The sequence below is a fragment of the Equus asinus genome, chromosome 17, assembly GCF_041296235.1.
Source record: "Equus asinus isolate D_3611 breed Donkey chromosome 17, EquAss-T2T_v2, whole genome shotgun sequence".
NCBI classification, from domain to species: Eukaryota; Metazoa; Chordata; class Mammalia; order Perissodactyla; family Equidae; genus Equus; species Equus asinus.
The window spans coordinates 29,418,852-29,563,030 of NC_091806.1; the positions used below are offsets into that span (position 1 = coordinate 29,418,852).

General features: G+C 38.4%; 2 protein-coding genes and 1 pseudogene across 2 annotated transcripts; all 3 read left to right on the forward strand.

Moving 5' to 3' along the window:
* The first annotated feature begins 867 nt into the window (after positions 1–867).
* Positions 868–34,504, forward strand: LOC139040627 (fatty acid desaturase 2-like protein FADS2B). Its single transcript, XM_070487369.1, has 12 exons — positions 868–1,194; positions 7,800–7,910; positions 17,379–17,576; positions 18,889–18,990; positions 22,501–22,626; positions 25,249–25,309; positions 28,211–28,284; positions 28,462–28,574; positions 29,335–29,431; positions 31,517–31,596; positions 32,826–32,951; positions 34,426–34,504. The coding sequence occupies exons 1-12, from the start codon at positions 868–870 to the stop codon at positions 34,502–34,504; spliced, it is 1,494 nt and encodes a 497-aa protein (XP_070343470.1).
* Positions 34,505–44,812: 10,308 nt separating this feature from the next.
* LOC139039752 (fatty acid desaturase 2-like protein FADS2B) lies at positions 44,813–103,477 on the forward strand (annotated as a pseudogene).
* Positions 103,478–131,857: 28,380 nt separating this feature from the next.
* LOC139040856 (putative olfactory receptor 5AK3) lies at positions 131,858–132,786 on the forward strand. Its single transcript, XM_070488584.1, is given in 2 exon segments — positions 131,858–132,050; positions 132,053–132,786. Coding segments are annotated over 2 exon segments (927 nt in total).
* The last annotated feature ends 11,393 nt before the right edge of the window (positions 132,787–144,179 follow it).

Consider the following 144,179-nt stretch of genomic DNA (forward strand, 5'->3'; position numbering starts at 1 on the left):
TTTGGAGGATAGAGTGGAAAGAGTTTGGGATTTGGAATCAGAAAATCTGAATTCATGGGCAAGTTTACTTCTCACCAGCTGGGTGACTCTGGCAGTTACCTGAGGTTTTCAGCCTATGTTTTCTCACCTGGAAAATGAGACTATAATAGCACCTTCCTGAAAACATCAATTTGAGAATTAAGTCAGATAAATTATGTGACAAGGGCTGTGTAAATCATCATGTATTCTAGCAAATGTCAATTGCTATTACCTTTAGGCATATTGACAGATTTAGTCAGCTTTCAAAGGGAAGTAAAAGAGATAAACTGGTTTACTCTTGATTTTCTTTTTGGATAATGTTTTTAGAGAAATGTTTTTAAGGACGTTTAAAAACCCTCACATGTTAAATTAACAAATCTAAATGTCTTCATTCACATGCAGGTCAGAGAGCTGCTGAACCCAAACCAGCAAGACACAGAACAGGCGAGTCATGTGACCCAAGCCTAGCCCCTCCTCCCTGTGGCATGACACAGCATTCAGCCAACTGCCATTGGCCCCAGATCTTTACTAAGGGATATTTAATGATGAAGGAGGATGCTACTAAGAGATCAGCCAGGAGGGAGAGAAGTGAAGAGAGACAGGTGGTCCAATTGCCCAGGAGAAAAGGGGGCACAGCCTCCATCACGGCAGAAAAGATTCAGGACAGACAGAGAAGTTAGAGGCTGGGAAGTTGTTCACTCTCAGGTTTGTGAGGAGACAACTAAGCTAAAAAGTTTTCTGTGGAGGTATAACATGGCAATGGAATAAAAGGAGAGGAAAAGGGTCATTTTAATGTTCCAGTCAGAGGTGAGGATTAGAAATTTCAGGAGTCAACTCAGAAAGCCTTCAATGGAGGTGAAGTTTGAAGAAAAAAATGAGGGCAATGAGAGCCTTGTAGGAAATGGTCGGCCCTACCTGAGTCAGAAGCTGGGGAACTGGAAACCAGAGGCAAATGAGAAAGCCGAGCCTTCTGTAAAGCAGGAGGCAAATGGGAAGTGTTGTGACATGCCCAGAAAAATGCTCAACACCTACAGCTGGCAGGAGATCCAGAGTCACAAACAGAAGGCAGATCAGTGGCTGGTAATCAATCGCAAGGTCTATGATGTCACTGGCTGGGCCAACAGGCATCCAGGTGGGTCCCGGATCCTCAACCACTATGCCGGGGAAGATGCTACGGTAAGGAAATCAAAGCTCTGCCCTCTCTCTCTTCCAGCTGCTGTGTGGTTAGGACCTTGGTTCTCTTCCCAAGAGTATTTCGAGAACATGTTCAAGCTCCACAATCGCTCCTCTCCTCCCAAACCAATTTTTCAGGATTTCTGTCCAACAAGAATTTCAGTGCAAATTAAGCCTGAAGGTCTATCACCAGTGATGGACTCAGATATTGATGTTGGATACTATGTTTGTGTATTCTCAGTTTAGTTCTGTTCTTGGTGTTTTGTTTTGTTTTGAAGTGGAGTCACTGTTTTGTAAGAAGAAGTTTACCAATAGGTGAGTAAAATCCAGACAAATATGTCTGCACACAAGTGGAAATTTCTCAGACTCTTATAATTGGAGTGTCTAAAGCAAAGACAGAAGTTCATCTGTTAGGCATCAAAAGGTTGTTAATAACAATAATGAAAACCTAGAATTACATAGCCTTTTAGACTTTGTAGAGCTGTCTTGCGTCCTGCAGCTCACTCAGTGTAATGCAGATGAAGAAAATGAAATGAGAGACATTAAGTGACTGGCCCAAGGTCACCCAGCAGAAGATCTAAGATTCAAAATTTATCTTTCTTAAATTTCAGTCTTTGCACTTTTCTTCACAGCTTCTTCTCATCACCCTCCCCCACCAAAATGGCTAAGAAAAAAAAAAACTATAGATTTATTGGATGCCTAGAATATCCTAGACACATTCAAATGATTCACCTCACTGTGGCCTCACCATGAGGATGGTGGTTATTATCCCATATTACAGATGTGAAAATTAATGTTCAAAGAGGTAAATAGTGTGTCACACAGCAAGCAAGTAATAGTGCCAAATTTTGAAATCAGGTAGGTTTTTTGATCATAGAGGCTTTTATAGCTGAGTCCTTACCAAATTAAATTTCCATTTACTCTTTGATGGGGAGGTCTCTCAAACCCTTAATTCATTTAGGAATCTCTTTTACACTATTCTACAAGTAAGTTTGTTTTATCCCAGTTAGGAATTTTATTCTGCACATTGTACAGATAGAGAAACAGAGAATTAGAGGAGCTAAATAAATAACCCAAACTCAGAAAATAATAAGTGATCAGGCAGAAATTTAAACCTGGATTTCTTTTTAATTTGCTGCCTTTGTTGTTTTCACAGTGTAGTATACAAATTCCCCAGTTGGTTTCAAAGCATGGGATTGAAAACAGCGATTCACTAAGCACTACTCTATAAATGGTACCATGCTAATGATAGCAGAATAAACAATCACCTAGCAAATTTGCAAAGTAAGCAAGATTTTGTCTTTTTATGGTATCAACATCTTTTTTTCCGCAATTGCTCATCTCCTTTCTGAGCAGGATCTTCTTCTAACTTCCTGTCTTGATTCTTTAGTCAGATGTATTCCTCTATGAACATACCTTGCTACTTCCTCACCACTTCTGTCAGATCTGATATTTCTTAAACAAAGTTCAACCTTTTGCTGGGAAAATGAGCATGAGCTTGTAGCCAGTGATAGGAGTATTGTGTCTGTCAGGAAGATATTTTCTGTGTAGGAATCCAGAGAGCTGAGGGTAGAAGAAGCAAGGCAGAAAGCATTTGTGCAAAAGTAATAGGAGAGAGGGGCCGGCCCAGTTGTGCAGTGGTTAAGTTTTCAGGTTCTGCTTCGGTGGCCAGGGTTCACAGGTACAGAATGCGGGCATGGACTTGTACACCTCTCACCAAGACATGCTGAGTCAGCATCCCATCTAGAAAATAAAGGAAGATTGGCACAGATGTTAGCTCCAGGACAATCCTTCTGGCCAAAAAAAAATATTAAAAAACTAAAATAAAAGTAAAGAGTTTAAAAAGAGAGAGAAAAAAATACTACAGATTCCTATCTAGCCCATCCCCTCATTCCCACAACTTGGAAATAATGTGGATAATGCTTTCCTAACACAAGTCCGAGAATAAGTTCAGAGGATATGTTGGCAAAGACATGGCCCTTCAATAAACATGGAGAAAACTGATAGACTCACTCATCTTGAGGCAGCTCAGCTGATAAAACTGTAATTTCCTGATGACTTTCATCTCCCAGAACTTAGGAAAAGACCATGATTCTGCACCCAATTCTAGCCAACCAGGAGGAATTGATTAATAAAATAGAAATCACCAGAACCTTATGGAAAAACTATCCATGGCACTTTAGGATTCATATCTTTAGAATGAAAATTCTGAGCATGGTCAGCCATGTACCTTAGACTTTAAGGATATAAAGCCAAAAATGTTCATAGAAAATATGCTCCAAAGGAACATGGCTCAAGAAGAATGGGAAGGTGCCAGGAGAATTCTGACAAGCACCATACTCCAGGACTACTCAGAGTATGGCGAGCCTGAGATTTGGAATCAGTTATGTGAACCTGGGAAAATTATTGAAATGCTCTGAACCTCAGTTTCATCATCTGCTAAGTGTTAATGATGTTCCCCGTCTAACTGGTTTATGGTAAATAAGGCTAATGCTTATAAAGTGCTTAACATAATGTCAGACACTTAATAAAGATTATTAAATTGTAATTATTATTATTCATATCACTGTCATGTGTAGCCTCAGGATGTGATATTTACTTCCTGTTTACTACCCCTCTTAAAAATCTGATTATATTTTGTATCATCTGATTTGGAACAGAGGGGTCCTTGAGGGGTAGAAGGCATCATGATCTCTACTTAAGGGGGGCAGAACATAAAGCCAGAGGACCTGAGGTCCAGTGCTTACTCTAGAACTTAAGAAGCGTTTACAGGTTGCACCTTGCAAGGCAAATATGGAACAAACTATGGACTCTGTGTGCCAGCCCTGGACCCATGGCTGCATCTGCCCAGAACGAGTACCCTTTTCTTATTTACACAGAAATAGTCTTCAATCCTCCATCCTCATCAAAGGTGAATAATGATACCTAAGTACTGTGTCCCATAGCGTCATTAATTAATTCATTCATGTAGTCACCATTCTAAAATCCTTATTAGGTTTCCAGCCTTGTTAAGCATGAAGAGTAGAGGTTTGGGAATGAAACAGGACTGATTTGTATCTGGGCTCCATCACTAGGAATCTCCTGAGGAGGTTACTAAAGCTCTTGGAGCCTTGGCTCCTTTCTCTGGAAAGTGGGAACAAGAATACCTTTATCTCAGTATTGTTATAAAAATCAGTGGAGATAAAATAAAGTGATCCCTTTGGTGCTTGGCACAGATTAAACACTCAAAAAATGCACCTCTTGTGTTTTATTATTAATTACTTCTCCTGAGATTGGTGGTAATTTTCTCCAAAGACCATGCTGAGGAAAATAAGTTCATAAAACAAAATTGGCACATCAGCTCTTACTATTGCACATATGAGTTATCTGATCTTTTTCAAACTACATGATTTAAAGCTACCAGCCTAGAGCTAATAGAGCCTAGGCCAGGTCTTCCTACCTGGAATAGCTCAACTCAGAAAAGTCAGAAACAACCTATAAGACCAAGAACTGATTATATGGATCACAATATATCCACATGTTGGGCTATTTTGTAATCATTACAATGAGGATCACGAAGCATTTGATGACAGGAAATACATATAAATAAATAGCCACAATAATTTTTTTTTGCTTCTTTCCCCAGAAATGCTTGAATTTAATCAAAGATTTTTTTAAGTGGGATATAATAACGTATACAAAACAGTTGCAGTTTTCTTAGAGAAATTTGGGCCCATGCGTTTCTTTTCCTTTAAGTCATTTTATTGAGGTAATGTTGACTTATAAAATTGTGTAAATTTCAGGTATACATTATTATATGCCAGTTTCCATGTAGACTGCATCACGTTCACCAGCAATGGATAAAGAAACAGATAGATAGTTACCAGAGGGCAAGAGGTATGGGGAAGGGCAAAAGAGGTAAAGGAGCCCATACATAAACTAGCCGCAAGTTTTATATACAGGAATGGTGTGTTCCAGCCTCCCTGAAAGAGATAATTGCAGTCTTGTGATGTGTGTCCATGAGCAGCACGTTTGGAACAAAGGAAGCAGGTTTATGATCCTATGTGCTGATCAGCCCACACCTGTCTCTGGACACCACAGTCAAGGAGGGACACTAAGAAACTCAAGTTCTTTCTCATGACAGCCAAAGCTCAATATAATAGGGAAGGGAAGACAAAAACTTAGAGGAAATACAGCAAAGTCCATTTCAACTATTTGGAGGATTTATTGTGAAGGAGGGTAGATTTGTGTACAGCTCCAAAAAAGAGAATTCCAAATTGTTTGAAATGAGTAAAACCAATAGAGGCAAGACTAGGGCAGTGGGAAGAGAGGATGTGTACAAAGGTGGACTACACATATGATTTGTGTCATGAGTAAGCACACAGCCAAAGTGGGCATCTCAGCTTAGACACTCCCATAAAAGGAAGTTTATGGATGCCACTTTGTCTTAGCACAATATCAGCAAATAGTATGTCCTCAGTGAATGTCAGTGACTGTCATGGTGTGAGTATGAAAAGAGGAGAAGGAGGAGGAGAAGATGAACCGAGGGAAGAGGTGGGGGAAGAGTAAAGAGAAGGAGGCGAGGGAGGAAGTGTCTTGGGTGCTGAGCTAAGCAGTCTGCATTTTATCCTGACTGTATGTCTTCCTCTCCTTCAGCTACACATGACATTTCTCTAGCACAGCATCGCCCCCTCCATCCACAATCATAACAACAAAATCCACCAAGGTTTCTAGGCTGTTGATGAAAGGAAAGCTATAAGTGCATCTCCTCTGGGTTGTCAAAATGTCTTAAATACTCCGATTCTCGTTTGAACAGTGGTTCAAACTGAAAAGTAGGTAGAGCAGTAGAGAGAGAAGTACCAAAGGGCTAATAGGTGAAAGTGAGCCATGAGAAGACGCTGCCTTTCTGACAACGCAGCCTGGCAGTTAAGAGAAGAGTCATTCAAAATGAAGGAAGGAGTCCAGGGAACATGTTGAAGGCCTGAGGAAGGCATGTGCAACAGGAAGGGAGAAGACGGGATAAGTGCCAAGGATATCTAGGAGACATAAATTATAACAAATGATGAGGGAATGGATGAGTAAACAGGCTGGAGGAGTCTAAACAGACATGAATATCTGGCTTAGGTAACTTCACCATTCTAGTTAACCTTATTCACTCTAGGAGCACCTTCTTATGAATAGAGTTGTATATAATTCTTCTTATACCATTTGAAGATGGAGGACTCATTATGTTCACTAAGTCAGAACTCACTCTCCATTAGGCACTCAGGTTTAGGAGTAAAATCTCTGGATTGCTGTATTGAACAGATGGTAGGCAGTGAGTTCTTATCACTAGAGGTATAAATATAAGAAAGATAGCCATTATACAAGGAGAATTTACTATATGCAAATCAGATTCTAATTAAGTCACATAATCCTTACAATAACTTAATGAACTGAATTATTTTTATCATCACTCCCATGTTGGAGAAGACAAAATACAAGCAGGGACAGGGCAAGAGACTCATCCACCATTACAGAGCTAGTAAGTTGCCAAGCCAGATTTTAGATGTAGGAAGGCTGCGCCAGGTTACACTTTCTTAGTATTATGAAACACCAGCACTCCAGAGTAATGTCTGTGGCTTCCACGTACTCCAGTTACAACATTGGTCATATTTCATTTTTAATCACTACTGTCCCCAGTGCCATAATAGCAAGAACTCTAGCATCTTTCTCTTAGAGAATCAGCCTTCCCCCAAAGCCATTTAAATCCATAGGCTGGAAGAGAATTTCTCTTCCTTCCAAACATAAGCAGGAACCACTATATAGGAACCACTGCTGCTTCTCATAGGCACTTGTTGTTGCTACCTACCATGGGACCTGAGAGAGAAAAATCCTAAATGCAACAGAAATACATGGAAGAGTTGTAAACAACGGAATGAAATATAGTTGGTCAACTGTGTTCTGTGCCTGATTGTCACAAGACCCTGCAGAGACTGCCCTAGTGCTTTTTAGGAAGAGTGAGAAGACTCCCTCAATGACAAACTTAGCCAAGAATGTGCTATTTTGGACAACCTAGAGCTCAAGAGCTTTGCTCCTAGGCTCTCTTATGCATTTGTTTTAAGCTACCATCATCAAATTTAACCTTTCTTCAGAAAGAACTTAATTCAAGAGTCTCATTCCCCTGGGCCTTTGGCAAGACACAAGAGGGAGACTTTGGTGGGAGATATGATTTGCACAGACAGTCTTGGTTGCTGCATGCCTCAGATGGTGTAAGCAACTTCCACACCAACCATGATGTTGGACATTGAAGTTTCATCGTAGCCCATTAACTCAAGCCAACAATTTCTTCTGGTGCTCAATAAAATGAGCAGTGATCTCTTCTAACACTTGGGGATAACCTGGCTACGTTGGACTTGCCTAGTGAAGCAGTGAATTCAGTAGGTGGATCTCCACCATGAGGTTTTCAGAGAGGGTTTCCAAGGGTAACATTGATAAACTTGAAGTATCAATCTGGAGTGAGAAACAAATCCTCTATAACAGAGCTGGTATTGGTTTCGAAGTTGGGCAGAGGATGAGATAAGGAAGGGGACTAATCTATGGAGCAACAGGTCTCTTTTAAGCCTCTAACAATCCTCTCTGATTTACAGGATGTCTTCAGAGCCATGCACCCGCAGCTTGACGTTGTGCAGTTGTACCTTAAGCCCCTGATCATCGGAGAGCTTGCCCCTGGAGAGCCCAGCCAGGAGAGAAACAAAAATGTGAGTGAGGTCTAAGGACTCAAGAGTATGGAGAGGATGGGGACAAGGTATATTTCAGGGCCAAGTTATCATTTTCTGTGAGAAATCAGTCAACATGCCAAGGTGGACCTACCATAGCATGAAGGAGTGGATTCTGCATGTATCAAAAACAATGTCCTCTTCCTTAAACCCTCAGAACTCTTAAACCTCTGTAAAACAAAGGAATGGAATTTTTGGTTCCCAACCAAACAGTAACTGCAGGTCTCTAAGCATCTGCTTGATGTCAGGCAAATTAAGGCTGTATTTTTTCCCACGACTGCTTGTAATTATTTGTTGAATGTTTGTATCTATGTTTTCTGTGAAACGAAGGTCCATGAGAGCAGAAAATATGTCTATTTTGCTTATATCTGTCTTCAGCATCTATCGGCACAAAATCAGACATTCACTAAGAACTTTATAAATAGCCACTGAATGAAAGATGTGAGTATCTTATCTACAATCCTTTTTACATTTGAGAAATTATAGTTCTGGGGAAATAAATCACTCTCTGAAATTCCCAGAGCTGGTGTGTGAAAGAATTGAGACTCCGAGTCACTTATTTCTGGACCAATTCCTTAGATATTCCCAAGGCAGGGCACCACTCTTTCTTTGTCTAACACTTCGGCTACCTGATATACTATCTTTCAAAGGAAAGGGTCATTAGAAGACTAAAAATTCCCTAGGATTGTTTTACATTAACCTTAAAGGGATTTTTATTAATATTGAACATTTCATTTTATAACAATGTGTTTTTTTGAATTAGCTTACATTTGTATAATTCTTGTAAAATAATTTTCACAAAGTGCTGATAATATATCACTGTGAGGCAGATAGAATAAAGATTATGTTTCTGCTGTAGGAAATGAGGAAACAAGCTCACACAGGGACAGGAGGCATCGGAGGTCACAGAGCTGGTTAACTGCAGCCCTGAGAGGAACACTCAGGCTCTCTCCTTAGCTCCACATGCATCCCGTTCATCCCGCGAGGCTGTGTGTCAGGAAGCTCAGCTCTATATTTAGAAGAGTGTGCTCTGTGAGTGGACAGCCTGGACTCACAACCCAGCTCAGTCACAAGTTGTGTGGGTTTAGGTCAGCTACCAGACCTCTCTGTGGTTCTGTTTCTCTGTCTATAAAATCGCAACAACAATAGCACCAAACTCACAAAAGTTATTGGGAGATTGTTGAAAGAGTTAAAGGCATTTAAAGCACAGGGTCTGGAACATAGAAAATGCTAAGCAGATTTTAGGTACTGTCAATAACATGAACTCAGTGGTGGTACTAGTTGTCGATAAACCTCTAGATATGTCCCCATCATTTAGGGCAGGTAGTCCTAGGTTAAGAATGGAAGAGGATGCAAAGCATAATTATTTTTCAAAGAAATTTTTTCTATGGAAAAGAAATCCCCACTAGTGGCTGAAAGCTATGAGATGATCATTCATTATCTAAAACAGTGTTGGACTCTGGAGCTAAAAGTCTACCATAAATTTTCTTTAATACATCTCTATATATACAGATAGAAACTTGTATATAGAGGGAAAATTACTGTTTGAGCATGCAACTCAGGATCAGGAAGCATAAGTTTAACTCCAGGATCTGTCACTGACTTGTTGATAATTTCAGATCTGTCACTTTTCTGGGCTTTGGTGATCCCCTGCTGTGTACAATAAATGGGTTGGAAAAGATGACCAGGCTGAGAGGCACTCTAGACATGACATTATAATTATCGATGGCCATCAGAATTTCAAGGTTGATGGGGGCTTGAGAGATGAGCCCATCCAGACTTTTCCAAGGCAGAGGATCTTATTAAAGTTCCATCAGTAAATTTTGAAATAAAATTTTTGGCTTCTAGAATTATTTTCATAACTCTTTCTTTTTCTGTTTCAAATTTCTCACCTTTCTTACATCTGAAGAATCCTGCCCTCTTTCTTATACCCTGGTCACTTTCTCAACTGTCCTGATTTTAAACCCATTCTAGTCATTAAGCTAAGAGAGATTTCTTTTCAGCCTTGGCACTGACTCTCCAGTATAATGTGGCAAGCTTGTAAACAAATGCTAGCATTATACATACACACACATGCACATATGCACACTACATGACCACAGGACCAGGACCCCTCCAACCAGCAGACCAACATTACTTCCACTGGTGACCCTGTGTCTTGTTTCTGGAGATCCGTTGAGCAGTTCACGGGAAAGTTATCCTTCGAGCTAATCTAACTGAATTACATTTGTCTTGTTCATCATCTATGCAAGAGCCCTGTGCACATATCAACAGGTGATGACATTGAAAACACTTGTAAACCATACCACTAACTACAGTAACACAGATCCATATAGAGAACAGAGTTCCCCAGAGCATAGCCAGAGATCACTCAACACCTGAAATAATACTGATGATTTTAAAGACAACTGTTAGACTTATGTATGTCTTTACTGACCAACCCCCATTCAGTAAAAGAAACTGATTCTAACAGAATTCTGTAACAGTTTGAGGACGGTTTACAAATCACTACTCATCTTTCTCTTCTCGAGAGAAAAAAATTTATTATAACCCTGTGTGCGTGTGTGTGTGTGAGGAAGATTGGCTCTGAGCTAACATCTGTGAGCTCTATCTGTTTTTCAACTAATTTTATTGAGATCATACTGCTTTATAACAATGTGTAATTTGGGGTGTACACTGTTATTTATCAATTTCTGAGTAAACTTCATCGTGCTTGCCCCCAGTAGCCTGATTTTTGTCCATCACGCTACATATGTGCCCCTTTACTTTTTGCCCACTCCGAACCCCCTTTCCCTCTGATAACCACTAATTTGTTCTCTTTATCCTTGTATTTGTCTTCTACATATTGTTGAAATCATGCAATATTTGTCTTTCTCTGTGTGGCTTATTTCTCTTAATATCATAACCTGAATGTCCACCCATGTCGTTGCAAATGGGAAAATTTTTGTCTTTTTATGGCTGAGTAGCATTCCATTGTATATATATATATACGCACCACATCTTCTTTACTCATTCATCAGCCGATACGCACTTGGGCTGCTTCCATCTCTTCACTATTTTTAGTGCTGCAATGAACATAGGGCTGCATAAGTCTCTTTATGTTGTTGACTTCAAGTTCTTTGGATAAATACTCAGTAGGGGGATAGCTGGGTCATATGGTATTTGTATTTGTAATTTTTTGAGAAACCTCCTTACTGTTTTCCATACTGGCTGCACCAGTTTGCATTCCCACCAGCACTGTATGAAGGCTCCCTTTTCTCTACATCCTTTCCAACATTTGTTGCTTTTCGTCTTGGTAATGATAGCCATTCTGACCCATTTGAGGTGGTATCTTGTTGTAGTTTTGATTTGCATTACCCTAATATTTAGTGATGTTGAACATGGTTTCATGGGTCTGTTGGCCATCTGTATATCGTCTTTGGAAAAATATCTGTCCATATGCTCTGCCATTTTCTGGTTGAGTTGTTTGTTTTTTGATTGTTGCATTCTATGAGCTCTTTATATATTTGGGAGATCAATCCTTTGTTGGATAAATGATTTGCAAATATCTTCTTCCAGTTGGTGGGTTTTTTTTTTTTTCATTTTGTTCATGGTTTCCTTTGCTTTGCCGAAGACTTTTAGTCTGATGTAATCACATTTGTTCACTCTTTTGTTTGCTTCACTTGCCCGAGTAGACATGGTATTCGAACAGATGTTGCTAGGACCAATGTCAACTTGGGTACTGCCTATATTTTCATCTAGGAGTTTTATGGTTTCAGGTCTTACATTCAAATCTTTAATCAATTTGAGTTAATTTTTGTGTTTTGTGCAAGATAATGGTCTACTTTCATTCTTTTGTAGGTGGCTGTCTAGTTTTCCCAACATTTATTGAAGAGACTTTCTATTCTATATTGTACGTTCTTGGCTCCTCTGTCAAAGATTAACTGCCCATACATATGTGGTTTTATTTCTGGGCTTTAAATTCTGTTTTCTTGATCTGTTTGTTTCTGTGCCAGCACGATGCTGTTTTGATTACTATAGCTTTGTATTATATTTTGAAATCAGGGACTGTGGTGCCTCCAGCTTTGTTGTTTTTGTCTCAAGATTGCTTTGCCTATTTGAGGTCTTTTGTTGCTCCATGTAAATTTTAGGATTGTTTGTCCTATTTCTGGTAAGAATGTCATTGGGATTCTGATTGGGATTGCAATGAATCTGTAGATTTCTTTAGAGTGTGAACATTTTAACTATGTTTATTATTCTGACCAACGAGCATGTGATATCTTTCCATTTCAATGTATCTTCTTCAATTTCTTTCAATAATGTTCTCTAGTTTTGACTGTACAGGTCTTTCACCTCTTTCACTAAGTTAGTTCTTAGATATTTTAATCTTTTTGCAATTTTAAATGGGATTGCGATATTTTATTCTGTTGCAATTGTGAATGGGATTGTATTCTTGATTTCTCTGTCTGGTAGATCATTGTTAGTGTATAGAAATGCATCGAGTCTTTTAAATTGATTTTGTATCCTACAAATTCGCTGTAGTTGTTGATTATTTCTAATAGTTTTCTGGTGGATTCTGTAGGTTTTTCTATAAATAGAATGATGTAATCTGCAAAGAGCAAGAATTTCAGTTCTTCCCTTCCAATTCTGATATCTTTTATTTCTTTTTCTTGCTTAATTCTTCTGGCCAAAATCTCCAGTACTATGTGGAATAGGAGTGGAGTGAGTGGGCACCCTTGTGTTGTTCCTATTCTCAAAGAGATGGCTTTCAATTTTTAAGCATTAAGTATGACGTTTTCTGTGAGTTTCTCATATATGGCCTATATTATGTTGAGGTAATTTCCTTCTATACCCATTTAACTGAGAGTTTTTATCATAAATGGATGTTGGATTTTGTCAAAGGCATTCTTTGCATCTATTGAGATGATGATATGATTCTTATTCCTCATTTTGTTAATGTGGCGTATCACATTGATTGATTTGCATATTTTGAAACATCCCTGCATCTTTAGAATAAATCCCACTTGATCATGGTGTACAATCCTTGTAATGTATTGCCATATTCAATTTGCCAACATTTTGTTAAGGATTTTTGCATCTAAGTTCATCAGCAACATTGACTTGTAGTTTTCCTTCATTGTGTCATCCTTGTCTAGTTTTGGTATCAGGGTAATTTCAATCTCATAGAATGAGTTAGGAAGCATTCCATCTTCTTCTGTGAAATACTTTGAGAAGGCTAGCTATTAAATCTTCTTTGAATGTTTGGTAGCATTCTCCAGAGAAGCCGTCTGGTCCTGGTCTTTGTTTTTTGGAAACTTTTGGATCACTGTTTCAATCTCTTTCCTCATGATTGATCTATTCAGATTCTCTATTTCTTCTTGATTCAGTTTTAAGTGGTTGTATGAGTCTAGAAATTTATCCCTTTCTTCTGCGTTATTCAATTTGTGGGCATAAAGCTTTTCACAGTATTCTCTTATGATCCTTTGTATTTCTTTAGTACTGTTGTAATTACTTTTCTTTCATTTCACATTTTATTTATGTGAGGATTCTCTCTTTTTTTCTCGGTGAGTCTGGCAAAAGGTTTGTTTGAGTTCTCAAAGAACCAGCTCTTAGTTTCCTTAATTCAATTCTACTGTCTTTTAGTCTCTATTTCATTTATTTCTTCTCTGGTTTTCATTATTTACCTTCTTCTGCTGACTTTGGGCTTAGCTTGTTCTTCTTTTTCTACTTCTATCAGGTGCATTTTAAGATGACTTACTTGGGATTTGTCTTTCTTGTTGAGGTGGCCCTGTATTGCTATAAATTTCCCTCTTATGGCAGACATTGCTGCATCCCGTAAGAGCTGGTATGTTGTATTTTCATTTTCATTTTCATTTTTCTCCAGGTATTTTCTAGTTTGCTTCCACTTTGATTTCTTCCTTGATCCAATGGATGTTCATAGCATTTGTTTAGTGTCCACCTATTTCTGCCTTTCCCAGTTTGTTTCCTGTAGTTGATTTCTAGTTATATAGCATGATGGTTGGGATGATTTCAATCTTCTTAAATTCATTAAGGCTTGCCTTGTTTCCCAACATATGGGAGAATTATCTTCGAGAATGATCCATGTGCACTTGAGAGGAATGTGTTATCTGCGATTTTTGGATGGAAAGATTTGCATATATCTAAGTCCATTTAATCAAGTGTTTCATGTAAATCCACTATTTCCTCATGGTTTTTTGTCTGGATGTTCTGTCCATTGATGTAGTGGACTGTTGAGGTCCCCTACTACTATTGTGTTGCTGTTAATTTCCTCATGAAGTCTGTTAACAATTGCTTTATGTACTTTGGTACCCCTGTGTTGGGTGCATATATATTAACAAGTGTTTTCTTCTCTTGGTAGAATGTCACTTTTATCATTATACACTGCCCCTCTTTGTCTCTCATTGTCTTTTTTAACTTGAGGTCTGCTTTGTCTGATAGAAATATGTAGACATCTACTTTCTTTTTTTTGCCATTTGCTTGGAGTACTGTCTTCCATCCCTCCACTCTGAGCCTATGCTTGTCTTCAGAGGTGAAATGTGTTTCCTGGAGGCAGCATATTTTTGGGTGTGATTTTTTAATCATCCTGCTATTCTGTGTCTTTTGATTGGAGAATTCAATGTATTTACATTAGAGTGATTATTGATATATGAGGGCTTAATACTGCCATTTTATCCCCTGTTTTCTCATTTTTCTATGTTTCCTTTTTTTCTCTTCCTTTCTATTTCTGACTGCCATTTCATTTTTGTGGTTCTCTGAAGAGGTTTTCTCACTTTTCCCTCTTTTTGTGAATTGTAGCTCTGCTCTGATTTTTTCTTTGGTGGTTACCACCAGGATTGTATAAACGATCTCATAGATGAGATCATCCATTTTCTCATAGCCTCTTATCTCCATTAATCTAACCAACTTCTTTCCCTTTCCTCTCCCCTTCTGTGTTATTGCTGTTACAAATTGTTCTGCTTTTAATGTTCTGAGTTTTTGAGACTAAGTTGAAGTGTTTATCCTTACTTTTGATGCCTACTTTCCATTTATCTCTTAACTTATAATGGAATCTTTGCCTCCCTGTTCTGATACAGGGCTGCAGTTTTATGATCATGTCTATTTGTCTCATTACTCAGAGCTTTGTAGACCTTTGCCTTTTTGTTACTGGAGTGAGGGCATCTTTAATTATTTCTTGTTGGTGAAGTCTAGTGGTGATGAAATCCCTCAGCTTTTGGCTATCTGGCAAAACTTTTTTTCTTCATCAGATCTGAAGGGAAGTTTTACTGGATAACGTATTCTTGACTGAAAGATCTATCTTTCAGTATTTTGAATATAACATTCCATTCTCTCTTAGATTGTAGGGTTTTTTTCTGAAATATCTGCTGAAAACTGGATAGGGTATCCTTTGAAGGTTGTTTTCTTTTGCCTTGCTAGACTCAATATTTTTCCTTTGTCATTGACTTTTGCCATTTTTAGTGTTATATGCCTTGCGGAAGGTCTTGTAGCATTGATGTAATTAGGCATTCTATTAGCTTCATGTATTTGTAAATCTGGAACCTTCCCCAGGTTTGAGAAGTGATGAGCTATTATTTCTTAGATCAAGCTCTCTGCTACTTTCTCCCACTCTTCTCCTCTGGAATACCTGTAATCATTATGTTTCTTTTCCTAATTGAGTCAGATATTTCTCAAAGAATGAGTTCCTTTATTTTAAATCTTAGTTCCACCTATCTCCTCCTCCACTTATAGAATTTCTATAATTGTTGTCTAAATCACTAATTCTTTCCTCCATACATCAGCTCTACTTCTTAAGGAATCTAGATTACTTCTTTTCTCATTAATTGTCTTTTTCATATCCAGAATTTCTGCTTGATCTTTTTTTATACTTTCAATCTCTTTGTTGAAGAGGTTCATTTTATTCCTGAGCTCCTTGATCTGTCTTCTTGTGCTCTCTTGTAAATGGTTGGGTTTCTTTATGACAGCTATTTTGAATTCTCTGTCATTTAGGCTGTTAAATTCTGTGGCTTCAGGGTTGGTTTCTGGAGAATTGTCATTTTCTATCTGGTCTGAATTGTTGTTGCTTTTTCTAATGGTGTTTGATGAACTAATATTTATTTGTTTATTTATTTATTTATTCATTTTTGATGAAGTTTAGCCATGAGCTAACGCCTGTCTCCATCATCCTGTTTTAGCTGAGGAATCTTGGCCCTGAGAAAATGGCTTGCCCTTCTTCCTCTATTTTATATGTAGGACACCTGCATCTGTATGGATTGATAAGCAGTACATAGGTCCGTGCCTGGGACCTGAACCAGTGAATCCCGGGCCGCAAATGCAGAGAACATGAGCTTAACCAGTACGCCACTGGGCTGACCTCTGAGCTAATCTTTTGTGATGGCATTTGTGGTAGTATTAGGTCACAGATTCCACCTGTTACCGCTAAGGGGAAACAGGAGCAGAGTTTCTGGCCTGACCTCATCTGCTTGAAACTATGGGGGTTTTATAGATGCTTGCCTCAGGATGGGGTGTGTTCAGGCACTTGTGGGGACTATCTGTGGTGGGCAGGGCTTCATTTTTGGACAAAACTAGTACCACTCCTGGTGCCATGGGGGCATGCTGGGCTCTACCTCCCTGCCAGGAAAGCAATCACCAGTGGGCTAAGGGCTGCTGCTGCCTCTTCCTTCAGCTACTCTGGGACACATTTCCTGTTTTGGGGCTCAGTGGCACCATGGGTACTCACATAAGCCTAGAATGTGCTTCCTCCAGCATGTGTTTCTGCTGCAGTCTCTGCTTGTGGTCCACAGGGCTGCTATGCTTGGTGGGCAGGGCTTCGTCCCTGGGACCAAGCTAGGGCCACTCTTTGGCACTTTAGGGGCCCAGTGGACTCCCCCTCCCTGTTGGTAAAGCAATCAGAAGTAGGCTAAGGGCTGCAACCATCTCGCCCCCTACAGTTGCCCCAGTGCATGTTCCCACTTTCAGAGCACTCATGCTGGGTTGGGAAGTGTCTGTGTGCATGCACAGGGCCACCAGGGGAGAGTAGGGAGTGCTCACCTTTCTCCACCACTCCCCATGGAGCCAGTCTATCCATGCTCAGATGTATAGCTGTGTGTCTCTGAGGCATCCTGCTGTGCTGTGTGAGCTTCCTCCATTGGTCAGCGAATCTCCGCTTACTTATAATTCAAAAGGGGGAGAGACAAAGGGAACATCTAACTCTGCCATGTTCTTGCAGTCATACCACATGAACTTAACAACTACACCCCCTGGCCAGCCACCACCACAACCTTTTTGAAGGGTGTCTTTGTTAATTGTCTTTTGTTTATACTTCTGCCAAATTAAATTTATTAATATTAATAAGTTTCTATTCACAAAATTAAGGCATTAGTAAGTTAATAAAATAGATTCTTAATTATGTTCATTTGTGTTCCTTCTCCCTTGAAGGCACTAATTCATTACTCAATGTGAATATTCATTTCACAGTCCCAGTTGGTGGAAGATTTCCAAGAATTGCGGAGGAAATTAGAGGATATGAATATGTTCAACGCCAATCTGGGGTTCTTTTTCCTTCACCTTGCCCAGATCTTGATTTTGGAAGCCCTGGCTTGGCTAATGCTGTGGCATTTTGGCAATGGCTGGTGTATTACAATATTCGCTTCCTTTCTTCTCACAATTTCTCAGGTAAGCAAGCATCCTAAGCCCAGGCAATGGCTTCAGGGAAAAGCTTAGAATTTTTCTTCTGTCTTTAGATTGTTGTCAGCTGCTGCCTGATACTTCCTAGCAACCTACTCATCAGCATCTCACACCAGCAAATTACCAAACCTCACCAGCCCCCAGTTCTCTTGTCTGTAAAATGGCTATAGCAAATTATGTTATGGAAGTATGCTGAGGACAGCTAAACAAGATAATGTAGAAAATACCTAGTATGTGGTAAATATTTAATTCATGGCAGTTGCTACTCTTTGCTCAATTTGATCCACACATCTTCAGGAACTGCAGTTCTACTCTCAGCCATGTAACACTCACCTTATATTTCATTCATTTAGCAACCAAGATTTATCAATTCATCAAACCATGAATTGTTCAAGAGCAAAGACATCTCATTATATAAGAATTAAGAATGTATAGATTTTGCCATAAAGGACAACCAGCAGCTGGCACATAGCAGGGTATTTGATAAATCCTTGTTGAATCAAATATGAATCTCTGAGCATGGACTTCTATGAACACAACACGGTGTTGTGGACATAAACCCCAATGCATGTGGTCCCTGCCCTTGGAAAATGAGTCATCCACTGGAGGAGACTGTCATTCAAATATCTAACATACTATATGACACAATGACATGGATGCCAAGGAGGGGAAAGAGCTTGTCCTATTGGAGAGGAAAGAGGCATTTGATTCTGATTGGAACAACTGTAGAAGGTTTTAAGAAGAAGTAACACCAATGTCAATTCCAGAATTTCATATGCTATTTGTTTTTGAAAAGCTAACTTCTCTTATTCCGCGAAAAGCAACTTTTCAAATATGAAAGGAAGCAAACATTTGTTTGGTGTTTAGCATAAGCCAGTCACTGTACACATGTTTAAGCCGCATGAAAGCTCCGTGAGTAAAATGTTATTATCCTCGCTTATCAATGAAGGATTAAGGTTCAAGCTACTAATAACTCACCAAGATTCGTGCAACTCATAAGTGGTGAAGAAGGTTTAGAACCCAAATCTGCCTGACTCCACAGGTCATGCTCTTTCCACTCCACACTGAAAGATTTTGACAGTGGCAAGGAGAGCATTCTCAGCTGGAGAACCATCTGTGCAAAAGCATGGAGGTGGGGAAGAATGTGACACGTGTGGGAAATAGAAAGTAAACTTAGCTTGAGCTCAGAGAAGCTCTCCCACTCTTTTTCTCAGACGGACTCCTGAATCTACTATCGTGCTAATTTATGAATTAGTTCTTGACTTCCCAATTTCTCTAACCACAATTTGGTCTCTTCTAGGCTCAGAGTGGATTTTTACAGCATGATGCAGGACACCTATCCATATTTAAAAAGTCCAATTGGAACCGCCTGATGCACAAATTTCTGATATGTCATCTCAAGGTATGAGATGTTCAGGAAGTATGATGGGATTCCTGAACATCATTTGCTAAGGCACAGGTTTCCAAGTTTCTTTGTTCACTCATCTCAATAAAACTGTTTGTATAAGCCCACAAATAAAAGTAGATATATTAACAATGTATGTATTATATATACATATATTTACATATACTAATATGCAATATAACTTTGTAATATATATGCTAAAGTTAGAATTTTATAAGGATAACATTTATCTCTATTTAAGAAATTCTAATATTTTTCCTTATCCTAGTAAACTATTTGGTACCTCCTTAAGAATCCACCTTACAGGAGAAGGATTGTGACTTTACAAATGGAGATGTGCCTGTAAAATCATGAGAGGGAATATTCTTAGAAGGGGTCTGGACATTTATCGCTGGGAAGCTAGGGGATGCCAGAAAGCCTGATTAATTCCAGAAGGGTGGGACTATGAAGAAATAAAGGAAAAAATGCAAGAAAATAGATAAACCCTGAAGAGAAAGAGAAAAGATGGGCAAGAAATTACAGATGGCTCTGTTCAAGATTCTTGGGTTACCAAACCTAGACTGCTGAAAAAACTGCAGAAAACCAAGGTGGTGATGATGGCAGTTGGTTTTATCCCCCCTAACATAGCTCCAGGAGGGGAAGCACACACTCCTATGCAATGCACACTGGGTGCAGCACCTGGCAGAGTGCCTAGCACATAGGAGGCCTTCAATAAGTATTTGTTGAATGAAGGAATGAATGAGTGAATGAAGAAAGAAACCTAGGTAACAGAACAGGATTGCTAAGAGTGGCTTCTAGCCCTGCCTCTGATAATGCTCATTATGTGACCTTGAGTAAGTCACATACTATCTCTGGCCCTCAGGGTTCCCATCTCTCACATTAGGAGTTAATATTGAGGAGTCATTCTGGCTCCTCCATTCTGGCTCTCATTTACAGTCATCTGAAGAGCTTTTAGAAAACACTGCTGCCCAGGTACAGGTACCCTCTCTAGAGGTTCTGATTTAATTCATCTGTGGTGGGGTCTGGACGTCAGCACTGTATTGAAAGCTCTCCAGGTGATTCTAACCTGCAGCCAGGATTAAGAACTGTAGCTGTAACATCAGACCTGCCTTCTGTAGGAACTCAGCCACTAGTTAGCTGGGTCACTTTGATCAAATTGCTTAATGTCTATGAACCTCAGTTTCTTCAGTTGTAAAATGGAGACAGATGATGGCTTCAACCCGACAGGGATATTGTTAGGATTATATGTCATATACCTGTTTTGTGCTGAACACAAAGCATGACATATGGGAAATGCTCAATAACTTTCAGCTGTTAATAATACTAGGAATAATCTTTCCATAATCAAAATGGGGACCCAGAATAATTAAGAAAAATGTTAAATTGTTATGGTACTAAGAAGATAGGGAATTAGACCATAAATCATGGCATCATTAAATTGGAAAAATCTTAGAATCACCTAGTCTTCTTATATACTCTCATTCTGGTTGAGCAAACTGAGGCTTAAGTAGATTAGACAACACAGGGTTGGATCTAGATTCATATTAGAAATATGTCTGCCACTCAAAATGGTTAAAATGAATAATATATTGTCATTATATGTGACAAGCTTCATTTTACCATAAAATTTATGTAGGCACACTATTCTGCCCTTTATCCACCAGTGTTGGATAGTTGAAGTGTTTCTGGATTCGCTCAAAAATCCTTATGACAGAAATAATGCAGAGATGGTTCCTTACGTCATCGTGAGATTCAGGTAATGGACACTTCCACCCTCTCTCCCCAATTCCAAAGACGTCAGAGGAAAAGTGAGACTCATCTGCCCTGGAGTTGGTTTGTTGACAGTGTATGGCATATTTCAGATCAGCCCCACTCTAGCTGATGCTTTTTTAAAAATCCCTGAGTGTATACACAATTTTAAGAGTCAGTGAGTGGTATGCACTTTGATAGAAGTTTGGAGTGTGGTGGGGCCCCAGAAGGAGGACTGGAAATAGCGTAGCACTTGTTGAGTTTGAAATATCATAAGACATTCAAAAAGAAATGTTTGGAAAGTGACTGCCCATTAAAGCACAAACTTCAACAGAGTGACCTGGGACTGGAGAGAATAAGAGAGAGAGTCCACCGTAAGGGTATTAGAAAATCTTAAAGGTGAGATGAGAATACCACTCCTGATGGATTGGAGTGGGGGGGTGGGTGCTAAGAGAAGACACAATGAATACTATAGAAAGACAGCACTTACAGATTTTCAAACATGCTCATCCCTCTCTACCATAGATGAATCAACCAACATAGTCCAACAGAAAAATAATGCCAACCACATTTAAATGACTTGTCATTTTAAATTTTCCAGTAACCACATTTTAAAAGGTAACTTTATCATATATATATATATATATATATATTCAAACATTATCTTTTCAACCTGTACTCAGTATATAAATTATTAATAAGACAATTTAAATTCCCTTTTCATCCAGAGTCCTCAAAATCTAGTGTGTATTATATACTTCCAGCCAATCTTAATTTGGTCACATTTCAAGTGCTCAATAGCCACATGTGATTAGGGGCTACTTTATTAGACAGGCAAATCTAAAACATGTGTAGGCCAGTTATTGAGAGATGTTAAATACTGAATAAAAACTACTGCTACTGCTTATTCTTCTATAAATGATTAACAACAGGAGAAATGAGAGGAACTTAAATATTGCAACGTGCCAACAATTTATGTACAGCCTCTCATGTCTCCCCAAATGACCCATGGATAAAAATGTCATTATACTGTATTTGCTGGAGATGAAATTGAACCTCAAAGAGGATGAGTGATTTGTCCAAACCACGGAGCAGTGTTTATCTGGTTTATGAAAGAGGTTGATGTGTTTCTAAATCCTGTGCTCTATTAAGGTCTGCAGACTTTCATTCAGAGAGAGAAAACCAGAAACGACCTCATCAGAGATGATGCAACCTTGGCATCAACTGTAATAATCTTACTCACATTTATTTTTATATGAGAGCATTGAAGCCTGTTCATTCAATGATCTGAGCCAAGACCCCCTACAAAATCATTTCAGATCTATAATTTTTTGAAATGTTCATTGAAGCAGGATTCTTCAAAAGGAAAGGCCAATTTTTTTCCACAGAACTAATTCAAGCCTTGGAGCCGAGGTTTCTTTATTTGTAAAATAGGAAGAATACTCTCCACCCCATCTACCTTCAGACTTTTTTTTAAACGAGAATCAAAAAATAGACAGATGGAAAAACAATTTATTTCCACAAGTTTTTATGATTTTTTCATTATCAAGAGTTGTTTTAGCCTGAATCAGATGATTATTTGTCTGTAGGCTTTGAGAACTTCCAGTTAGTGAATCATCCTGTGACCTGGTTGTGGGGACAAATTTGAGAATCTCAAATCTCTTATTTTGACTTTGGAGATGCCTGAAGGAATCTGTGATAGTGAAGGATATTTCAGGAGAGAAATCTTGCAGCTAATCAACCCTCTCTTCTCCTCAGGCCATGTCGAGAAACTGGTGGAACAGTGGACACTGGCAGCATCATGTAAAAACGAACATCTACCACAAAGACCCAGATGTTAATTTACTACCACTATTTCTGGTTGGAGATTTGCAACCTGTTGAGGTACATTTAGAAATCATGGGCACCAGAGAAATGTCCCTGGAAGTGGTTCTTGGAAAAGTCTTCAGCCTTGCTTTGGAAACATCAAGCTGGAAGTTCCAGCTTCAAGCATAGTCTGAGGGCACCTCTCCTTTTGCGTCCAGGTTACAAATTTGAAATAACTGAATCTGGGATTGTAAGAACAGGAGGAGATGTGGAGTGTATGACTCTATGACCATAAAGGTCATCCAGTCCAACTTCCTGCAGTAGGAAATGTGATAACCATATCACTCTGCTTCAGCAATCCTGATGGCAGAGGGATCCCCGCTCAGTGCCTGTCACTACTTCTGGACAACCCAAGCTAATATTAGACCATTAAACTAGATGACTGAGGTTGACAATGACTCTTCAAAATTTAACAAGCTTATAGAGACATTCATTAGAGAAGACGTGTCAGTATATTCAAAACTCACTAAATCACAAACAACTAAATAGCTAACTATCTCAACTAATTCCAGCTCAGCTAGAAGATACTATGCTGTTATTTTTAGTTAATGTTCATTTTGATTCATTTACACATGACCCACAGCCCAAGTGCCTTGTAAGACACTTAGAGCCCCCACCACTAATTTGTGCTTCTTAAACAACAGAAAACAAAAGGGAAAAGTCAGCTCCAGAAATTGTCACATGTTGATTTTTTTCCCCCAACTTAAAGTCATCATGTAAAGAACAATTGCTAAATTTCTTAGGAGGTAATCTTTTTTCAACAAAGGAGGTATAAGAACAGCCACAGAAGTCTCTCTCCTCAGGGAGAAATGGTAAATCTTGAGAATCAGGTACTTAGGAAGACAGTGTTATCCCTTTCTAGAAGAATTTAGGAGTTTTGTAAAAACAAAAGAGGATAGTTTTGTCAGTTGCTGCCCAAGTCCTGTGGTACACAAAGCTTTTTGAAAATAGGTTTTCCCAGCTTTGGGGAACTCACCTTCTTCTGCAGCTGAATTAGGAAATGAATATACTGCCTAGACTGAAAAAGAAAATTCTGGCTGTTATCAAAAATCACTTGCTTTTGACCATGGCTCCACAAACAACTTGGACTGCTGTGATGTCTGTGGACTCCTATGCTCATCACAAAACTGTGTCGTTTTAATTTCTCTAGTCCTCCCCCCAGAGAAAGAGAAATTTGTCTCACCGAAGTTCATGAAGCAGCCTGACCCTCTCCAGAAGTGCCTTCTTTAGAGCCATATTCAATACGCCTGTTGCCTCTTCAAAAATGATGTAGGCCACCTCTCCAAGTTTTACAGCTGCTCTTGGGACTTATGCCTTGAAACATAGAGTTCTGTACATTATAGTGTCAAAGCTACCATACAAGATATTGCTTAAAATTATTTAAACTCTAAAATTCAGTTACTTCACATCAAAAAATAGTTCTGAAGAGACTTGAACTTATCCTTTCTTCTCATTTTACTGTGAATCTTTCTACCACTATTTCCAAACATTCAGTCCTTCAACAAGGATGAATTAAATCTTCAATGTGTCAGGTCATGTGCACTGGAAAGACATAGAGTCCTCCTTTGCAATGATATTCACAACCAGTCTTCACCTAGGTTCGCTAACTCCCAAGCATTTTCTACCTATTCTTTCTTCCATGCTTCACACTACTTAAATGTTTGAAAGTTTGAGAGTAACTGAAAATAGCTATTATTACTTCATCACCATGATATTTCTTTTTATTTCTCCAATAAGAGAAGGGTGGAAAAAGTCCACTATCCAGAAGAGAGGAAATCTATATGTAGAAGTGAACTTATCAAGGAAATGAGGAAAGCAAGAGTCAAACACAGCCCACGGAGTTATAACTAACTGAACACACAGCAAAAATACAGAGTGAATGCGAATTATCATTTATTCATTCATTCCTTTAATTAAACATTCATTGAGTCTGCTAGTTCCTGGAGTTATAACCATTACTTCTCCACCTGCTCTCAGGGTATTTGCTGTCTTGTGCACTAAAAGACTAAATTAACTGAGGAGACCCCAAGAAAATGAATCAAATTCCCTGTAATGAGATTATATATAATATCATCATGTCTTAGAAATAGAAAATCACCGCATGAGATCCATGATGATAATGATGGCACAAAGGAGGAAAGATGAGATAAATAGGAGGGGCCATGTCTATATCTTTCCTCGCATGACCATTCATTAAATATCTGTTGAAAGAATAAATATAGATGGAAACTGAGCTTCAAGCAGAATTCTATACACAACAGTTAAAGAAGAGCTGGGAAAACTCATCACAAATGTTCTTCTCAATCACCACTTCACTCCACATAAGTAACAAATTTTCAAAATGGAATCGATGGGAATAAAAAAAAAATGATGGCAATCTCCATGGTCAATTTTAATAAACCATCCATGCAAGATTTGCCCACATTTAATTAAAGCAAAAAGATGCCAAAAAATGTCATCTCATTCCAGTTCTGGTTCTTCTAGTGCCTCTAATTTGACTGCTGGTGAACTTTGATTGGATAGCTCTTTCCATAGAGATTTTAAACACTCACATACACACTCATTCACACACGCAGATGTCTTTGATGTAGTGGCCAGAAGTATTGCCTTTTACCTAAATTTTGTTCTCTCTCCATTCAGTGTGGCAAGAAGAAAACTAAATACATCAATTATGAGAAGCAGCACCTGTACTTCTACATGGGTGAGTCTCCTTGCAGCCACATTTCTTCATCCCATTTCCTTGAGGCAAGCTGTTGTCAAGGCAGAAGGCAGACTGGAACCCTCTGTGTCTTATTTTAACTGGAAAAAGCTGCATGTCTTCTTTCAGACTTTCTGGGGTGAAAATCTGAAAAGGAAAATGGAAGAGCAAATAAGAATTTTTAATACTCATCTCATCACTCTGGGTATAAGGCAGGGAAGGAGATGATCCAAGAAGGATGGAAGGCAGGATGCCAATCAAGGGGATTTGCATCTGGGACTCTCATCATGGATAGACTAAACACCTGTCAAGAACAAAAGAATAGAAATATTTGAATCAGGAGGAAAGACAGATAGGAAAATAATGCCAAAGCATTGAAAGGATGATGCCAGAAAAAGTAGAGGAATGATAATAAAAGACACACATAGATGTTCTGTGTGAAAGAAAGCTGGCTCTTCCCAGAGCTTACACACAGCTGTAGAAGATATCCTGGTGGACAGTTATGTATATATATATTTCTGATATACATATATGTACCTGTTATATATCTATATCTATCTACTGATCAATTGATCAATACATAGATAGGCATACATATAGATTTATATAATAGGTCTGAATGTGGTGCAGATATAAAAGAAAGCAGGGTAGCTGAATGATGCTGGTACCAATAAAAAACCTCGAGGGTATTATGTTAAGCGAAATAAGCCAGTCAGAGAAAGACGAACTCTGTATGACTCTACTCATAGGTGGAAGTTAACATATTGACAAGGAGATCTGATCGGTGGTTACCAGGGAAAAGGGGAGGTGGGGGGAGGGCACAAAGGGGGAAGAGGTGTACCCACAACATGACTAACAATAATGTACAACTGAAATCTCACAAGGTTGTAATCTATCATAACATTAATAAAAAAAGCAAAAAACATCAGCAACAAAAATACTTTGCTCTTAATCAAAATCAAATTCATAACAGCTCACAAAGAAAGGTTTCATAGAACTCCAAAATATGCTCATCTAAAACGTTTGAGAAATAAGCCCCAATCAGGGACAGTCCCACACATTTCCTGTAGATCAGTGGTTCTTGACCAGGAGCAATGTTAACCGAATGGAATATCTGAAAATGTCTGGAGAAATTTTTGGTTATTAAAATGGAGAGGGAGGAATGATAATGGCATCCAGGGGCCAGAAAGCCAGGGACACTGTTATGTAATACAGAGGACAAGCCCTAACAATAAAGAATTATCTCACCCCAAATGCCCACAGTGGTAAAGCTGGGAAAGTCTGTTGCAGATGATCTGATTTGCCCAGATGTTGGTTGCCAGTAGTCATCTGTAACATACCTTATCAGAGTGGCCTGTAGGGTCATATTTTGTGATATGGGAGCAGCTTCCACTGCTGGCCCTGCTTTAATTGGGCAGCCCCTACCTATGGTAGCCACCTGCTCCTTTTGTTGCATGACCAAAATGAGGAAAGAGGACACTGGTGCTCCATTTTGAAAAGCAGCTGACCCCCAGACTAACTAGATGTGTGTTCACATAAGAAAAAAGCAGTTGGAGTTTCTTTTCTGAACTCACCTCCCATGTCTATAGTTCTACAATATGCCCTTAGCTTATGAAGAATGAATGAATGGTGTGGATTCACTGCAGAATGCCCACCTCACAAACCACACTACTCTCAGGAACTCTTTCACTGTGCCCTTTCTCTTCAAATGCCAACTTAGCAACTTGGGTACAAATGAGTCATACTCAAACTGTCAAAGAAAAACAGAGGTGGGCATTTGTTAAAGGTGGCACTACAGACTTTATTCAAGCTATTGCAATAGGAAAGAGAGGCTTCCTTATAAGCTGAGCTCAACTCTGGTGAAACAAAAAGAGGGAGACTTTAAACGCTGGGGCGTGCTAAAGGAAATTACTGAAAGACATTGAAGGGAAGGGAAGCTGGTCAACATGATTAGGAAATCTGTGTTCGGCTCTTACCCTCCCACAGAGACATGGATGAATGGCCCTATCTTTCCTGATGATTATATTTCAAAAGGATGACTCCCAGGTCCTCGAGAAAGATATCTCTGTATTATAGAAGATACATCTCAAAGGGGCATAAAAAAGGTTTATAATTGTAAGTTTTCTAACAGAAATGCTCTAGAAAAGGGAGGTCAGAGACCCATAGTCATGTTTTGGCTTGAAGAAACAGTACCTTCTGTTGACAGTGTTGAACTTTCTCAGGCAAGGACTTTAAGGGGACTGGGGTCACCCCAGAGATGTGGCTTTGAACTGTTAGACACTGTGTTAGTGTTGTTCAAATATCTTAATGTGGAGAGTGGGTGAAATCATTTGTATTGAGGGTTTGCAGAGTTTGAGAGCTTGCAGACCAATGCTGAGGCCTAGGCAAGAAGAGGATTCAGACAACTGGACTAAAGTTTGGTCAAGGAGAGGGTCTGTCAAAACCAAAGGGTCTGCATAAGATGACTTTGTGCTCTAGGCAGCCTCATCGGTGCTAGGAGAGACGCAAGTACATAACCCTCTACCCAGGCAATGAGTAAACCTTCTTTATTTCTGCCACGCAGACATATTGTTACTGGGCTGAATCCTAAACATTGTGAAGGACTGAAGAGAAAACTTGAAAGCTCATAGCAGAAGTTCTTCCAGGATCCAGCATTCCATCAAGAATGACTCAAAGCTTCAAAGCTTCACTAGTCTCCTTGAGGGAGCTTGAACCAAATTCCTAGTTCACTCTCAGAGACTCAAAAAACCCAGTGGAGTCTAGGGTGTGGTCGTGGATATCCACCTTGCATTCTTTCTCAGGAGCAACATATCCAGGGGTGGCATATGAAAAAGATAGACTCCTGCTCAATTGAGGTCATAATCTGCTCATTTATTCTCCATCTTTTCTTTTATTCTTTTCCAGTTCTTCCCTTCACCATGCCTATATATTCCCAGTTCCTAACCGTGCGGCAGATATTCCGCCAAAGGTGTTGGGAGGTGAGTAACTTGACTCATTCTCAGAAGCAACATCACGTAGAAAATGGGAAATGAAAATGCTTGGCCCCTGCCAGACAGATCCTTGAGTAACGAGACATAAGATTTAGCCAGTATGTGAAGGGACCCTAGCCCATTGAAAGGGAATTGAAATTGTGTTCAGAGCATCTAACTTTTGAGCACTTCTTTCTGCAGGATGTGGCCTGGATCAGCACTTTTTACATCCGCTTTTTCATCACATTTGGCCCTTTCTATGGCATCTTTGGAACCCTGTGCCTCATCTATTTGGTCAAGTAAGAAAGCAAGAATATCCTCTTATTCCCATAACCTGGATGGTCCTCTTACCATCCTTGTCTAATCACTTTGTGATTTGAAGAAGATTATGACACTATGCCCCATTCCTTATAACTGAAACATTTCCAAGAAAATGTGAAAAAAAATTGGTTAAAATAGTTTAATATGAAGAGCTCCCTGGGAATAAAATTACCCAGTCTTCTCTTTTCTTCCCCACTTTCTCCATTCACAATTTCAGTATTCCATCTAATCCCAAATCCTTTAAAATTATAATCCAGTTGGCCTTCATAATCCTTCCCAAAGATAATGGAAGGAGAGGAATTTTTTTAAAATTACTTTATGACTGGAGAATTTCCCAAAACCAAAGTCAGAGAGATTAAATCCCTTTCTCGAGTTTATAGAACCAGTAAGGGCCACTGGCAGTGCCAAACCAGACATTGGAGCCAGCTCTAACTGATGACAAAATTTAGGCTGTCAATCACTTTGTATATTCAGTTAAGTTCTCTAGATATCCTTTGATCCTGCACCAATGTTTACAGCAAATTATTGAGTACTGCTCCCATACATTAGACAGTATGACAGGTTATGTGACTAAATGCTTAAAGTGTCATCTCTAGATATAGAGGGAAACAAATGACCCCCATTCTTTGGGAACTGTTGAGTCTCTTCCATTTCCTCCAGTGCTCTGCTAGCTCTTGCAGCCTGGTGATTACCAAAGCACGCCTTAGAGTCATCACTTCCCCTTTTATTCTCTGAAAGGTCTCTTGAAAGTCCCTGGATAATATATGTCACCCAGATGAGCCACCTGTCAATGCAAATGAGCAGAGAAGAGAATCGGGACTGGGTCAGCACTCAGGTAATAATGGAGATCCTGGGAGAGGATACTTCAACCAGACTGATTAAGAGTGTTGTTACCTCAAATAATAATAATTCAGAGTCTGGGCAGGTGGCATAGTGGTTGAGTTTGCATGCTCCACTTTGGTGGTGTGGATTTTGTGGGTTCAGATCCTGGGTACAAACCTACACAGGGCTCATACAGCCATGCTGTTGCAGCCTCCCACATACAATATAGAGGAGGATTGACACAGATGTTAGCTCAGGGAGAATCTTCCTCAAACAAAAAGAGCAAGATTGGCAACAGAGGTTAACTCAGGGCCAATCTTCTTCACATCCACCCAAAGAATTAATCATAATCATAATCATAATCATAATTCATATTTATCAAAATGCTTGACAAGGGCCTGGCACTGTCTACTTCTTTCTATGCAACTACATGAGGCAGATGTTATGATTATTTCCCTTTCATTGATGAGAAAATTGAGGCATGAAGAAGTTGAGTAACTTGCATAAAGTCACACAGCTAGTGAGTGGTAGAAGCATGTCCTAAACCTTTGCAGTTGGATTTCAGAGCTCTTGCATGCAACCAAAGTTCAATAAATTTCATTCTAAGGGCCAAATCCTCACTGCCTATTTTCATAAGTAAAGTTTTATTGGAACACAGCCATGCTTATTCATTTATATATTATCTATGACTGATTTCATGCAATGACAGCAGAATTGAGTAGCTGTGAAAAAGAATTAAAACATTTTCTGTCTGGCACTTTGTAGAAAATTTTACTGACCCCTGCTTTAAACCTTCACATGACAAAGCCTGTCAAGTGAATTTGAGATTCCTACAATTACAGAATGAATTTTTCACCTAGGAAGACCCTAGAATTCACCTCATTTCATTGTATAGGGAGAGAGGCCCAGAGAGAATACATGACATGCTCTACAAGCCTGCCAGTAATGATTAACAGAGTTGTGATCAAAGCAGAACAACCCTGCCTCCTAAGCCTTTCATTACCATGCCATGATTAACTCCAGAATCCAGCCAATATGCTGCTTCCTCCTCCAAGTTCATGTCCAAACTCAAGGCACCTTCCATGAGGTAAAGAATAGTGGTTCTCAAACCTTTTGGTCACAGAACAACTTTACATTCTTAAAAGTTACTGAGAACCTCAAAGAGCTTTGGTTTTCATAGGTTATATCCATTGATATTTACTGTATTTGAAAATAAAATAGAGAAATATTAAAATATTAAGTTTAAAATAACAAGAATAAAACCAATGCATGTAAACATCAGATTCATGATGCCATTCCATGTTTAGCAAGCTCTGGAAAAATCCATCATACATGGAGAGAATGAGAACGCAAAAGGCAAAAAATATCTTAGAAGAATTACAGGAATAGTTTTGAGACGGCAGATCCCCTGAAAGAATCCTAGGGAACCCCAAGTTCTTCTGAAGTATACTTTGAGAAACACTGAAATAGAACAAACAGAAAAATTGCATTCAAAATGACAACAACCCCAACTGGAATTAAACATTAGAAAGGCATTGAATCAAATGACATTCCTGAGGGTTCTTAATCTTGGCAGTCTGGAGAAGCCTATGAATTCCTTCTCAGAACAATGTTTTTAAAATACATAAAATAAAATGCATTAGACTAAAAAGGAAGCCACTTATATTGGAATGCACAGAACTATTGAATGCCTTACTCCTCATTTAGAAGTCATTAAGTCCACGTAATGGAAATGGTATTCTAACACCTACAATCTGTACCAGAACCTTACAATCCCACTTCCAACTTCCAAAGTCTTCATGAATGACACTTCAGTCTTCTGTATCCAAGGGCTGATAGTAACTTTTAGCCCCTTCACATCCTACATATGTTTTCATATCTATTGCCTTGTATATAGTTCTTAGCAAAATATCTTATTAATTTGTTAAATTGTAAGCTCCTTGAGACCTAGGACTGTGTATATCTTTTATCCCTCGTAGTTTCTTACACAAAATAGGTACTCAATAAGCACTTGTTGACTGAATAAAAGAATAAATAAACATTTTCTTTGTTTGACCTTTGGACTCATTTACATCTAATGTAATCTTTTTCTTTGCAGGTCTTGGCAAGCTGTAATGTGGAACAGTCCTTTTTCAACGACTGGTTCACAGGGCACCTGAACTTCCAAATCGAGCACCAGTGAGTGATAGGAAGAGTGATAATAGTGATCAGAGGGGCAAGGGCTGTCACTTATAACATCACCCCCATACAGTTCAGAGCAGAGCCCTAGGCTCGAGATACCAGAAGGAAAATATGAACCAGAATTCTCTAAAGGCTGCTATATTTCTATTAACATCCACTGTAAGGAAGGGAAGAAATAAAAGATGGACATATAATAATTTTGAGTAAATAGAGTGAAAGTACCAGCGCCTGAATCACAGATTCCTATGGACTTAGGAATTGGTGATTCTTTTCTTTGCATTTGGCTAGTTGGGAAAGCCCATGAAAAATCACACCACTTGGATAAAAAGTTGTGTTAAACTGAATTACAAATTAATTTAATTATCTATCTATATCTATATCTTTAGAGCCAAGGTTACAAAATAATCCATGAGAGAATCCAATCCCTCCTGCAATTTCCAAATCGTACCTGGAAATACTTTACCAATGGGTCAGTTAGGTAGACATGTGCCAAAGAAAGAGAAAATGATAATTCTTTGAGAGTCAGTCAATCTAGAATATTCAGGGGAGGGACTTTCCAGATCCTCTCTGTCTAAGCCATATCTGTGATAGTCAGAGAAGGAAAGAGATCTTATGTCTATGCATGATATGTTCTCATCCTTGCTCTCATGTTAGTCTTTTAAAATTTCAGCAACCAAAGAAAGGATTATTATTCCTATTTTACTGAGAGGGAGGTTAAAACCATAGAAGGTCATCTGGAGATTAGTGAAAACTTTGGGTAAAATCCCACCTCTCCTCACTTCTTACACCTGTCTTAGGACTTTTCTCCACATATCATGACTAGAGCTTATTGAATCCTATTTTCTTGATACAGTAGTTATATGGATAGAGAGAAACAGAGATGGAGATGGAGGGTGGTTATCTCTAATTCTCTAGGTCATTCAAATGGTAGAAAACCCCATGCTTCCATTTGCCCTGGCCAAATAGAAATAATTTCAATGGAGCTAATAGTTATTTTCTTAGCTCTTCCTAAACATTTGCCACCCACCGGGCTCACAGAGGGTTAAGAGATAAAATGACCATGTTTTGCAAAGACTTTTTGAACATCCCAGAACAGAAGTATTGTGCAAGGTCAAGGTTGTGTCTGTATTGCAGATATAATTTTATTTAGTAATAGGAGAAGGACGCCACTCCTTCGAGTCTCTCTTTAGGTCCAAGTTTTATATCTCTCATCTCTGTTTCCCTAGTCTATTCCCCACAATGCCGCGCCATAATTATCACAAGGTGGCACCTCTGGTGAGATCACTGTGTGCCAAGCATGGACTGCAATATGTGAACAAGCCCTTGTTGAAGGCGTTTGGAGATATTGTCAGGTAATAAAAGAGTCTCTCTCAACTCAAAGCTCTCATTTCCTTCACTGCCAGTCCCCAGTAAATTTCCTAACTAGAGATTCATTCATGCAACAACCATTCATTAAGGTGCACCTGTGAATGCCCACTATGGATATGCGTCTCTACAGGGCACAACATCAACACCAGTAATGATATCGTAATTCCTACTGTTACCTACTGCTTTCTAGGTACTTCCTAGTGAAAATGCCCTGCTGCTCTACTAAACTTCAAGTTTCTTAAAATCAAGGCTGCATATTATTTGTCTTTCTATCTCCTGCTGAACCTCTACCTGCTTTAGACATGAGTGGTGGAAGGGACAGTGAAATCCTCTGGTCCAGGGTTGCAAACGTAGATGCCTGCAGGGTTTGGTGGGACATAAGTGTGTGAATGAGGAGGAGGTGACTTATCCGCTATATACTGACTCCAGGGGTGACTAACCAAGGGTGGTGAGACCTGGAGAAACTGGAAACCCATCCTCATCCTGAAGCATTCACAGTTCCCTAGAGAACATTGTGCTGGTCAAATTAACAGCCAGTGATCTGGGTTTAATAACTTTCTCTTTCTTTCAGGATTGAAAACAAAACAAAACATCATTTTGAATGATGCCAACAAGGCCAGGCCCAGTCTGATCTGATCCCTAACTAATGCTCTAGTTTCAGACTCTCTAACACTGACTTCCTTCTCTTCTGCCCTCCAGATATCCAGTTTCCCTTCAGTTGCTGCATAACTCTTTGCTCTGTGTCATTTTATTTCTTTTGCCACCTTGTCTTCTGCTTAGAGGGTTCCTCCAACTCAGCCCCTCCCTTGAGTTCACCTAGTCAATTTGTGTTGACTCTCCAAGGCTCAAGTCAAATGCCTTTTCCTCATCTCAATCTTCCCTGACCCTAACACTAATACCATCACATGCTCTTGCAGCACCTGGATCTCTTCATTCATGACCTTTATCACAGTTGTGATTAAATAACATATTGGTTAATAAATTATTTAATATGTATCTCCCAATCAAGACCGGGGACTCCATGTGGAGACAAGTCACTTCTGTCCTAGTCATTGCTGTAGCCCCAGTACCAAGAAAAATATTTTTCACAGTATAAAATAGCATGGGTAGGTGGATATAGAGTGGGGTGATTTACAAGTATCTGCTTTATCTTATAATGACTCAGAGAAGCCCTTTTATTGTAAATAGTAGAGAAAAGGATAGGTGAGGTCTTGGGTACATAAGAAAATAAGTGGAGGAAAAGCTCAATCTCATCCATAAAGAAAAGTTGAAATCAACTGCTAAAAACCAATTCAGTGCATATGACTTCCTCCACTGGGAAACAGAAAAAGACGTTTTGCAGATATAGTTGAAAATGACAACATTGCCCTGAACCAGGTAAAAGAACAAATGTTCTGTGGAGTAGCTCCTTTATATTAGAGTCTCACCTTCTGGTGATTTTGTTTCCCCCTCCCACAGGGCACTGAAGAAATCTGGAGCCCTCTGGAAGGATGCTTACTACAAAACAGGGAAACATGATGCAGAATCTCAGACTTAATATGCACGCAATTGCATCTCTGAAGGGGGTTGGTGAATGTGCAAGAGTTCTTTCCTCTTTAACTGTGAGCACCATTGGCATACCTGAGTGTGCCAGGAGTGTGAGTTCCAAGAACACATGGTTACCTCCTTCCCCGAAGATTTTCTCAGCAAATAAGAAGCAGAGGAAACACAAAATGGCTTTGGTCAGGGTGACAAAAGGGAGATAGGAGGCAATGTTTTCACTTTTTCAAAAGGATCTTGAACTTATTTCTACCAGTATGCCTTAGTCAGATTATGTTGGTCACCCGGCATGAATTGAGGGACCAGGCAAAAGCTTTACTGATGAAGAAGGCATAGGCCAAAGTGGGCCAGAGCAGAGACCTCTAATGGGGTACTTTGGAGAACAGTGCAACTGCGTTTAGAAGAGAGTCATGTATTCAAGAATTTCCTACTGAAGCACAAATTTTTGCTTATTCCTGTTTCAAATGTGTCAACTTCATTTTCATTCAAAATTAACTATAATTATCATTAAAGCCTCTTAATATTTCAATATTCACCTTAGATTTTCATTATTGTACATGGCTATGCATAACAAATGTGTATAGTTACATATTTTCTGTTCAAGTTATAAAATCTCTTAAAGGAGCTTTCCACATCCAGGCGCAATAGCAACTGTTCAAGCAGGTCGAGTTTCAATATTTAAAGGTGACTGGTGTTCTGCTAAAGAATAGACTGTTCCTGAGTGTAAGATTTGTTTGCCTAATCTCTACTGACCAGAGCAGAAATATGGTACCTCATTATTTGGTGACCCTAATGAAAGAGAGAGATTTGTTTTCTAGAATGTAGCCCCCAGGCTATGTCAAGGCATTTTGCAAGCTTGGCATCAAATTAGGCATGTCTTAGGATGAGAAGGTTTCAATGCTAGAGCATGAGTGGACATTCTCAGTAGTATACTAATACTGAGAGTCTGTGCTTCTGCTCATGTAATCATGGGGGCATGTTAAAGCTGACCTCAGCTGCACAGAGGGAATGCATAATATCATAAGCTTCCATTCTCATCTCCAAGTGAGCCAACACTATTTGTTTCTCCATGTCTTGCATTCTACCAGGGAGCGTTTCATTCCCTTCCTCCAAACACTGAAATATGCTCTGTCTGTTTGTTTCATAATTAAATCCCTGGACTCAGAAACAAAGACCCTGTGGCAGAAGAGAATGTGATGACTTGAAAGAAGCCACTGGGGCTGAGGCATAGTGCACAAGGGCCAGAGTGGTACAAGGTGGGGCAATGAATGACAATACATTAAATTGCTCAGCAGTCCTGGGGATTAAGCCATGCACGTCAAAGCTAAGAAAAGAACAACTGTGTGTCTTGGAGAATTGGACAGTGAAATGGTAATAATATCAAATAAAGAATATCAAATAGGGAAATTGAGCAGAGAATGAAAAGGAAAAAAAGGCTTTATTGACTTCATGATTGTCATAGTGCAGCCATGTACCACATAATGAAGTTTCAGTCTATTATGGACAGAATATGTGACAATGGTACCATAAAATTGCGATGGAGCTGGATAATTCCTATCACCTAGTGATGTCATAACATTGTAGGACAACATGTTACTCACATGTTTGTGATGATGCTGGTATAAAGAAATCTATGGCTCTGCCAGTCAAATAAAAGTATACCCTGTACAATTATGTACAGTAAACAATACTTGATAATGATAATAAATGACTATGTTACTGGCTTATGATAGTCTACTATACTATAGTTTTATCCTTATTTTAGAGTGTGCTCTTTGTACTTATGAAAGAAATTTAGTTTAAAACAGTATGCCGTGTTATACCAGCAGCAGCCTCATAAGTCTCATGTTGCCTAGGTACAATAGGTTATACCATATAGACTAGGTGTGTAGAAGGCTATACCATCTGGGTTTCTGTAGTACACTCTGTGGTGTTCACACAATCATGAAATTGCCTAATGATGCATTTCTCAGGATGTACCCTCATCGTTAAGTGATAAGGACATTTTAAGGCCTGGATGGATCTGGCAAGAGACGGCATTCCTTCTGCTGGTGGATCTATAGATGACTTCTCCTGCCTATAGTCGAGGCTGCAAGTGGGATTTGGGTACAGTGGTTGGTTTTCTGTCTGATCTGGTCCAATTTCCAGAGATGCTTGAGTATCGTATGCTGTCCTGGTCACTAGATATATCAAGGCGTTGATTCCTCATTGTCAAAGCTGGTCAGCTTTGTAGTTCCCCAAATGGAATAGGTTGTAGGCAACTGAACAATCCTGGGAGATTTCAAAAGATTATGTAGGGGAAATGTGAAATCAGTTAAAAAATATGCTTGGTAAGAATAAAACGTGTATGATGGAGTAAATTTTAACTTGCTTTGTGCTAGTCAATAAGATAATCAGTTTCCTGAATTCACTATCTCGACTGATGTTTCTCTCTCCCCCTGTTGTTACTGGCATTCACACTTGGTGAGGTGTGCAACTGCATTTCTTTGCTTCTACAATAAGCCTCCCAGAGGAGGAGAACCAAGGCCTGTTACTTTCACAACTCCCTAGACCACTGCGCATTGAGTTAGAATTTACATGATCCTTCCTGCAGGTCATTTGATTTCTGCCCTCTGTACTATAGGGCTCTGAATTGTGGTTGTACGAATGAAGGTAGCTTAGTCAGCCAGGATTCTGCCTCATTAAGCTAAATGACTCCTGAGACTTATGCTATGGCCCTACCTAAAACTCTTCAATGGACAAGCCATGAAGATTACCAACAGATTTTGCCTGCATTATTCCTACCCTCTGCACTCTGCCCCACCTGGTACCATTCTGACCCTTGCTTCCTCTATTTCAGTGCCAAAGGCTTCTTTCAAATCATCACAATCCCTTCTGCCACAGGGACTTTGCCCCTGAACCCAGTGTCTGAACTGCTCCTTCACTCTTCCTGCCCTCACTCCTTCTCACCTGGTTAGTTGCCACACACCTTCAGATCTCAGCACCATTATCACACCCAAGGGAAGCTTCCAATGTAAGTCAAGGCCTTCTGTAATTTATGGTGTAGCAATTATTACAGGTGTAATTTTACATTTATTTGTGTGATTCCTTAATTAATTTGTCTTCCACTCTATCCTGCAATATCCATGACAGCAGGGACTGGGTGACATGTTGGAGACACTCAATAAAGGTGTTCAGAGGATAGGAAGGAAGGAAGGAAAGAAGGAAGGAAAGAAAGAAGGGATAGAGGGAATTAGGGAAGGAGGAAGGGAGAGGGGGGGGGAAGGGAGAGACGAATGCAGGAATAGATATATGTGAATATAATTCATTCTAATTAGATACAAAGGTAAATTTTAGCAACTATAGGAAAAACAATTCTATATTCTAACTCAGAATTACTAAATTTCCTACCAATATTTAAGAGCATCCACCAAGCCCTAAGTACTGAGCTGCAGCCCTCATGGGCTTTGTTCCACTTAACCTGTATACCAGACCCATGAGTAAGTCCTATAATTAACCTAATTTTATAAATGAAAACCTTGGGGATTAGGGAGGCCAAGCAACAAGTCGGATGTCCCAGGAAGGAAATGAAGGAAAAGGTTTCAGACCCAGGGATGATTGACTCCATAGTGAAGGCTCATTAATTCCCATGCCAGGAAATTCCAAATAAAGGGGAGTTAAGAGGCATTAGAAGACACAGGCAATTGCTTGTTGGCCTTTTGGCTAAGATGAAATGCAGGAGACATGGGAAGTTGGCATTTCTGGAATATGTCGAATAGCTTCCCTGAAGCTGATAGAACAAGCATTAAGGTACTTATCTTTCCATCTCAGTGAGAACAGGTGCCTGGGGAGGGGAAGATGAGAGGATCCCATGACAGGCACAGCAGCAACTTAGAAACAGTCTCTGTTGACAAAGTCTAGTCAACAATCCTGAAAGAGTATCCCCCTTATAGAAATTTCACTTGGGAGTAGTCAAAGTGAGATTTACTCTTTCAGAAAAGATAGACACTGCGTTAAACATGGAAGAACACTATAAGAAATGGATTTGAGATTTTGTGGTTGCTGAGCAGGAATTCAAATCAAGAAAAATTCACCTTCCCTGTAGCTATTTTTATGAGGTCTTCCTGGACCCTGAATCCTCTAAACCTTCACTCCTCTTCTTAAAATTAGGCTGTGAGAAATTGTGTGCATATTCAGTTCAGTGTTAAGTAATGGTGACTGGATTAGAATTCTGGAACCTAGATTCCAATTTCTGCTCCTTCAGTTAATGCTCTATAATGAAATTGGGCAAACCATTTATACACTTCCTATGGCAATCTGGAAAATTGATATGGGGAAGGATATTACCTGGCCTTTATGCATCAAAGCATGTTTGCAAACCCAAATGAATTAAGGCAAACTGAACAGTCTCATAAGCCAAGACCTCATTCAGATGCCAGTTATTGTTGTTATTATTATAGTGAGGGTTCAACTCATCCTAGACCCACCAAAAGCAAGACAGTCTTTAGCATCACATACACCCAAAGGATGATAAGACACTGGGTCATTTTAACAATGACAGGAGCACTTTTCCACAGATGACAGGCTTATGAGTCACAAGGGAAAAAATAATTTCTCCTGTTACAAGAAGTAACACCCACAGTCAGCTTGCATGTCTGACTGTCTTAAATCTTCTTGAACCAGAGTGCACATTTCATGCCTGAGGGACCGTAGAGAGCCAGGGGTTCTAATAAGCCAAACTTCTGGTTAACCAGGTGAGTGCACAATTCTTACTGTTGGAAATCATACCAAATATAAGTACCGTTTGTTGCATAACCAGTATATTAGAAAAGACTTTCTTGACTATTTCGCTGCTGAGCACCAATCCTAAAGTTGTAGAAAGTATAGTAGTTGGAACTTCAACACTATTGATGGCAGGGCTATACTCAGAATGCACTTGTTCTTTCTCGACTTCCTTTGTGAAACTGCAATCACACAACAATGTTGGAAGAATTTTACAATGAACATCTGTATAGCCATCACCTAAATTTCAACTTGAACTTTTTGGTAAACTTGTTTATTTCACAGTTCTCCATCTACTTAGCTCTCTATCCATTAATCCCTCTTATTCATTAATGTACTGCAAAGTAAATTTCCAGAGTGTTACTTTTAAAAATAAACCTCAGATTATGCAAACAACATAGCGTATTTCTCCTCTTCAGTAAAGAATTGGTGAAAATTTTGTAACAGCTTCATCTTCCAGGGAATTTTGCTATGTTAAGGGAATATAACATAGGGAACTTTCCACAAAATAAAATATTAAATCAAAACACAATAAACCTTCTCATGCATACACTTATCTTTCATTATTTTTCCTGTATCCTTGGGCACATCTTATTCTCATCCTTCTCTTTCATTGCACAACATTTTTTAAGCACCTACCATGTGTCGAACATTGGGCTAAGTGGTGTGAACAAGAAAGGCAGGAGCATGGTCTTTTGGCACTTACAATCTCCTGGAGAAGACAGTCAATAAACAAGTAAATGGAAGAAAAATCAAGATGATCATATATAAAGAAAATAGGGTGTTAGGAGAGAGATTGATAAGTAGGGGACTAGTTTAGATAAGGAGGTCAGGGAAAGACGGATACGAGAAGAAGTTGAAGGAGCCTGCCGTGAGATCCTGAAGAGCAGGATCATCAGGAGCAAGTGCAAAGGCCCTGAGCCAGGAATGAGCTCCTGTTCAAAGAATAGAGCAGAGCATCTGCAGGACTGTGGGATAGTGTGCTAGGTCTTGCCCTCACTGTTGCTTCAACTTCATTTCTTCAGGGTATGGTTCACCTTGGCTTTTCAGCAGCATTCAAAAACAATTTTCTATTATTTCTATGAGCCTAGTTTTCTCTAAGAAGTCTTCCCTGATTTAACCGACCAGGTTAATTCTCCTTTTATAAGCTGTTGTGCCCTGTGCACATCACTTATACAACTTATTTCTGCCTGCACACCCACTAGACTGAAAACTCCATGAGAGGAGTATGTAACCACATACTCCATTTTATCACCAGCCTTAGTCCACTGTGGCACATTGACTTGGTGTTCAATAAATATTTTGATGACTACTTAGATAATTACTTGATTAGAGCAATGCCAGGTAACCTGGAAAGTGAAATTGGGGTTTAAGTTGAAAACATCTAAAATGCCAGACTAGAAATAAAAGGCTTATTAGGTAGATTGCATGGGTCCACAGAGAATCTTTGAGCTGTAGAGCAGCGCAATTGGAATTGGGCTCTGGAAGGACCCTTCTTGAAGCCACACAAAGGGAAGACTGGGAAAGTGAGGGGCATGGAGTTGAGGACACCAGAGTTGACTATTGCAACAACCTGCATGAGAGAGAAAAGAAACCTGAGTTCAGCTGGCTGTACAAATATGAAACGGAAACGAATAAATGGAGACATGTTGTAGAGGCTGGGTCCATGAACACAGTAAGTAATTAAACATGGGGGAAACCTAAAGACAAACCAAAGTTTGGGTTGTTGGTGGTGACATTAATCAGCGGAGGAAAAGTAGAAGATAGAGCAAATGTGAAGGGTTGCTTTTAAATGTCTTGAGTTTACAGTATTGAAAAAAGCCTAAGTGGAGTTGTCTAGCAGGTAATTGGAGAAAATGCCCTTCTGGATCTTGGAAGGGGAATAAGGATAAGAGATACCTGCTCAGAAATACTCTCCAGAGAAGTCACCAAGGAAAAGAGTAGAGGGAGGCATTTGATTTGACCGAGAATCTTAAGCATATGTTCAATGTAGATTTAGGGGGAGAAAAATGAGCCAGCAAAAATTAATCAGATTAGCTGGGTCCTAGCAGGAAACAAGAGAATGTATGAGACAGAAAATGAGAGAGGATAAAGGTTAGAGAGTGACTAATGAAAAGTCAAATACCGAGAGAAGTCATTATAGAGAAAAGCACACTTGACTTCATTTAACTTTGTTCAGTTTGCCAAAGTTGAGTTGGGTTCATCTGAAGAAGGACCTAAACATCCAGGCGGAAGAATGTGTACTTGAACATGTTGCCATCATGTTCTAAAAGTATTATTTTGCTAATGTTTGAAAGTGTGGCACCATTTAAAAAAAAAGAGATAAGGATTTTATATTTGTATACTACCAAAAAATTTTTTGTAATGTCACAAGCATAAAATTAGAATGTTTATATGAAACATAAGTGGAAATGGAATAGGATGCTTATCCACCAAGATGACCCACCCAGGAACTATGGTTTACCCAAACCTCATTCAGCTATAGTGAAAGATGGGGGATCAATATCTTAGCATATCAGGATGTCCCAGCACACAGGTTGGAAAATTCTGGTCCACAGCACCTCAGGGGACATGGCTGGATTTTACTGCTTTCCAACAGGCAGAGATACTAGTCAGCCACTTCAGTTGTATCATTTATTAAAAGATTGAGACACTGCCACTGTTGTTGTTAATGCCATCTTGTCACTTCCAACTCCTAGTGACCCTGTGTACTGCAGAGCTGAAACCTGTCCCGTCTTTTTGCACCATCCAACAGTCTATATCAGACAATACTCTGCTGCTATTCATAAGGTTTTAATAGCCAATTTTTTCATAAGTGGTTGGTCAGGTCTTTCTTCCTAATATATCTTAGTCTACATTGAAACCTGTCTGCCATGTGTGACCCCACCAGTGGCATGACTTTCAGCATCATGCAGCATCATGGCAACCTGCAGCCTCCATAGTATGGCAACCTACAGATGGGTGGTATGGTTCCCTGACTGGGAAACAAACCTCTTCCATGGTGGTAGGACCTCCAAATCACTATACCACCAGGGCTGGCTAGAAACACTACCATAGCAGTTGGCAAATAGCCACTGCCCTCTCTCCTAAGTCCCACAACTCTCTCTCCCTGACACGCCACCCCTTCTGCCAGGACATACCCTCTATGTGCCTGGAATGAGAACGAGTGGGTGGGTGGTAAATTCCCATACCTTTTAAACCCTATTCAATGTACTGAAAAAGCAGCTTATTTACAAAAGACAATTATCCTGTCCAAAATAATATTTAAGCTCTAGGTCTCAGATTATTTGAGCTTGATGATTTTAACAGGATTTACAAAATCTCCCAATTAAGCGTAACAATCAAAGCAACAATGTCACTATCTAGTGATAAAAACAGGAAATAATCTCCCTTCTCATGACCAGCAATCCAAAACTTCCTGGTAATTGCTGCCCAGAATCTGACTCTTATTCTGGTGGCTCTGTTCAATATGGGAACCAAAAACTATGCCTAAGTGGATGAAATTGTTAAAGCCTCTAATTTGTAACTCTTTTCTCAGGCAGTTGCAAAAGGATGCACAACAGTGATTTGAGTCCTCTTCTCAATGGGACAAACCCAATCAGTGACTCACACCAAAAGAAGTTGTGTTCTGACACATGACTTATTGAGACAAGGACTAGGCAGCACTGGAGAGACTGGAAAGTGAGGCTGGCCTAAGCCACAATGGGGAGTTGACAGCCACAGGAATGCACTGACCAGAGCCCTGTTCTTCGGTTCTGTTAATTGTACACATCTACTCCTAAGTAACCATGTGATAATGAGCTTGCCAGTTCTTTGCTAAGACACTACATCCTTTACCCACAGATGATGAATGAAACACAAGGAATAATTTTGAGTTTTAAAAATACGATGTATGTTAAAGTGTCATTATCTTGCCTGGGCGTGGTCAGATTTCACAGGCTACTGCATTAACTTCCTAAATGGTCACTTTCCTCCCCATCTTCTTTCTCATGAACACCCTTGAACTTGATGTTCTCTCTACCTGGAACCCCTTGGATATTTTCATGAGGTGTATTATTTATCATTGTGGTCATCTTCTATGCAAGCCGATTCATACACAGAATCACTGTGCCCTCCCCCACCACAATCGCCTGTCATTCCTTAACCATTATCCTGTTTTATTTCCTTCATAGTATTTAATACCATCTGAAACTATCTTCTTTATTATTCATCTCATCTCACTGGAATATAAGTTTGTGGAAATTAATACAAGAAACATTAACAAAATTGGAGGTGGAAAGGCCTGCAGGGTGAGCTCTCATGCCCTATCACACATCATCAATTACAGCAAACAGGAAGAGACTGGAAGCTTGCATTTTGACAGGAAGTAAAACTGCTTTACTACTGGAGGAAGATTTTTCTCCTCACCCAGCAACAGCCCAGCCAATGGGATGTGCCACAGCTGAGTCAATGAGAAGCCATTGCCACCCTGAACCCTTACTTCTCCCGAGTGAAATTTCCTTTAGAACAACCTCTCCCTACTGCCCCTTTTTCTCTATAAAGGCAGCTCCCTTCCTTTCTTTTCTGGATTTGCCTATGGTTTGCCACAGCATGCATGTGCTGGATTGCAATTCTTTTGGCTGTTCCTGAAAATTCATTTTGAGATAAAATACCGAACAAGTTTGTGTTTAAGCTAACAAGTTTTAATACAGAAACCCAGAAGAGCACGTTGTAAATGAATGAATGAATTTATGTATATCCTTTCATTTATAAAATGGAAGAAAAATGGGAAAAATATCATCAGCTCCTTGAGAGCAGCAATTTTGTCTGATTTGTTTACTGTTATATCCAAGCACTGACCCTGGCCCAGAGTGGGTGCTCAATAAATCACTGTTCTTGAAGGTCTGCTTCATTCCCACCTCAAGCCATCAAACACATCTCAGAGTAGTTCTGTGGAGGCTACAAGGTCCAGGCCTGGCTAGAGTTTCCCAGGAAAAGCCACCAGCAGCATCCAATGGAGTCTTTCTTGGAGAAGAACTGATGCCCAGCTTCAGATAATCCAACAAGTAACCATGGGAAACCTATATTGAGGCTAACATGCACTGCAGGCTCATGAAATATGAGCACATGATTGTTCTTCCCTCAAGGAGTTGACAACTTTATCAAGAAGCCAAGACTAACATAAATTTAAAACGAAGGTACAATTAAGACTCCCCAGGGCTTTGTTAGAAATAACAGTGCGTAGGCAGCTGTACTGATGGGCGCCTGCACAGTGGTTTCCTGTGTCTACTACTAGAGTGGGTCACAGGGCTCAGGCCCATCTCGCAAGAACAATCTGAGAGGCCAGGCAGTTGCACAGACCCAGGGGGAGGACTAGAATCGCTGTATAGAAAGAAGTGCCAGTGGGCCAGCTCCAGGCCTGGGTGCCCGAATGGAGAAAGCCATCTCCCAGGCTCCTTGCCACTTGTCCTGAAGAAAGTAATGGAGCAAGCCCGTGAGGCGACCCTCCATAAGGAATAGAGAAAGGACAAGCTGCAGGAAGACTAGGCCGCCAGCAGCCGGCCCAATGGCCGCCTCATCTTCCGTCACGCCGCCCATCTGGGACGAGACCTTCCCCTATGATGGCGAGCCGTTCTGCCTGGAGGACATGAACCTGGACGAGCTCCTGCTGCAGAGTGGCATCCCCGCCGACCCCACCCACGAGGCTCAGAACCTGCTGCTGCCTGTGGCCCAGCTGGAGGGAAGAAGTCCAAGGCATCCCCACCATCCTCCTTCACCGCTGCCTTTCAGCCCTCTGCGACCATGTCCAGCACAGGTTGGTGACGGCCCTTTGGCAGGGCCACCAGCCCCATCTGAAGAAGTCCACTTGCCACTGAGGACTGATTGTGTCCACAGACCTAGGGAGCCCCTCATCTCAGGGAAGGTCCTGGTGGGCTTGCAGTGTGGAGAAACCCTCTGCTCCCCACCCTCAGCACAGTCCTCCAAGGCTAGAGGTAAAAATAGCAGTCACATCAGTGGCACTGGGAGCCTTTCTTTTGATTGCTGTGCCGCACGTGGTCAGGAGAGTGGAGTGAGCCCTTCCAGCCTGAGGCTGCACAGCACCAAAATCCTACCATGTTTCCTCAATGCTGTCTTTACCCTCTCGTGCCCTTTGCCACAGGTTTTTTGGAAGCTCAAGCAATAATAATAATACTCACTAACATTTCTTTTGCACCAGGCATTAATACATAATCCTCACAAAAAATGGATACTCTTATCTCTGCTTTGTAAATGAGGAAACTGAGGCACAGAGAAGTTAAGTGACTTTCCTGAGGTCACACAGCTGGTACATAGTGGCAGCAGCAGTTGAACCCAGATGTCTGTCTCCATAGCAAAGTACTGCTTAGGCACTGGAATGAGGAAGGCATTCCCACCACCTGCCCAGAAAAAGACATCATCTTTGGGATTCCTCCTTCATCCTCTGGTCCTTTTCTGTTTTTACCTCTGGAAGTTAACTTGTTTTTTTCATGCCCATTGGACATGAGCCCACCGGAGGAGGCAGGACCCTGATTCACAGGGCTCTGCAAAGCTTCCTGCAGGCTCGGTTAGAGCTTTATAAAGATCTTCCTTGACTTCTTATGAGTTACATCCTGATAAATCCATTGTAACTTGAAAATATCACAAGTTGAAAATTCATTTAATATATCTAACCTACCGAATATTATAGTTTAGCCTAGCTTACCTTAAATGGGCTCACAGCACTGACATTAGCCTAAAGTTGGGCAAAATCATCTAACAGAAAGCCTAATTTATGATAAACTGTTGAATATTTCATGCAATTTATTGAATACTGTACTGAATGTGAAAAAGAGAATGGTTGTCTGGGAACAGAGTGGCTGTCAGTGTATCGGTTGTTTACCCTTTTGATTGAGTGCCTGACTGTGGGAGATGCAGCTCACTGCAGCCGTCCAGCATCCTGAGAGAGGATGATACTGCATGTTGCTCGCCTGGGAAAAGATTAAAATTCAAAATATGCAGTATTTCTACTGAATTTGTATAGCTTTCACGCCATCGTAATGTCGAAAAATCACAAGTCGAACCTCTTAAGTTGGGGACTGTCTATAGGCAGGTGGCTTCTGGGAAGGACCCAGGAGCTGGTATGTAACCCAGGGAACCTGTACCCAAAGGACTCTCTTGCTATGTGTGTGTATTTTTATTTTTACTTTTTATTATGGAAATTTTTTCATATGCAAAGTGTGAGACTACTGTAATGAACCTCCGTGTAACCATCACTCAGGTTCCATAATTCTTAACTCATAACCAACCTTGTTTTCTATAGCTCCTTCCATTGCCCTCACCTGATTCTTTTCAATCAATTCCTGGATATCATGTCATTTCACCTGTAAATATATCAGTATGTATGTAAAAATGTTTCAACATGTATGTTCAAAACATGTTAAAAATGCAACAAAATATCCACTTACATCTGTAAGTGACAATAAGCCCATCAACATTCAAATTAAAAACAAAAAGTAGCAGTAGCAACATTTAAAACTAAGAAGTAGTCAGTCGGATCATCTAGAAGAAGGAAGTACTGGCAACATGCCTACTGGGCTTTGGCCTCTGTGCATTGGATTTCTGATGCTGAATTAAATGAGGAATTTAGAAAGGAAGGCAGCTAAGTTTTCATCTAGCTTTGATATTCCAATAGTTTTCATAGCCAGATGGATTATCTTGCACTGATAGGTCTGGATACCCTTCAACATGCCCTCAAATTCTGTATTAATAATTTTGATAGTAATTCCTATATCTCCCCTACAGGAATGTAGAGTTCTTGAGAGTCAAGTACTTATGTCCTGTTCGCTGCCAGATCCTCAGTGCCTAGAACTGTGCCAGAATCAAAGCAGGTACTTGATAAATGCCTGTATAATGATTGAATCATTTAGCCTCTTCCAGCTTTTCTAACAAAATCCCTTGGCTGTATAGAAATCATGAGACATCAATCTTTCTGGACAACAGAAAAATGCAGTGAAGCAGTATCACTATAAATCTTATCTTTCCCTTTTCATAGAAATACTTAAATGATTATGGTGATAGGAAATTAAGAAATGCCCCTATCAAAGGTGTTTTAGGAATTGAGGGCCACAGCATAATAGCAGCTGACATGAAGGGAGTTGACAGGATGAATCAGAGCCAAGTGTCCAGGCAAGCCTCACATCCTAAGTACAGCAGTATGGAGTGGTACTAAATAGGCAGGTGTTTCAAGGGAAATGGATCAATGCACCTTACTTATGCTGCCTCAATAACAGACTATAGACTGTCAGAAAAGAAGAGGTATGGATGTCAGCTCCTCCTGCTCCCGCAAAGCAGTTGGTCTCCTTGTGGGTCACCTGCTCATGTCTAGAGGAGGCTGGCAAAGACTAAGCTCATCTCCCTTGGGGTAGTTAGAGCAGTTAAGGGGTCAGCTGCAATGGGAGCTCTGGTTGTTCGGTTTCTGTGTGCCTCTGCAGTGTGCTGCCTGGGGATTGTTTCTCTGTGACTCAGCTATTGAGAAGTTCTGTAGAGGGACAAAAGGAATCTGTTTTTTGTCTCTTTGGGCCCCCCTGGACCCCTGTTGGCAGATTTTTACCAATTTTAGTTTTGACAAAGTACCTTACAAAGCCTTTTGAAATCCACTGTGTATTTCAGTTATCCTGAGTCTTGTTTTTGTGGGGATTTTTTGGTAATATCTTATCTGATTTACCTGCACTTTGTTTTAAACTACTCCTTCTGTCTTCTCCATCACAGTTAAGTGGCAACACCATTCACACAATTGATCTTAAAAAGAATCTAGAGCCAAACTTCATTTCTCTCTTTCTTTCACTTCCTACTTTCTAACCGAAACCAATTCCTATAAATTCTACCTTCTAGAAGTAGTGCAGTTAAGTATAATTGTCTCCATTTCCCGTACACTACCCTAGTCAAGCCACTGTTATCTCTCACTTGAAAGACTGCATTAGCCTCATATGTGGGCTCCCAACTTACATTTTGCTCTTCTAATCTCTACTCCAGTCAGCAGCAAGGGTAATCTGTCCAGGGCAATGATCTATCTAATGTCACTTCAACTGCTTACCTCACAGTGACTGCCTGTCACACTTAGAATAAAATCCAAACTCCTCAGCAGACCCCAAAGGCCCTATGTGATAAGGCCATTGCCTGGGCCTCTGACCCAATGTGTAACATGTTCTCCTGCAGGCCCTCCTGGCTGCTTTCTTGTGCTTAGAACACACAGACAAGCCAAGCTCATTTCAGTTACCACTTTAAAGATTTTGAACTATCTTTTCCCTCCGTTAGGTTTGCTGTACCCACTGTAGCATCTCTCTAATGAGCCTTTTCCTGACTGAGGTGGTGGCTGCCCTCAGGCACCTTCACTCCAAAGTATGTTACTTTCCTTCTAGCACTTATCCCTATTAGAAATTATCTTGCTTATTGGTGAATTTTCTTGTTGATTCGTTGTTCTCCACACGCACTAGAATGCACATTCCAGGAGAGTCATAGCCATATCTTCCTGTTTCTTATGTGTCCCCAGAGTCTAGGACATTGCCTGGCATGCAGTAATGCTAAAACTATCTATTGCATTAACATAGAACATTTAACATACAATCACTGAATTTATCTTTTTCCTCAAGAAGACAGAAGATTCCTGCGTTTTAGTTCTTTGCAAAGTTGGGTCTGGTCCAGCCTCATGACTGAGATCTTCAATTCTGAATTCCAACTGACTTATGTGAATTCCATCTTCGTCCTCTACTATCCATGTGGTCAGGGCTGACTCCTTTCACTCATGTCTCTGAGCCTCAGCTCCTTTATCTATAAAATGCAGATATAACAGTACTTATGCCATAGGGTTGTGTGCATTAAAGACAATGCATGTAAATCCTTTCAGCCCAATCTCTTGAAATGGAAAGCCTTCAATAAACATTACTGTTATCAGTGTCAGTTTTGTGCTCTCAGTAGTCATCACCATTATGTAGAAGGGGGAGGTTTCTCTATCAAAGGTCTTGCCTCAGTTCATTCACATTCATTCATTTATTTATTCCAAGAAGATTGGAATACATTCTAGTTCCAGACACCATGCAAGCACTACCTACACAAATACAGGTAAGTATGCTTGCCCTCAAGGAGCTCAACATCGCATGCAAACAAGAGATTCACATTAGTAGTTAGCACAAAGGGACAAAGAATAGATATACACCTATTGGCTATGGTAAGAAAGAAAGAACGATCTGAGTCACAAGGGATGGGGAGGAAGCAGGTGCACATTTCACTGAACATAGAGTCAAACTATGAGTATGAATTAGTTAGAAGAAGGGTGAGCGGTTGGAAAGTGGAGGGAAGCAAGGGACAGAGTCTCTCAAAAGGCATTGCAGGAAACAGCATGGTTTAAAGAGCAGAAGTGATGCATTTGTATATTTGGAGCAGACAGCAGTTGGCCAATTGTGAAGGGTCTCATGTGCTGACACAAAGAGTTTTGAACTTTATCCTGAAAGAATGAGGTGTCGTGGAAAGAATTTAGTCAGAGAAGATGCATCAGTAGATTTGCATTTAAGGAAGATTGGATTTGTGGAAGGTGGGAATGGTGAGTAGGAGGTTGATTAGAAAGTTCGGTTTGTAATCCTGAGCAGAACTAGCAAATGTATGAACTAAGGCAGTGGCTGTGGAGATAGAAAGTAGGAGGCATATGAAAGATAAGTAGAATTAACTGGCCTTTATGAGGCATTCAAAGAAAAACCACCATGAGAAGACCAAGGATGGCCAATGAAAGGGAACCAGAGGCCTTATTAGTTTTAGGATTGAGAACTTTAATTTCCTCTTAGGCGTGCTCTAAGACTTGATGTGAGAGTGACTGTGCACAGCCAATGATCAAGATGTGGTGGGACAGTTGACGAGAGTTAAGTAAGCAGTGCTGGTCACCACTAGCAGTGTTCAATGTGGATTATCCTTCTGGTAGAGTGAGCATTTGTTCAATCAAAGTGCAACTAGAATAATTCTTTCTTTGTTGTTCTTAGTGCCATAAAGTCTGTTAAAACTCCTAGTGACTCTGTTACAGGAGAGCAGAACCAAGCCCTGCTTTTGTGCCAGCCTCACGTCTACCTATGCTGTATCAGATAGTGTTCCACTGATATTCATAGGGTTTTCATAGCCAGTGTTTTCAAAACTCAGTGCCCTGGTCTTTCTTCCTGGTCTGGAAGCTGTCTGAAAGCTCCACTGAAACATGTCCACCGTGGCTGAATCTGCTGGTATTTGAAATATTGGTGACATAGCTTTCCTATTTCACAGCTACTTGCAGCCACCACTGTATGACTACTGACAGATTTGTGGTGTGGTTCCGTGCCTGGGAAATGAAGCCGGGTGTGGTGCTGAGAGCACCGAATCTTAACAGCTAGACCACCAGGGCTGGCTACTGGTAGACACTGATGCCTGCGACTTCATAGCTATTCAGGCAACAAATTCAAATGTATTGAACACTTCAATACACATGGGTTAAATAATCGAATGCGTGACATAGTTCTTAAACCCATGAAACCTGAAGGCTGAAGTCTCCAAGAGGTGAAGTAACTTGTCAGTGTTCAGTCAGTTAATAAGTGACAGAGGCAGAATTTGGATGCAGGCAGAATGAGTCTGAGAGTTCTTCTTTAAACCCTTATGCCACATAGCCTATCGGGTTGCCCATTCTCCTAGGAAAAAGAACAAGCAAGATAACCATTTGATACTTCATGATAAACACTGGGAGATCGCTGAACATAAGAAGAGTAGGCAATAAAATACAAATTTCTGACAACCTTTTGTAGTTTGGCCAGAGTTCCTACCAGGAAGGGCTTCTACTGCCTGGGGTAGAAGGGATTTTTTCAGTTCTTTAGAATCACTTGGAAATGGAGCTCAGGGAGGGTACATAAAGAGCTTTCTGAAAGGATGGTCTTGAACTATAGGGTAATGCCCGTGAGCTTTCGTCAAATAACCACCACAAGGTTAATAAAGTGAGGCATGGAGGTAATCAAGTTAAAGAGGTAAATCAAGCTCAAAAAAACATCTGCTCATGTCGAGGACAGAGCTTCAGTTGAGGATCCTGGCTGTGTAGGGCCCCAGAGAATGCTCGAGGTATGTGACAGTGACTGCAGCTGCAGCAGTGAAAGAGGAAAGAATGGCACCCAGATTTGGAGAAACCTTCTGACAATGATAATCGGGAAAACTCTCTCATGGCAAAGCCCTTCACAGTTCTAAAGGTATATGCATGTGCATTCTCTCACTTTCTCTTCCAGCACCACTGCGGAAGGCATCTGGTGTCAGTAGATGTATTTTACAGATAGAGAAACTGAGGTTTAGAGTGAGTGGAAGATACAAGATGCAAAACCTGGTTTTCAAAATCCAAGATCAGCCGCAGGTTGGAACAGATGTTCCCCAAGCTCATGGAAGTAAACAAGATGTAAAGGCCCTAAAGAACAGAAAATTTGGTTTAAAAAGAAAGTTTTAATGGTCTCACCTGAGAAGCTCAATACTATACACTCAACACAGCTCCCAGTGTCAAAGATTCTCATGGAAATAGGTCTTAATCCCACAGCCCTTAAAGGTAATCCCCCATTTGTAGCAAAAGCAAAAATATTGCCTTGTAACCGGTGAAGAAAGGGATATTATAACATAAATATGACTTTTGAAAAAGTAACTCTTGTTCTCTTTTTCTAAGCAGACACTGGCTATCATGTCTGGAAGGAAAATCCAAGTCTAGAAGTCAGATAAATGCACCAGCAATTTCTCTTTAGTTCTTCACAGGCTCCAGACAATCAAACATGGAAACAGAGTAGCAGGATCTGCTGATGGGGTGAGTTGGGATCCATTTGGACATTCAGTTCCTAAACCAATGCCTCGAATATTGTTAATGCTCAGTAAAAGTTTTGTGACTGAAATAATTCAACTTAATTACCAACTAACACTTTGGGAAAGGGAGAAGTCAGGTCTAGACTCAAAATTTACTTTACTTAAGAATGTCTTTGAGTAGAACAGTGATTGCCAGGGCCCAGAGGGTGGGAGAAATGAGATATTGGTCAAAGGGTACAAACTTCCAGTTATAAGAGGAATAAGATCTGGTGTCTAATGTACAGCATGGTGACTATAGTTAAAAACACTTCATTGTACTCTCGAAATTTGGTTAAGAGTAGATTTTAAATGTTCTCACCATAACAACAGCAACAACATGGTAATTATGTGAGGTGTAGGATGTGTTAACTAACATTGTGATAAACATTTCACTATATATTCATACATGTATCAAATCATCACATTGCACACCTTAAATTTACACAATATTTTACATCAGTGGGATCTCAATTAACCTGGGGGAAAAATTATACCTCTGAAAGAGATACAGGAAAAGTCTGTTGTGATTGCATACAGAAATTTCTGCTAATTAGAGCAAAACTCTTTAATTCCATATCATGTGAGTCCCTGTTGCCTCTTGCCCTTAGCATCTGGTGCAGTGTCACCAAGCTTTTGTTCAAAGTCCTTCCTCTGCTTGGAGTTGCCTGCCCTGGCCATACAGATCACCATTTTATACAATCCCAAACATATTTCTAGAAACAATTTTAAAGCCATGTGCTTCAGGAAAGGTTTCCAGATCCCCTAACAAGATGAGATCATTCCCTAAACTGCACTCAAACAGCCTTTGGTTTGTATCCCCTTGTGGACTCTGTTAACTCTGACTTTTCCCACAGAGACTCACCGTAACAACTGAACCTGAGGACTGTAGGTGTAACATATTCACCTTTTTAGACCCTAAGTCTCTGAACATTATTTTTAACAATTGAGATGCTCAAGTCGCTCTTGGGAGTGAGTTGACCTCTTTTAAACCTTAAAATGGTAATACTCATGTTTCTCTAATGTGTTAAAAAGAAGCTGTGTGTTTTATTGAACTGTGATGCTGTGTGTGGCATCGTTTTGGCTTGCTGAGACATGATATGTCTGTAACCTGTGCTTTAAAGGAAATTTAAGGGTTTAAAATATGCACAAAAATGTTGAATTACAAAAAGTCATATAGAATATACAATGCACACAAGTAACTACCAAACAGCCATTGATACGAAATATCACCAATACCATTGAACCCCAAGTATTATATCATACTCTGATTAGTCAATAAGCTATTCTCCTCAACATTATATTTTTAAGATTTGGGTTGATAAATATGGCTCTTGTGAATTTATCTCCTCTGATGGTTAATATTATGATTTTTTTCTATACAATTATTTCTATACTGTTAACCATTAGTTGTTTAGTTTCTTTTCAATGTTTTGTTTATTATATCCCATGGATTGATTTGTGTTTTTAAAATCTAATTTGAGAATCTTAATGATGAGTTTATTCCATTTATATTTATTTTTCTTACTAACTAATGTGGATTTATTTATGCCTTCTCAGGTGATTTCTATTTGTCTTAGTTTTTTTTTTCTATTATTCTTTTTATCTCCTTTATTGTATTTAGTGAGATTGATTTTAAAATTCCATTTATTCCCTCCACTTAAAAAAACTTTTTATCTTTTGTAATTATTGAAATATGTAAATCTAAGTAAAAGGCTAAGGTATAAGAATTATAGGGGCCGGCCCGGTCGCACAGCGGTTAAGTGCAAACGTTCCACTTTGACAGCCTGGGGTTCCCTGGTGCGGATCCCAGGTGCGAACATGGCACTGCTTGGCAAGCCATGCTGTGGTAGGTGTCCCACATATAAAGTAGAGGAAGATGGGCATGGATGTTAGCTCAGGGCCAGTCTTCCTCATCAAAAAGAGGAGGATGGGCAGCAGTTAGCTCAGGGCTAATCTTCCTCAAAAAAAAAAAAAAAGAATGATAGAGCTCCTTAAATGTAATGAAACTTGTAATCCTACATTAGTGTTAGCTGATATTTTTAGCTCATTACTTCCCCGTAGACAATATTATTAATAGCTTATACTGCCTTTATCCCAGTTTTTCCACGTTTGCCAGTTTTTAAGTTCAATATTTTTTCTTGCTTCTGAGACTTTTTTCACAAATCATATTGCTCTCTTCTGAACAACAGTCATTAGAATTATCTTTAGTGCACAGCTATTGAGAGTAAATTCTGTCCATTTTTTTCACATGAAAACGGCTTATTTTCTCCATGTTTTTCATTAACTTCTTATTTTTAAATGTAAAACCTTCATAAAAGTTAAAATGATAGTACAATGAACTGGTATATGCTTCACCTACATTAACCAATTCTTTTTCTTTCCAATTCGCTTTATCTCCACATAGACAAAAAGATAAGAGATGTTCAGCATACATCTCCTACAAAGAAATCCTTTGTTATAAGCAACCTTTCACACCAAATGATTTTAATACTGATAAAATAAAATTACCTAACATGTACTGACTATTCAAATTCTTCCACTTGTGCCAACAATATCCCTTGTAGGTGTTTTATTTTCAGGTTCAAGATCCAGGGGAGGATTGCTTATTAAATTTGCTTACAATGACTTCTAGTCTTTTAAAATCTAGACCAGTTCCTTGGTTTGCTTTTTCTTTGTCTTTTATAAAATTGAGAGTTTCTAGTTGTCCAAGCCAGTTGATTTGTAGAATTTGCCATCATAAGGATTTTTTCAAGTTGCTACATCAGGATTAGATTCTGGACAAACATTTTTGGCATTAAAAAAAACATAGGTGATGTTTTTGCCTTCCCTTCTATAATTGTTTGTATAGATATCCAGTTCTAGGTTGTGAATTTGTCTCAGGGCATTCTGAAGATTTTATTCTGCCCTCTTCAGGGTTTTCTTATAACTGTTGGGAAGTCTGCTTTTTCAGACCCTGTCACTCCTTCCTTCCGGCTGGTTTTATGATCTTTTCTTTTCTTGTTCTACTTTTTGTCACAATAGTATTTCTATACGTGGACAGTTTTTATTTTTCTGCTTGAGATTCTTCATACTTTCCAATTTTTTTTTTTTATTTTTTGCTGCTTCTTAAAACTTCTCAGCCATTTCATTTTCATAGGCCAATTTAATGCATTCTGTTCTAACTTCCACATTTCTCTTTTTATTTTAATTAATTAATTTTTGGTTGCAGTAACATTGGATTCTAACCTTATATAGCTTTCTGATGTACATGATAATATATTCCGAATTCTGTGTAGATTACATCATGTTCACCACCCAAAAACTAATTATAGTCCATCCCCTCATATGTGAGCCTAATCACCCCTTTTGCCCTCCCCTCCTTCCCGTATGTTAACCACCAATGCTTTCTCCTTTGCTATATGTTTGATTGTTATTAACTTCGACATTTCTTAATGTCTCTTATACTTTCTCTTTTCATTGTCACTATGTCCCATATTCTAAGGAATTTCTTCATATATGTCTTCCAGCTCACCAGTTCTCTCTTGAGAAGTTTTTAATTTCTTGTTTAACTCTTGAATGAGTCTTTCATTTCAATGGTTGTTTTGGGGAAATCTGTAAAGTGCTTTAATAAATCTTCATGGTTTATCCTTTTTTTCTTGCACTAGTTTCAGGTTTTAAATTTCTTTAGAGAATAAAATTTTATTATTCTATATTCCATACCTGATATTTCCAATATCCCAGATCCTATGTTATTCAGTTCTGTTAGTTGTTGCTTCTGCTAAGTTTTGTTCAGGATGACATTTTCATTTGTATTTTTTAAAATTCTTTGTATTATAATGTCAATTTTACTGATTTGGTCTGCAGAAATCTTAAGGAATCTGTCTTATTAAGCATAATATCTCTCCTCAGGATATTACTCTGTTTCAGCCCCATAGTTAAGGTAGTGACAACATAGCACAATTTTCTGTTAATTTTTTATCTAGTAATGTAAATTTAAACTCCAAAAACCTGTGAATTCAAGATGTTAGTTACAAATACTCAGGTGGGAATTTTTATTGTCAAAGCAGAAGCTGTTTTCTGTGAGGTGATATTTTTCTAAGCCATTATGTACTGAATTTATATATTTGGGTGCATCTACACTCTGCTTATCCAAGACATAATCTGCCATCTACCACTTAGGTCTTTAAAGCCATGATGTATGTTTCATGCAATGGCAAAAGTTTTTGTGGCAGCCCAAGCAACATGTCGTAACCACCACTCTGGTTTGCAGGTTCCTTTTCAATCTTCAGTTACTAGGCATTTTCTTTACTTGCCTATGAGCTCAATATGACTTTACAATGATCTTTATTATTTTTGCCAGTATTTTTGGGAGTTTTGTACAGTCTAGTTTTCTCATTATCTATTATATTATGCAGCCTGGAGCAGAAGGATAAGTGGGATTTTCAAAAATAATTCTTGCCACCTTCTCACCTATTTAAAACTATCCCTCAAGGAACAAAAATTTCCACTCTTGCGTTGTGCACAAGAAAGTGGAATTTCAATTCTGAAAATAATAATCAAAGGAGAATTCTCAAAAAATATTTTTCAAAAGTATTATCACTAGCAGCAAATATTTAGCATCTGAAGTACACTGAATATGACAGTCTTCATTTAAATGCAACATTTCTGATAAAATATTAATCATTATTTCTCAGGGATGCTGCATGTAAAATTGATTCTGTTATTTTGCAGCAAAACCCTCACATAGAGTTGCCATTTGACATTTGTGATGGTTAGGTTTAGAGAACTTTTTTAAGTGTTTAATTTCTTTTAACGCCCTAAAAGACGAATGTTACAGTATTCTAAGATAAGGTATAGAGAACAACAACAAAAAATGACATTGAAATCTATCAATTCTTTTATGCACAAAATGTATTATGTACAATATAAAGACTCACAACTGACAAGCCTCAGTTCTTACCTTAGCTATACTCCAAATTACTATATTTTAAAAGACCAAAGGTCACACATGAATAATCAAAGTAATGACTGCAGTGAAGTTTGGTTAAAATAACACTAGCTCTTGTAATCAATCAAAACCAAACTCTCAATGACTTATCACCATAGAACTTCTCAATCACATAAAACGCAGTAGAGGAAAGTCTTGCTGGCAAGGGAACTCTGCTCCTCACAGTCATTTAGGAACACACCCTGAAGGAGACTGCAATAAGCAACACAGGTAGAGTTGCCAGATGTAGCAAATAAAAATACAAGATGCCAAGTTAAATGTAAGCCTCCTCAGATAAACTGGGAAAACCTTTATTAGAATCAATTTTTCACACCAAAGGCATTTAATATTGATAAAAATAACATTGTGTAATAAATACTCAGCATTCAAATTTCCCCACTTTTCCCAAAAGTGTCCATTGTGGATGTTTTATTTGCAGAATCAGCATCCAATCAAGCATTTTTTATTAAGTAATTGTTAATAGAAGTTCATCCCTTCCAATATTTAGATCATGCTTATATATACCTAACAAAGTCTGTTGTGTATCTGCAATTCAAATTTCATTGGGGGTACTATATTTAAACTGGGAACTCTAACACATGGCTTTCAAAGTTTCCATTAATGTCAATATCCAGGCAACAGATGAGGAAGAAAAAGGCTAGGAAGTCATATGGTTCCAGTTTGAGGGGAGGAGGCAAGACCTAGTTCAGGCCTAGAATGAGCATTCATTACATATGCCCATATTCCATGGGCAGAACATGGTATCATGGCCACACACTGATTAAAACTGTGCACTGATACTGGGCTCTGAAGCAAAGACAAATGTATTGATGAGCAGCGAATCACTTTCTACCATACCAATGGTCAGTGATAAATTACTCCAAAAAAAGTAGTGCTCAGCAATATGGAATCGTATTTAAGAGAAAAGCCATTGGAATCAAGGAATTGAGGGCTTACAGTGTATGAAAAATCATAGGTGAAGACATCTGAGCTGTCTACATAATGAGGCACAGAGGTAGCATGACTCAAACTAGAAAACAAAGGGATTTATGACAAAATAAAAAAGCTATCATTATACAGGAATATAATTTTTTACAGGGTGATTCATCCTGCAGCTAGGATAACAAAAAAAGAAAAACAATACAAGGGGAAATGCAAGATTATCTCTAAGAAAACCATACATATATGTGTGTGTATAAAATGAGAGAATTATGTGACTTTTGAAGAACGCCACCTAGATGGCAGTTGCATGCTAAGCACAGTAGCACCAAAACACCCTCAAGGTGAGGTGGGGGAGCGGTCGTGCCGTGGGAGGGGCGGCCCGGCCCCCCCGGGACGCCGGCGCGCCCCCGCGGGAGGGGGCGCCGGGAGGGGGGAGAGCGCGGCGACAGGGAATGAGTGTTTTGGTTTTAACCCCATATATGCTGGGTTTAACGTGGGGAAACTGACATCAGGGTCGGTATCAACTCCCCCCTATTTTATGTCCATCCCTCAATCTTGAGGGATTTGGGGTATGACCAATCTAGCTACTTCTTGCTGAAATGGGGCATAGGTTGTTTCATCTCATTGAACCAGTCTTTTAATAAGGCACTGATGCTGGTGGGCTCCTGAAAGTAGGCCTGTATCATGTAAGTAAGTACCCAGGTATTTAATAAGAAGTTTTTCTAGAGAAACAAAAAGAGAAAAACAAAGTTAATGATTGGGGCAAATTATAAACCAGTTTCTGAGCCCAGGGGCAGCCAATCAAGATTCCTAGAAGTCAGGGTCAAAGCATCTTTTGCAGTTTGAAATGTCTCTGATGGTGTCATTGGCCACTCAGGTAGCTTTTTGAGTGGCTTACACAGCAGTAAACATGAATCTCTCTTAAGTTTATATTGGGTCTTCCAGCTTCAGTTTGTAAGGCTTTAGGGAAAAGGGCAGATTTAGTTTTCAATGACTCTAAATGAAAATAATGGGGGAAAAACCCCTGAAAATGTTAGTTTGGAGGTTTTTAGCCAGATATTTCAGGAGATGAAGAATTCAAGAGCCAGTCCAGTTAACAGAAGTAAAACAAAAATTTTAAAGACAACTGAAAAAATTAAAATTCAATATTTATAAACATGTATTATAGTTTCTATTGAAACATAATCTTCCTCCCTAAAATCACCCTCAATTTCACTAGACATAGCCAAATTAAGACTAAGTGGTTCGCAAAATTAGTCAAGTTTTAATAAATTTGGCATAATTATTTACCTAAGTACAGCAAGAATAGTAATTGATCATATAGGCTCTTTTTAATCTGCTTTGCTGGAACCTTATAAGGAATCTCAGGTTGAACTTTAAAGGTCTCTCAAGGAAAGCCAGGCAAAGGACCTGTTATCACATTCTGCCTGCAGTACCTACAGATTTGGGGGAATCCCTCTCCTCGTGAAGTTCCCCAAAATATTGAGGTTCCTTGTACCTGCCAGAGGGAGTGACATTCTTTGCTCAACCTTACCAGGTTACAAACCCATAAGCACAGTACCAGGCCAATATTTCCAAGTGGCTTTATTCCAGAATGTCAACCTTCATTCCTCAAAAGCTGTCTTGCTATATCCAAGCCTCTATGTTCTTTTAAAATATGATGTTCCAGTCAAAGCCTTGGTAATATAACCAGTGTTTCCAACTGTGTCCTGTTAAAAGAAGAACAGATTCTTATTGGACTTATGCAAACAACTATATTGCCATAAGAATAAGAATACTTACTTAGTGGAAGTTTTTGCATTTTGGGGGACTCAGATAGGGAGGAAAAGACAAATGTTTCAATTTTGTTTATAAATTGCTGCAAGACATAGTTCTTTAAGAGAATAGAGAAAAAGGTCTTCTTAACTCTGAAAAAAAGCAAAATATTAAAAATCAGTAATATCTCAATTAAAAAGTCATAAAAATTATAATCACCCCTATCAGTTTATTCTGTCCTGTGTAATTGGTTCTTGATCTTAATTTTCTGTCGGCAGTTTGTGAGGTCATTAGTTTCTCTGTTGGAGTTCTGTAATTTTTACCCAGTTTGGTTTTACAATCTGAACGTTTATTGGAAACCTGTATTCTAGAGTGTGAGAGTCCTTTCCATGAATTTCTCTGAAAATGAAACGTATTTGCAAAAACATCAGAGTAAAACGGCCACTGTTCATAAATAACAAAACATTCAAAGATGGTAACTGACAAAGGCATTTGACCATGTCTGTGATATATAACATTTTGAGATAATAATCAGGATTATAGCTGACAATCGGAATAGATCAGATAATTTTTAAAATATTTATGTCAATAACACTCATTTACATAATACCATTTAAGAAAGTTTATCATTACTCATTTGACAATGCTTCTCATGTAATTTAACATACAAAATAAGCCTTATTAGTTTAGCATTCTTTTCTTATAGGAAGAGAGCAAATTTCTCCAAGAAGTGCCAGGGGCCCTCTGAAAATCCCCAGAGAAACCTTCCCTCCTGTTCAAGGTCAAAAGAAAGCTTTTTATAGAAGACTTGAATATTTGTATGTGGGGGAAAGCTTGTCAAAAGTATTAAAAGCTTTAAAACATTTTTTCAGATAGGAAACAAAGTTCACTGTAAAACCATGTTCAGGTATCTATTCAAAGTGACAGCAGAAACAGTCAAGGGGAAACAGAGTTAAAATAGTCAAAAAAAGCCTTTTTATAATCTTTTTATCAAGAAAAGTTAAAAAATTTAGGAAAATTAACGTTTTAAGAAAGAGGAAACCAAGTTTTAATTTTGTATTGGTTTACTTTTGACATATAAGTTTATTTACTTAATTGGATATACTTTAATCCTGGCCAACTTGACCATATATAAATCTCTTTAGGGTTTTACTTTTACAAACTTTTGGTTACTTTTTTTACATTCAGAATTTGTCCCAGCACTTTAGGACAAATTTATCTTTCTCAACTCAAGAAACAAAAATATTTCTATTCTTTATATCTTTTTACTGAAAACATATATTTTACTCTCCTTGTATACAGACCTTTTAGAAATATATGCTTTCTCATAGAAAATTTCTCAGCATATATAAAACACATTTATCAATAAACCTAAGCACTTTTTAGTCTCTTTGATATAAGAAACCAAAGGCAGACAAATATATGCTTAGAAGTTAACCTTTAATATTTTATCTTATGTGGAAATTACCTAGCTACCCAATAAATTGTTATTATTTAACTTAACTTAGTAAAGTTATAAAATTTGTTTCCAAAAAGATTTTGGAAGCTGTTTTTAAGTATGCAGATTATAAAACATAATTATTATACTTAAAACTCATACCCAGTATTAACAATTACTCTTAAAAACTTTATGTGACATTACAGCAGTTAAGTAGTATCCTCAGTTGCTTTAAATACATAATATAACTTCACAAAGGTGGAGTACACATATGATTGGTGTCATGAGTAAGCACATAGCCAAAATGGGCATCCCAGCTTAGCCACTTCTTTAAAAGGAAGTTTATGGATGCCACTTTGTCTTAGCACAATATCAGCAAATAGTACGTCCTCAGTGAATGTCAGTGACTGTCATGGCGTGAGGATGAAAAGAAGAGAAGGAGGAGAAGATGAACCGAGGGAAGAGGTGGGGGAAGAATAAAGAGAAGGAGGAGAGGGAGGAAGTGTCTTGGGTGCTGAGCTAAGCAGTCTGCATTTTATCCTGACTGCATGTCCCTCTCCTTTGGCTACGCATGACATTTCTCTAGCACAGCATCGCTCCCCATCCACAATCATAACAACAAAATCCACCAAGGTTTCTAAGCTGTTGATGAAAGTAAAATTATAAGTGCATCTCCTCTGGGTTGTCAAAATGACTTAAATAACCTGATTCTCCTTTGAACAATGGTTCAAACTTAAAAGTAGGTAAAGCAGTAAAGAGAGAAGTACCAAAGGGCTAATAGGTGAAAATAAGGCACGAGAAGACACTGCCTTTCTGAAAGCGCAGCCTGGCAGTTAAGAGAAGAGTCATTCAAAGTGAAAGAAGGAGTCCAGGGAGCATGTTGAAGGCCTGAGGAAGGCATGTGTAACAGGAAGGGAGAAGATTGGATAAGTGCCAAGGATATCTAGGAGACATAAATTATAATAAATGATGAGGGAATGGATGAGTAAACAGGCTGGAGGAGTCAAACAGACATGAATATCTGGCTTAGGTAACTTCACCATTCTAGTTAACCTTATTCACTCTATGAGCACCTTCTTATGAATAGGCTTGTATATAATTCTTCTCATACCATTTGAACATGGAGAACTCATTATATTCATTAATTCAGAACTCACTCTCCATTAGGCTTTCAAGTTTAGGCATAAAATCTCTGGATTCTGTATTGAAGAGAAGGTAGGTAATGAGTTCTTATCACTACAGGTATAAATATAAGAAACATAGCTATTATACAATGAGAATTTACTGTATGCAAATCAGATTCTAATTAGGTCACATAATCCTTACAAAAACTTAATGAACTGTGTTATTTTTATCATCACCCCCATGTTGGAGAAGACAAAATACAAGCAGGGACAGGTCAAGAGACCTGTCCACTGTTACACAGCTAGTAAGTGGCAAAGCCAGATTTAGATGTAGGAAGGCTGCTCCAGGGTACACTTTGTTAGTACTATGAAACACCAGCACTCCAGAATAATGTCTATGGCTTCCACGTACTCAAGTCACAACCTTGATCATAGTTCATTTTTAATCTCTGTTGTCCCAAGTGCCATAATAGCAAGAAGTCTAACATCTTTCTCTTGGAGAATCAGCCTTCCCCCAAAACTATTTAAATCCCTAGGCTGGAAGAGAATATCTCTTACTTTCAAATATAAGCAGGATATAGGATCCACTTCTGCTTCTCATAGGTACTTGAAGTTGCTACCCAATGTGGGACCTGACATAGTAAATATAGTTGGTCAACTCCTTCCTGTGTCTGACTGTCACAAACCCTGCAGAGACTGCCCTGGTGCTTTTTAGGAAGAGTGAGAAGACTCCTTCAATAACAAACTTAGCCAAGAGTGTGCTACTTTGGACAACCCAGAGCTCAACAGCTTTGCTCCTAGGCTCTCTTATGCATTTGTTTTAAGCTACCATCATCAAATTTAACCTTTCTTCAGAAAGAACTTAATTCAAGAGTCTCATTCCCCTGGGCTTTTAGCAAGACACAAGAAGGAGACTTTGGTGGGAGATATGATTCACACAGACAGACTTGGTTGCTGCATGCCTCAGATAGTGTAAGCAACTTCCACACTAACCCTGATGTTGGACGTTGAAGTTTCATCGTGGCCCATTAACTGAAGCCAACAATTTCTTCCGGTGCTCAATAAAATGATCAGTGATCTCTTTTAACACTTAGGGATAACCTGGCTACATTGGACTTGCCTAGTGAAGCAGTGAATTCAGTAGGTGGATCTCCACCATGAGGTTTTCAGAGAGGGTTTCCAAGGGTAACATTGATAAACTTGAAGCATGAACCTGCAGTGAGAAACAAATCCTCTATAACAGAGCTGGTATTGGTTTCGAAGTTGGGCAGAGGATGAGATAAGGAAGGGGACTAATCTATGGAGCAACAGGTCTCTTTTAAGCCTCTAACAATCCTCTCTGATTTACAGGATGTCTTCAGAGCCACACACCCGAAGCTTGACGTTGTGCAGTTGTACCTTAAGCCCCTGCTCATCGGAGAGCTTGCTCCAGGAGAGCCCAGCCAGGAGAGAAACAAAAATGTGAGTGAGGTCTAAGGACTCAAGAGTATGTAGAGGATGGGGACAAGGTATATTTCAGGGCCAACTTATCGTTTTCTGTGAGAAATCAGTCAACATGCCAAGGTGGACCTACCATAGCATGAAGGAGTGGATTCTGCATGTATCAAAAACAATGTCCTCTTCCTTAAACCCTCAGAGCTCTTAAACCTCTGTAAAACAAAGGAATGGAATTTTTGGTTCCCAACCAAACAGTAACTGCAGGTCTCTAAGCGCCTACTTGATGTCAGGCAAATTGCGGCTGTATTTTTTCCCGTGACTGGTTGTAATTATTTGTTTGACGTTTGTATCTATGTTTGCTGTGAAACAAAGGTCCGTGAGAGCAGAGAATATGTCTATTTTGCTCATCTCTGTCTTCAGGATCTATCGGTGCAAGATCACACATGCACTAAGAACTTTATAAATAGCCATTGAATGAAAGATGTGAATATCTTATCTACAACCCTTTTTACATTTGAGAAATTATAGTTCAGGGCAAATAAATCACTCTCTGAAATTCCCATAGCTGGTGTGTGAAAGAACTGGGACTCCAAGTCACTTCTTTCTGGACCAATTCCTTAGATATCCCCAAGGCAAGGCACAACTCTTTCTTTGTCTAACACTTCAGCTACCTGATATATTATCTTTCAAAGGACAGGGTCACTAGAAGACTAAAAATTCCCTAGGATTGTTTTGCATTAACCTTGAAGGGATTTTTATTAATATTGAACATTTCATTTTATAACAATGTGTTTTTTGAATTAGCTTACATTTGTATAATTCTTGTAAAATAATTTTCACAAAGTGCTGATAATATATCACTGTGAGGCAGATAGAATAAAGATTATGTTTCTGCTGTAGGAAATGAGGAAACAAGCTCACACAGGGACAGGAGGCATCGGAGGTCACAGAGCTGGTTAACTGCAGCCCTGAGAGGAACACTCAGGCTCCCTCCTTAGGTCCCCATGCATCCCGTTCATCCCACAAGGCTGTGTGTCAGGAAGCTCAGCTCTTTATTTAGATGAGTGTGCTCTGTGGGTGGACAGCCTGGACTCACAACCCAGCTCAGTCACAAGTTGTGTGTGTTTAGGTCGGCTACCAAACCTCTCTGTGGTTCTGTTTCTCTGTCTATAAAATCACAACAACAATAGCACCAAACTCACAAAAGTTATTGGGAGATTGTTGAAAGAGTTAAAGGCCTTAAAAGCACAGGGTCTGGAACATAGACAATGCTAAACAAATTTTAGATACTGTCAATAACATGAACTCAGTGGTGGTACTAGTTGTCGATAAACCTCTAGATATGTCCCCATCATTTAGGGCAGGTAGTCCTAGGTTAAAAAGGGAAGAGGATGCAAAGCACAATTATTTTTCAAAATAACTTTCTCTATGAAAAATAAATTGCCACTAGTGGCTGAGAGCTATGAGATAATCATTCATAATCTAAAACAGTGTTAGACTCTGGGGCTAAAAGTCTACCATAAATTTTCTTTAATACGTCTACATATATATATACACAGACAGAAATATGTATATAGAGAAAATTAGTGTTTGAGCATGCAACTGGGGGTCAGGAAGCATAAGTTTAACTCTAGGATCTGTCACTGACTTGTTGAAAATTTCAGATCTGTCACTTTTCTGGGCTTTGGTGAGCCCCTACTCCTTACAATAAGTGAGTTGGAAAAGATGACCAGGCTGAGAGGCACTCTAGATATGATATTATAATTATCGATGGCCATCAGAATTTCAAGGTTGATGGGGGCTTGAGAGATTAGCCCATCCAGACTTGTCCAAGGCAGAGGATCTTATTAAAGTTCCATCAGTAAATTTTGAAATAAAATTTTTGGCTTCTAGAATTATTTTCATAACTCTTTCTCTTTTTTGTTTCAAATTTCTCACCTTTGTTACATCTGAACAATCCTGCTTTCTTTATTATACCCTGGTCACTTTCTCAACTGTTCTGATTTTAAACCCATTCTAGTCATTAAGCTAAGGTATAGTTCTTTCCAGCCTTTGCACTGACTCTCCAGTATAATGTGGCAAACTTGTAAATGAACGCTGGCATTATACCTACACACACACGCACATATGCATACTACTTGCCCACAGGACCAGGACCCCTCCAGCCAGCAGACACACACTAATGTCATTGGAGACTCTGTATCTTGTTTCTGTAGATCCATTGAGCAGCTCACGGCAAAGGCATCCTTTGAGCTAATCTAAGTGAATTACATTTGTCTTGTTCATCTTCTATGCAAGAGCCATGTGCACATATGATGACACAGGTGATGACATTGAAAACGCTTTGTAAACTGTACCACTAACTACAGTAACACAGGTCCATATAGACAACAGAGTTCCCCAGAGCCTAGCCAGAGATCACTCGACACCTGAAATAATACTGATGATTTTATAGACAACTGTTAGACTTATGTATGTCTTTACTGACCAACCCCCACTCAGTAAAAGAAACTAACAGAATTCTGTAACAGTTTGAGGACAGTTTACAAATCACTACTCATCTTTCTCTCCTCCAGAGAAAAAAATTATCATAACATTTTGTGTCCGCGTGCGTCTGTGTGTGTGTGTGTGTGATGAAGATTTGCCCTGAGCTAACATCTGTGCCAATCTACTTATATCTGTTTTTCAATTAATTTTATTGAGATCATACTGCTTTATAACAATGTGTAATTTTGGGTGTACTTTATTATTTATCTATTTATGAATATACTTCATTGTGTTCATCCCCAGTAGCCTGATTTTTGTCCATCACCATACATATGTGCCCCTTTATCTTTCGCCCACCTCCAAACACCTTTTCTGGTAACCACTAATCTGTTCTCTTTCTCCTTGTATTTGTTATCTTCTACATATTATTGAAATGCAATATTTGTCTTTCTCTGTCTGACTTATTCCACTTAATATCATACCTTGAATATCCATCCATGTTACTGCAAATGGGAAAATTTTGTCTTTTTTATGGCTGAGTAGTATTCCATTGTGTGTGTGTGTGTGTGTGTGTGTATATATACACACATCTTCTTTATCCATTCATCAGTCGATGCACACTTGGGCTGCTTCCATGTCTTCACTATTGTTAGTGCTGCAATGAACATAGGGGTGCATAAATCTCTTGGTGTTGTTGATTTCAAGTTATTTGGGTAAATACTCAGTAGTGGGACAGCTGGGTCATATGCTACTTGTATTTTTAATTTTTTGAGAAACATCCACACTATTTTGCATAGTGGCTGCACCAGTTTGCATTCCCACCAGCACTGTATGAAGGTTCCCTTTTCTCCACATCCATTCCAACATTTGTTGCTTTTTGTCTTGGTAATTATAGCCATTCTGACCCATGTGAGGTGATATCTCATTGTACTTTTGATTTGTATTACCCTGATAATTGCTGATGTTGAACATTGTTTCCTGTGTCTGTTGGCCATCTGTATATCTTCTTTGGAAAAATGTCTGTCCATATGCTTTGCTATTTTCTGATTGAGCTGTTCGTTTTTGTTTTTTTTTTAAATATTTTTTTTCCTTTTTCTCCCCAAAGCCCCCTGGTACATAGTTGTATATTCTTCGTTGTGGGTCCTTCTAGTTGTGGTATGTGGAACGCTGCCTCAGCGTGGCTTGATGAGCAGTGCCATGTCCGCGCCCAGGATTTGAACCAACGAAACACTGGGCCTCCTGCAGCGGAGCACGCAAACTTAACCACTTGGCCACAGGGCCAGCCCTGAGCTGTTCGTTTTTTTATTGTTGAGTTCTATGGGTTCTTTATATATTTTGGAGATCAATCCCTTGTTGGATAAATGATTTTCAAATATTTTCTCCCAGTTGGTGGGTTCTCTTTTCATTTTGTTCATGGTTTCCTTTGCTTTACAGAAAATTTTTAGTCTGATGTAATAACATTTGTTGACTTTCTCTTTGTTTCACTTGCCCGAGTAGACATGGTATTCGAAAAGATGTTGCTAGGAACAATGTCAACTTGTGTACTGCCTATATTTTCTTCTAGGAGTTTTACGGTTTCAGGTCTTACGTTCAAATCTTTAATCAATTTGAGTTAAGTTTTGTGTATGGTGCAAGATAATGGTCTACTTTCATTCTTTTGCATGTGGCTGTCCAGTTTTCCCAACATTTACTGAAGAGATTTTCCATTCTACATTGTTCATTCTTGGCTCCTTTGTCAAAAATTAACTGTCCATATATATGTGGGTTTATTTCTGGGCTGTCAATTCTGTTTCCTTGATTTGCTTGTCTGTTTTTGTGCCAGCATGATGCTGCTTTGATTACTATAGCTTTGTATTATATTTTGAAGTCAGGGATTGTGGTGCCTCCAGCTTTGTTGTTTTTCCTCAAGATTGCTTTGCCTATTTGGGGTCTTTTGCTGCTTCATGTAAATTTTAGGTTTCTTTGTCCTATTTCAGGGAAGAACGTCATTGGGATTCTGATTGGGATTGCAATGAATCTGTAGATTTCTTTAGAGTGTGGGCATTTTAACTATGCTTATTCTTCTGACCCATGAGCATGCGATATCTTTCCATTTCATTATATCTCCTTCAATTTCTTTCAATAATGTTTTCTAGTTTTGAGTGTAGAGGTCTTTCACCTCTTTAATTAAGTTTGTGCCTAGATATTTTATTCTTTTTGTTGTGATTGTAAATGGGATTGTATTCTTGATTTCTCTTTCTGGTAGTTCATTGTTAGTGTATAGAAATGCAACTGAGTCTTTTATGTTGATTTGTACCCTACAAGTTCACTGCAGTTATTGATTATTTCTAATAGTTTTCTGGTGGATTCTGTAGGTTTTTCTAGACATAGAATTATGTCATCTGCAGACAGCAAGAATTTCAGTTCTTCCTTTCCAGTTCAGATACCTTTATTTCTTTCTCTTGTTTAATTCTTCTGGCCAAAACCTCCAGTCCTATGTGGAATAGGAGTGGAGAGAATGGGCACCCTCGTCCTGTTCCTATTCTCAAACAGATGGCTTTCAATTTTTCACCATAAAGTATGATGTTCACTGTGAGTTTCTCATATACGGCCTATATTATGTTGAGGTAATTTCCTTCTATACCCATTTAACTGGGAGTTTTTATCATAAATGGCTGTTGGATTTTGTCAAAGGCATTCTCTGCATCTATTGAGATGATGTGATTATTATTCCTCATTTCGTTAACGTGGCATATCACATTGATTGATTTGCATATTTTGAACCATCCCTGCATCTTTGGAGTAAATTTGACTTGATCACGGTGTACAATCCTTTTAATGCATTGCCATATTCGATTTGGCAATATTTTGTTAAGGATTTTTGCATCTAAGTTCATCAGCAATACTGACCTGTAGTTTTCCGTCATTGTGACATCGTTGTCTAGTTTTGGTATCAGAGTAATTTCAGTCTCATAGAACGAGTTAGGAAGCATTCCATCTTCTTTGAAATAGTTTGAGAAAGATAGGTATTAAATCTTTGAGTGTTTGGCAGAATTATCCTGAGAAGCCATCGGGTCCTGGTCTTTTGCTTTCTGGGAAGTTTTTGATTACTGTTTCAATCTCTTTCCTCGTGATTGGTCTACTCAGATTCTCTGTTTCTTCTTGACTCAGTTTTAAGTGGTTGTATGAGTCTAGAAATTTATCCCTTTCTTCTGCATTATTCAATTTGTGGGCATATAGCTTTTCACAGTATTCTCGTAATCTTTTGTATTTCTGTAGTACTGTTTTAATTTCTTTTCTTTCATTTCAAATTTTATTTATGTGAGGCTTCTCTCTTTTTTTCTTGGTGAGTCTGGTAAAAGGTTTGTCAGTTTTGTTTGTCTTCACAAAGAAACTGCTCTTTGTTTCCTTAATTCAGTTCTACTGTTTTTTGGTCTCTATTTCATTTATTTCTTCTCGGTTTTCATTATTTCCCTCCTTCTGCTGACTTTGGGCTTCTTTTTTTCTTCTTTTTCTTTTTTTCTACTTCTATGAGGTGCATTTTAAGATTACTTACTTGGGATTTTTCTTGCTTGTTGAGGTGGCCCTGTATTGCTATGAATTTCCCTCTTATGGCAGACATTGCTGCATCCTGTAAGACCTGGTATGTTGTATTTTCATTTTCGTTTTTCTCTAGGTATTTTCTAGTTTCCTTCCACTTTGATTTCTTCCTTGATCCAATGGATGTCCATAGCATTTGGTTAGTCTCCACATATTTCTGTCCTTCCCAGTTTTTTTCTTGTAGTTGATTTCTAGTTTCATAGTTTTATGGTCAGAAAAGATGGTTGGGGTGATTTCAACCTTCTCAAATGTATTGAGGCTTGCCTTTTTTCCCAACATATGGTCTGTCTTTGAGAATGATCCACGTGCACTTGAGAAGAATGTGTTATCTGCTCTGCTGGTTTTGGATGGAAAGATCTGTATATATCTGTTAAATCCATCTTATCAAGTGTTTCATTTAAATCTACTATTTCCTCATGGCTTTCTGTCTGGATGTTCTGTCCCTTGATGTAGTGGGGTGTTGAGATTCCCTACTACTATTGTGTTGCCGTTAATTTTCTCCTTTAAGTCTGTTAATAATTGCTTTATGTACTTTGGTGTCCCTGTGTTGGGTGCATATATATGAATTAGTATTTTGTCCTCTTGGTGGAATGTCACTTTTATCATTATACACTGCCACTCTTTGTCTCTCATTGTCTTTTTTAACTTGAAGTCTGCTTTGTCTGATGTAATGATGGCAACCCCTCCTTTCTTTTGTTTGCCATTTGCTTGGAGTACTGTCTTCCATCCCTCCACTCTAAGCCTATATTTGTCTTCAGAGGTGAAATGTGTTTCCGAGAAGCAGCATGTTGTTGGGTCTTATTTTTTAATCTTCCTGCTATTCTGTGTCTTTTGATTGGAGAATTCAATGTATTTACATTTAGAGTGATTATTGATATATGAGGTCTTAATACTACCATTTTATCCCCTGTTTTCTCATTTTTCTATGTTTCCATTGTTTCTCTCCCTTTGTATTTCTGACTGCCATTTCATTTTGGTGGTTTTCTAAGGAGGTTTTCTCACTTTTCTCTCTTTTTGTGAATTGTAGCTCTGCTCTGATTTTTTCTTTGGTGGTTACCATCAGGATTGTCTAAACGATCTCATAGATGAGATCGTACATTTTCTCATAGCCTCTTACCTCCAGTAATCTAAGCAACTTCTTTCCCTTTCCTCTCCCCTTCTGCATTATTGCTGTTACAAATTGTTCTGTTTTTAATTTTGTGAGTTTTTGAGACCAAGTTGAAGTGTTTATTCTTACTTTTGATGCCTACTTCCCCTTTATCTTTTAACTTACAATTGTATCGTTGCCTCCCAGTTCTGATACAGGGCTGCAGTTTTATGATCATGTCTGTCTGTCTGTCTCCTTGCTCAGAGCTTTGTAGACCTTGCCTTTTTGTTTCTGGTGTGAGGGCATCTTTAATTATTTCTTGTTGGTGAAGTCTAGTGGTGATAAAATCCCTCAGCTTTTGGCTATCTGACAAAACTTTTATTTCTTCATCACATCTAAAGGGAAGTTTTACTGGATGACGTATTCTTGGCTGAACGTTCTATCTTTCAGTATTTTGAATATATCATTCCATTCTCTCTTAGAATGTAGTGTTGGTTCCAAGATATCTGCTGAAAGCTTGATAGGATGTCCTTTGCAGTTTATTTTCATCTGCCTTGCTGGACTTAATATTTCTCCTTTGTAACTGACTTTTCCCATTTTTAGTATTATATGCCTTGGAGAAAGTCTTTTAGCATTGATGTAATTAGGCATTGTATTAGCTTCATGTATTTGTAAAGTTGGAACCTTCCCCAGGTTTGGGAAGTGATGAGCTATTATTTCTTAGGTCAAGCTCTCTGCTCGTTTCTCCCACTCTTCTCCCTCTGGAATACCTGTAATCCTTATCCTGCTTTTTCTAATTGTGTCATATATTTCTCAAAGAATTAGTTCTTTCATTTTAAATCTTAGTTCTATCTCCTCTTCCACTTATAGAATTTCTATATTTTTATTGTCTAAATCACTAATTCTTTCCTCCATACATCAGCTCTACTTCTTAAGGAATCTAGATTACTTCTTTCCTCATTAATTGCGTTTTTCATATTCAGAATTTCTGCTTCATCTTTTTTTATACTTTCAATCTCTTTGTTGAAGAGGTTCATTTTATTCCTGAGCTGCTTGAACTGTCTTTCTGTGTTCTCTTGTAAATGGTTGAATTTCTTTATGGCAGCTATTTTGAATTCTCTGTCATTTAGTTTGTTAACTTCTATGGCTTCAGCGTTGGTTTCTGGAGAATTGTCCTTTTCTTTCTGGTCTGAATTGTTGTTGCTTTTTCTAATAGTGTTTGATGAACTAATCTTTATTGATTGATTGATTGATTGATTTTTTTTTGAGGAAGATTAGCCCTGAGCTAACACCTGTCACCAATCCTCCTGTTTTTGCTGAGGAAGCTTGGCCCTGAGCAAATGGCTTACCCATCTTCCTCTAATTTATATGTGGGATGCCTGCTACCGCATGTCTTGATATGCAGTGTGTAGGTCTGTGCCCAGGATCTGAACCAGTGGACCCTGGGCCACCAAAGTGGAGAACGTGAGCTTAACTACTAGGCCACCCTGTTGGCCCTGAAACCAATCTTTTGTCACAGCATTTGTGGTAGTACTGGGTCACAGAATCCATCTGTCACTGCTAGGAAGAAGCAGGAACAGAGTTTCTTGCCCCACTTCATCTGCTGGGAGCTGTGGGAGTACAATGGGTGCTTGCCCAAGCCTGAGGTGCATTCAGGTGCTTGTGGAGACTGTGATTGGTGGGCAGGATTTTCTTTCTGGACTGAGCTAGTGCCATTCCTTGGTGAGACTGGGCCATGGTGGGCTCCCCCTCCCTGCCATGAAAGTGATCACCAGCAGGCTAAGGGATGCCGCTGCCTTTTCCCACAGCCACAATGGGACCCATTTCCTCTTTGGTGCTCACTGTGGGCACTTGCATGGGCCTGGAATGTGCTTGCCCAAGCATGTATATCTGCTGTAGTCTCTGCTTGCAGTCCACGGGGCTCCTGTGCTTGGCAGGCAGGGCTTACTCCCTGAGACCAAGCTAGGGCCAGTCTTTGGCACTGTAGGGGCCCAGTGGGCACCACCTCCCTGCTGGGAAAGTGATCATGAGCAGGCTAATGGCTGTCACCACCTCCTCCTACAGTCGCTCTGGTGCATGTACCCACTTTCAGAGCACTCATTCCAGGTTGGGAAGTGTTTCTGTGCACACACAGGGCCACCAGGGGAGAGTAGGCAGTGCTCACCTGTCTGTCACTTCCCGTGGGGCCAGTCTATCCATGCTCAGATGTATAGCTGCATGTCTCTCAGGCATCCTGTTGTGCTGTGTGGACTTCCTCTATTGGTCAGTGAATGTCAATTTACTTGTAATTCAAAAGAGGGAGAGACAAAGGGAACAGTTCACTCTGCCATGTTGCTGCTGTCATAGCACAAGAACTTAACCATAACAACCCTGGCTGGCCCCTCTCATAACCTTTTTAAAGGTTTTACTTGTTCATTGTTTCTTGCTTATACTTCTCCCCAATTAAATTTATTAATATTAACAAGTTTCTATTCACAAAGTTAAGGCATTAGTAAGTTAATAAAATAAACTCTTAATTATGTTCATTTGTGTTTCTTTTCCCCTTATAGCACTAATTCATTCCTTGAACATTTATTTTGCAGTCCCAGTTGGTGGAAGATTTCCAAGAATTGCAGAGGAAATTAGAGGCTATGAATATGTTCAATGCCAATCTCGGGTTCTTTTTCCTTCACCTTGCCCAGATCTTGATTTTGGAAGCCCTGGCTTGGCTAATGTTGTGGCATTTTGGCAATAGCTGGACTATTACAATATTCATTTCCTTTCTTCTCACAGTTTCTCAGGTAAGTGGCATCCTAAGCCCAGGCAATATCTTCAGGGGAAAGCTTAGACATTTTTCTTCTCTCTTTAGGTTGGTTTCAGCTGCTGCCTGCTGCTTCCTAGCAAGCTACTCATCAGCGTCTCACACCAGCAAATCACGAAATCTTACTGGGCCCCAGTTCTCTTGTCTGTAAAGTGGGCATTACAATTTTTTTATGGAAATATTCTAAACAGAGCTAACCAAGTTAATGTGTAAAAGACCTAGTATATGGTAAATATTTAGTTCATGACTGTTGCTACTCTCTGCCCAATTTTATCCACACCACTTCAGTAACTGAAGTTCTACTCTCAGCCAGGTAACACTCATTCTTATCTTTCATTCATGTAGCAACCAAGATTTATCAATGCATCGAATCATGAATTGTTCAAGAGCAGAGGTTATATCTCATTATATGAAAATTAAGAATGCTTAGATTTTGCCATAAAGGACAACCAGCAAGTGGCACATAGCAGGACATTTGATGAATCCTTGTTGAATCAAATATGAATTGCTGGGAGCCATGGCTACATCATTTGATCGGCTGTTTGACAGGGTCCAGCCGATTAACGCTGAGGGGTGCAGGGTCGCCCCTTGGTGAAGAATAACCGGCCAGCCCCTCACATAGTTCTGAAACCTGTGCTGCTTCTAATTGCCCTTCATTCCTTTTCCTTTCTTAACCCCCCATTTTCACTCCTTTGGGTGGCTGCTTGGGAGGCACTACCTCCTGGGAAAATTAAATATAGTAAGAGAATGTGACCACCTGCAGGTAACTTTCAAGATATTTTTCAGTTAATTAACGGAGGAGCACACAGTCCCATTTGAGACAAGCAGAAAGGAATCCTGTCCAGATAAGATGTCGAATTAGGTTTATGGCCTCTATCTGGTTAATGTTTCCTTCTCCCTCCAGTTCTTTGTCTAAATATATATATGCATCGTCCTTCTAAGTTTGTTGGTTAATTGGATGATCAAGAAGTATCTATATATTACTCTTGACCTTCTGCTTTCTGTTAAAATGTTATAGAGGTTTTCTCCTAAAAGCAATAAATAATAAATAATTGATGAGTAGAAGGGCCGAGGGGTGCAAGGATGCCCCTCAGTGAAGAATGGCCAGCCGACACCCCTGATATTTTCTGAATTATATGCATGCTTTCTAGCAAGGTTATGTCTATACTTATTTCTGTTTTTTATTCTTGAAGATATACAGTTTAGCTTAGCTTTTCAGCCCTTTACTTTACTAACAAAATGATACTTTCTCTGGCAGTGTGCTTAAGGAACTGTTAACTCCACAATCTAAAAGACAAAGGAATGCTTTCACCCCCTAAAGGGCGCAAAAATGTAAAGATGTTTAACTGCCCGCTGAGAATGCAGATAGCCCTGGGGATAAGACACCCTGGAGTCGCCTTTTGTTCCCATTAACCATCTACACTAATGGTGTAAATGATTGAGGGAGGCAGGGATGGCTCCACCAGGATGTAACCAGACAGACTGCTGTCCTGTCCGGAGGCCTGGACCTTCTCTCTTTGATTTAACTTTACCGTGAATCACAACAGATGCCTAGGTACCTATCTCCTTTAGCTTAGAGACAACAAACACTAGTTAATTGCGGAGAAGACTACCATTAACCTTATGCTGTATAGAATAGAATGCTAATAAATATTCTTGTGCTCGTTTTTTACTTCCTTATCTCTCTGAGAATATTTGTGGAACTATTTCTGTACTAATCCTGAAAAATATATAAACGACACTTGTGCACAGTAAAGTCGGACTTGCTAACACCAACCCAAGTCTCACGTCCCCTTTATTTTCCCCTCATTGCGCTGACGCTGTCCATCCCTCAGGAACCTGGACTCCGCCGGGGCGGGACCCCGGCAATGAATCTCTGAGCATGGCCTTCTATGAGCACAACATGGTATTAGGGAAAGAAATACCAATGCATCTAGACCCTGCCTGTGGAAAATAAGTCATCCACTGGAGGAGACCGTCATTTAAATATCTAACATACTATATGACACAATGACATGGATGTCAAAGAGAGGAAAAAACATGTCCTATTGTGGCAGAAAGAGGCTTTTAGTTCTAATTGGAATAACTGTGGAAGGTTTTACGGAGAATTAACACCAACGTTCATTCCAGAATTTTATACGTTAATTTTTTTTTTGAAAAGCTAACTTGCTTTATTCCTTGAAAAGCAACTTTTGGAAACAAGAAAGGAAGCAAACATTTGTTTGGTGGTTAGCATAAGCCAGTCACTTTACATGTATTTAAGTTGTGTAACAGCTCCATCAGTAAGATGGTATTATCCCTGCTTAGCAGATGAAGAACTGAGGTTCAAGCTACTAATGACTTACCAAGAGTCTTGCAGCTCATAAATGGTGAAGAAGGTTTAGAACCCAAATCTGCCTGACTCCACAGGTCATGCTCTTTCCACTCCACACTGAAAGATTCTGACGGTGGCAAGGAAAGCACTGTCAGCTGGAGAGTCATCTGTGCAAAAGCATGGAGGTGGGAAAGAAAGCGACATATGTGAGAAATACAAAGTAAACTTAGCTTGAGGTCAGAGAAGATCTCACACTCTTGTTCTCAAACTGACTCCTGAATCTACTAGCAGGCTGATTTATTAATTACCTCTTGACTTCCCAATTTCTCTAACCACAATTTGATCTCTTCTAGGTTCAGAGTGCGTTTTTACAGCATGATGCAGAACACCTATCCATATTTAAGAAGTCCAAGTACAACCGCCTGATGCACAAATTTGATGTGTCATCTCAAGGTATGAGATGTTCAGGAAGTGTGATGGGATTCTTGAATGTCATTTGCTAAGGCACCAGTTTCCAAGCTTCCTTGACTGTTCACTGATCTCAATAAAAACTGTTTTTACAACCCCACAAATAAAAATAAATATGCTAACAATGTAGGTATTATATATACATATATTTATATATACTAATATGTAATATAACATTATAATATATATGCTAAAATTAGAATTTTATAAGGATAAGATTTATTTTTATTCAAGAAATTCTAATATTTTTCCTTATCCCAGTAAACTATTTGGCCCAATCCCTGGTACCTCATTAAGGAGCCACCTCACGGGAGAAGGATTGCATCTTTACAAATGAAGGTGTGCCTGTAAAATCATGAGAGGGAGTATTCTTAGGACGGGTCTGGACATTTATCGTTGGGAAGCTGAGGGATGCCAGCAAACGTGATTAATTCCAGAGGGCTGGGACTATGAAGAAATAAAAGAAAAAATGCAGGAAAATAGACAAATATGAAGAGAAAGAGAAAGGATGGGCAAGAAATTACAGATGGCTCTGTTCAAGATTCTTGGGTTACAAAACCTAGACTGCTGAAAGAAAGGTGATGATGATGGCAGTTGGTTTTATCCCCCCTAACGTAGCTCCAGGAGGGGAGGCACACACTCCTACGCAATGCACATTGCAGTGCAGCACATAGGAGGTCTTCAATAAGTATTTGTTGAATGAATGAATGAATGAATGCATGAATGAATGAAGAAACTTTGGTAACAGAGCAGGACTACTAAGAATGGCTTCTAGCCCTGCCTCTGATAATGCTTATTGTGTGACCTTGAGTAAGTCACATACTAGCTCTGGCCCTCAGGGTTCCCATCTCTCATATTAGGAGCTAATATTGAGGAGTCATTCTGGCTCCTCCTTTCTGGCTGTCATTTACAGTCATCTGAAGAGCTTTTAGAAAACACTGCTTCCCAGGTACAGGTACCCTCTCTAGAGGTTCTGATTTAATTCATCTGTGGTGGGGTCTGGACGTCAGCACTGTTTTGAAAGCTCTCCAGGTGATTCTAACCTGCAGCCAGGATTAAGAACTGTGGCTCTAACATCAGACCTGCCTTCTGTAGGAACTCAGCCACTAGTTAGCTGGGTCACTTTGATCAAATTACCTAATGTCTATGAACCTCAGTTTCCTCAGTTGTAAAATGGAGATAGATGATGGCTTCAACCCGACAGGGATATTGTTAGGATTATATGTCATATACCTGTGTTGTGCTGAACACAAAGCATGACATATGGGAAATGCTCAATAATGTTCAGCTGTTACTAATATTATTAGTAACAATATTAAGCACAATCTTTCCATAATCAAAACAAGAACCCAGAATCATTAAGAAAAATGTTGAATTATGTCACTAAGAAGATAGGGAATTAGACCATAAATCATGGCATCATTAAATTGGAAGAATCTTAGAATCACCTAGTCTTCTCATCTACTCTCACTCTGGTTGAGCAAACTGAGGCTTAAGTAGATTAAACAACACAGGGTTGGATCCAGATTCATATTAGAAATATGTCTGCCACTCAAAGTGGTTAAAATGAATAATATATTGTCATTATATGTGACAAGCTTCATTTTACCATAAAATTTATGTAGGCACCCTATTCTGCCCTTTATCCACCAGTGTTGGATAGTTGAAGTGTTTCTGGGTTCACTCAAAAATCCTTATCACAGAAATAATGCAGAGATGGTTTCTTACGTCATCGTGAGATCCAGGTAATGGACACCTCCACCCTCTCTCCCCAGTTCTGAGGACGTCAGAGGAAAAGTGAGACTCATCTGCCCTGGAGTTGGTTTGGTGTCAATGTATGGAATATTTCAGATCAGCCCCACTCTTGCTGATGCTTTTTAAAAAATCACTGCTTTCTCATTGGTTCAAATTTGTACACAGTTCTCTCAATCAATTGTATTTTCAGAAATAAGTTTGCTCTGGTTGAAATAAATATGACTTTGATGACTTGTGAACAGAGTAATGGGAAATAGCTCTGAAAGTAAATCAAGTAAACTCTGCCTTTTTGTAGAAAAACCAATGATTCATGAGCAATATGAACATAGGCTTCAGCTATGTGAGGAGAGCAATTACCTGTCAGAAGGAAAAGTGAGCGGAAGGGAGGTATCAAGAAAAATTAACATATAAACATCAACTTCTCTGCCTTATATGCACATCACAATTTCAAATTTCAAAACCTGACTTCGTATCAATTTGCCCTCCCCCTGAAAAACGCACAGACATGGAAATTCTTAAAATTTTCATTCAGTAGCTGTGCAAAAATATGTATGTTCTGTTCTTTGCAGTGTTTACACAATAAAAGAGCCCTTTTGAAAATAAAGCAGGAAACGTCACCCATTAGGAACTTCTGTGCAATCCTAAAATCAAAATGGACTCCCTGTAGCATATTTTTCAAGTCCTCCCCAGTGTGTATATTTCAGAAACTATAAAAATCTATTGTTATTTTAGGGATAAAGAGGCAGAACCTTTAAAATGAACCTTCCTTGAAAATCTGGCCCATACTGTTTCCATGACTACATCCTAAAACATTTTTGGGGGGAGGAGTGTTAAGCATGTCATTTCCTGTAATCCTTCCGGTAACCTCATCCATTTTATCGATAAGGAAATTGCACGAGGCCACGCACCTAGTAGCAGCGATTTAAACTCAGGATGGTTTCAGTCCAGAGTCTAGATTCTTTATACTTTATGAAGAAAGGATCTACCTTGGAAATAAAGAATGACTTAGGGTGATTTCTGCATGGAACTTGGTGCAGAAGCAGCCCATTTTGCATGCAGCTGATAATCCTTACTTCCTTATGGATCACACTCTCCTTGGTCTCCAGCAAGAGTGCCTTCCAGATAGAGGGGCAAGGGTGGGGCCAGCAGCTTTAGATCACACCAATAATTACTCTGATCACTGTTCTAAGCTCCAGGACCTTGAGTTGTCAAGATCTGCTCCCTGACCTATCACGAATCAAAACGTTTTTCTCATATTAGCAATTTCCACAGTTAGTCATTAGCTAAAAGCGTGCAATCAGCTAGTGGAAGAGGCCAAATGATAGCTCACAGAAGATTTAATCGAAAAAGAGAATCATTGCTTATCATACGGTCCTTGTTTAATTGCCTACTACTCCCATTAGATTGAATGTTTCATAAGTGTGGGAACACTATTTTATCATGTCTATATTCCAAATGCCTAGCTCAGTATCTGATGTATGAGACATACTTCAGAATAAATAATGAATGGGTGAATAAATGAGTGAATATGCGATTTTAAGAGTGAGTGTGGTATGCTCTTTGACAGCAGTGTGGAGAGTAGTGGGGCCTCAGAAGGGGGAATAGAAATTGAGTAGCACACGTTGATTTGAAATATCATGAGACATCCAAAAGAAAATGTTTGGAAAGCGACTGCCATTCAAGCATGAGATTCAAGAGAGAGATCGGGACTAGAGAGACAGACATTCCACTGTAAGGATATTAGAGAGTGTTAGAGGTGAGAAGAGAATCCCTCTCCCAATGGATCGGGGTAGGGGGGTGGGTTGCTAAGAGAAGATTCAACGAAGACTACGAAAAGGCAACACTTGCAGATTTTGAAGCATACTCACCATACTCTACCATAGATGAATCAACCAACATCAGAAAAATGGTGCCAATCACACTTAAATGACATGTCATTTTAAATTTTCTAATAGCCACATTTTAAAAGGGAACTTTATTACCATATATATATTCAAATATTATCATTTCAATTTGTAATCAGTATAAAAATTTCTAATATGATATTTTACATTCTTTTCTCATCCAGAGACTTCAAAATCTAGTATGTATTATACACTTCCCGGTGACCTTAATTTGGTCACGTTTCATGTGCTCAATAGCCACATGTGGCTACTGTATTGCACAGTGCAGATCTAAAACACATATTGGCCACTTATTGAGAGACGTCAAATCCTCAATAAAAAACTACTGCTACTGTTTATTCTTCTGTAAATGATTAACATAATGGGAGAAAGGAGGAGAAATTAAATATTTCAATGTGCCAACATTTTATGTACAGCATATCAAGTCTCCCTAAACGACCCAAGGATATAAATGTCATTATGCTATATTTACTGGAGATGGAATTGAGCCTCAAAGAGGGTGAGTAATTTGTCCAAAACACATAGCAGTATTTATACATCTAGTATACAAAACTAGGTTGATGCGCCTCTAGATCCTTTGCTCTATTAAGATCTTCAGACTTTCATTAAGAGAGATAAAACCACAAACAACCTCGTCAGAGATGACTCAGGCTTGACATCAGCTGAAATATTGTTATTCTAATTTATTTTTATATGAAAACATTGAAGCCTGTGAATACAATGATGTGAGCCAAGCTCCCCTAGGGGATCACTTCAGATCCATACTTCCTTGAAATATTCATTGAAGTAGGATTCTTCAAAATGATTGGGCCATTTTTTCCCCAGAACTAATTCCAGTCTTGGAGCTGAGCTTGCTTTATTTGTCAAATGGGAAGAATACTCTCTGCCCCACCTACCTTCAGGCTTTCATTTAAGTGAGAGTCATGAAACAGAAATATGGAAAAACATTTTATTTCAACAGGTTTTTATGATTTTTCATTATCCAGAGTTGTTTAAGCCTGAAATTATGTTCCTGAATCAGATAATTATTTGTTTGTAGGCTTGGAGAGCCTCCGTCTAGTGAATCATTCTGTGACCCAGCTGTGGGGATAAGTTTGAGAAGGTCAAATATCTTATTTTGACTTTGGAGATGCATTCAGAAAACTAAGGTAGTGAAGGATATTTCAGGAAATAAATCTTGCAGCTAATGAACTCTCTCTTCTCCTCAGGGTGTATCAAGAAATTTGTGGATTTCAGCACACCCCCAGCATCATGGAAAACCGAACATCTACTCCAAAGACCCAGATATTAGTTTTCAGCCACTGTTTCTGTTTGGAGATTTACTACCTGTTGAGGTATATTTTGAAACAAACAGCATCAGAGAAATGTTCCTGGAAGTGGTTCTTGGAAAAGCCTACAGCCTTGTCTTGGAAAGATCAAGCTGGAGGTTCCAGCTTCAAGCATATTCTGAGGACGTCACTCCTTTGAATCCAAGTTACAGATTTGAAATAACTGAATCGGGGGATGTAAGAATAGGAGATGTGGAGCGCATGACTCTATGACCATACAGGTCATTAAGTCCAACCTGCTACAGTGGGGAATATGATAACTCATATCACTCTGCTTCAATCCTGGTGGCAGAGGGATGCCTGCCCAGTGCCTGTCACTACCTCTGAGAGAACTCAAGATAATGTTAGATAGTGAAACTAGATGACTGAGGTTGACAATGACTCTTCAAAATTTAACAATCATATAGAAACATTCACTTAGAGAAGACATGTCAGTGTATTCAACAATCACTAAATCACAAACAACTAAATATCTAGTCATCTCACTAATTCCAGCTCAGCTAGAAGATACTGTGCTGTTGTTTTTAGTTAATGTTCCTTTTGGTTCATTTACACATAAACCACAGACCAAATGCCTTGTAAGACACTTAGAGACCCCACCTCTGGACTTCTTAAACCACAGGAATAAAAGGGGAAAAGTCAACTCCAGAAATTATCACATGTTGATTTTTTTTTAAACCTCAACTTAAAGTCATTGTGTAAAGGACAATTGCCAAGGTTGTTAGGAGGTAGTCTTCTTTCAACTCCAAAGGAGGTATAAAGACAGCCACAGAAGTATCACTCCTCAGGAAGAAATGATAAATCTTGAGGATCAGGTACTGAGGACAAGGGTGCTATCTCTTTCTAGAAGAATTTAGGACTTTTATAAAAATAGGAGAACATAGTTTTACCACTTGCTGCCCAAGCCCTGTGGTAGGTACGTAAACCACAAATTATGTACAACTCTTTGAAAATAGGCTTTGTCAGCTTTGGGGAACTCACCCTCTTCCCCAGCTGAATTAGGAGATTAAATATGCTGCCTAGATTTAAAAAGAAAATCATTGGGTGTGATCACAAATCACTTGCTTTTGACCATGGCTCCGCAAACAATTTGGACCAACTTGATGTCACTGGACTCCTATGCACATCACAAAACTGTGACATTTTAATTTCTCTAATCATTCCCTCATATAGTGAATCTGTGAGATTCATCTCACTGAAGTTCATGAAGCGACCTGACCTTCTCCAGAAGTTCCTTCATTAGAGCCATATTCAATACACATGCTGGCCCTTCACAAATGATGGTTACCTCTCCATGTTTTACAGATGCTCTTGGGAGTTTTATGCCTTAAAACATAGACATCTGTACATTATAGTTTCAAAGCTACCATACCAGACATTACTTAAAATTATTTAAACTCTAAAATTCAGTTATTTCACATCAAAAAAATAGTTCTGATGAGTCTTGAACTTATTCTTTCTTCTCATTTTACTGTGAATCTTTCTACCAGTTTCTCCAAACATTCAGTCCTTCAACAAGTATGAATTAAATCTTCAATGTGCCATGTCATGTGCACCTGAAAGACACAGAGTCCTCCTTTGGAGTGATATTCAAAATCAGCCCTTCACCTCGGTTTGCTAACTCCCAAGCATTTTCTACCTACTCTTTCTTCCATGCTTCCCACTTCTTAAATATTTGTAAGTTTGAGAGTAACTGAAATTAGCTATTATTACTTCATCACCATGATATTTCTTTTTGTTTTTGACAATAAGAGAAGGATGGAAAAACTCTACTATCCACAAGATAGGAAATCTGTTCGTAGGAGTGAAGTTATCAAGGGAATAAGGAAAGCAAGATCTCATGGTGTCTTGATGTTGTAACCACCCATGGTGTTGTAACTCAGTGAACACACAGCAAAAATACAGAGTGAATGTGAATTATCATTTATTCATTCATTCCTTCAATTCAGCATTGATTGAATGCCTGCTAGTTACTGGAGATATAACCATTACTTCTATGCTTCCTCTCAGGGTATTTGCTGTCTTGTGCACTGAAAGACTAAATTAACTGAGGAGACCCCAAGAAAACTAATCAAATTCCCTGTCATGAGATTATATATAATATCATCATGTCTTAGAAATAGAAAATCACACCATGAGATCCATGATGATAACACAAAGGAGGAAAGATGAGATAAATAGGAAGGCCCATGCCTATATCTTTGCTGACATTACCATTCAATAAATATATTTTGAATGAATAAATATAGATGGAGACTCAGCCTCAAGAAGAATTCTATACACCCCAGTTAAAGAAGAGCTAGGAAAACTCATCAGAAATTTCCCTTCCCAATCAGCACTCCTCTCTACAGAAGGACAGAAAATTTCAAAATGGCTTCCATGGGAATAAAAAAGAAAAAAATGATTGCAATCCCCATGGTCAAATTTAATAAACCATCCATGCAAGAATTTCCCACATTTAATTAAAGCAAAAGATCCTACAATATTACCTCCCATTCCAGGTCTGGTTCTTCTACTACCTCAAATTTGACCACCAGTGAACTTCGATCAGATAGCTCTTTCCATAGAGATTTTAGACACTCACATACACACTCATTCACACACACAGATGTCCTCGTGTGTAGTGCTCAGAAGTTGTCTTTTATGTTTTCTTCTCTCTCCATTCAGTATGGCAAGAGGAAAATCAAATACATCAACTATGAGAAGCAGCACCTGTACTTCTTAATGAGTGAGTCTTTTTGCAGCCACATTTCTTGTCATCCTATTTCCTTGAGGCAAGCAGTTGTCAGGCCAAAATGCAGACTGGAACCCTCTGACAAAGACCAGCCCATGTCTTATTGTGACTGAGAAAAGCAGCATGTCTTCTTTCAGACTTTTTGGGGTGAAGACCTGAAAAGGAAAATGGAAAGGCAAATAGGAATATTTAATATTTGTCTCACCACTCTGGGTATGTGGCAGGGAAGGAGATACTCCAATAAGGATGGAAAGAAGGATGCCAATCAAGGGGATTTGCATCTGGGACTTTCATCCTGGATAGACTAAACACCTGTCAAGAGGAAAAGAATAGTGGTATTTGGATCAGGAGGAAAGAGAAATAGGAAAAGAATGCCAAAGCATTGACAGGATGATGCCAGAAAAAGCAGAGGCCTGGGAGTAAAAGATACCTGTAGAGCTTCTGTGTGAAAGAAAACTGGCTGTTCCTAGGGCTTACACACAGCTGTAGAAGATATCTTGGTGGACAGTTGTATATATATAGTTCTGATATACATATATGTACCTGTTTTATATCTATCTCTATTAATCAATTGATAAATAGGTTAATAGCTAGGCATAGATATAGATTTATATAATAGGTCTGAATGTGGTCCAGGTTTAAAAGAAACTAGCGTAGCTGAATAATGCTGGTACCAATAAAGAACATCAGCAGCAAAAATGCTTTCCTCTTAATCAAAATCAAACTCATAACAGCTCACAAATAAAGGTCTCACGGGACCCCAAAATATGCTTGTCTAAAACATCCAAGAGATAAGCCCCAATCAGGGAAAGTCCAAAACATTTCCTGTAGATCAGTGGTTCTTGACTAGGAGCAATGTAGCCCACAATGGGACATGTGACAATATCTGGAGACATTTTTGGTTATCACAACAGAGACAGAGGGATGCTACTGGCATCTAGGGGATAGAAGGTCAAGGATGCTGTTAAACATCCTACAAAACATAGGATAGCACCTAACAATAAAGAATTGTCTGGCCCAAAATGCCCACAGTGGTAAGGCTGGGAAACTCTGTTGCAGACAATCCAATTTGCCGAGATGTTGACTGCCACTGTTCAACTGTAACATGCCTGAACAGAGTGGCCTGTAGGCTCAATTTTTGTGATATGGGGGCAACTGGCCCTGCTGCTCCTGCTGGAATTCTGCAGCCTCTGCCTATAGTAGTCACCTGCTCCTTTTCTTGCATGACCAAAATGAGGGGTGAGGACATTGGTGCCCCATTTTGAAAAGCAGTTGACTCCTAGCCTAACTAGATGTGTGTTCACATAAGAAAAAAGCAGCTGGAGTTTCTTTTCTGAACTCACGTCCCATGTCTATAGTTCTGCAATATGCCCTTAGCTTATGAAGAATGAATGAATGGTGTGGATTCACTGCAGAATGCCCACCTCACAAACCATAGGGCTCTCAGCAGCTGTTTCACTGTGTCCTTTCCTTTCAAATGTCAACTTAGCAACTTGGGTACAAATGAGTCACACTCAAACTGTCAAAGAGAAACAGAGCTGAGTGTTTTCAAAGGTGGCAAGACAGATTTTATTCAAGCAACTGCCGCAGGAAATAGAGACTTCATTATAAGCTGAGATCAACTCTGGCGAATCAAAATGTGGGAGACTTTAAACGCTGGGGCATGCTAAAGGAAACTACTGAAAGATATTGAGGGGAAGCAACGCTGGTCACTGTGATTAGGGAATCTGTGTTAGGCTCCTACCCTCCCACAGAGACATGGATGCAGGGTGCTATCTTTCCTGATGATTATATTTCAAAAGGATGACTCCTATGTCCTTGAGAAAGATATTTCTGGATTGTAGAAGATACATCTCAAAGGGACATAGGAAAGATTTATAATTTTAAATTTTCTAACAGAAATGGTCCAAGAAAAGGGAAGTCAGAGGCCCATAGTCAGGTTTTGGCTTGAACAAACAGTACCTTTTGTTGACAGTGTTGAACTTTCTTAGGCATGATCTTTAAGGGGGCTGCGGTCATCCTAGAAATTTGGCCTTGAGCTATTAGAAACTATGCTAGTGTTTGTTCAAGTCTCTTAGTGTGGAGGGTAGATGAAATCATTTATGTTGAGAATTTGCAGAGTTTGAGAGTTTGTAGACCAATGCTGAGGCCTAGTCAAGAAGAGGATTCAGAGAACTTGACTAAAGTTTGGTGAAGGAGAGAGTCAGTCAAAACCCAAAGGGTTTCCATAAGATGCCCTTGTGCTCCGGACAGCCTCATTGGTCTTAGGGGAGAAGCAGGTACATAACCGTCTACCCAGGAAATGAGTAAACCTTCTTTATCTCTGCCACCTTGGTATATTGTGACAGGGCTGAATCCTAGAGATTGTGAAGGACTGAAGGATTCCACAGACCATGAGAAAACTTGAAAGCTGGCAGAAGAAGCTCTTCCAGGATGCTTCCATCAAGAATGACTCAAATCTTCAAAGCTTGTCTAGTCTCCTTGAGGGAGTATGAACCAAATTCCTGGTTCATCCTCGGAGACTCAAAAAACCCCAGTGGAGTCTAGGAGGTGGTTGTGGATCTCCACCTTGCATTCTTTCTCAGGGGCAACATTCTAGGGGTGGTATGGGGAAAAGGTAGACTCCTGCTCATTTGAGGTCACAATCTGCTCATTTATTCACCATCTTTTCTTCTGGACTTCTTCAGTTGTTCTTCCCTTCTTCATGCCTGGATACATCAGCATGCAAACCGTGCGACATATATACAGCCGAAAGCGTTGGGAGGTGAGTAACGACTCATTCTCTAAAGCTAGATCAGGTAGAAAATGAAATATGAAAATGCTTGGTCCCTGCCAGATGTAGCTTCCTTGAGTAACAGGACATATTATTTAGCCAGTATGTGAAGGGACCCTAGCCCGATGAAGGGGAATTGCAATTGTGTTCATGGCATCTAACTTTCAAGCGCTTCTTTCTGCAGGAATTGCCCTGGGTCAGCAGTTTTTACATCCACTACTTCATCATATTTGGCCCTTCCTATGGAATCTTTGGAAGCCTGTTGCTCATCTATTTTGTGAAGTAAGAAAGCAAGAATCTCCTCTTATTCCCATAACCTGGATGGTCCTTTACCTTCTTCGTCTAATGAATTTGTGATTAGCACAAGATTATGACACTATGCCCCATTCTCTATAACAGTGGCATTTCCAAGAAAATGTGAAAAACATTGGTGGAAATAGTTTAATACGAAGAGCTCCTTGGAAAAAATGTTACCCAATCTTTTTTTTTCCCACTTTCTTCATTCACAATAGCTGTGTTCCATCTAATCCCAATAGATATCATAACCCTTCCCAAAGATAATGGAATGAGAGGAATATTTTAAAGTTACTTTATGACTAGAGAATTTCCCTAAACTAAAATCAGAGAGATTAAATCCCTTTCCCAAGTTTATAGAGCCAGTAAGGGCCACTGGCAGTGCCAAACCAGACATTGGAACCAGCTCTAACTGATGACAAAGCTTAGGCTGTCAATCACTTTGTATGTGCAGTTAAGTTCCCTAGATAGCTTTTGATCCTGCATCAATGTTTACAGCAAATTATTGGGGCACTGTTCCCATACATTAGACAGTATGACAGGTTATGTGACCAAATTCTTAAAGTGTCATCTCCTGATATAAAGGCCTCCTGAGAGGAAAACACATGACCACCATTTTGGGGGAACTTTTGGGTCTCTTCCATTTCCTCCATTGCTCAGCCATCTCTTCCAGCCTGGTGATTGGAACCATAACACCCCAAGGAGTCATTTCTTCCCCTTTTTATTCTCTTAAAGGTTTCTTGAAAGTCCCTGGATAATATGTGTTACCAATTTGAGCCACATACCAATGAAAATGACCAGAAAAGAGAATCAGGACTGGCTCAGTACTCAGGTAATAAGGGAAATCCTGGAAGAAGATACTTCAAGCAACACTGATTTAGAATGTGGTTACCTCAAATAATAATAATTCAGGAGCTGACCTGGTGACATGGTGGTTGAGTTTGCACGCTCTGCTTTGGGGGCCCAGGTTTTTCGGGTTCAGATCTCGAGGGTAGAGCTACACAGTGCTCATAAGGCCATGCTGTTACAGCATTCCACATACAATATAGAGGAATATTGGCATAGATGTTAGCTCAGGGTGATTCTTACTCAAACCAAAAGAGCAAGATTGGCAACAGATGTTAACTCAGGGCCAATCTTCATCATCCCTACACCCCCAAAAAATAATAATATGTATTGAATACTTTCCAGGGGCCAGGCAGTGTCTACTGCTTTGCATCTAACTACATGAGGTATGTGCTATGATTACTCCCATTTTATAGATGAGAAAATTGAGGCATGAAGAAGCTGAGTAACTTGCATAAAGTCACACAGCTAATAAGTGGTAGAAGCAGGTCTTAAACCTTAGCAGTTGTATTTCAGAGCTCTTGCACTGAAGCAAAGGTCAATAAATTTCAGTCCAAGGGCCAAATCCAGCTCACTATCTGTTTTCAGAAGTACAGTTTTATTGGAACACAGCCATGCTCATTCACTTATATATTATCTATGACTGCTTTCATGCTATGACAGCAGAATTGAGTAGCTGTGACAAAGGGTTAAAATATTTACTGTCTGGCATTTTGTAGAAAAAGTTTACTGACCCCTGCTTTAAACTGCCACATGACACAGCCTTTCAAGTGAATCTGAGACTCCTAGAATTACAGAATGAATGTCTCACCTAGAAGGACCCTAGAATTCACCTCATTTCATTGCATAGATAGAGAAGCCTAGAGAGGAGATATGACGTGGTCTTCAAGCATGCCATTAATGATTAACAGAGAAGTGACTAATGCACAACACCCCTGCCTCCTAAGCCTTCCACTGGCTGTGCTGTGATTGACTCCAGAATCCAGTCATTATCCTACTTCCTTCTCCAAACTCTTTCCCAAACTGAGTGGACATTTCAGGGAGCATAGAGTAGTGATTCTCAAACCTTTTGGTCATAGAACTACTTTACATTCTTAAAAGTTACTGAGAACCTCAAACAAGTTTTGTTTGCATAGGTTATATAATAACCTATATAAGTACATATATAATATATCCGCTAACATTTACTGTATTTGAAAATAAAACTGAGAAATTTTAAAATATTAATTAATTTTAAAATAGCGAGAATAAAACCATTGCACATAAACATCAGAGTCATGATGCTATCCCATGTTGAGTGACCTCTGGAAAAATCCACTGTATGTGGATGAGAGAATGAGAATGAAAAAGGCGAATAATGTTTTTGAAGAATTACAAGAATAGTTTTGAAACTTCAGATCCCCTGAAAGAATCCTAGGGAACCCCAAGTTTTTCTGAAGTACACTTGGAGAAACATTGACATAGAGCAACCACAAAAATCGCATTCAAGATGACAGCAATCCCAACTGCTAATAAAGCTTAGAAAGGCATTGAATAAAATGACATTCATGAAGGTTCTTAATCTTGGCTGTCTGGAAAAGCCTATGAACTCCTTCTCAGAATAATCTTTTTAGAATACATTAGATTACAAAGGAAGCCACTTGTATTGGAATGCACTTCTTTGCACAGAACTATTGAATGCCTTCCTCTCAATTTAGAAGTCATTCAAGTCCACCTGATGGAAATGGCATTCTAACTCCTACAATCTCTACCAAAATCTTACAACTCCACTTCCGTCTTCCAAAGTCTTCATTCATGACACCTTAGTCTTCTGTATCCAAGGGCAGATAGTGATTTAGCCCCCTTAAATCCTACGTACGTTTTCATATCTATTGCCTTGCATATACTTCTTAGCAAATGTCTTATTGCCTTTTTAAATTGTAAACTCCTTGAGACCTAGGACTGTGTATCCTTTTTATCTGGCGTAGTTTCTTACACAAAATAGGTACTCAGTCAGCACTTGTTGAATGATTGACTGAATAAAAGAATAAGTAAACATTTTCTCTGTTTGACCCTTGGGCTCATTTACATCTAATGTAAGCTTTTTCTTTGCAGGTCTTGGCCACCTGTAATGTTGAACAGTCCTTTTTCAATGACTGGTTCACTGGGCACCTGAACTTCCAAATTGAGCACCAGTGAGTAATAGGAAAAGTGATAGTAGTGATCACAGGGCCCAGGGCTGTCACTTATCATGGCATCCCCATAGAATCCAGAGCAGAGCCCTAGGCTCCAGATCTCAGTAGGAAAAAATGAACCAGAATTCTCTAAAGGCTGCTCTCTCTGTCTTAAGATCAATGGTAAGCAAGGGAAGAAAGAAAAGGAGGTAGAACAGTTTTGAGTAAATGCAGTGAAATCCTGGAAAAATACCAGCACCTCAGTTTCCAGATTCCTATGGACTTAGGAATTGGTGATTGTTTTAATTGCATTTGGTTTGTTGACAAAACCCAAGAAAGATTATACCACTTGAGTAAAAAGTTTTGTTGAAAGTTAATTACAATTTAGTTTCTTTATCTATCTATACCTATATCTTTAGAGCTAAGGTTACAAAATAATCAATGAGAGAATCCAATCCCTCCTGCAAGTTGCAAATGATACCTGGAAATACTTTACCAATGGGTCAGTTGTGTAGACATGCCCTAAAGAAAGAGAAAATGATGATACTTTGAGAGTCAATCTGTCTAGAATATTCAGGAGGGGCACTTTCCAGATCCACTCTGTCTAAGACATACTGCAATAGTCAGAGAGGGAATGAGATATTATATCTATTCATGATATTTTCTCATTCTTTCTCTCATGTTAGTGTTATAAAATTTCAGCAAAAAAAATGAAAGGATGATTATTCAGATTTTACCAAGGAGGAGGTTAAAACCCTAGAAGGTCATCTGGTGACTAGTGAAAATCTTAGGTAAAAACCCACCTCTCCTCACTTCTTATTCATATCTTAGGACTTTTCCGCACATATCATGACTAGAGCTCATTGAATACTCAACTATTCATGATACAACAGTTAGATGGTTAGAGAGAAACAGAGACAGAGATGGAGGGTGGTTATATCCACATCTATAGGTCATTCAAAATGGTGGAAAACTGCATGCTTTCATTTGACCTGGCCAAAAATAAACACTTTTAAGGGAGCTAATATTTATTCTCTTAGCTCTTCCTAAACATTTGCCACCCACAGGGCTCATAGAGGGTTAAGAGCTAAAATGACAGCGCTTTTCCAGGAATTTTTGAATTTCCCAGAACAGAAGTATTGCTCAAGGTCAAGATTGGGTCTGCATTGCTGATATAATTTTGTTAAGTAATAGGGAAAAGGCATCTTTCCTTCGAGTTTCTCGTTAGGTCTAAGTTTTATATCTCCTGTCTCTGTTTCGCTAGTCTGTTCCCTACAATGCCACGCCATAATTATCACAAGGTGGCACCTCTGGTGAAGTCACTGTGTGCCAAGCATGGATTGCAGTATGTGAAAAAACCCTTGTTGAAGGCGGTTGGAGATATTTTCAGGTAATAGAGTCTCTTTCAACTCACAGCCCTCATTTCCCTTCACAGCTGGTCCCCAAACTATTCCCTGGCTTAAGATTCATTCACCCAACAACCATTCATCACGAACACCTGTGTATGCCCCCTATGGACATGAGACTCTCCAGGGCACAATATCAATAACAGCAATGATAATAATAATTCTTACTGTTACCTAATGCCTTCTAGGTGCTACCTTGCTGCCATACTAAATTTCAAGCTTCTTAAAAATCAGGGCTGTGTATTACTGGTCTTTGTATCCACCTGCAGAACCTCTACCTGCTTTAGATTTAAGTGATGGAAGAGACGGCGAAGTCATCTGGTCCAGGGTGGCAAACTCAGATGCCTGCAGGGTTTGGTGGGACATAAGTCTGTGAATCAGGCATGGATGATTGACCACCTGTATACTGACCCCTGGGATGACTAAGCAAGAGTGATGAGACCTGGGGAAACTGAAAATCCATACTCATCATAAAGCATTCACAGTTCCTAAGAGAAAAGTGTACTGCTCAAATTAACAGCCAGTGCTCTAAGTTTAATAACTTTCTCTTTCTTTTAGGATTGCAAAATATCAGAACAAAACAATATCTTGAATGGGGCCAACAGGGCCAGGCCCAGTCTGATCTGAGCCCCAACTAGTGCTCCAGTTTCATACTCTCTACCACTCCCCTCCTCCTTCTCTGCCCTCCAGATATCTGGCCTCCCTTCAGTTGCTACATAATTCTTTGCTCTGTGCTATTTTATTTCTTTTCCCACCTTTTCTTCTGCTTATAAGTCTCTTCCAACCTACCACCTCCTTTCATATCATCTTCTCAATTTGGATTCATTCTTCACAGTTCATGTCAAATGCCTTTTCCTCATCTCAGTCATCCCTGACCCCCAACACTAATTCCATCCCATGCTCTTGTAGCACCTTGATCTCTTCATTCATGACTTTTATCACAATCGTGATTAAATAACATATTGGTTGGGCCGGCCCGTGACCAAGTTGTTAAGTTTGTGTGTTCCACTTCTTCAGCCCGGGGTTTCACTGGTTCTGATCCTGGGCGCAGACATGGCACCGCTCATCAGTCCATGCTGAGGCAGCATCCCACATAGCAGAGCCAGAAGCACCTACAACTAGAATATACAACTATGTTCTGGGGGGGGCTTTGGGGAGAAGAAAGAAAAAAAAAGATTGGCAGCAGATGTTAGCTTAGGTGCCAATCTTTAAAAAAAAATAAAGAAAAAAAAGAAATAACATATTGGTTAATAAATTATTTAAAATGAGTCTCCCAATCTAGATCAGGACCTCCATGTTAACAGGACTTACATCTGTCCTGTTCATTGCTGTAGCTCCAGAACCTAAAAAATATCTTTCACGTTATAAAATAGGATGCATAGGTGGATATCAGATGGAGTGGTTTATAAGTATCAGCTTTATCTTATAGTGACTCAGAGAAACCTTTTTATTTTAAGTGATAGAGAAAAGGGTAGGTGATGATTTGGGGTACAGAAGAGAATAAAATGAAAGAAAAGCTCAATCTCCTCCATAAAGGAAAGGTGAACACATCTGCTAAAAAACAGTTCAGTGTATTTGTCTCCTACCACTGGGCAACAGAGAAAGATGTTATTCAGATATAGTTGAAAATGACAGCATTGCCTTGAACCAGATAAAGGAACAAATGATCTGTGGAGTAACTTCTTTTACCTTAGGGTCTCACCTCCTGATGATTTTTTTTACCCCTCCCACAGGACTTTGAAGAAATCTGGAGCCCTCTGGAAGGATGCTTACTACGAAACACAGAAACATGATGCAGAATCTCAGACTGAATATGCATGTAATTGCTTCTCTGAAGGGGGTTGGTGAATGTGCAAGAGATCTTTGCTGCTTAACTGTGAGCACTATTGGCATACCTGAGTGTGCCAGGAGTGTGAGTTCCAAGGACACATGATAACCCCCTTCCCTGAAGATTTTCCCTACCAATAAGAAGCAGAGGAAACACAAGGTGGCTTTGGCCAGGGTGACAAAAGGGAAATGGGAGCCAACGTTTTCATTTTTTCAATAGGATCTTGAACTTAGTTCTACCAGTATACCTTAGTCAGATTATCTTGGTCACTGGGCATAAATTCAGGGAGCAGGTAAAGCTTTACTGATGAAGAGGGAATAGGCAGAAATGGGCCAAAGCAGAGACTTCTAATGGGGTATTTTTGAAAGCAGTGCAATCATTTTTAGAAGAGAATCATGTATTTAAGAAGTTCCTAATGAAGTACAAATTTTTGCTTATTCTTCTTTCAAATGTGTCAACTTCATTTTCTTTAAAATTGAGTATAACTGACATTAAACTCTCTTTAAATGTTTCAATATTCACTTTAGATTTTCATTATTGTACATGCCGATGTGTAATTAATGTGTATGGATATACACTTTCTGTCCAAGTTATAAAAATCTCTTAAAGGAGCTTTCTACATGCAGGACCAATAGCAACTGATCAACCAGGTTAAGGTTCAACATTTAAAGGTGACTGTTGTTCTGCTAAAGAATAGAGTGTCCCTGAGTGTAAGATTTGTTTGCCTAATCTCTACCCACCAGAGCAGAAATATTGAACCTCATTATTGGGTGACCTTAATGAAAGAAAGAGATTTGTTTTCTATAATGTAGACCCAAGGCTGTGTCAAGGCATTTTTCAAGCTTGGCATCGAATTAAGCTTGGCTTAGGATGAGAAAGCTTCAATGCTAGAAGAATGAGTGGACATTCTCAGTACTATACAGATATATAGTGTCTGTGCTTTTGCTCATCTATTCATGAGGGTATATTAAAGCGGACCTTAGCTGCAGGGAGGGAAAGCACAACAGCACAAACCTCCATACCTAGCTGCAAGCAAGTCAGCATTATGGGTTTCTCTGTTGTCTAATATTCTACCAGGGGAGCATTTCATTCCATTACTCTCAACCCTGCAAAATACTCTTCTTTGTTTGTTTAATAATTAAGTCCCTGGATTCATGAACAAAGACCTTGTGGCAGAAAGGAGTGCAATGACTTGAAAAAAGCCATTGGGGATGAGGCAGAGGAGACAAAAGCCAGAGTGCTACAAGGTGGAGCAATGAAGGAAAATGCATTAAATTGCTCAGCAGTCCTGGGGAGCATGTCAAAGCTAAGAAAACAACAACTGGCTGTCTTGGAGAATTGGACATTGAAATGGTAATAATATCAAATAAAAAATATCAAATAGAGAAACTGGGCAAAGCATGAAAAGGAAAAAAGGGTTTGTTGACTTCAGCATTCTCATAATGCAGCCATGCACCACATAATGATATTTCAGTCAATAATGGACTGCATATGCTGCAGTGGTACCATAAAACTGTGATGGAGCTGAAAAATTGTTATCATCTAGTGATATCATAGCTGTCATAACATGTAGCACAACATGTTACTCACATGTTTGTGATGATGCTGGTACAAACAAATCTACTGCTCTGCCAGTCAAATAAAAGTATAGCCTGTACAATTACATTCAGTACATAATACTTGATAATGACAATAAATGACACATTACTGGTCTATGTATTTACTATGCCATATTTTTATCCTTATCTTAGAGTGTACTCTTCCTACTTAAAAAAAAAAGTTTACTGCAAAATAGCATCCCGTGTTAAGCCAGCAGCAGCTTCATACATATCTTGTTGCCTAGGTGCAACAGGCTATGCCATATAGCATAGGTATGTAGTAGGCTATACCATCTGGGTTTCTGTAAGTATACTCTATGAGGTTTGCACAGTCATGCAATCACCTAATGCATTTCTCAGAAGGTTTCCCTGTTGTTAAGTGATGCAGGACTGTATAGCCCTGGGTGGATCTGGCAAGAGCCCACATTCCTTATGCTGGTGGATCTATACATGATTTCTCCCACATAAAATCAAGGTTGCCAGTGGGAGTAGGGTACAGTGCTTGGTTTTCTTTGTCTCATTTGGTCCAACTTCCAGAGATGGTCAAGCATCGTTTGTTGTCCTAGTGACAAGAGATATCAACCAGACCGCTCCCTGGACAAACTTACCACCTCCAAGGTGTTCCTTCCTCAGTGCCAAAGCTGGCCAGCTTTGTAGCTACCTGAATGGAGTAGTTTATGTGTAACTGAACGAACTTGGGGTATTTAGACAGATTACGTAGGCAAAATGTGAAATCAGTTCAGAAATGTGCTTGATGAGAATAAAAATGTGTGATGGAGTAAATTTTAACTTGCTTTGTGCTACTCGATAAAATAATTGTTTTCCAGTTTCCAACTGATTTCTTTCTCACCTATGGTGACAGATATTTGCAGTTAGTGAGGCAAATGACTGCATTTCTATTGCTTGTTCAATAATCCTCCCAGAGGAGGAGAACCAACGCCTGTTACTTTCACAACTTCCCAGACCACTAAGCACTGAGTTAGAATTAGCTAATCCTTCCTGTAGGTCATTTCATTTCTGCCCTCTGTACTATAAGGCTCTGCTCTATGGTTGTATGCATGAAGGTAGCTTAATCAGCCAAGTTTCTGCCTCTTTAAGCTAAATGACTCCTGAGAGTTATGTTACGGCTCTACCTAAAACTCTTCAATGGATTCCCATGGCTCTGGATGGACCAACCCTGAAGATTGCTGATTGACTTTGCCTGCATTAGCCCTTCCCTATGCACCCTGCTCCACCTTGTACTATTCTGGCCCTTGCTTCCTCTACTTCAGCCCCAAAGGCTTCTTTCAAATCATCACACTCCCTTCTGCCACAAGGTCTTTGCCCCTGAACCCAGTGTCCGAACTGCTCTGTCAGCCTTCCTGCCCTTTCCTTCTCACCTGGTTAGCTGCCACTCACCTGCAGATCTCAGTACTATTATCACACGACCAGGGAAGCTTCTGAACTAAATGAAGGTCTCCTGTAATATAAAATTATTACAGGTATAATCTTACATTTATTTGTGTGATTCCTTAATTAACCTCTTTGTCTTCCACTCTAGCCTGCAATACTTGTGATGGCAAGGACAGGCTGACATATTAGAGACACTCAATAAACACAGGTAGAGGGAAGGAAAGAAGGAAGAGAGGCAGGAAAGAAGGGAAAGAGGAAGGTAGGGAGGGAGAAAAGAAGAGAGGGAGGGAGGGAGTAAGAAAAGAATAGATGTATATGAATATAATTCATTCTAATTACCAATTACAAAAATTTACAAAGGTGAATTTTATCAAATATATGAAAAGCACTTTTATATCCTAACTCTAAATTATTAAAATTCTTACCAATACTTAAGAGCATCCATTAAGAAATATGTACTGAGCTACATCCTTCATTGGCATGGTTCCATTTAATCCTTATAACAGCCCCGTGGGGCAAGCCTTGTAATTAACCTCATTTTACAGATGAAAACCTTGTGGCTTAGAGAGACCAAGCGACTTCCTGATGTCACAGATAGGAAATGACAGAACAGAGTTTCAGACCCAGGAACAACTAACTCCATAGTCAATGAACATTAATTACCATGCCAGGAAATTCAAAATAAAGAGGAATTAAGAGGCATTAAAAGACAAGGGCAATCACTTCATGGCCTTTTGGCTAAGATAAAATGCAGAAGACATGAGGAGTTGGCATTTCTGCAATATCTGTAATAGCTTCCCAGAAGCTGATGGAATAAGCATTAAGGTGGTTATCTTTCCATCTCAGTGAGAACAGATGCCTGGGGAGGGGAGGAGCACATGACAGGCACAGCAGCAACTTAGAAAGAGTCACCCCATGACTACCCTCTACTCAACAATCCTGAAAGAGTATGCAGCTCAGAGAAATTTCACTTGGGAGGAGTCAAGGTGAGATTTAACCTCTCAGATAGGACAGACACTGCATTAAACATGGAAGAACATTATAAGAAATAGATTTGAGATTTTTGTGATTGCTGAGCATGAATTCAAACCAAGGTAAATTCACCTTCCTTGTGGCTATTTTCAGGAGGTCTTTCCTGGATCCTGTATCCTCTAAAGCTTCATTCCTCTTGGCAAAATTAGGCTGTGAGAAAGTGTGTGCATATTCATTTCACCATTAACTAAGGGTGCCTAGATTAGAAGTCAGGAACCTAGGTTCCAATATCTGCTCCTTCACTTAATACTCCATACTGATATTGGCCAGGCCATTTATACACTTCTTATCTCAATCTGTTAAACTGACATAGGGCATGATATTACCCAACCTCTGTGCATCACAGCACGGTTGGGACAATCAAATGAAGTAAGGCAAATGGAACAGTTTTGTAAGCCAAGAATGCTCATTCTGATGCTGGTTACTGTTGTTATTATAATGATTCCCCCCATCCTAGACAGACCAAAAGCAAGGGAATCCATAGAGTCACACAGACCTGAAGGATGGAAAGACACTGAATCTTTTCAACCATGACAGGAGCGCTTTTCCATAGATGAGAGGCTTATGAGTCACAAGGGAAGAAACAATTTCTTCTGTTACAAGTAACACCCAGAGTCACCCTCCTTGTCTGACTATATTAAATCCCCTGGGACCAGCATGCACATCTCAGGCCTGCCGGACAGTAGAGAGCCAGGGGTTCTAATTATCCAAACTTCTGGTTAACCATGTGAGCTCATAATTCTTATTGTTGGAAATCATACGAAATACAACTATACCATTTGTTGCTTAACTGGTATATTATAAAGGACTTTCTTGAGTATTTCCCTGCTAATCACCAACCACAAAGATGCAGAAAGCATAGGAGGCTGAGGGCAGGACTATACTCAGAATGTACATGTTCACTCTCAACTTCATTTATGAAACTGCAAACACAGCAACGTTGAAAGAATTTTACAGTGAACATCTGCATAGCCATCACCTAAATTTCAACTTGAACATTTTAGTAAAATTGTTTTACTTCATATTTATCCATCTACCTATGTCTCTATCCATTAATCCCTCTTATTTTGTTATGCACTTCAAAGTAAATTTCCAGAGGCTTACTTTTAAAAGTAAACCTCAGATTATGCAGACAACAAAGTATGTTTCTCCTCTTCAATGAAGAAGTGGTGAAAATTGTGTATCAGTTTCATATTTAAGAGAATTTTGCTATGTTAAGGGAATATGTTAGGGGAACATAAAGTAGTTAACTTTCTGAAAAAATCAATTATTAACTCAAAACAGAATAAACCTTCTCATACATACACTTCTCTCCCATTATTTTTCATGTGTTCATATATATATATATATATATATATACCTTCAGTCTCTTTCTTTTGGCAACATTAATTAAGCACCTACCATGTGTTAGACACTGAGGCTAGGTGATGTGAAGAAGAGAGGCAGGAGCCCAGCCTTTTGGAGCTTACAGTGTACTGGAGAAGAGAGTCAATAAACAAGTAAATGGAATAAAACTCAGGATGATTACCTATAAAGAAAATAGAGTGTTATGAGAGAGAATGATAAGGAGATCAGGGAAAGATGAATGTGAGAAGAGTGTGAAGGCTCCTGCCATGAGATCCTGGTGAGTATGATCATGAGAAGCAAGTGCAAAGGCCCTGAGGCAAGAATAAGCTGTTCAAAGAATAGAGCAGGAAGCTGTAGGGCTGTGGAACAGTGTGCTAGGTGTTGTCCTCACTGTCTCTTCAACTTCATTTCTTCATGAGCATGTTTCACTGTGGCTTTACAGCAGCATTCAAAAATAATTTTCTGTTACTTGTATGAACGTAGTTTTCTCTTAGAATTCTTCCCTGATTTAACTGACCAGGTTAATTCTCCCGTTATAAGCTGTTGTGCTCTGTGCACCTCACTGGTAAAACTTATTTCTGCCTCTACACCCACTAGACTGAATTCCATGAGGACAGTAGGTGGTTGCTCACCATTTTATCACCAGCCTTAGTCCATTGTAGCACGTTAACTTGGTGTTCAATAAATATTTTTATGATTACTTAAATAAATAATTAATTAGAGCAATGCTAGATAAGCCTGGAAACTTAAATTGGGGTTCATATTGAAGAAAATCTAAAATGCCAGGCTGGAAAGTATATGCTTGATTAAGTACATTACATGGGTCCATAGAGAATCTTTGAGCTGGAGAGCAGTGGAATTGGAATTGGGCTCTGGAAAGACCCTTCTGGAAGCCACACAAAGGGAAGATTGGAAGAATAAGTGGCATGGAGGTGAGGAGACCAGAGAGGTGACCATTGCAACAACCTGGGTGAGAGATCAAAGAAACCTGAGTTTGGCTGGTGCTACAAATATGAAACACAAAGGAATAAATAGAGACATATTGTAGAGTCTGGGTCCATGAAACGATATGTAATAAAACATTTGGGAAACCTAAGTACAAACCAATGTTTGGATTGTAGATGGTGACATTAACTAGGGGAGGAAAAGTAGAAGATGAAGGAAAAGTGAAGGGTTTCTTTTAAATGTCTTGAGTTTATGATATTGAAAGAGAACCTAAGTGGAGATGTCTAGCAAGTAATTGGAGGAAATTCCCTTCTGGATCTTGGAAGAGAAATAAAGATAAAAGATACCAGCTTGGACATAATCTCCAGAGAGATCATCAAGAAAAAGAGTAGAGGGAAAGAGGCTTGATTTGACTGAGAATGTTAAGGATGTTTTCCTTAAGGATTGTCTTTAAGGATATTAAGGAATTTCCTTAAGGATATTAAGGATTAGGGAAGATTCCTTAAGGATGTTAGATTTGAGGAAAAAGGGGACAGCAAAAATAAATGAGATTAGCTGAGCCCTAGCAGCAAACACAAGATAATGTATGAGGCAGAATAGGAGAGGATAAAGGTTAGAGAGAGACTAATGAACAGTCAAATACTGAAAGAAGTTAATACAGAGAAAAGTCCATTTAACTTCACTTAACTTTGTTCAGTTTGCCAAAGTTGAGTAGGGTTCATCTGAAGAAGGAACTAAACATCCAGATGGAACAATGTGTACTTGAACATGTTGCCATGATATTCTAAAAGGACTATTTTGCTAATGTTTGAAAGTGTGTTATCATTTTCACAAAAAGTAGAGATAAAGATTTTGTATTTGCATACCATCAAAAATTTTTCTGTAATGTCACAAACATAAAATTAGAATGTTTATATGAAATATAAGAGTAAATAGAATAGGATGCTTATCCACCAAGATGACCCACCTGGGAACTATGGCTTCCCCAAGCCTCATCCAGCTAAAGGGAAAGATGGGGGGATGAATATCTTAGCATATCAGAATGTCCCAGCATACAGGTTGGAAAATTGTGATTCACATCACCTCAAGCAACATGTCTGGATTTTACTGCTATTCTGACAGGGAGAGATAATAGTCAGCCCCTTCAGCTGTATCATTTATTAAAAGATTGAGACATTACCACTGTTGTTGTTATTAATGCCATCTGGTCAATTCTGACTTCATGTACAGCAGAACTGAACCCTGCCCAGTCTTTTTGCACTATCCAGTGATCTATATCGGACTATACTCTACTGCTATTCATGGGGTTTCCATGACCAATTTTTTTGTAAGTGGGTGGTTAGGTCCTTCTTCCTAATATGTCTTAATCTGGAAGCCCCACTGAAACCTGCCCACCCTGGTTGACCCTACCAGTGGCACAGCTTTCAGTATCATGGCAGCATGCAGCCCCCACAATATGACAACTTACAGATGGGTGGTGTGGTATCCTGACTAGGAAGCGAGCCTGTTCCACTATGGTAGGAGCTCCAAATCCCTAGACCACCAGGGCTGGCTAGAGACACTACCATATCAGTTGGCAAATAGCCACTACCCTCTCTCCTAAGTCCCACAACTCTCTCTCCCTGACACCCCACCTCTTCTCCAAGGACACACTTACCATCTGCCTGGAATGGGAATGAGTGGGTGGTGGTAAATTTCCATATCTTTTAAACCCTGTTCAATGTACTGAGAAAGCAGCTTATTTACAAAAGACAAGTATCCTGTCCAAAATAAAATTTAAGCTCTAGGCCTCAGATTATTTGAGCTTGACCATTTCAACATGACCTACAAAATCTCCCAATAAAGAGCAACAACCAAAGACACAAAATGTTACTACCTAGTGATGAAAAGTATAAATAATCTTCCTTCTCATGAACAGCATTCCAAAAACTCCTGGTAATTGCTGCCCGGAATGCAACTGTTATTCTGGTGCTCTCTGTTCAATAGAGGAATCAAAAGAAAATGCCTATGTGGATGAAATTGTTAAAACCTGTAATTTGGAATCCTTTGCTCAGGCAGTTGCAAAAGGATGCACAAGAGCCATTTGAATCCTCTTCTCAACAGGGCAAACTCAAACGTTGACTCACACCAAAATAATTTTTATTCTGACATATGATTTATTGACAGAAGGAATAGGCAGAGCTGGAGAGACCAGAAAGTGAGGCTGCCCTAAGCCACAAGGGGGAGTTTATAGCCATGAGGATTCACTGACCAGAGCCCTGTTCTTGGGTTCTGTTAATAGGTACACATCTACTCCTAACTAACAATGTGCTCATGAGCCTGCCCATTCCTTTCCAGAGACTCCCTCCTTCATCCACAAATGATGAATGAAATACAAGGAATCATTTTGAGTTTTAAAAGTACAACGTATGTTAAAGGGTCAGTATCTTGCCTGGCACTGGTCAGATTTCAGGGCTACTGCAATAACTTCCTAACTCTTCGTTCTGCTTCCCCTCTTCTTTCTCATCAGCACCTTTGAACTTGATGTTCTCTCTACCTGAAATCCCCTGGATATTTGCACAAGTGCTACTTACTCTTCATTCTTGTCACCTTCTATCCAATCCAATTCATGCACAGAATCCCTGTACACTCCCCCACCACAATTGCCTGTCATTCTCTAATCGTTAGCCACTTTTCTTTCCTTCATAATATGGAACACTATCTGAAATTATCTTATTTATTATTCATCTCATCTCATTGCAATATAAGTTTGTGGAACTTAGTAAAAGAAATGTTAACTAAATTGGGGTTGAGAAGGCCTGTAGGGTGAGCTCTCATGCCTTATAACACATCATCAATTACAGCAAACAGGAAGAGACTGGAAGCTTGCATCTTTGACAGGAAGTAAAACTACTTTACTACAGAAGGAAGATTTCTCTCCCCACCCAGCAACAGCCCAGCCAAAGAGAAATCCCACAGCTCAGTCAATGAGAAGCCGTTACCACCCTGAACTAGTTTCCCCCAGTGAACTTTCCATTAGAACAGCCTCTCCCTACTCCCTTAAAGACAATTCCCCTCCTTTGTTTTCTGGATTTGCCTGTGGATTACCATAGCATGCACATCCTAAACTACACTTCTTTTGGCTATTCTCAAATAAATTTATTTTGAGATAAAATACCAGGCAAATTTGCTTTTTAAGTTAAGTTTTAATACAGAAATCTGGAAGGGTGCTTCACAAATTAATGAATGAATTTAAGTATATCCGTGTCATTTATAAATGAGAAGAAAATTGGGAAAAAGACTTCAACTCCTTGAGAGCAGTGATTTTTGACTGATTTGTTTACTACTATTTCTCTGGCACTGAGCATGGCCCAGAGTGGGTGCTCAATAAATAATTGTTCTTGAAGGTCTGTTCTGCCTTTTTCTCCCTTCAAGCCATCAAACACATCTCAGAGTGGTTTTTCAGGGGGTACAAAGTCCAGGCCTGGCTGGAATTTCCAAGGGCGGAGCCACCAGTACCATCCAGTAGAGTCGTATTTGGAGAAGAACTTCTGATGCCCGGCTTCAGAGAATTCAACAAGCAATTATGGAGAACCTATTTTGAGGCTAACGTGTACTGCAGGTGCATGAAATATGAGCTGAAGGGGCATTAACTGACATGCCCCTTTAAAAACCATGTGTCCTTGAGGCTCCTTGTCTGGGCTACATGCCAGCACTCACAATGATAAGTCCTCAGCTTGGCCAAACCAGCTGCTTTCTCTTGGGGTAGTTAGCCCAAAGACCTTCACTGTCTGATGGAACACAGAGGCCTTCCAGGGGTGGGGTCTGGTCCTAGGAATGCAGGTCGTACAGGGACAATCCAACTTGGGAAGCACACAGCCTTTGTTCCTCTGTCTACTTAGGCAAGCTTCTCTCAGGCGGTTGTAGCAGGTGCACATTGCTTGTCCAGCCAGCTGCCGCTGGACTTTCCCTGTAAGTAACTCCCCAATAAACCCCTATGTCTCATTTTCTGTCTCTGGGTCATTTCTTGGTTCTCTCAGAAACCTATCCCACACTGCTCACCCAGATGGGCATGTGGTGGAACACGAGCACGCCATCGTTCTGCCCTAAAGGAGCGGACAATTTCATTAAGAAACCAAGGCTAACAAATTTAAAACGAAGATAAAATTAAGGTAATCCAGGGCTGTTGTTAGAAATAGCAGTGGTTAGGCGGCTGTACTGCTGGGCGCCTGTGCAGTGGCTTCCTGTATTAGGTCACAGGGCTCAGGCCCATCTCTCGAGGCCAGCCTGGTGAGGTGAGGTGCCTGAACAGAACATGGGCAGGACTTGAAATGCTCGGTAGAAAGAAGTTGCCTGTTGAGCCACAGGTGGGCCAGCCCCAGGCCTGGGAACCCTGCTGGGGAGAGGAGTCTCCCAGGCTCCTGCCCACTGATCCTGAAGAAGCTGACAGCGAAACCCCCACCAGGCACCCCTCTATAAGGAAGGGAGGAAGGATAAGCTAGAGGAAGACCATGGCAGCCAGCTGTGTGGCCACCTCAGCCTCCCTCAGGCCGTCCATCTGGGATGAGACCTTCTCATATGAGGGTGAACCATTCCACCTGGGGACCATGGGCCTGGATGAGCTCCTGCTACAGAATGTCATCCCCGCTGCCCCCCCCACAAGGCCCACAGCCTGCTGCTGCCTGTGGCCCCGCTGGAGGGAAAGACTCCAAGGCGTCCTCACCATCCTCCTCCACCATCGCCTTTCAGCTCTCTGTAACTGTGTCCAGCACAGGTTGGTGATGGCTCTTTGGCAGGGCCACCTGCCTCATCTGACGAAGTCCACTTGCCGCTGGGGACTGCTTGTGTCCCCACACCCCGGGAGCCCCTTCTCTCAGGGGAGGTCCTGATTGGCCTGCAGTGTGGACGAACCCTCTGCTCCCCACCCTCAGCACAGTCCCCCAAGGCTGGAGGCAAAAATAGCAGTCACATCAGTGGCACGGGGAGCCTTTCTTTTGGTTGGTGTGTCGCAGATGGTCAGGAGAGTAGAATGAGCCCTTCCAGCCTGAGTTTGAGGCTGCGCAGCACAGAAATCCCATTCTGTGTTTCCTCAATGCTGTCTTTACCCCCACGTTCCCTTTGCCACAGATTTTTGGGAAGTTCAGGCAATAATAATAGTAATAATACCAGCTAACACTTATTTAGTACTAACTCTGCCAGGTGTTAACACTTAATCCTCACAAAAAATTGATACTCTTATCCCTGCTTTATAAATGAGGAAACTGAGGCACAGAGAAATTACATAGCTTTCCTGAGGTCACACAGCTGGTAAGTAGTGGAAACAGCACTGGAACCCAGGGTGTCTGTCTCCATAGCCAAGTACTGCTTAGGCACTGGCACGAAGAAGGTATTCCCACCACCCAGAGAGAAAAAAACATCACCTTTTGGATTCCTTCTTTATCCTCTCATTCTTTTTCTGTTTTTACCTCTGGGAGTTAATTTGTTTGTTTGTTTTCATGCCCCTTGGACATGAGCCCCCCAGAGAAAGCATATCCTCTGTTTCAGGGGGCTCTGCAAAGCTTTTTGCAGCCTCAGTTAGAGGTATATACAGATATTCCTTGAATTATTAGGGAGTTGCATCCCAATAAATCCATTATTAAGTTGATAATATCACAGGTTGAAAATGCATTTAATACATCTAACCTACTGAACATCATAGCTTAGCCTAGCCTACCTAAAATGGGCTCAGAACACTGACATTAGCCTAGAGTTGGGCAAATCGTCTAACAGAAAGCCTAATTTATAAGAAAGTGTTGGATATTTCACTATAATTTAGTGAATACTGTATTGAAAGTGAAAAAGAGAATAGTTGTCTGGGAACAGAATAGTCGTCAGTGTATTGGTTGTTTATGCTCATGATCGAGTGGCTGACTGTGGGAGCTGCAGCTGTCCAACATCATGAGAAAGTACCACACTGCATACTGCTAGCCTGGGAAAAGATCCAATTTCAAAATATGAAGTACAATTTCTACTGAATGCGTATAGTCACACCACTGAAAAGTCAAAAAATACAAATCAAACGATCTTACGTTGGGGACTGTCTATAGGCAGGTGGCTTCTGAGAAGGACTCCAGGAACTGGGGTACCCAGGGAACCTGTACTCAAGAAATTCTCAAGCTAAATTTTTTTTACTTTCTATCATAGAAAATTTTTTCAAATGAAAAAGTAAGAGACTATAATGTATGAAGTAAGAGGCTATAATGAACCTCCACATAACCATTACTCAGCTTCCATAATTCTTTTTTTTATTATGGTAACATTGGTTTATAACATTATATAAATTTCTGGTGTACATCATGATATTTCAATTTCTGTATAGATTACATCAGGTTCACCACCCAAAGACCAATTACAATCCATCACCACACCAATCCAATCTTAGTTTCTATGTGTTTGTTTGTTGTTGTTTTAACCTCCTATTTATGAGAGATCATACACTCTTTGACTTTCTCCCTCAGATTTATTTCGTTTAGCATAAAACCCTCATGGTCCGTCCATGTTGTCACAAATGGCCAGATTTCATCATTTTATATGGCTGAGTAGTATCCCAATGTGTATATATACCACATCTTCTTTATCCGTTTGTCCCCTCGTGGGCACCTAGGTTGCTTCCAAGTCTTGGCTATTGTGAATACTGCTGGAAATGAACATAAGGGGGCATATATGTTTAAGCATTCATGTTTTCATGTTCTTTGGATAAACCCAAAAGTGGAATAGCTGGATCATATGGTAGTTCTATTCTTGATTTCTTGACGAAGCTCCGTACTGTTTTCCATAGTGGCTGCACTAGTTGGCACTCACACCAGCAGTGTATGAGGGTTCTCTTTTCTCCACATCCTCTCCAACACTTGTTATTTCCTGTCTTAATAATAGTCATTCTGAGGGGCATGAGGTGATATGTCATTATAGTTTTGATTTGCATTTCCTTCATAGTTAATGATCTTGAACATGTTTTCATGTGCCTGTTGGCCATCCGTGTATCTTCTTTGGAGAAATGTCTGTTCAGATCTTTTGCCCATTTTTTAATTCAGTTGTTTGTTTTATTGTGGTTGAGATGTATGAGTTCTTTATATAGTGTGGATATTGACCCCTTATCAGATATATGGTTTCCCAATATCTTCTGCCAGTTGTTAGGTCATCTTTTCATTTTGTTGGTGATTTCCTTTGCTGTGCAGAAGATTTTTAGTTTGGTGTGGTCCTATTTGTTTATTCTTTCTATTGTTTCCCTTGCCTGGCCAGATATGGCACTTGAAAATATGCTCCTAAGACCAATGTCAAACAACATACTGCCTATGCTTTCTTCTAGAAATTTCACGGTTTTGGGGCTTACATTTAGTCTTTAATTCATTTTGAGTTATTTTTTGTGTAAGATAATGGTCTACTATCATTCTTTTGCATGTGACTGTACCGTTTTCCCAACACCATTTGTTGATGAGGCTTTCCTTCTCCAATTGTGTGTTCTTGGCTCCTTTGTTGAAAATTAACTGTCCATAGTTTTGTGGGTTTGTTTCTGGGCTCTCGATTCTGTTCCATTTATCTATGTGTCTGTTTTTGTGCCAGTACCATGCTGTTTTGGTTACCATGACTTTGTAGTATATTTTGAAGTCAGGGAGTGTGATACCTCCAGCTTTGTTCTTTTTTCTCAGGATTGCTTGCTTTCTGGGGTTTTTGTTGTTCCATGTAAATTTTAGGATTCTTTGGTTCCATTTCTGTGAAAAATGTCATTGGAACTTTGATAGGGATTGCATTGAATCTGTAGATTGCTTTAGGAAGTATGGACATTTTAAATATGTTAATTCTTCTGATCCAAGAGCATGGAATATCTTTCCATTTCTTTGTGTCTTCTATTTCTTTCAACAGGGTTTTATAGTTTTCAGTGTACAAATCTTTCATCACTTTGATTAAGTTTATTCTTAGGTAACATTCTTTTTGTTGCCATTGTAAACGGGATTGTATTCTTAATTTCTCTTTCTGCTACTTGGTTGTTAGTGTTTAGAAATGCAACTGTATGTTGATTTTGTATCCTGCAACTCTACCTCATTCACTTATTATTTCTAAAAGTCTTTTAGTGGATTCTTTAGGGTTTTCTATATATAAAATCATGTCATCTGCAAATAGTGACAGTTTCACTTCTTCCTTTCCAATTTGGATTCCTTTTCTTTTTCTTTTTTTTCTTTTGCCTGATTGTTCTGGCTAAGACTTCCAAGTCTATGTACAATAAGAGTGGTGAAAGTGGGCCTCCTCGTCTGGTTCCTGTTCTTAGAGGGTAGCTTTCAGTTTTTCTCCATTGAGAATGATATTAGCTGTGGGTTTGTCATACGTGGCCTTCATCATGTTGAGGTGCTTCTGTTCTGTAGACATTTTATTGAGAGTTTTTATCATAAATGGCTGCTGTATCTTTCAAATGCTTTCTCTGCATCTATTGAGATGTTCATGTGATTTTTACTCTTCATATTGTTAAGGTGGTGTATCACGTTGATTGATTTGTAGATATTGAACCATCCCTGCAGCCCTGGAATATATCCCACTTGATCATGGTGTATGATCTTTTTAATGTATTTTCGTATTTTATTTGCTAGTATTTTGTTGAGGATTTTTGCATCGATGTTCATCACTGATATTTGTCTTTAATTTGCTTTTTTTGTGTTGTTCTTGTCTGGTTTTGATATCAGGTTAATATTGGCTTCATAGAATGAGTTAGGAAGTTTCCCCTCCTCTTCAACTTTTTGTAACAGTTTGAGAAGGATAGGTATTACGTCTTCTTTGAATGTTTGCTAGAATTCACTAGGGAAACTGTCTGGTTCTGGATGTTTCTTGGGTGGGGGGGTAGGTTTTTGATTACTGTTTCAATCTCCTTACTGGTGATTGATCTATTTAAATTCTCTATTTCTTCTTGAATCAGTTTTGGAAGGTTGTATGGTTCTAAGAATTTATCCATTTCTTCTGCATTATCCAATTTGTTGTCATATAGCTTTTCATAGTACTCTCTTATAATCTTTTGTGTTTCGGAGATGTCCATTGTAATTTCTCCTCTTTCATTTCTGATTTTATTTGAGCTTCCTCTATTTTTTTCTTTGTAAGTCTAGCCATAGCTTTGTCAATTTTGTTTATCTTTTCAAAGAACCAGCTCTTCGTTTCATTGATTTTTCTCTATTTTTTTGGTCTCTATTTCATTTATTTCTGCTCTGATTTTTATTATTTCCTTCTTTCTACTGATTTCGGGCTTTATTTGTTCTTCTTTTTCCAATTCCTTGAAGGGCACTGTTAGATTGTTTATTTCAGATTTTTCTTGTTCTTGAGGTAAGCCTCTATTGCTGTAAACTTCCCTCTAAGAACTGCTTTTGCTGTATCCCATACATCTTGGCATGTGGTATTTCCATTTTCATTTGTCTCCAGGTAATTTTTTATTTCTCCCTTGATTTCTTCATTGACCCAATCATTGTCTAGTAACATTTTGTTTAATCTCCACATAACTGTAGCTTTTCTGATTTTCTTCCTGTAGTTGATTTCATGCCTTTGTGGTCAGAAATGATGCTTGATATTATTTCAATCTTTTAAATTTACTGAGACTCATTTTGTGGCCTAATATGTGATCAGTCCTGGAGAGTGTTCCATGTACATTTGAAAAGAATTTGTATTCTGCAGTTTTTCGATGGAATGTTCTGTATATATCTACTAAGCCCATCTGGTCTTCTGTGTCATTTAAGGCCAATGTTTCTTTATTGTTCTTCTGTTTGGATGATCTATTCATTGGTGTAAGTGGAGTATTAAAGCCCCTACTATTATTTTGTTACTGTCTACTTCTCCTTTTATGTCTGCCAATAATTGCTTTATATATATATATATATGTGCTCCTATGTTGGGTGCATAGATATTTACACGTATTGTAAGTATTATATCCTCTTGTTGGATTATTCCATTTATCATTGTGTAGTGCTCTTCTTTTTCCCTTGTCACAGTTTTTATCTTAAAGTCCACTTTGTCTAGTAATAAATATTGCTACCCTAACTTTCTTTTCACTGCCATTTGCATTGAATATCTTTTTCTATCCCTTCACTTTCAGTTTGTGACTGTCTTTAAGTCTGAAGTGTGTCTCTTGTATGCAGTATATACGAGTCTTGTTTTTTGTTTCCAATCGGCCACCCTATGCCTTTTGATTGGAGCATTTAACTCATTGACATTTAAAATAGCTATTGGTAAGAATGTACGTACTCCCATTTTGATACTTTTTTTCTGAGTGTTTTAGTAGTTCTTCCCTCTTCTTTTCTTCTTCTCTTGCTCCCTTCCCTTGTGGTTTGATAGCATTCTTTAGTATTATGTTTGAGTTTCTTTCTCTTCATATTTTGTGTATTCATTACAGGTTTCTGGTTTGTGATTACCGTGAGGTCCATATATAATAACTTATGTATATAGCAATCTATATTAACTTTATGGTCTCTTTAGTTTGACCTCTTGCTTAAAGCTCTATTCTTTTACTCCCCTCCTCCCACATTTTATGTTTTGGATATCATGTCTAACCTCTTTTATTGTGCATGTGCATCTAGCGCCCTCTTACCATGGAAATAGATAATTTTAGTACTTTTGTCTTTTGACCTTCGTATTAGCTTCATAGGTGGCTGATCTGCTACCTTTACTGTATATTTTCCTTTGCCAGTGATTTTATTGCTTTTTTTGGATAATTTTCTTATTCTTATTCGTAGTCTTCTCTTTCCACTTAAATAAGTCCCTTTAGCTTTTTTTGTAAGTCTGGTTTCTGAGTGATAAAGTCCTTTAGTTTTTGCTTGTCTGGAAAAGTCTTTATCTCTCTTTCCATTCTGAGTGATAACCTTGCCAGGTAGAGTATTCTTGGCTGTACCTTTTTTCCTTTTCAGCACTTTAAATATATTGTGCCACTCCTTTCTAGCCTGTAATGTTTTTTCTGAGAATCAGCTAATAGCCTTATGGCATTTCCTTTGTATGTAACTTGTTGTCTTTCTCTTGCAGCTTTTAGGATTCTCTATCTTTAATTCTTGACATGTTAATTATAATGTGTCTCAGTGCGAGCCTCCTTGTATTTATCTTGTTTGGTGCTCTCTGTTCTTCCTGTACCTGAATGTTTCTTTCCTTTCTTAGGTTAGTAAAGTTTTCAGCTATTGTTTCTTTAAATAGGTTCTCTGCCCCTTTATCTTTCTGTTCTCCTTCAGGGACACCTATAATACAGATGTGAGTGTACTTGATGTTGTCCCAGAGGTCCTCGTTGTTTTTAATTCTTTTATCTTTTATCTGTTCAGCTTCAGTGATTTCCACTAGTCTTTCATACCCAGAGTCTATCAAGTGAGTCTCTTTTCACCACAGGGCTACGCACTTTTCTTCCTGGTGATTTTAGGTTGCTTCCTGAAATGGGTGAATTTGTGCATAGGCCTTTTAAGAGCAGACTTTTTTTCCCTTGTGATTGAAAGCTTTTCTAGGGATATTCCCCACTGTAGTTAATAGCCAGCAAATCCAGATATGACACTTGTCTTGGTTGTGCTGAATTCAAAAGCTGCTTATAGTGGTAACGCTTCCCCTCAGGTCCCCCACTCCTGCAGGGAAGGTTTCATACCTTAAGATTGCTCCCAGCTGACCATGAAGCACCACCACTCAAAGGTGACTTTTTTCTCTCCAGAGGAAAATTTCTGCCTCACCCCACCTCAGTTGTTGTGGGGGTTCTTTTTATCCAGTTTTCAGTTCTTTCTCAGAGGTAATGTTTACAAGAGGAGTTGTAAATTTGTTGTGTCCATGGGAGGAAGTGAGTTCAGAATCTGCCTACACTGCCATCTTGACACATCCCATAATTCTTAATTCATAACCAATCTTCCTTTCTGCCACCCTTTCTAGTCCCCTCACCTGATTATTTTCATACATTTCCTATATATCATATCATTTCACTCATAAATATTTCAATATTCACGTAAAATGTAAGAGTTCTTAAAAACAACAGAAATACTAGTTTTACATCTGAATTTGGCAAGAAATTCATCAGATTTAAAATTTTAAAAATGATGTGATAGCAACAATTAAAACTCAGAGAAGGAGTCAGTGTGGTCTTCCAGAATAAGAAGGCACAGACAACAATCCCTACTGGGCTTTGGCCTCTGTGTGTTGGATTTCTCATGTGTTAAATTTAATGAGGAAGTTAGATGGGGAGATAGCAAAGTTTTCATCTAGCTCTGACACTCTAATAATTTTTATAGCCAGATGGATTATCCTGTACCTATAGGTCTGTGCACCCTTCAACATGCTTGCAAATTTGCATTAATAATTTCAGTAGTACTTCCTATAGCAACCCTACCAGAATGCAGACTTCTTGAGAGTCAAGAATTTTTCTCTTCTTCACTACCACATCCTCAGTACTGTGGCAGAATCAAATCAGGTACTTGATAAATATCTGTTTAATGATTGAATGATTGAGCCTCTTCCACCTTTTCTAACAAAATCACTGGGCCACTTAGGAATTAGGAGGCATCAATCATTTTGGACAACAGAAAAATCCAGTAAAACAGTATCACTACAAATCGTACGTTTTCCTGTTCGTAGAACTACTTAAATGATTATGGTGATATGAAACTAGGAAATGTCCCTATCAAAGATATATTAGGGGCCAGCCCAGTGGCATAGTGGTTAAGTTAGCATGCTCCACTTCAGTGGCCCAGAGTTCTTGAGTTCAGATCCCAGGTGCAGACATGCACACCACACATCAAGCCATGTTGTGGTAGTGACCCACATACAAAATGGAGGAAGATTGCCACAGATGTTAGCTCAGTAATAGTTTTTCTCAAACAAAAAGAGGAAGACTGGGGGACATGAACAGATATTTCTCTCAAGAACATATACAGATGGCCAACAGACACATGAAAAGATGTTCATCATCCCTAATCATCAGGGAAATGCAAATCAAAACTACACTAAGATATCACTTTACACCTGTTAGAACGGCAAAAATAACCAAAACAAAAAGTGACAAATGTTGGAGAGGTTGTGGAGAAAAAGGAACCCTCATACACTGTTGGTGGGAGTGCAAACTGGTGCAGCCATTATGGAAAACAGTATGGAGATTGCTCAAAAAGTTAAAAATAGAAATACCATATGACCCAGCCATCCGACTACTGGGCATTTATCCAAAGAACTTGAAATCAGCAATTTCAAAAGTCCCATGCACCCCTATGTTCATCGCAGCATTATTTACAATAGCCAAGATGTGGAAGCAACATAAGTGCCCATAAACTGATGATTGGATAAAGAAGATATGGCATATATATATATGATGGAATACTACTCAGCCATAAGAAGGATAAAATCGTCCCATTCACAACAACATGGATGGACCTTGAGGTTATTACGTTAAGTGAAATAAGCCAAATAGACAAAGACGAGCTCTGTATGACTCCACTCGTAAGTGGAAGTTAAACATATAGACAAAGAAAACTGATTGGTGGTTACCAGGGGAAAGGGGGAGTCAGGGGAGGGCACAAAGGGTGAAGTGGTGCACCTACAACATGACTAACAATAAGGTACAACTGAAATTTCACAAGGTTGTAAACTATCATAATCTTAATAAAAAGTTTTAAAAAAAAGACAAAGACTGGCAAAGGATGTTAGCTCAGGGCCAATCTTCCTCGCCAAAAAAAGAAAAAAGATATTTTAGGAATTTGGGCTACAGCATAGTATCAGCTGACATGCAGAGGGTGAACAAAATGAATCAGAGCCAAGTGTCCAGGTAAGCCTGACATTCTTTGTATAGTAGTATGGAGTATTAATAAATAGGCAGATGTTTCAGCTGAAATGGATCAATGCACCTTACTTATGCTGCCTCAGTAACAGACTATAGACTGTCAGAAAAGAAGGGATATGGAAACCAGCTATTCCTCCTCCTTCAAAGCTTTTGGTCTCACTGTGGGTCACCTGCTAATTTCCACAGGAGGCTGGAAAGGACTCAGCTAACCTTCCCTAGGGTAGTTTAAGCAGCTAAGGGGTCAGCTGGAATGGTTGCTGGCTATTTGTTTTCTGTTTGCCTCAGCAGTAGGCTTCCTGGGGATTGTTTACTCTGTGACTCAGCTATTGAGAAGTTCTGAAAAGAGGCCAAAGAAATTTAGTTTTTGTCTCCTTGGACCCCTCTGGAACCCTGTTAGCAGCTTTTCACCATCTTCAGCTTTGACAAAGTCCCTTACAAAGCCTTTGAAATCCATTTTATATTGCAGTTATACTGAGGCTTGTTTTTGTAGGGTATTTTGGTAATGTCTTATCTGATTTATCTCCAATGTGTTTTAACCTACTCCTTCTATCTTCTCCATCACACTTAAATAGAACCACCATTCACATAATTAATTAGAACAAGAGTCTAGAGTCAAACTTCATTTCTCTCTTTCTTTCACTTCCTACATTGAAATCAAAAGCAATTCCTATAAACTCTACCTTCTCAAAACAGTACGATTAAGTATCATTGTCTCCATTTCCCATATACTAGCCTAGATGAGCCACTGTTATCTCTCAATTGAACGACTGCGTGAGCTTCATATATGGTCTCCCAACTTCCATTCTTGCTCTTATGATCTAGACTCCAGTCAGCAGCAAGAATAATCTGTCCAGTGCAATGATCTATCTAATGTCACTTTCCCCACTTAGCCTACAATGACTCCCTGTCACACTTAGAATGACACCCAAACTCCTCACCAAGACCGCAAAGGCCATATACGATAAGACCATTGCCTGGGCCTCTGACCCAATGTGTAACATGTTCTCCTTCAGGCCCTCCTGGCTGCTTTCTTGTCCTTGGAACGTACGAAGAAGCCAAGCTCATTTTAATTCCCACTTTAAAGATTTTGAACCATGTTTTCCTTCAGTTAGGTTTGCTGTTCCCACAGTAGCATCTCTCTAAAGAGGCCTCTCCTGACTGAGGTGGTGCCTCCTCTCAGGCACCTTCACTCCATAGTATGTTATTTGCCTTCTAGCACTTATCCCTGCTAGAAATTATCTTGCTTATTAGTGAGTCTCCTTGTTTATACTCTGTTCTCCACACACACTAGTATGCAACTTTCATGAAAGTCATAGCCATTTGTTCCTGTTTCCTGTGTGTCCACAGTGCCTAGAACACTGCCAGGCACACATTAGGTACTAGTACTATCTATTGCATTAACATATAATTTAACATAGAATCACTGAATTTATGTTTTTCCTCAAGAAGACAGAAGATTTCTCCATTCTAGTTCTTCTCAAACTTGGGTCTGGTCCAGCCTGATGACTGAGATCTTAAATTCTGAATTCCAACTGACTTATTTGAATTCCATCTTCATTCTTTGCTATCCACGTGGTCATGTCTGAATCCTTTCATGTCCCTGAGCCTCAGATCATTTACCTGCAAAATGCAGATAATAACAGCACTTACATCATAGGATTGTGTGCAGATTAACAAGATAATACACATAAAACCTTTCAGCTCAATGTCTTGAAATGACAAGTCTTCAATAAACATTATTACTGTTGCCAGTGTTGGTTTTGAGCTCATAGTAGTCATCACTATAAAGTAGAAGGTGTAGTTTTCTCTATCAAAGATCTTGCATCATTCATTCACATACATTCATTTATTCATTCCATGGAGGTGGGAATTCATACTGGTTCTACACACCATGCAGGCACCACCTACACAAATACAAACAAGTATACTTGTCCTCAAGGAGCTTACCATCCATTGCAAAAAAAATGATTCACATTGGTACTTAGTATATAAGGATAAAGAATAGATATAAACCTATTGGCTATGGGAAGAAAGAGAGAAAGATCTAAGTCACAAGTGAGGAGAGCAAGCAGATGGACATTTCTCTGAACCAAGAGTCAAGCGATGAGTATGAAGTAGTCAGAAGAATAGTGAGTGGTGGGAAAGTGAAGGGAAGCAAGGGACAGAGGTTTTCAGAAGGCATTGTAGGAAACACCATGGATTGAAGAGCAGCAGTGGTTCCTTTGGTATATTTGGAGCAGAAAGCAGTGGAAAAATAGTGAAGAACCTTGTGTGCTCAACCAGTTTGAACTTTATCCTGAAAGAATGAGGAATCGTGGAAAGAATTTAGTCAGAGAAGATAACATCAGCAGATGTGCATTTAAGAAATATTGGATTTGTGGAAGGTTAGAGTTGTGAGTAGAAGGTGCATTAGGAAGTTAGGTTTGTAATTGTGAGCAGAAGTAGCAAACATATGAACTAAGGCAGTGCATATGGAGACAGAAATTAGGAAGCATATGAAAGAGAAGTAGAATTAACTGGGTTTTATGAGGCATTCAAACAAAACCACTTTTAGAAGCTCAAATATGATGAATGGAAGGGAACCATAGTCCTCATTAGATTTAGAACTGAGAAATTAAATTTCCTTTTAGGCATGCTCTAAGATTTGATGCAAAAGTCATTATGCACAGCCAGTGATCAAGATATGGTGGGACAGTTGATGAGAGTGAAACATGGTAAGCAATGATGGTCACCACTAGCAGTGTTCAATGTGTATTATCCTTCTAATACTGTCAGCATTTGGTCAAAGTGCAACTAGAATAATGCTTGCTTTGTTGTTGTTAGTGCCATCAAGTCGATTACAACTCCTAGTAACCCTGTTTACAGCACAGAAGAACCCTGCCCGGTATTTTTGCACCAACCTCACACCTTCTGGTGCTATATAAGACAATGTTCCATGGTTATTCATAGGGCTTTCACGGACAGTTTTTTCAGAAACGAGTGCCCAGGTCCTTCTTCCCAGCCTGTCTGGTCTAGAAGCTCCACTGAAACCTCTCCGCCATTGCTGACCCTGTTGGTATTTGAAATATTAGTGGCATAGCTTTCCACATCACAACATGCAGCCGCTACAGTGTGACTGCTGACAGATGTGTGGTGTGGTTCCTTGACTGGGAAATGAACTCGGGCTGTGGTAGTGAGAGGCTGAATCTTAACCACTAGACCACCAGGGCTGGTTACTGGTAGACAATGATGCCTGCTGCTTGATAGATATTCAGGCAACAGGTTCAAATGTTTTAAACACTTTACTAAACATGGATTAAATAATAGAATACGTGATACAGTCCTTAAACCCATGAAACCTAAAATCTGAAGTCTCCAAGAGGTTCAGTATTTGCTCAGTTAATAAGTGACAGAACCAGGATTTGAATGCAGGCAGAAAGACTCTGAGAGTTTATGCCTTAAACCCCTATGCCATAGAGCCTATTGGCTTGCCCAGCCTCCTGGGAAAAAGATGAAGGAAGATACCCATTTAATACTTCATGATAAACACTGGGAGGTCACTGAATATAAGAAGAGTAGGCAGTAAAACACAAATTTCTAATAACCTCTCATTGTTCGGCCAGAGTCCCTGACAGGGGATCTACTGCGTGTAGGAGAAGGGATTTAAATTCTGAGAATCACTTGGAAATTGAGCTCAAGAAGGATACATAAAAAGCTTCCTGAAATGATGGTCTAGAACTGCAGGGTAATGCCTGTGAACTGTCTTCTAATAGCTACCACAAGGTGAATAAAGTGAGGAATGGAGTTAATCAAGTTAAGAAGGCATGTGAATGTGTCTGCTGATCTTGGAGCAGAGCTTCAGTTGAGGATCCTGGCTGTGTAGGGCCCCAGAGAGTCCTCATGGTATGTGACAATGACAACAGCTACCACAGTGAAAGAGGAAAAGTGGCACCCAGATTTGGAGAATCCGTCTAAGAATGATAATCAGGAAAGCCTTTTCATGGCAAAGCCCTTCACAGTTCAAAAGTAATATGTATGTGCATTCCCTCAGTTCCTCTTCCAGCACCACTGAGGAAGTTATGTCTGGTGTCATTAGCCCTATTTTACAGATGGAGAAACTGAGGTTTAGAGTAAGTAGAAGATCCAAGATGCAAAACTTGGTTTTCACAATCCGGGATGAACCCCAGGTTGGAACAGATGTTTCCCAATCACTTGGAAGTAAACAAGTTTCAAAGTCCCTAAAGGACAGAAACTTGGGGAAAAAAACTTTTTTAATGGTCTCACTTGGGCAGCTCTATACTATATAGTCAACACAGCCCTCAGTGTCTGATATTCTCATGGAAGTAGGTCTTAATCCCACAGCCCTCCAAAATAAACCCACCATTTATAGCAAAAGCAAAAATATCACCTTGCAGGAGTTGTGGATAGGGATATTCTAACATAAATACAATTTTTTTTTTTTTTTGGTGAGGAAGATTGGCCCTGAGCTATCAGCTGTTGCCAATGTTCCACTTTTTGCTTGAGGAAGATTTTCCCTGAGCTAACGTCTGTGCCAGTCTTCCTCTATTTTGTATGTGGGATGCCACCACAGCACAGCTTGATGAGCTGTGTGTGTGTCCATGCCCAGGATCTGAAACTGTGAACCCCAGGCCACTGAAGTGGAGCATATGAACTTAACCTCTATGCCACTGGGCCCACCCAATAAATACGACTTTTTAAAACAATAATTCTTGTTTTGTTGTTCTAAGCAGACACTGGCTGTAGCATCTGGAAGGAAAATCCAAGCCTAGAAGTCATAGAAATACACCAGAAACTTTATCTTTGGTTCTTTGCAGGCTCTCTGTAATCTTCCTTCAGAAAATCAAACGTGGAAACAGAATAGCAGGATCTGCTGATGGGGTGAGTTGAGAGAACTCTGGACATTCAGTACCTAAAATAATCCCTCAAATACTGTCAATGCTCAGTCAAAGTTTTGTGACTGAAATAACTATCTTAGTTACAAGCTAAAACTTTGGGAAAGGGAGAAGTCCGGTCCAGACTCAAAATTTGCTTTACTTAAGAATGTCTGAGTAGAACAGTGATTGCCAGGGCCCAGAGGGTGGGAGAAATGAGATATTGGTCAAAGGGTACAAACTTCCAGTTATAAGAGGAATAAGATCTGGTGTCTAATGTACAGCATGGTGACTATAGTTAAAAATATTTCATTGTACACTTGAAATTTGGTTAAGAGTAGATTTTAAATGTTCTCACCATAACAACAGCAACAACATGGTAATTATGTGAGGTGATGGATGTGTTAACTAACATTGTGATAAACATTTCACAATATATGCGTGTATCAAATCATCACATTGCATGTCTTAACCTTTCACAATGTTATACATCAGTTATATCTCAATAAAGCTGGGGGGAAAAGTATGTCTCTGAAACAGATACAGGAAAAGTCTGTTGTGATTTAATACAGAAATTGCTACTAATTAGAGCAACACTCCTGAATTATATATCATCTGAGACCCTGTTGCCCCTTGCTCTTAGCATCTGGAGCATCATCACCATGCTTTTGTTCAAAGTCCTTCCTCTGCTTGGAGTTGCCTGCCCTGGCCATACAGATCATCACCTTATACAATCCCAAACATATTTCTAGAACAAATTTTAAAGCCAAGTATTTCAGGAAAGGTTTCCAGATCCTCTAACAAGATTAGATCATTCCCTAAACTGCACTCAAACAGCATTTGGTTTGTGTCTCCTTGTGGACACTGTTAACTCTGACTTTTCCCACAGAGAATCATCGTAACAACTGAACTTGGGGACTGTGGGTGTAACTTACTCACCTTTTTAGACCCTAAGTCTCTGAACAATATTGTTAACAATTGAGATACTCAGTTTTTTTCTTTGGACTGAATTGATTTCTTTTAACCCTAAAAATGTTGATACCCTTCTTTCTCTAATGTGTTATAAAGGAGGTATGGGTTTGATTTAATAAAACTGGCAGCATTTTGACATGCTGAGAGATGGTATGTGTGTAACTTGTGTTATACAGGCAATTTATGACTGTAAAATACATACAAAAATATTTAATACTTATAAAAAGGCATATAGAATATACAGTGGACACATGTAACCACTGAATAGCCATGGATATAAAATATCACCAATATCATTGAAGCCCAAGTATTATATCATACTCTAATTAGTCAATAAGCTCTTTTCCTCAACATTATACATATTTTTTTAATTTTTATTTTTTTCGGATGTACACCATATTTCAAATTCTGGATACATTACATCATGTTCACCACCCGAACACTAATTATAGTGCATCCCCTCACATGTGACCCTAATCACCCCTTTTGCCCTCCCCCCTCACCCCTTCCTCAATGGTAACCATCAGTCCAATCTCCAATGCTATGTGGGTTTTTTTTGTCGTTTTTATCTTCTACTTATGAGTGAGATCATATGGTATTTGACTTTCTCCCTCTGACTTATTTCACTCAGTATAATACCCTCGAGGTCCATCCATGTTGTCACAAATGGCTGGATTTTGTCATTTCTTATGGCTGAGTAGTAGTCCATCGTGTATAAATACCACATATTCTTTATCCATTTGTCCCTTGATGGGCACCTAGGTTGCTTCCAAGTCTTGACTATTGTGTATAATGCCACAATGAACATAGGGGTGCAAGTATCTTTATGCCTTTGTGTTTTCAAGTTCTTTGGATAAATACCCAGCAGTGGAAATAGCTGGATCATATAGTAGATCTATCCTTAATTTTCTGAGGATACTCCAAACTACTTTCCATAGTGGCTGCACCAGTTTGCACTGCCACCAGCAGTGAACAAGGGTTCCCTTCTCGCCACACCCTCTCCAACATTTGTTGTTTCTTGTCTTGTTAATTATAGCCATTCTGACCAGAGTGAGGTGATACTTCATTGTAGTTTTGATTTGCATTTCCCTGATAGCTAATGATGTTGAGCATCTTTTCATATGCCTGTTGGCCATCTGTATTTCTTCTTTGGAGAAATCTTGTTCAGATCCTTTGCCCATTTTCTAATTGGATTGTTGGTTTTTTTGTTGTGGAGCTGTATGAGTTCTTTGTATATTTTGGATATTAACCCCTTATCTGATATGTGGTTTGCAAATATCTTCTCCCAATTGTTAGGTTGTCTTTTCGTTTTCTCAACATTATATTTTTAAGATCTTGGTTGAGAAATGTAGCTCTTGTGAATTCCTCTTCACTGATGCATAATATTCTCTTCCTTTGTATACCATTATTTCTATACCATTAATCATTAATTGTTTAGTTTCTTTTCAATTCCTTGTCTATTATATCACATGGCTTGATTTATATTTTTCAAATCTAATTTGACAATCTTTAAATTTTAATGATGAATTTATTCCTTTTATATTTGTATTCCTTTTATATTTATTTTTCTTACTAATTAATTTGGATTTATTTATGCCTTCTCAGGTGATTTCTATTTGTCTTAAATTTTTCTATTATTTTTATCTCCTCTTTTGATTTATTTTAAAATTCCATTTATTGCCCTAAACTTTAAATAAAACTTCATTTTAATCTTTTATAATTATTTAAAATATATAATCTAAGTAAAAAAGTACGTGAATCTTAGAGAATTTTAAGTCTAAAGAACCCTCCAATCCTATATCAGTGTTAGGTGATGTTTTTTGTTTATCACTTCCCCATGGACAATATTATTAATATTTTATACTGCCTCTATTCCAGTTTACTGAAATGCTGACTAGTTTTTAAGGTCACCATTTTTTGCTTCTGAGATTTTTTTCAGAGGTCATTTTCCACTCTTCTCAACAACACTCCTTTCAAGTATCTTTAGTGCACAACTATTGATGGTAAACATTATTCATCTGTTTTCATGTGAAAAGGTTTTATTTTCTCCATTGTTTTCATTAACGTCTTATTTTTAAATGTAAAACCTTCATAAAAGTTAAGATGATAGTATGGTGAAATGGTATATGCTTCATCTAGATTAACAAATTTCTTCGTCCCATTTTGCTTTATCTCTACAAAGAAAAACTGACAGAGAAGAGATATTCAGCATACATCTCTTACAAAGAAAATCTTTGTTATAACTAACTTTCACATCAAAGGAATTTAATATTGATAAAATAACTAATATATACTCACTATTCAAACTCTCCCACTTGTCCCAACAATATCCTTTGTACATATTTATTTTCAGATTCAGGATGCAATCAAGGATTGTTTATTAAACAGTTATAATGTCTTTTAATCTTAAAATCTGGAACAGTTTCCTGTTTTATTTTTGCTTCGTCTTTTACAAAATTGACGTTTTTTAGGTGTCCAAGCCAGCTGGTTTATAGAATTTCCCATCATATGGATTTTTTCAGGTGGCTTCATCATGATTAGATTCAGAATAAACATTTTTGGCATTAAAACAACATAGGTGATGGTTTTGCCCTCCCTGTATAACTGTTTATACTCATATACAGTTCTAGGCTGTGATTGTTTTCTCACAACACTCTGAAGATTTTATTCTGTTCTCTTCAGGCTTTTATTCTAAGTATTGGGAAGTCTGATTTTTTAGATTCTGTCATTTTCTTCTTTTGGCTGCTTTTATGATTTCTTTTCTTTTGTTCTACTTATTTTCACAATGGTATTTCTGTATGTGGACAGTTTTTATTTTTCTGCTTGAGTTTCTTCATACTTTCCAAATTTTATCTTTTGCCTTTTCTCATAACTTGCCAGCCATTATTTCCTAAAACATGTTCTTTCCTTCTGATAGTCCAATTTAATGCATTCTATTCTAATTTCAACATTTCTTAATCTCTCTTTTATAGTTTCCATCTCATCACTATATCCCGTATTCCAGAGTATTTCTCTTTTTTCTTTTTTTTTCCTGAGGAATATTTTCCCTGAGCTAAAATCTGCTGCCAATCTTCCTCTTTTTATATGTGAGCTGCCACCATAGCATGGCCACTGACAGATGAATGGTGTAGGTCCATGCTCCGGAAATGAATGCATGCAGGTCACCAAAGCAGAGTGTATCAAACTAAACCATGAAGGCACTGAGGCTAGCCCAAGAATTTCCTTATATATGTCTTCTAGCTCACCAATATTCTTTTCAGTTGTTTTTAATTTCTTGTTTAACTCTCTACTGAATCTTTCGATGATTTTTTTTTCCAGGAAATCTATGAAAAACTTATAAATCCTCATGGTAATTTCTGATAGTCTTTTTTCCTTGCCCTATTTTAATTTTTAATTTCTTTAAATAATAAAAATCTATTATTCTATATTCCATCCCTGATAATTCCAGTATCTGAAATACTATGTTATTCAATTTTGCTATTTGGTTTTTTTCGTCTAAATTTTGTTCAGACTGACCTTTATCTTGGAAATTTGTTAAATTTTTGGAATTATCATATCATTTTTACTGATCTCATCTGCAGGAACCTTAAGGAATCTGGATTATTAGTATATTACTTCTCAGGATTTTACTTTGTTTCAAGCAGATAGCTAAGATAGTCACAACCCAGCACAATTTTCTGTTAATTTCTTATCTAGAAATGTAAATTTAACTCCAAACCCATGTGAATTCAGAACGGTAGTTACAAATACTCAGGTGGGACTTTTTTTTGTCAAAGCAGAAGCTGTTTTCCATGAGGGTGATATTTTTTTCTAAGCCATTATGTACTGAGATTATATATTTGGGTCCATCTACACTCTGCATATACAAGACATAGTCTCCCATCCCCCACTTAGCTCTTTAAACCAAAGATTTGTGTTTCGTGTAATGGCAAAGTCTTTGTGGCAGCCCAAGCAACATCTTGTGACAACTACTCTGGATACAATGTTGACCTAAGATAAAATATTGACCTAAGATAAAATATTAACCTTAATATTTTGTTGGGATGCCGTATGTAAAAGTGACTCTATTATTTTGCAGCAATAACCTCACTACAGTTACCATTTGACATTTGTGATGGTTAGGTTTAGAGAACTTTTTTAAATGCTTAATTTCTTTTAATGCTAGAAAAGACAAATGTTACAGTGTTCTAAGATAAGGTATAGAGAACAAAAAAATGACATTGAAATGTATCAATTATGTTTTCATTTTTGCAGGATAATGTATTCTAAACAATACAAAGGCTCCCAACTCACAAAACTCAGTTCTTACCTTAGCAATACTCCAAATTACTATATTTTAAAAGACTAAAGGTCATTCATGAAGAATGAAAATCATGACTGCGATGAAGGTGGATTAAAATAACACTAGCTGTTGTAACTGATAAAAACCCAAATCTCACTGACTTATAACAATAGAAGTCCTCAATCACATAAGGTGCAGTAGAGAAAAGGCATGCTGGCAAGAGGACTCTGCTCCATACGGTCATTCAGGAACATGCCAGCTTTTCTTATGTGTGGCCATGATACCATGTTCTGCCAATGGAACGTGGGCAAATGCCATGAATGCTAATTCTATCCCTGAACTAGGTCTTGCCTCCCCCCCCAAACTGGAACCACATGACTTTCTACTCCTTTTCTTCCTCATCTGCTGCCTGGATATTGACATTCAGGCAAACTTTGAAAGCCATGTGTTAGAGTTGCCAGATAAAATATAGAAGACCCAATTAAGTTTGAATTGCAGATATATGACAGGTAACTTTTAAACAACAAATACATTTATAAGTGTGATTTTACAGTGTCCATACCCTTTGACTCAGAGACTCCTTTCCTAAATCTCTTCTAATCCTAGAGATACAGTCACACTTATGCGCACTAATATTTATGGTAACATTGTCTATAATAGTGAAAGATTGGAAATCATATAAATATCTACCAATAGAGAAGAGAGTTTGATTAAATATTCAGCAATGCAGCTGTTCAGTAGAATATAATGCAATGATTAAAAAGAATGAGAGTTCTTTTTATGTATGGAAGTACAAAGATCACCCAGAATTATTAAGTGGAATGCAAGCTTCAGAAGATGTCAATAATGCATTGCCATTTGTACGGGCGAGGAAGAAAGAATATAAGTATTATTATGTTTGCAAATGCAATACAAGGCTTACATCTGGAAGAAGACAGAAGCTTATAACAGGAGTGATCACCAGGGAAGAAATATAGAGATTTAGAATCAAGAAATAGAAGGGGACTTTATTCCAACTCCATGCACTTGCATGCTTCTGAATTTTAACGATGTGAATGGTTTGTTATACACACACTTGCACACACACAATAAGAAAGCAAGGAGACAGTCAGGAAGGATGGGAAGGAAGGTAATTTGTCAATAGGAGGGCAATTCTCAAAACTGAAAGTAGGAAGTCCCTAAAGCCAGGAAAACAAAAATAAATTTCATCCCCTCTGGAAATCAAAACTTTTCTTCAGCAGAGAATAGCTAATGAATGTTGTTTTTTTTCCAATTCCATCTCATCCCAGAACCCCAGATTCTCAAGGGAGCAAGTATTTATCCCTTAGGCCCTAGCTATAAAATCCCCAATTAGAACAAATCACACAGAGAGACATTGGAGGGCAAACAGCCGGCATCAGTTGCCCAAAGAGAATCTGGAGGCAATATTAGCGTGAGTAAAACAAAGAAAATCTTATTTTTCAACATCAGCTGTGTATTATCGCAGTGTGTGCAAGAAGTGGCAGAGCGAAAGGGTCAGGGCCACAGTTAGACCATTTTTTGCCCCAAGACCAGAAGAAATCCCTTCATAATTGGTGATGTAATGGAAATAAAGTCAGGGAACTCAGCTGGGATGAGTGTTGCTTGGGAAAGGATATGAACGAACCAATAATTGAGTGAATGAATAAACGAATCAATCAGTCACTATTATATGCCCTTAATGTATTATTTGCCTGTATTATTATGGCCATTTGATGAGCATTGATTCAATACCTGGCCCTGTGCTGGCAAGATTACATAAATTTGTTCACTTGAACCTCACTCCACTGCAAAGCAAGTTTTACATTTTCTTCTTCTACTTCTTTTTTTAACTTCTTATTTTGAAATAATTATGCATTCACAGAAAGTTTCAAAAATACTGCAGCTATGTCCCATGTATCCTTCACATAGTTTTTCTTCAATGATTATATCTATATGTAATTTTACTATGACACCAAACCAGGATTTTGATATTGGTGTGTGTGACAATGTGTGTATGTAGTTCTATGTCATTTTATCACAGGTGTAGATTCATGTAACCACCACTACAATCAAGATTCAGATCTATGCTATCACAGATGTCAGATTTCATGCAGGCCTCCCTGGTGGTACCCCTTATGGTCACACCAGTCCCCTTGCCCTATCACCCTGACCCTTGGAAATCACTAATCTGTTTATTTCTGTAATTTTGTCATTTGGAGAATGTTAGATGAAAGGAGCAATACACTGTCTACCCTGTTGAGATTGGCTCTTTTTCAGTCAGCATATTTCCCTGACATCCTTCTAACTTATTGCATGTATCAATAGTCTGCTCCCCTTTATTGCTGAATAATGTCCCACAGTATGAATGTACCATAGTTTCTTTAACCACTCACCTATTGGAGAACATATTGGTTGTGTACATTTTTTGACTATTATAAATGAAGCTGTTACAGAAATTTATGTACAGGCTTTTGTGTGGACAAAAAGTTTTGTGCAAACATAATTTCCCAGGAGTGCAATTACTAAGTGGTATGTTAAGTGTAGGTTTGTTTTTTTAAGACACCGCCAACCTTTTTCCAGTGACTGTACCATTTCACACTCCTACCGGCAATGTATCAGAGATCCAGCTACTCAGTATCCTCACCAGCATTTCATATTGCTACTGTTTTTTTATTTTAGCCTTTCAGGTTGGTGTGTAGTGATATCTCATTTTGTTCTTAATTTGCATTTCCCTAACGCCTAATGATGCTGGACATCTCATGTGCTTATTTACCATACATATAGCCCTTTTTGATGAACTGTCTAATCATGTCTTTCATCCATTTTATAATTTGATTTTTTAATGTTGAGTTTGTGATTTTTTTATATATACTAGTTATAAGTCTTTTGTCAGAAAGGTGATTTGACAATATTTTCTCCAAGTCTGTAGCATGCCTTTTCATCCTCCTAACCAGATCTTTAACACAGCAAAATTGTTCATCTTGATGGAGTCCAATTTATTGACTTTCTTTGTCTTTTATGGATTGTGTTTTCACTGTAATGTCTAAGAACTATGCACTAAGTCCTGGGTTCTGAAGGTTTGGTCCTATATTATCTTTTAGAAGTTTTATATTTTGCATTTAAATATATTATCCATTTGAGTTAATTTTTGTAGAGGGTGTATAGGTTCATTCTTTTGCCTATGGTTATCCAGTTGCCTTGGCACTATGTATTGGAAACACTATCAATCTTCCATTGAATTGCTTTTGCACTTTTATCAAAAATCGGTTGACTGTTCCTGTGGGTTCTCTATTCTACTCCATCTTTGTGTCTATTTCTCTTCAAATTTTAGAGTGTTGATTACTAAAACTATATAATAAATCTTCATATCAGGTAGAGTAATCCATCCTGCATTCTTCTTTTTCAAAATTGTTTTAGCTATTCTAACTACTTTGTCTTTCCATATACATTTTAGAATAATCTTGCCATATCCAAAAAGTTTTGCATAAATTTTTATAAGGATTTCATTAAACTTGTTTATCTATTTAAGGAGAATTAGATTATATTATACTGGATCTTCTAATCTATAAACACAGTATGTCTATTTATTTTGATCTTATTTGATTTCATTCATTGGCATTTTGTAATTCTCAGCATATAAGTCTTGTACAGGTTTTTTCAGATTTATGCTTAAGTATTTCATATTTTGAATGATTGTAAATGATATTACATTTTAATTTCAGTTCCCATTTGTCATATGTCCATTGATAATATAAAAATGCAATTAATTTTTCTATGATGATCTTGTATTCCACAATTTCATGAACTCACTTATTGGGTCTAGATGATTTCAGTAGTTTTCTTGGGATCTTCATACTCATCATGTCATCTGCTTGAGGGACAATTTCTTCCTTTCTGATATATATGACTTTTATTCCTTTTCTTCTTTATCCCACTCACTAGAACTTCCAGAGCCATGGTGAATAAAACTGGTGAGGGTGTGTATCTTTAGCCTTGTAGCTGATTTTAGGGATCAAGCCTTCAGTCTTTGACCATTAAGTATATTAGCTGTAAGTTGTTTTTAGATGTTCTTCATCAGCTTAAGTGTGTTCTTTCCTATTCCTAATTTTCTAAGTATTTTTTAATCATGAATAAAATTTGGTCAAATTCATTTCCTTCTTCAATTTATATAATCCTGTGATTTTTCTCCTCTACACTGTAAATATGGTAGATTACCTTGGTTTATTCCCAACATTGAATGAGCATTTCATCCCTGTAATTAACACTACTTGGTCATGGTGTATAATTTATTTGTATATATATAATATATGTTATATAGTTTATGTGTATAAAAGTATACAAAGATATACAGTAAAAACACTATAAATGAATCAAAATGGAATTCTCAACAAAGTTCAAGTGATCTACAGAAAGTCAGGGAGAATAAAACACAGAAACAAAAAAGACAGAAAACAATAATAAAATGGCAGATGTAAGCCTTAGCATATCAATAACTTCATAAAATGGTCTTCTTCATTTTTAAAATGATAAAAGTTATGAATTCCCATTTTTAAAGTGAAAGTAAAAGTGCAGAAGTGTGTAAGTTTAAAAAGAGAGGTTCTCTCTCACCCAATCTCACACCTGTAGATAACTTAAGTTTTATTACTTAAGTGAGTGTTATTTCTTAGACTTTGGTATGTATCTAACCTGAACTTTATCTGAATAAATAGAGAGTGGAAGCAAGAGGGAGTGGGAGTGAGAGAAAGAGTTTGATTGTTAAAATGGCCCACGATCTACCTATCATTCTACAATTTATTTTTCTCATTTGATAATATGACAGGGACACCTTTTTATAAGAGTCTATATTTCTCTCATTTGTTGTGGACTGTGTATTGATCCATAATGTGGAGCTACTGTGATCTATTTAATGTTATTTCCAAATGTTTGTTATTATAAATAGTGTTTAAAGGACATCATTAACTTCTAAGTTCTATGATCTCCATTTTCCAGAGGAAGGAACTGAGGTTGAGGTGGTTATGTATTTTGTCTCTTTTAACTTGTGGTACAAAAATTCAAACCCAGGTCAGCTGGTTTCCTTTCTACTGCCCAGTGCTGAATATGCATGAAGCTGCCAAAGCTCTGAGACTCAGTGCAGGTCAATCACATTTAAAATGCTCAGGTAGTTGGGAGTTTTCTTCAGAAGTTTCTGTTGATTAGCAAATACCTTCATCATAGACGAAACAAAGAATTTCATACTGAGCCAACCTGTCTTTAACGTACGGATTTTGTGTGTGGAGGTGGATGCTTGTCCTGAGCTTGTCCTGATTTCTTTAGCTCTTGAAATAAGTCCCCATGTCATATAATTAAGACATATTATTGAATCAGAATGATTAAAATCAAATTGATATAGTAAATGTAATTATAATTACTCTATCAAGGTTCTGGGTTAAGTGGACCCCTGATCTCTTCTAGCTTCCTGTGATAAGTGCTTATACTCAGTGATGAACACATCCTTGAAAGGGCTGGATTTCAGTTATTTTACAGCAGGTTAACCTGAGGAAAGAACTTGCACTAACTTATTTCCCCTCTGCCCTCACTAAATGTTGAATTGAAAAGAACTGTTTCTTGTTCTGTTAGTACAACATTATTCCACTGTGTTTATTTCTCAAAATATTTAAACAATGAGAGAAGCCCATATCAACAACAGACTTAGGCTGGTACGTTCTTACCACTAAAGGTACGTTCTTACTGACCATCTTTTCTTCATGGGTATATGGCTCTGCTAGGAGTTATTGACATCAGAGGAAAGAACTCTTCTAATGATGGACTAGGGGTGTGAATTTTTCAACTATGATAAATTTGTTTTATTGCATAGTATTTTACATGCATAGTTGCATAAAATTTTATGAAGAATTATACAATAACCACATATTTAGCCACGATACAATTCAAAGTACAAATAACAGTCAATATTTTTTAGTCCCCTTATGTATCCTTCAATAATTACATTCCCAATTATCCTCCATGAAAGTTACAATTATCCTACAATGTATGTATATGAATCTCATGTGTATGTGTGTGTGCGTTTGTGTGTGTGTGTGTGTGTGTGTGTGTGTGTAGTGGAAAAGTTGTTTGTGAGTTTCAAAAGTGTTCCTTTTCCATTTGTAGTTTCTGCTTCCTACAAGTGTTCTTTTTCTCTTTCTTTGTCTTTCAATTATCAGGCGAGCCATATTTGTCTGTTCACTTTGATGAGTGAAGGAAGATTTGAGGTCTTAGATGAGCTACTGGTGATGTGTTTCGCCATAATTTGCTTCTTATAGGTTCTTATCCAATATTCATTCTTTTAATATAACCATGAGCCCTCTTGCAGTATACCTGTTGTTATCAATTCCTGAGCTTTTCTAGGATTCTGCAGTATAAATCCAGTTGATTCTCATCTTTCTTCATTACTGTGTCAGGATTTGATTTTCTTGGATTTGATAAATTATTTTTCACTCATCAACCCACTTTCCAGTTTGAAAAATTGTACTGTTCATATATCTTCCTATGTTTATGCTTTTGAAAAAAAATCCTTATTGTGGTGTATGACTGCAATGACATTGCTAAAAATAAGACTACTGATGTAGTAAATAAATGCCCAAATCTCAGTGACTTATAACAATAGAAGTTCTCCATCAAATATAATCCAGTTGAGGAAAGGGTTTGCTGTCAGAGAGCTCATTTGCACACAGACATTTGAGAACACAGCCCAAAAGAGGCTGCAATAGGGTTGTCAGACTTAGCAAACAAAAACACAAGACACCAAATTAAAAGTAAGTCTTTGATAAACAGTAAGTGATTTTTTAACATAAGTATTTCCCATGTAATATTTAGATCACACTTACAGTAAAAAAAAAATACCTATTGTTTATCAGAAATTCAAATTTAACTGGGTGTCCTGTATTTTATCCATCAAACCTAACACAAGGCTTCCAAAGTTTCCCTGAGTGTCAATATCCAGGCAACAGATGGGGAAGAAAGGTAGTAGAGAGTATATGGTTCCAGTTTCAGGGAGGCAAGGAGAAGCTGGTTCAGGCCTAGAAGCAGCATTCATTACTTTTACCATGTTCCATGGGTCAATCATGGTATCATGGCCACACATGAAAAACATTGTTTGAAAGTGTGCACTGATGCTGTGCCTAGAAGAAAACAAATTTATTGATGAACAACAAGTTAATTTCTTCCATACAAAGGGTCCATAATATATTACTCTGCAATGAGCAGTGCTCAGCAATGTAGAATGGTGTTTAACAGTAAAGACACTAAAATTAGGGACTCGAAGGCTATATGAAAAATGATGGATGAAGACATCTCAGCTGTCTACCTAACCAGATACAGAGGTAGCATGACTTAAAGTCGAAAACAAAGCGACTTAGGACTTAAAATAAGCTATCACTTTATAGTAATAAATTTTTTAGCAGATGATTTGTCCTGCAGCTAGGATATATTTAAAAAGAGAAATAATACAATGGGAAATGCAAGATTCTCTCAGAAATCCACATTTATATATATATATATAAATATTATATATATATATAAATATAAATATTTTATATATATATAAAATGAGAGGATTATTTGGCTTGTGAAGAACATCACCTACATGGCAGTTGCCAGCTAAGAATAGTAGTACAAGACATCCTGAAGCTTTCAATCATCTGTGGATTGTGAACATATCTCAGAAAATTTCTCTAATTAATGCTAATAATTTCCAGAGTTTTCACCAGGATTAAAATGAGAAATGGCTTAGACAAACTATGGGTCATCGAAATGGTACACAATCATACGGACATGTGGCTTTAAGCAAATACAGATATCTTTTTAATATAGTGGAAAACTTTTAATCTATGTTTCTTAGAATCAAACCTATTAGAATTGAGCCTTCTTTTGAAAATAAATCCATGGTTCACATGTCCCTTTTTATTATTTAGTAGTTACTTATCAAGGAAATAGGACCAATATTTGGAAAGTAATAATCCTGTTGGGAGTATTTGCTATGAAAATCCAATTCAAAAACAGTGACACAAAATGTAAGAGCATTTTTCCTTCAAGAAGTCAACATTTCCCTTCTTTTCTGGGTGCTTTCTAGACTTTGGTAGCCATGACACAAGGAAATATCACTGAAGTGACTGAATTCTGTCTTCTTGGATTTGGTGCCAAACACAAGTTGCAGTATGTCCTCTTCATCGTGTTTCTAGTGATCTATATGATCTCCATGGTGGGTAATGTTGGAATGATCCTACTCGTCAAAACAGATTCCAGACTTCAAACACCCATGTACTTTTTCCTACAACATTGGCTTTTGTTGATATCTGTTACACTTCTGCTATCACTCCCAAGATGCTGAAAAATTTCACAGTAGAAAATAAATCAATATCTTTTGGGGGCTGTGTCATACAATTATTGGTTTATGCAACATTTGCAACCAGTGAATGTTACCTCTTGGCCGCTATGTCTGTGGACCGTTATGTAGCCATCTGTAACCCACTTCGCTACCCTATAGTCATGTCTCAAAGAATCTGCATCCAGGTGGTAGTTAGTTCATATGTCATGAGCTCAATAAATGCTTCTGTACACACAGGTTTTACATTTTCATTGTCCTTCTGCAAGTCCAATACCATCAATCACTTTTTCTGTGATGTTCCTCCAAATCTCACCCTTTCATGCTCCAACATTGACATTAACGTCATGCTACTTGTTGTCTTTGTGGGATTTAACTTGATGTTCACAGTGTTGATCGTCATCTTTTCCTACGTATATATCACGGTCGCCATCCTAAAGATGCCTTCTACAGCAGGGAGGAAAAAAGCCTTCTCCACGTGTGCGTCCCACCTGACAGCAGTCACGATTTTCTATGGAACCCTGTCATATATGTACTTACAGCCTCATTCTAATAATTCCCAGGACAATATGAAAGTGGCCTCCATATTTTATGGCATTGTGATTCCCATGTTGAACCCCCTGATCTATAGTTTGCGAAATAAAGAGGTAAAAGAAGCTCTAAAAGTGACTGGGAGAAAATTCTTCTAGACTGCACCAAAATTGTCAAAATTCAGTGCAAGAAAGCATCCAACAGACATGTTGACCACTATTTAATATTTCTGAAATTAGGAGCACGTTCACATCTTAAACCAATGCTACATCATTCAACGGATAAGTGTGTAGAATGAAGGAAGTATCCTAACATCTCATGGGACTAATTTCCCCTTTAATAAAGTTTGGAAAGCATATCCCATACTACCCACGAAGAAAAGCATTATTGAGATTATTTAATGTGCTAAGAAGTATGTATACACTTCACAGACTATTTACTTGTTTCAAATACATTTCAAATATGTTGTTAAAGACTAGACAACCCCAATTTTATATGTAATCAACATTAAAATTGAAGTTCGTATTTTCCATTCATTTAAACATGTTTCCTAGGTCATCTACAAAGAGCCTGTTTTTATGTTGTGTTCCAATTATTGCATAAACCTGAATGTAAAATAAACATACTTCTTTGAAAAGCACCTTATGACTCAGGCTAAATGTTATACCTACTATTACTGGGCTAGTTACATTCTCTAGCACTTGAAAACACTTATCTCTTATGTGATGTTGTGACTTCTTTTTGTCTTAGTTATCTTCTTTATTCTAAGTTCATCTCTTTCTTGCATAGCCAAGGAAATGCCTGGAAACATTTTCTATATCTCTTTCTAGTAGAGATAGAAAATCTCAACTGTAGATGGATCTAAAAACCTAACTCATTTATGAAAGTCATTCCAATCATTTTAGTCAAAACAAATAAACTATAAGAATTTGATGAGAATTTGAAGGGTGGCCAAGAGCCCCTTGAATCAGGAAAGTAAACTATTGATAAGAAAGTGTTAATATAGGCTACTGGAAATCCCCATATGAATCTAGAGATGCCATACTAGCTAGATGAAAAAGCAAGCCTCATACCAAAATAACAGAAGACAGTCTAATGAACTGCCCAGAAAATGTACAGTTAAGTAACAGCATAAGGAGATTTAGGAAGGAGATGAAGATATATTTTTCAAATATTATCTCCTACATTAATTATAAGAGAAAAAATTAACCAGAAGTCAATGTAGAATGATTAGAATCTCTGGAACAAAGACTCTGTCTTTATAAAGGAAGAGATCTTCATAACAGGGCAGGGCCAAATATCTTCAAAGACCAGAACCAGGGACAGTTACTGGAGAGTCATTGGCAGTATAGACATAGGTTGTCCTAATGCCCTGGAGGTGAAAAATGGAGACTAACGTCCAGCGTGATGACTATAGTTAAAATATTGTACCATCCAGGTGAAATTTGCTAAAATCTAACGTATATTTTAAGCATTGTCACCACAAAAATAAAAAGAAAGAAAATGATAAATATGTGAGGTGATGGGTATGTTAATGAGCTTGATTGTGGTGATCATTTTGCAATATATACTGATATCAAAATATGAACTTGTACTCCTTAAATATATACAAATTTGGTCAATTTTCCCTAGGGGAAAAAGAAAGAAAAGCTATATAGTGGGAACTCTTAATGGTCAAATTGGAAATAGGGCACAAAAGGAAGAGTCACATAGTACTCTGCATTCAATACTGAGGTGAACTTAATTTCAGAAGGAAATAAGCTCTGTGACAAACAGAGAAATCCATGAGGCTTATGCAAAGAAGGGAATGCCTGTTCTCAGTTCTGACCCAAGAATGATTAGTGATTGTTAGCATTTACCCAAGAAAGAAACTTTTTGTCTGACATTATATATAGTAATGGTCTGATGTGGCACAGTCTTACCTTGTTTCATAAATCATTGGCTATACTGTAGGTTGTTTGGGCTCAACTTAGACTGGGGAGAGCAGGAAAACATAGACCCAAATGTTGATTGAATCAAAATTTTGTGCAGCTGTTTGCGTATTTTCAATTTCAAACATTTACTCTGGATGTACTATAGAATCAGAAACTAATCACCAGGGAAATGCAAATTAAAATTACAGTAAGATATCATCTAATACTAGTTAGGATGTTATTGCCAAAAAGAAAAGATAAGTGGCAGGAAGTGAAAAATTATAACCCTGCTACATTGTTTGTAGAAATGTATAAATGATACAGCCATTTTGGAAAACAGTATGGAGAATCTTAATGAAATTTTTAAAAGAACTACCATGTGACGCAGCAATTCCACTTCTGGGTATTTATCCAAAGAAAATGAAAACACTAACTCATAAAGATATATAGACTCTCATGTTCATCACAGCATGGTTTACAACAGCCAAGATGTGGAAACAACCTAAGTGTCCAGCAATGCATGAATGGATAAAGGAAATGTGGTGTATAGGTACAATGGAATATTATTCAATAATAAAAAAGAATGAAATTTTGTCATTTGCAACAACATTCATGGACCTTGAGGGCATTACAATAAGTGAAATAGACAGAGCAAGACAAATGCCATATGATCTCACTTAAATGTCAAATCTGGAAACAAAACAAAAACATACAAAGCTCATAAATAAAGAGACCAGATTGGCGGTTGCTAGAGGTTTGGAGTGGAGGGTGGGCAAAATAGGTGAAAGGGGTCAAAAAGTACAACCTTACTATTACAGAAAAAATAAGTCATGAGAAGGTAATGTACAGTATGGCAGCTGTAGTTAATAATACTGTATTGCATATTTGAAAGTTGGTAAGAGTGTAATTCCTAAAAGTTTTCACCACAAGAAAAAAAATTTTAATTATATATGGTGACAGATGTTAACTAGACTTATTATGGTGATCATTTAGCAATATATACAAATACTGAATCATTATGTTGTACACCTGGAATTAACATAAAGTTATATGTCAATTATACCTCAATAAAATAATCTATAACATATTTTGGCCAACACAAAAAATATGATTGCAATAAGATAACATTAATTGTATATATATTTCAATGCAGTTATAATTGAAATTCTAGACAAAATACATTGGAAATTAGGAATGCACTTTTCAGATGGAAGTGAAAATCAGTTACTAACTTGTCTTATTCATGACTAGGTTAAAGACATAAATTCATACTTACTGAGACATACAAATGTTACAGTGCACATGGAACAATTTCAAAGACAGACTATATGTTGAGAACAAAACAAGTCTCAAATTTACAAAGATTGAAATATCAAAGAGCTTTTCTGATCACAATGGTATGAAACTAGAAATCAACTGCAAGAGGAAAGCTGGAAAAGTCAGAAATACATGGAGATTAAACAACACGCTCCTGGACAATTGTTGAATCAATGAAAAAATAAAAGGAGACATTAAAAAATACCTGGAGACAAGTGAAAATTAGAACACAACATACCAAAACATATGGGATGCACCATAAGTGGTACTAAGAAGGAAGAATATAGCAATACAGATCTACTTCAAGAAAAAAGAGAAACCTCAAAGAAAAAAATCTATCACTACACCTAAAAGAACTAAAAAGAGAAAAAAAAATGAAGCCCAAAGTGAGTACAAGGAAGGAAATAAAAATCAAAGCAGAAATAATTGAAATATAGACTAAAAAGACAATAGAAAATATCAATGAAACTAACTGTCCTTTAAAAGATAAAATTGACAGACTCTTAGCTAGACTTACTAAGAAATAAAGAGACGAGGCTCAAATAGATAAAATTAGAAATCAAAGAGGAGAAACTACAATGGAAACCACAGGTATGCAAAGGATTATAAGAGAATGCCATGAAAAACTATATGGCAACAAATTGGATAACCTAGAAGAAATGGATACATTCTTAGTATCAAATAACCTCCCAAAACTGAATCAAAAAGACATTGAGAATCTGAATAGACCTATCACAAGCAAAGATTGAAATGGTGATCAAAAACTTCCCAAAAAACAAAGTCCAGGGCCAGACGAATTCTCTAGTGTAGTCAACCAGTGATTCAAAGATTTAATACCTATCCCTCCCAAGCTCTTCCAAAGGTTGAAGAGGATGGGATGCTTCCTAAATCATTTTACAAAGTCAAAATTACCCTAATAGCAAAATCAGACAAGGGCAATATGAAAAAAGGAAAATTACAGGCCAGTATCACTGATGAATATAGATGCAGAAGGCTTGAAAGAAATATTAGCAAATTGGACACAGTACAATAGGAGGATCATACACCATTATCTGGTGGTATTTATTTGAAGGACACAGAGAAGTCTCAGTATCTTTAAATCAATCAATGTGATACTCCACATAAATGAAATGAATAATAAGAATCACAACATTATCTCAATAGATGTAGAGAAAGCATTTGACATGATTCAACATCCTTTTCTGGTGAAAAACTCTCAATAGATGAAAAATAAAGTAAAAAGCATTGAAAATAGAGCAGACCATAAGGAAGAGAGAATTAGTGAGCTCAAAGATGTAAATCTAGAAACGATTCAGTTTGAAGAGAGATAATTATGATTTTAAAAAAATGAAATTATATGAGAAATATCCAACTCAATTAGGAAAAGCAACATAAGGGTAATAGGTATCCCAGAAGGAGAAGAGAAGTAGAAAGGATCAAGCGCTTAATCAAAGAAATAATACCTGAGAACTTCGCAAACTTGGGGAAAAAAATGACATACAAGTACATGAAGCTAATAGAACTCCTAATTATCTCAATGCAAAAATAATTTCTCCAAGACACATTATGTTAAAATTGTCAAAAGACAATGGCAAAGAAAGAATATGAAGGGTATCCAGAGGAATGAAAACAAGTTACAGAGAACCCCCATCAGGCTGTCAGCATATTTCTCAGCAGAAACCCTACAGGCCAGGAGAAATTAGAACAACATATTCAAAATATTGACAGACAAAAGCTGTCAGCCAAGAATACTCTATCCAACAAAGTTACCCTTCAGATAAAGGAGAAATAAAAGCTTTCCCAGAGAAACAAAAGCTGAAGGAGTTCATCACCACTAGACATACCTTACTAGAAATGTTGAAAAGAGCTCTCCTGCCCAAAAAAACAAAGTCAAGGATATATAAAACTTTGAGCTAGGTGATAAATAGACAGACAGAATCAAATAATTGCAAGTCTGTATCAGACTAGGTTAGTAAACACTTAAATATAACATAAAAGTTAACGGGAAAGAAAACATCAAAAATAACTATAACCACTATAGTTTGGTCACAAACTGACAACACAAAAAAAGGATAATTTCTGACAATGAAAACATAGAAGAGGAAGAGGAAAAAGATGGAACCTGCATAGGCTTATGACAATATGGTGTTATGAGCAGAAAAAGGACTACCTCAACTATGAGATCTTTTATACAAATCTCATGGTAACCACAAAAACAAAAATCAGAGTTAAAAATCATAAATAAAGAGAAAACTGAATAAAACATCACAGAAACCCACTAAACTGAAATAGCAGGCAGAAACACAAAGAAAATGAAACACTGGAAATATAGAACAAGCAGAAAACAAAAGATAAAATGACAGTATTAACCCCTCATATATCAATAATCACTCTAAATGTAAATGGATTGAATTCACCAATCAAAAAACAATAGAGTGGCTGGATGAATTGAAAAACAAGACCCAACAATATGCTGCATCCAGGAAACACATCCAAGCTCTAAAGACAAACAAAGGCTCAGAGTGAAAGGATAGGAGATGATTCTCCAAGCAAATAGCAAGCAAAAGTAAGCAGGTGTAGCTATGCTTATATCAGAAAAAACAGACCCCCAAGACAAAAAAGATAGCAAGAAACAAAGATGGTCATTATGAAGTAATAAAAGGGACATTCCACCAAGAAGACATAACGCTTGTGAATATATGTGCACCTAACACAGGAGAACCAAAATATATAAAATAACTTTTAATAGACCTAAAGGGAGAAGTTGAAAGCAACACAATACTAGTAGGGGACCTTAACATCCCACTTACATCAATAGATAGATCATCCAGACAAACAGTCAACAAGGAAACAGTGATCTTAAATGAAACACTAGACCAGATGGACTTAAGATATATAGAGAACATTCCATCCAAAAACAATGGAATAAGCATTCTTCTCAAGTGCACATGGATCATTCTCAAAGATAGACCATAAGTTGGGAAACAAAGCAAGCCTCAATAAAGTTAAGAAGATTGAAATTATATCAAGCATCTTTTCCGACCACAATGGTATGAAGTTAGAAATAACTACAAGAAAAAAGCTGAGAAAGTTACAAAGATATGGAGACTAAACAACATACTACTGAACAGCTATTGGATCAATGAAGAAATCAAGGCAGAAATCAAAAAATACCTGGAGACAAATAAAAATGAAAACACAACATACAAAAACTTGTTGGATGCAACAAAAGCAATGCTAAGAGGGAAGATACATAGTAATACAGACCTACCCCAAGAAACAAAAAAAATCTCAAACAAATAATCAAACACTATATGTAAAAGAATATGAGAAAGAAGAACAAACAAATCCCCAAGTCAGTAGAAGGAGAGAATTAATAAAAATCAGAACAGAAGTAAATGAAATAGAGATTAAAAAGACAATACAAAAGATCAATGAAACTAAGAGCTGCTTCTATGGAAAGAGAAACAAAATAGTCAAACCCATGGCTAGATTCACTAAGGAAAAAGAAAGAAGGCACCAAAAAATAAAATCAGAAATGAAAGAGGAGAAATTATAATGGATACGTCAGAAATATAAAGGATTATAAGAGAATACTATGAAAAACTATATGTCAATAAATTAGATAACCCAGAAGAAATGGATAAATTCTTAGAATCATACAACCTCCCGAAACTGGATCAAGAAGAATTACAGAATCTGAATAGACCTATCACAAGAGGAGAGATTGAAACATTAATCAAAAACCTCCCAAAAAACAAAACTCCAGACTCAGACAGCTTCTCTGGTGAATTCAACCAAGCATTTAAAGAAGATTTAATACCTGTTCTTCTCAAACTGTTCCAAAAAATTGAAGAGGATAGGATGCTTCCTAACTCATTTTACAAGGTGGACATCACCCTGATACCAGATCAAGAAAAGGGCAACGTGGAAAAGGAAAATACAAGCCAGTATCGCTCATGAATATAGATGCAGAAATCCTCAACAAAATATTAACAAATCAATACAATAGTACATTTAATGGCTCATACACCGTGATCAAGTGGGATTTATTCCAGGGACACAAGGATGGTCAAATATCTACAAATCATCAGTGTGATACACCACATTAACACAACAAAGAATAATAAGATCAACAGCCATTTGTGGTAAAAACTCTTAATAAAATGGGCATAGAAGGAAAGTAACTGAAATAATAAAGGCAATTTAAGACAAATCCACAGCCAACATCATAGTCAATGATGAAAAACTGAAAGCTATTCCTCTAAGAACAGGAAGAAGAGAACCATGCCCACTCTTACCACTCTTCTTCATCCTAGTCCTGGATGTGCTAGCCAGAGTAGTTAGGCAAGAAAAAGAAATAAAAGGTAACCAAATTGGAAAGGAAAAAGTAAAACTGTCACAAAAAAAAACAAAAAAATTTCTGGATGACGTGATACTATATACAGAAAACGCTAAAGAATCCACCAAAAAAACTACTTACAATTAACAAATACACTAAATTTTCAGGGTATAAAATCAACATAAAAAAACGGTTACATTTCTATACACTAACAACAAAGTAGCAGAAAGAGATATCAGTAATACAATCCCAGTAGCAATTGCAATACAAAGAAAAAAAATACCTAGGAATAAATTTACCCAAGGAGGTAAAAGGCCAGTATGCTGAAAACTGTAAGACATAATTGAAAGAAATTGAAGGAGATATAAAGAAATTCCGTGCTGATGGATTGGAAAAATTAACATAGTTAAAATGATCATGTTACCTAAAGGAATCTACAGATTCAATGCAATCCCCATCAGAATCTCAATGATATTTTTCACAGAAACAGAACAGATAATCCTAAAATTTACATGGAAGAACAAAAGACCTTGAATAGCCAAAGCAATCCCGAGAAAAAAAGAACAAAGCTGGAGGTATCACACTCCCTGATTTCAAAATACACTACAAAGTTATAGTAATCAAAACAGCATAGTACTGGTAGACAAACAGACACACAGAAAGATGTAATAGAAATGAGAACCCAGAAATAAACCCCCATATCTTTGAATAGCTAGTTTTTGTCAAGGAGCTAAGAACATACAATGGAGAAAGAAAAGTCTCTTCAATAAGTGGTGTAGAGAAAACTGGACAACCATATGCGAAAGAATGAAAGTAGACCATTATCTTACACCACACACAAAAATTAACTCAAATGTATTAAAGTCTTGAATGTTAAGACCTGAAACCATAAGACTCCTGGCAGAAAACTTAGGCAGCACACTATTTGGCGTCAGTTTAATAGTATTGTTTTGAATATCATGTCTCCACTGGCAAGGGAAACAATAGAAAAAACAAACAAATGGGACTACATCAAACAAAAAAGCTTCTGCACAGCAGAGGAAACCACCAACAAAACACAACAACAATCTTCCAATTTGGAGAAGATATTTGCAAATCATATATCTGGTAAGAAGTTAACATCAAAAATGTATAAATAGATCATATATCTCAAAACAAAGAATAATGTGACCAAAAAATGAACAGAGAATAAGAACAGACATTTTTCCAAAGAACACATACAGAGGGCCAACAGTCATACGAAAAGATGTTCAGCATCACTAGTTATTAGGGAAACACAAATCAAAATTACAATGAGATATCACTTCATGCCCATCAGAATGTCTATTACTAAAAAGATAAGAAATAATAAGTGTTGGAGAGAATGTGGAGAAAAAGGCACCCGCATGCACTGCTGGTGGCAGTGTAAGTTGGTACAGTCACTTTGGAAAACATTATGGAGATTCCTCAAAAAATTAAAATTAGAACTACCATATGATACAGCTATTCCACTTCTGTGCATTTCTCCAAACAACACGAAAATGCTAATTCAAAAAGATATATGTGCCCCTATGTTTATGGCAACATTATTCACAACAGGCAAGACTTGGAAGCAACCTAACTGCCTATCAAGGGATGAATAGATAGAGAAGATGTGGTATATATATACAATGGAATTCTACTCAGTCATAAAAATGATGAAATCATGGCATTTGCTACAACATGGATGGACCTTGAATGTATTATGCTACGTGCAATAAGTATGATGCAGAAAGACAATTACCATATGACTTCAATCAAGCAAACACATAGATGCATAGAACAGATTGGTCGTTATCTGTGGGGCAGGGGTGGTGTGAGATGAAAAGTGTAAAGGTGCACATCTGTGCAGTGACAGAAGGCAACCAGACTTTTGGTTGTGAACACATTGTAGTCTATAGAGAGGGCAAAATGTAATGATGGACACCTGAAATTTATATAATGTTATAAACCAATGTGATCTCAATGAAAAAATACACATTACATATATAAGGTTAATGACAGCAATAATGTAACAGTAGATTGTAAAAAAATTAAGTAAATAAAAACTAGACCTTAAATGTAATTAAAAAATGCTGAATTTTTTAATACCTTTAGAGTGAAGAGGCCTTTATAAATATGACCCATAATACAAAATAAATTTGCTGTATAAAAATCAAAGTTTTTGAATGGCAAAGTACACAATTAGCAATGTAAAATAACTAATATTGAGAAATAAATATTTGCAAATTTATAAGGAAAGATTCTTAACTCAAAATATCAGCATAAAAGCAAACAAATTACTTTTTAAGAGGGGAACATGTAAACAGATAATTCACAGAAAAAGAAATACTAATGGTTGTTGGACATATGAAATCATGCTCATTCTGGTTTGCAGGAGAAAACAGCAAGTAAAACTAAAATATACTGTTTTTCATCTATCATAATGACAAAGTTCAACAAAAATTTCTTGGCACTGTGTTAGAGAGGATTTGCAGAAATAGTCACTTTACATTTACTAGAAGTGATTTAAATTGACAGAGCCTTACTCTGAAGGACAGTTGGGCAATATCTGTCAAAATTTACAGTGTTGATCATCTTTGACTTGGAGATTTGTCTCGTAAGTATCTTTTAATGATGGAATATATTTACACTTAGGACACTAATATTTATGGTAACTGTTTATAAGAGTAAAAGATTGGAAACCATCAAAATATCTACCAATAGAGAGGAGAGTTTCATTAAACACAGTAAACAATGCAGCTGTTCAATAAAATGTGACACAACTATTAAAAAGAGTGAGACTTCTTTGTACTGATGTAGACAGATCTCTTTGTACTGATGTAGAGAGATCACCTAGAATTATTAAGTGAAATGCAAGCTGCAGAAAAATGTCAATACTACACTTCCAGGTGCATGGGTGAGGAAGGAAGAATGTAACTATTAGTATGCTTGCAAATGCAATGCAAGGCTTATATCTGAAAGAAGACAGAAGCTTATAACAGTGGTGATCTCCAGGGAGGGAAACTAGAGATTGAGAATCAAGTAAAGAGAAGGACTTGGGTTTTACTCTATCCTCTTACATACCCCTTAACTTTTAATCATGCAGATGCTTTGTTATACACACACAGACATACACACACAATGGAAAGCAAGGAGACAGGAAGGAAGGGAGGCAGGAAAGAAGGAAACAAGGAAGAAGGTGAGGGAATGAACATAATTTGTCAATAGCAGGGCATTTCTCAAAACTGAAAACAGGTAGTCCATAAAGGCAGCAACACACAAATAAATTTGATCCCCTCTGGAAATCTGAACTTTTCTTCAGCAGAGAATAACTAATTCATGTTGTTTTTTCCAATTCCTTCTCAGCCCCAACCTCAAATTCTCAAGTGAGCAAGTATTGATCCCTCAGGCCCCAGCTATAACATCCTCAGTTAGAAGGATCCGTGCAGAGAAACTTTGGAGGATAATTAGCCAGTTGTGGAAAGAGAATCTGAGGCAACATTCATGTAAGTAAAACAAAGCAAATCCCATTTTTCAACATGAGCTATGTATCATCGCAGTGTGCAGGAAGTGACAGAGTGAAAAGGTCAGAAACACACTTCCACCATCCTTTGCCTCAAGATCAGGAGAAATCCATTCATCACTGGTAGTGTAATGGAAATGGAGTCAGGGAACTCAGTTGAGCTAAGCAGTTCCTGGGAAACGATAGGAATGAACAAAGAGTTGAATGAATCAGTACATCAATCAACCAATTACTATTACATGTCCTTAGTGTATTATTTGCCTGTATTATTATGGCCATTTGATGAGCATTGATTCAACACCTGGCCTTGTTCTGGCAAGATTACATAAATTTGCTCACTTGAACTTCACACGACTGCAAAGCAGGTTTTACTTTTTCCTCTTCTTCATTTTGTTTAACTTCTTATTTTGAAATAATTATATATTCACAGAAAGTTGCAAAAATGCTACAGACAGA

Bases quoted from the DNA above. Each gene is read 5' to 3' on its own strand.
- LOC139040627 (XM_070487369.1), top strand. From the start codon at position 868: ATGGAGGTGAAGTTTGAAGAAAAAAATGAGGGCAATGAGAGCCTTGTA. The intron at 1,195-7,799 runs GTAAGGAAATCA...TCTGATTTACAG, and splicing joins ATGCCGGGGAAGATGCTACG to GATGTCTTCAGAGCCATGCA. The intron at 17,577-18,888 runs GTAAGCAAGCAT...GGTCTCTTCTAG, and splicing joins TTCTTCTCACAATTTCTCAG to GCTCAGAGTGGATTTTTACA.